Raw genomic sequence first — 117,948 nt, 5'->3', positions numbered from 1 at the left:
CAACACTACAACACTGCCTGTATGCATACTTTGGCTGTGTATTTGGGATTTTATCAATGACGTTTTTATCAATATTTTCTACTGATGTAATATAATGAAATTACATTAGGAGCAATTCATCAGAATTGCACGATGATCACATCTCATGGGTTGCGTGAAACTGAGGGTGGTAATAAAGTGGCGATGAAACTGCAGTCGACTACCTTTATGAATATTGTGGTTTCGTAATATATAACAAGAATTCAAATGCAAAAACTGATATATTCTTTTCAATCAAGTTGATATACATTTAAATATCAAAGAAAAGCTTAATTTTATACTCCAAAACCCATACATTTATAAAATTTCACAAACACACAGACAAAGACACACACACACACACACACACACACACACACATATATATATATATATATATATATATATATATATATATATATATATATATATATATTATATACGTCTGTGTGATATTCTATGTACATATGTAAAAGTATTAGGCTTTGGGGTAAATGAGGTTTTCTGTTGTCGAAAGACAGCTAATAAGAGAATGTTGGTAGGTGTGGTCAAAGAGAAAAGTGATGGATTGGATTGCCAACCGGAGAGGGGTGTTCAAACAAAAGAGCTTACCGCGCAATATTTCCAATACCTCTTTAGTCAATATTGAGTCAGGCAATGGCATATTAGGCTCGTACGACAATGTACCTTCTCATATTGCGTGTTGCGTTTTCACATGAAATCATTTATCGTTTATACCAAATGTGGGTCCGTATGAGTTGAAACCGATTGTCCAGATGGTGTAATATAGGTCTACAACTCATCGCTGTTTTTCCTGAGCTGACTGCAAAACCTTTTGTTTTTCTCTAATAAATTGAAAAGGAAGTCTATATTTTTTTTTGTAAGTAGATTTCACGATACGAGCATTTATCCCAATATTTCTCGAAGCCTGCCGTCATCCAGTATGATAAAGGAAATAACTTTATTGCTTCTTGCGTTTGTCTGCCTCAGAGGTGAGTCGTGAAATATTTCTTGTATTCCCCTAATACTAGCCCCGGATGGATTTGAGCTCAATTAGTAACTTACGTGATGAGGTATCAATCGTTTTATTGCAGTGTTTTAACATTGTAAATAATCCCGGTCAATAATGACAGTTGAATCGAATCACATGAATTATTACCGTGTAGATATTTTGAGAGATTACATGGCACCACGGAATTAAAACACAATCGGAAAAAAAAGTTCTCATTAATGATCGTGTATGTCATTGAAGGTATTATCTATTACAGATTTTTTTATAAAGCAAGCTCAAAGGAGAACTGTCTTCTCTTTTATAATTCTAGAGAAGACCCTTTTAACAGGAATTCATTATATTTGATACGATATAATTTGTAAAGTCAAGACGTAAAAAAGTACCAAATTTGTAATCATATTGCATGCTAACGTTAACTTATATGAGGTGATATTTCTATTGGTTTGTTCGTATTTGTTCATATGCAATGTTTAATCAATTTCCGGATACACCTTGCGCATCTCCCTTTACAAATCATACGTTTCCTGCTATAATTGTTCTCAGCAAATGCTGTTGCTATATCTCATCCTAGTTATCCATGTCCATATAATGACGTCTGTCTCTATTGTGTTTTTCCCTCGTCAGCTGTACTCCCAGAATGAATATCTAGTTAATGTAACATTTGGAGGCAGTAAATTTGAATATAATCATGTGTGTTTGTGTATATATTACACTGCAAAAAGTCCGGTGTTAAATATGAAACACCGAGCTGGTGTTAAATTTCCGGTGCTCATTCATGGTGTTAGATTAACACCTCCGGGTGTTATTTCAAAATTTAAAATTGTTTTTTGAATAGTTTCTTAGTTACTGCACTTCTTGTTAATTTTGAACTTCAACAAGACGATAAAGAATTTACCGATAAAGTACTTGATTTTGAAACACATTTACACGACAGTATAACACCAGTTGGTGTGGTCCCCTATTGAAGCTGGACGGGTGTTATACCATTGAAATTAACACCACCAATATCAAATCAACACCATGCGGTGTCATTATTGAATTGACTCTAGCGCAGTGTCAAAAATATCACCAGCCACAGTATCAAATTAACACCACGAAGTGCCAGGCGAACACTTTTTAACACCGTCACAATACATTTTCAACACCTATGGGTGTGGTCCTCTATTGAAGTTTGGTCGGTGTTAGATTTAACATCCATGGTGTTAAATCTAACACCGATGTTTTTACAGTGTATATATATATATATATATATATATAATATGTAGGGCCCATAGCTATCACCTCACAAGCCTTTGTGTGTGTGTGTTTTTTAATGGAACTACTGGTTACTCCGAAAAAAGAGAACGAAAAGAATTTATACCAAGATTCATTAGGGCATCATTGCGGACTATTACCTCTGTTACAGTACATGGAACCGATTGTAATGACTCTCACAGCATGTTGATATCAGGTGTGACTACACTGCGGGGACAATAACACGAAGAAAAAGAAACAGGTGTCTCCACGCCAATGATACATGTTTCAGCTCCGCTAAATTATTGACACAATCAATTGCCTGTATTTCGTTCCACTTTAAAGGCAGCTATGCACAAGACTGCGACTTCTCTACCGATTTGTGCGGCTACGTTAATGGCGGCGGATCTTTCCTACAGTGGGCACGAGTTGAGGATGTCGGTGCAGGTAAATATCGTGTAATGTCATTTAAATGATGTTTTGGTGCGCTTAAAAAGAGTGCGCACGTAATGCATCCCCGTTATTCAAGCTACAATAATATCTTATGAATATTCTGTACGTAGTCGTACATACCATGTGCATATCTGAATGGAGAACACTGGACTTTGTCTGAATTAACATGTCCCTTTATTGTGCTTGGTAAGAAATAATAACATCAACTGAGGCTTAGAATTAGGAAAGAAAAAAAGGTTGAGGTCTGAGGACATTGAGGTATATGAAGTAATAAAAAGGATTGACAGCCATTTCCATAACATGGAATGTGGAAAGACTTGAAAAAATATTTATTTATTCAAATCTTACATTGAAAATTGAAATTGTAATTGAAATCAACGCCATCGATTTAAGAAAGATGAAAAATGTTACTTATTCTCATTTCAACTCTTTTTTTTTTTTGGTTCTATAATGACTAATTACATTACTTCAGATTCTATTTACCCCGTGAATTATTTTCGACATTTTCAGTTAAATACGTTTATAAATACGAACTATACGAGCCGTAAACCATGAAAGTCAATTATCAATTACAGGTACAGCTGCAGTTTATTTCTACAATCCTTAGAGACTTCTTGGGGGAAAAAATGAAAGGATTTTAGGTATCATAAAGGTCACAGTAATTCCAAGTGGGAGTAAAGCCATCAACAATTTTGTAAAATTGGTCTTTTTTATCAGTTCTTGATAAGATTATTAATATAATCATTTTGAAGTGTCTTTTGAAGTGTCTTAAAGGGGCATTCCAGACGATTTTCATAATTTAACATCATGTAGTACACAAATCGACAGCTCTATGTATAGATTTGTGGAATTTATTGTGGTTCTTTCAAGAGCAGAGCAGCAATACTCTGAAAAATCTGAAAACATATTAAACTGAACAATCTTGATGACATAGGAGCCTCACATATTTGAGAAATGAGCAGTGTAATTCCATTACAATACCAATGGCTTAGCAAGTTCACTTGTGTAGAATGTATGAATGCCATCTTCTTTTTTTCTGCTTCCGTGAGCCCCAACTCATGCATACTTATGGTGAGGCTGCCATGTCATCATCCTTGTTCATTGCCGTTTGTTGTAAAATTTGAAAAACATTCTTATTCCTCAACCCAATCACTATAAATTCTGAGACTCCTTACTCAGTGTAACTAATCTTATAGTTGTTCAAATGTAAAAGTCTGAAAATCATCCGGAGATCTCATTTAACTTTGCTATCATTGTCGTTGACATTATTATCATTGATAGCATACACTGCAAAAAGTCCGGTGTTAAATAGTGAACACCGAGCTGGTGTTAAATTTTCGGTGCTCATTTATGATGTTAAATTAACACCTCCGGGTGTCATTTCCAAATTTTAAACTTTTTTGAAGAGTTTCTTAGTAACTGCACTTCTTGTTGATTTTTAATTTAAACAAGACGATCAAGAATTTTACATTAAAATACTAGATTTTTGAAAAAATGTGAAAATAAATTTACACCAAAGTAACACCAACTGGTGTGGTCTCTTATTGAAGCTGGACGGGTGTTATCATTGATAGCATATAGCAGTAATAAAATAGTACTAGTAACAGTAGCAGTAAAAGTAGCAGTGGCAGTAATAGTAGTAGTAGTAGCAGTCATGGCAGTGACAGTAGTTGTAGACTTGTAGGGGTAGTAATAATAGTAATAGAAGTAGTAGTAGTAATAATAACAGTAGTAGTAGTAGTAGTAGTAGAAATACTAGTAGTAATGATATTGTAGTACTAGCACTAAGTGCTAGTACTAGTACTAAGAAGAGGAGGAGAAGGTCTGGCATTAAAGATGTCCCGTCTTTCATCACTCATTGTGGACAATGCTCTGATGTGAAAAATCAGTATTCTAAATTTCTGTAGTTTAAACACAAACAGAGACACACACGCACACACACACACACACACACACAATATCTATACGAATAAAAACACCTATTAAAACTGAACACAAAACATCAGCATCTTATTGTATTTCTTGTTCATAGACCCCGAGTATTACCTCTCGGTGCAGATGGACCCGTTGGCGACGCCACTTGCCACGCTCACTAGCCCAGCCATAGCCAACGTACCGGGGAACACGTACCGTATCCAGTTTACCTACCAGATTATTGGCGACCACACCCTTCATGTTCGGACGTCGGGTGGTGGAGGCGGAGGATGGGAAGACAACGGTAACACTACGGCAGGTGGATGGGAGACTGCCACGTTTGTCTTGTCCTCTGAGTCCGATCCTTTCAACGTGAGTCGGTATTTTCAATTGTGTCTCTTTATTGTCACTAATATGTTGATCTTTCAAAAGATGCTGTTCTCAATGGATCTTAAAATAAATAAACATACATTATACCTTTAGAAAACAATAACCTCTAAATCATTAGCAGTGTAGAATAATCTGCATAATATGTGACAGTAGTCGTATAACTCTCCTTTGCTTTTTTTCTATTTTTTTTTCGATGTTTACAGTAAATAAAATTTTAAATGATATACACGGTATTTCACACGTAAGACATAACATAGTTATGAGTTAAGCCATCATAACAAAGTAGTAATTAAGTCAGCTAAAAAAAAAAAGCATAACCGAAAGGATAAGGCCGTGAAAATTTTGAAATATTCGGGTGAGATGCATTATCACTATACACTTCAATAACCAAGACTGTGATAATAAGCACTTCCAAAGTTTAGCCAAAAAACTGAGAGCTAGGTCTAATGTTAGAACATCAGTTTCATGACAACAATACGTTCTCAAGCAAGACCCTCATCTTGTATTTGTCGACAAATTTGATTGCTCCTGAACAAGCACGCTGCCACTCGGGCAAACACTCAGCAGAGGTATAAACCCCATTATATGAATCTTGATGGCTGTGTAATTCCAGTGGTATCCTTAGACATCGTGAAAATGGCTTGCTGGAGGTCAAGGGTCACAACTTAAGATTTCGAGCAAACAAAGACTAAAAAAAAGAAAACAAAATAATATATTGTATGTCGGAAACTTTTGCAAAGTAAAGACGAATGTACATTAATCAGCGAGTCACTGGTCACTGCTGATCATTCTTTTATAAACAACGCAAAGAGCAAATAATCTTACGAAGCCACTTGTGTAACAAGTGTTTGGATAGCTCTACAAACGTTCTGCAAGAGTTCGTACGAGGACTGTTGGATTATTCCCTGAATTGAATGTGAACAAAATTGAAATTGCACGCCTTAAACTGCGATTTACAATCATCAACCAGAAATGTTGTTTCTTGAAGTCAGAATCACTCTTTCATATCTAATAATTAAGAAGTAATTTGAGCACCTTGCAGTCACTATACTCTCGACTCCATCAAATAGAGTAGTGATGATGGTGATGATGGTGATGATGATAATAATACTGCTACTACTACTACTACTACTACTAATCATCATCATCATCATCATCATTATCAACATCATCATCATCATCATCATCATCTCTACAATATCCCTTCAATAACAAGAATAATATCCTGAATTAGCAGGAATAAAATCAAGGGCTGTTAGCCGTATTTAAAGAAGACAAGCCTTATTACATTTATTCATATCCTTCTGTAAACTCACGCACACTGATATGTACGTGTACAATAGTACATTGATTTAGTTTACTTAAAATTCCTTTGTCTCAGGCTAAGGCAAAGTGTGAAGCTTTGATGTGCAGTTGTTAAAACACAAACACACGAACACATACATACACACATGAAGCTTTATTGACCCAGGTGGTCAATGCGTAATATACTACGAAAGGAAGATGGGAATACATTTCTACGAACCCAAATAAATAGACCAAAAAGTCTATCAGGGATGGATCTATTCGACATGGTGAATTTCTGTCTCTTAAAGGGATCGTACAGTTCTGGTTGAGCCCTAATTTCCGGTTTCTAACATTTTTAGGTGAGATAATGAGAAATCTAATATGAAATATGAAAGAACATGCAATTTTATGAGGAATTCAACGTTTATTTGATAAAAATTGGTTTTGAAATAGCTGAGATATAAAAAAAAGAATGATTCTAGTAAAGTGTGGGACCCACACTTTGTAATGATCGCTTTGTTTTACTTTGTTTTTGGATGTTTCAGCTATTCCAAACCCGATTTTCATCAAATAAACTTTGAATTCCTCTTAAAATGGTAGGCTCTGTACTATATCATAAGTGTTTTCTTGGTATCTTGCGAAAATTGAAAAGCCTAATTCTCATCTCAACCAAAACTGTACTATCCCTTTAACGTGTAACTATCTGATAGTACATGATGTTTCACTTTACCCTATATGCTTATATTACTGGAATTTATTTGTATTGTTTTAAAATCGATCACCCAGATAATTTTCATCGCAGATGTTGGAACCATTGAAGATTTCTCTTCTGTGTCGATTGCTGACCTCGAGTTGATAACTGACGGTATGATCTCCTCTTTCTTCAGAGTATCTTTTCTTGTTAGTAATTTTGTGTTCGAACTAATCTGTATCTGATTTCAGTTTTCTGTGCTTCGGAATTAAGCTGCTGCTATTTGTGGCAACACTGCATGTTTGCCAATTTTTCTTTGTTTCCAGGTCCGTCTCGCTCTAAAGAATTTGACACCAACTAAACACAATGATAGATACGCACGCTTGCTGTTAACAATTCTAACATATCTTTTAATCAGGACAGAGTTTTAGTGAGTTCCGTTTCTTCATGAGCAACACAGCTCTTTGATAACTGAACACGATGATACATACGCACGCTTGCTTTTAACAATTTTAACATCTCATTTAACCTGGGCAGAGTCTTAGCGAGTTCCGTTTCTTCATGAGCTAAGTACACAGCTCTTCGACAATGTATCACTAAAACCACCACCACCACCACCACCAACAACAACAACAACAACTACAACAACAAAGTACCGCTAATGGTTGAGATGCAAAGGAAAGTGTAGTTTGCACCGCATTTCTTCCTGTGTTTCTGGCACATGTATGTACTTTTCCACTATAAATGTACTCCAGTAAAACCCACTGCTTGTATTGTCAAGAAACTAATTATTTTTTTTTTTTTTGTCAAGGACGTTTTTAATACGACATGAATGTACACTGACATGATAGTCTCCTCGGAGTTAGGCTTACAGACTATTCTGTTTTATGACTATATCTTTACAGTGAATAATTACTGCGACCCATCTCCTTGTTTCAACGATGGAGAGTGCTACGATACAGGTGATGGATACGTGTGCATCTGCATCAATGGTTACGATGGAACCAACTGCACCGAACCTCCGACAACAGGTAACAGAGACTGCGTTCAGAGATTGTCCTTGACATGATCACATATTGCTCGAAACAATGATTTTAGTTTCAGCTGGTATTAGCTATGTGTGAGCGATAAACATGGATATTTTCCCTCGTGTACCATGTTCCTATTATCATAAAGTATAGCTTCACCAAGTGGCATTCATATTTCGAGAAAAAGAACTGAGTTGAGACAAAGCGATTCAATGTATTTCGCAATAATATCGATCAATCTTCAATCATGTACATGTATATAGGCCTACAATTCTCGTTGATCGGAACGAGCGCAAGTATCTATAGCTCTTTGATGAAAAGATTGTTCATTCAAGGAGGAAGTAGTCGAGCTAGTCCAGTACCTCCTTGGTTCAATTACAATCATATATGTGAAATAATTTATTATGATATGATACAACGTAAATAGTGATACGATATGTTGTGGTGCGATACGATATCATATGTCATGATGTAAGACAGTATAATGTGATATCACTTTGCGCTCTTCTATGTGCACATTGCAGCCCCTCCGATCACAACTTCAGTGTTGACTACCGTGGTCCCTACCACAATTGAACTGACAACACCCACTGAAGCAATGACAACTTACTTAACCACTCCAGCACTGACGACGTCTCTAATAACGACGGTCGATCCAACCTCGGTTGCTGCAACAACCATTGATCTTATAACGACTGCAGACCCTATCTTGACAAGTACGTCGGCGACAACGGAATCTCCTACAACTGAAGCAGTCACGACATTAGAATTAACGACCCCATTGGAGGAGGGTACCACGTTAGTTACTGTAGAGACAGAGACTTCACAAACAGAGGAAGATGGCACAACTGAGGCAACTACTGACACGACAACCATTCCAGATGTTACCACTGACACTGCCATACCTGGTACGACCGGCACCGGCGATGCAGACACTACAGAGCCACTGACCATTACGGATATTTCAGAGGCAATGTCTTCCGCTGTTGCCACCGATTCTACAGATGCAACCGAGTCACAAGCAACAGAAGGTGTCAATCCGACGATTTCACCAGTAATCACGGAAGAGAGTCCTGTTACAGCTGGTGGAAACAGCATGGAACCCCTGACTACCGGACTGATCGTCGGCCTGTGCCTGGTTGGCTCGCTATGCATAACGCTGATTGTTTTCTGGGCAGCCTACACGTGCACTCGCAGGGAACGGTATGGAGTTGCTGTAGTCGAAGCCGGGAACGGAGGGACCCCGATGATGGATTTGAAAGGGAGGACGAGGAACGAAGAGGCCCATGAGAATCCATACGCCATAGCACCTACAACTACGAGAGACAGGGGAACACAGACCTCCCTTAGCGCAGTCAATGTCTGATCACGTACGTCTATTGTTTCTGCCAATGACGTTACGCTAAGCGTCTCTCCTATCGATGAGTTCCTTTATACTCACTAATGATTCATCTCTACATTGAACAATGGCTGAACATAAGGCTGAAACTACGAGGGAAATAACACACCGAAACAGAAAGTGATAACCGTTCTAGATGTGTCTGTGACCTCAGTGATGTTAAGGCTGTCCAAGATAACTGAACTTTTGCTTTTTAGATAAAAGGGAATAGGAGAGACTAGGTAATGTTCCAATCCCTTTTCATTGTGTGCCTATTTGTGTGTTACACACCACTGTTGCTGCTGAACAAAATCTTTAACAAATGGAGTATAAGGACGAAGTGACGACAAATTTTCAGCAAAAACCTCTCTTATTGCTTGGCATATAAACTCACTGCATGTTCTAATTATTATCTGCTCTTAACAACTGCTTAAGGGAATCATAGGTGTCTTAAACAGAACTTTGTGGAGATACCGTTCTTTTGTTTTTCCTTAGAAATTATGCCATGTTGACTCTCTGATTACTAAATCATAACGGGAAATTTACACGTTTAGATACGTGCTGACATAATATGCGATGACGTACGTATCTTGCTGAATATCTCTTAATCGTCAGTGTATGCGTAAGCTTGTACAGTTTTGATCGTCCTGGGATGCTTTCGATGATTTGACTTCATGATGGAAGATATTCATTTTATTTTGTAACCTTTAAGTTTAGCGTCGTCTATAAAACAGCTTGTACCTTTTTACGGAGATAAGACAACTAGCGAGCACAGTTTAGCAATTAGCAGTTACGAATAATGTATTTGAACTAGCTAGATATCACAGTATTAACACATTCTATGATACAGTTGTATTGCCTATACTTATTGCCAATGAGCAAGGGAAGTGTGCTTTGCCTATAATGAACTGTTATAAGCTGATTAGAGCAATCTTTCTTTCAATTACAAACCAGTCTTGTAAGCAGGCCTTCTCATCAGACATAATTGATAACAGCGTATTATACATAATTATTATATAATGTATTATCATATGAACCATAATGGAAACTTAGGCTTCGGCTTTTCCAATATTGATATCGATGCCCGGCTTTCGTTTTCCAAGAATAATGAAAACAGAGGTTAAAATCTGGGATTTCAAAACATAAACGTTTTAATCATCCTTTATACATGTAGCTGTTTCTGTGATTACAAGATGAAACAGATGTAGGCATTAAAACAAAATTTTCTCAATATTCCTGGAGCACTGTCGTATCGTAACCCCGTAAGTGACGAATAAGATAAAACACTTTAGAGAATTCACAATATACATATCATCCAAATCACATCAAATGCGATGTACTTTACTGGCATAATTGTAGTGACGTGCGATGACTTTGATATTAAGGAAGTTAAAAAGCAAAGGAGAAATTACAGATAATAGTATGGACAAAATATAACAGTGATATAGTTCGTCACGCTCGTCAGAAATCATGCTGACAAATGGCTCAAATAAACGATATTTTGAACTTTTTAATACTGCACGTAAAGCTTTGTATGTTTACTATATTTCACTGTACAAAAATGAAATAAAATCATAACAAAAAAACCGTAGTGTTCATTTTATGTGCAATTTCAGTCAGTCAAGGTATTAACAATTTTGCCCTTTTTTGGAAAATTTTTTGACTATCAATTTGGTTGTCATGCATAGATGAAGTTTGTAGCTATACGAGAAAGAGTGATCAAATAATGAACAAAACAAGTTAGAACACTAATCACTGCAGAACAGAACGTTCCCTTATCACACTGACATAATTAGAAACTGACTTTGTAATAAAGTGAGTTGAAACGCAGTTGTACCGAAGTGATAACTTAAAAAAGACAAACAGAGCAACAGGCTGTCTTGGTGATGCGGATGCGACCATGACAGGTGAGTGAGTGTACTTCACTAAGAGCACTACGAAGTTTTTCTTTGCAACAATACCCATTGATTTTTACATGTGTCGATTTTGCTTACATTTCATGGGAAATTAAGAAGTATGTTTATGGTATGCTAAAATTGAGATAATCTCATTTCCAATACATGTGTGTGTGTGGGTTTTTTTTCTTCATTCCTAGTGTTTATTTCAGAGCGAGGTGGTGAACACCACGGCACTCTGTCTATCAGATTCGTCTCCTGCTGACTGAGTTTCGACATCCTCGTCATATTTTGTCGAAAGATCGTCCGGCATCTTCTTCTCCACCTCCTGTACATCTGACCCAGCTCTATCGTCTTTGTTCTCTTTGACTTCCTCGTAGCCATCCTCTTTTGATTCCACTCCTTGTTTGGCCTCTGTCTTGTCTTCTTCCTCCCGAATCTCCGAGTAAGCTGGATCTTTCTTGTCTTCTTCCCCCCGAATCTCCGAGTAAGCTGGATCTTTCTTCCCCGTCTCGTCATCATCGAGTTCTGAGCCAGCTTTGCCGGAGCCTTCTCCGTTGACATCAGGCGGTGCTCCTTTGGACGCTCCTTCGTCGTGAGAGCTGGGTTCACCTCCATCATGTGGCTGTGAGTGATAGTTCTCATTGTCGCGTTTGCCCACCTCTTCCCCGTCGGGTTCGTAGGTCGTGTTCTCGTAAGCTGAGCTTCCCGAGCCGGGTCCGTCCTTGCTTTCGACGTCCACTTGGGTGTCCTTCGTCTTCCGGAAGCCGTCCTGCCGGATACAGGTGGCTGTGAACCACGTGGCCGTGACAATCAGTATGAACGAGCCGATGCAGGATCCTATGATGACGGGCACCATTTCCGGATCAACCCCATAGATCTCCGTATCAATGGGCTTAACTGGCGGCTCAACTGGTATTACTGCGGTAGTATGCAAAGATAACAAAACAAACAAAACAAAACATGCATTCTTGTTGAAAATGTACATTAACAACGTCCTAGAAGAAAACCTGCCATGTCCTGACTAGTTTCACATAATCCTATATCATATTTACCTCTTATTGTTCTTTTGATAATATTTCTGGGAAATTGCCAACTCATATATAAACTCTTGACAATCAAAACAGCGGCGAACGTGTCAAAAGAATTTAATTCAGTTGATTTTTACCATTATCATCATCCTTGCAAGTCAGCACGCGTATCACGTATGAAGCCTATAAGAGCTTTCTATGACAACAAATTTTAAGCAAGGAAACACAGACAAGTTGCCGACCTGTCGACAATAAGCAGGATATTGTTGAAGGTCAAAATAGAGGGAGAGACTTATAATTATAAATACTGATAGTAAAAATAAAATATTCATTTTATAGTACATTTCAAATCAAACTGATCAATGCCCTTTGTACAGCCACCTCGTCAAATGACAAGGTAAAAAATGATATAAGAACTTTGAAAAATACAAGAAAGAAAGAAAATTTGTGTGAAGAAAAGACAGTCAGAGGAGGGAAAAGAAAAGCAAAGGGGAAAAATTAAAAGGCAGTGGAAGAGAGGACATGATATTAAAACGTGAAAAACACATATAAAACATAGAGAGCAGAAGAAAACGACACGGGGTTTGATCGCTTACATTCTTCACAAGCATCCCCCTGATAGCCTTCGGGACAGACACAGTCGAATCCATTCACCAGCTCAATACACTCGAAGCCTTCCTCACACGCCTCAGGTGTGCAGTCAGGTATATCTGGAGATGGCGCACATGGAACCACTGACATGTGAGTTTCGTTGCCTCCTTTTTAAATCTAGCTTTAGATATGCGACGCGAACGCGAAGACGACGCAGCCTCCCAAGTTGGACAGTGAAAACAGCTGTCTCACGCAAGTGCAGAACACATTTTTTTCCTGATTAAAAGGATTGTATAGTATTGGTGGAGATGAGAATTGGGCTTTTAATTTTTTTGAGATACCAAGAAACCACTTATGAAATAGTACAGAGCAAACCATTTTAAGAGGAATTCAAAGTTTATTAGATGAAAATCGGTTTTGGAATCGCTGAGACATCCAAAAACAAAGTCAAACAAAATGATCTTAATAAAAGGCGGGTCCCGCTTTTTATTAGTAATGCTCTTTTTTTTGGACATCTCAACCATTTTAAGACCGATTTTCACCAAATTAACGTTGAATCCTCTTGGAATTACATGTTCTTTCATATTTCATGAGAGGTTTCTCATTATCTCACCAAAAATATTAGAAACCTAAAGTTAGGTCTCAACCGAAACTATACGCTCCCTTTAACGTTGGCTTAACGTTCGCGTCGCAGATCCTTCAGGAGACAACAGCTCTAGGTATTGGCCAAGGAAAGCTGGAACGGAGAGAGGAAGTCTACATAGGCTATACTGACCAAGGCCTCGCAAATCAACATTTTTCTTTTAAGTGTGGGCCTTCGACAAATGTTGTATTGTTATGTCTGACTTCACTTTGGTTCATCTTCACTTTCGGGGTTGATCACACGCGGGAAGGGGATGATTAACTTTGAACCCCAAGTCGCATAATCGAGACTGATTTTGAATGAACTCCCACGTACATAGATGTCGATGTGTTTTATCAAACTATAATTATACCTTCATATCGAATTAGATTGCTCTACTTTTCCTTATATCTTTATTACTTGTGTTCATGCCTTGTCTCGAATTCAGTTGAGGCACAAAAAGGAACATCAACCTGACAACTTTAAACGCGAACAAAATACAGAATAAAGCGCTTCGTCGTGTTTCTTAGAAATGTCTTGGTTCACAGAAAGCCGAAAAGGTGATAATTAATGTAAGAGCCATCCTTGCATAGAGGAATACAAAACTACAGAACCTGAAGACCTGCACATATCTGGTGAAGTAAAAATACAATGACATTTAGAATAAGAGAGAGGGATCAGTATCTAAGATTGACTACTCAATAATGCCCCATCCACTTAGAAATATAGAAAGAAATACACCTGTACAATTCCACAGTGTTCAACATAATGCTTGTTTTGCTCTCATATCCATTATGTAAGAAACATTGTGGAAAAAGAATGAGGGGAACATTATGTTTTTCTATCATTGGTTTCATCTATCCTGCTTCGAGAGGTAAAACGCCTTTATACCTTCGTCGCAATGTAGGCCCGTCCAGCCCGGCGCACACAAGCACTCGTACCCAAGACCCGGCGAGCTGGTACAACTCGCCCCATTCCTGCACGGATCGCTGAGGCAATAGTCGATAGCTGGCGTCCCAGATATACAGAACGAAAAGATGAAATTAATATGAACTGGTCCATGTGTAATCAGGTGGATATCAATGGAATGATTATATTCAAGCATACACACGCGTATTGACAGCCTATATCTGCATCAAAAATGATGACAGATAAAGTGAGAGAGACAAAGAGATATAGAGATATGTTAAAGTCGGTGGGACAGAAAAAGAAAAAAAAGCAGGAGGAAAGTGTAAGAAGAAAATAAGAAAGAGGTAGACAGAGGATTTAAAAAAAAAAAAGCTACGTGACACGAGTATTTATTCTTTTACACCAATACGTAATGTGAATCCTTCGTGTAGCCCTCCCATAACACATATTTTGGAATGTTGATGAAAATTGTAGATAACTATGATCGTCTGCGGAGACTTTGCCTTTCAATAACATTGCGAAAGAGTAGTGGGGATTTGATATCAAAATTTCAGAATATATAATCGGACATGTGATGATTGACAAGATGAATTGTATTTTTATGGATAAAATAAGATTATGCGTTATCGTCACTATAATAGTAAGCGTTGTGTTTACAGTAAGTTCCTACAGGCAATTGCTTAAAAACTCATCTACCATTGTATTCATTTATTCATCGGCCAAACAGTCATCTTGAATGCATGGATTATCGGCATTGTGATAGTAATGTCCAGATAATACGTTACACAGCGTTATTTATGCAATTGAATAAACCCATCTGTACCAATCTGATCATTCCACCATCAACGTGATACGTGATGGTCAAGATAAACGCCGAGTGTCGTAAGCACATGGTGTAATGCCGCCCTCTTTTGATGTAAGAAATCAAGATGCCTATAATTCAGATTTAGGTCGACGGTTTCGTCAATGATTACTTTACATATTAGGTACCTACTTACCAGAACAGTCTGAACTGAGAGAAACGTCATCTACGGCGATATCTCCGAGATTTCCCCCTCCTCGAGTACCTTCAATAACGATCTAAAGAATGGAAAATGAACACAGATGAAAGAAAAAACAAAAACTTAGGAATCAGATATAATATTTGAATTAAAAAAAAAGACTTTATCCTACACATTTGTATCAGTCAAGTCTGTAGCATAGACCTATGTCCATTCCTTAATCATCATCGATCCTATCATTTTGGCAAATTGTTCGATTTTTAGTGGATAATTTGGAAACTTTACCAATGGAACGTAGGGGGCGCTACTTACCGTGTAAAACCCAGAACTGAACGACACAGGTAGGATCGTTTCATTCCACGAGTCACTGCTCTGGCCATCGACCACGACATGGGTATCCGTCGATGTCTCACCGACGAAGGATACTCGAAGGGTGCCTACATTTTGTCCGAACGCGTGGTAGTAGAAGTGCAGGGAGCAGTCGTCACCTTCGTGTTTGAAGAACGGGTATGATATCAACTGGGCGCTGGCATTCCTGCCTGCTCTTGTTGTTTCGATGTACAAGTAGTGGCCTGACAGAGAAACAAACACCCAGACACACGAATTAATACATTCTTCGACGCTATGAATCGTTCTTAAAAAGCAAGTGTGTGCAGCCATGTTGAAATTGCGAATTCGGACCATGCGAAACCGTCTTCTGTAGCTGGAAAAAATGCAACACAGAGTTTGCTTGGCAGCAATTGTGTGCACAGCGGCAATGACGGATAGAGCTGCTGAATGAGATTTTACAAAGAATGGGCACGTTTTAACAGACATGCCGTATTTATGACTGACTCCAAATGTCAAGATTCAAACAAACAAACATGCAAACAAACAATCAAACAAGCAAACACACACACACAAACAAACAAATAACGGATAACCGAATAATCTGATAGTGTGTGTAATATGCACTAAGCATGAGGTTACTTACGTTCTGCTGCAACTATTTCCAATGTCAGAAGTCTCGCCAGCTGCATTCGATGTTTAATGTTCACGGACATTTCAACTAAACAACTTTGCTTACAGTGATTGCATGCATTTCTACCGGTTATCAAGGGGATGAATGCAGACATGCGATTATCAGTTTAATGAAGTTGCTTGGCAATGTTTTTTTTTTTTTTTTCTCAGTGCACTCATCCAGACATATCCAAGTTTGTCTTTCTGTGACAACATACCAGTTTCGTTGAGATAGGTGTGGTCATTGAGAGGCCCTGTGTCGAGCGTAGGAGTTTCACCGGAATGTCTCGACCAATCAAAATCGTCATTTACTTCCTCTTGATAAAACATGCAGAGATCCCCGAGTACGTGCGATTCGAAATCGCAAAACGTTTCAAACTCTGTGAGGAAGAAACAAACAACACCGCAATTCACATTTCTAAAGTATTTCCAACACAGAATGAATGTAATAAAAAACACAAAAAATAAAGACAAACGCACCTTTAAGACAGTGCAAGAATGCCGTTAAGGTGACAAGAAGATGGGGAAAACAGCAATGGCGTCCTATTAATGGTGATGCCATGAGCAAAATTCGTTGTTTTGGTAGGATTCGGGAAACTTCATCTTTCCCGAGGGCTGGCATGGATCCTCCTAGTCCTGAAGTTATGTAATGAACGACTGGAAATATCGTCAACCGTTGTACTCATCGTACTTGATAACATTATCGTTTCAATTAAAATAATTTTCAATTGAAATAATTTTATTTCCATAAAAAATTCTATGAAAGCTGCTCAGGCATTATTTCATTCTATTTTTCAAACTGGATGATTCAGTATGATAAAATTGGAGCGCGGAAGCAATACCATGTTAACTGAGTGAAGTATATGTGTGTATGTCTATTTGTCTAGATATACGAACAATAATTAATTGTAAAATTAGCTTAATTCATTCTTCTTAATTTGAGATCTTTGCAATTAGAGTTTCTAAAATAAAGAAAATAATAACAAAATGTTGTTTATTCTTAATCATAACTTCAAAAATATTCCTAATTATGTGAAAAGTGAGGTATTGCTCGAAAGGTTTTAGTTTACTCTATCTGATGATGGATTTACTTTAAAATGATTAAAGATGGCGCTTAACTCGTTTTGCCACGAAACTCTTGTTTTGTATAAATTTACCTGTATGTATTAATGTATGGATATGTTATTGGAATTGATGATCAATAGTTGTAGTATCATCACATTGCTTGCATGCAAATATATTCAGGATTTCGCCCAAGGTTGTCGTAAGTAAATGTCATACTTTACTTACCAGTTTGACGAACACTCACGTCATCAATGCCTATATCAGACCTGTCGCCATCACCAATAACGCCCTCGAAGATAATCTGTCACAAAGTAGGCATTGATTTGTGTGTCATTTGCAATAAACCCACGTTTTGATTCAGCTTTGAGGTACATATTTTCATATATATCGCCTGGTCATTAATTATCAAAATAATATGCCTCTCCTTCGTATGTAGGTATTAGATAAGTTCTTTGTTTTATGATGCGAGTCAAATCGTTGAAATAGGATTATAAAAATAATAATTCAATTTATGACTCTCATAGAAAACATTACGGTAACTTCATCATTTTGTGATTTTCCCGCAAAGCAACAAATGATTGCATTTGTAGCGGCGCGGCGTCTTGTCATGAAAGCTTTGTTAAACAAATATATCTGTCTCTACCTAAAATTTCGCATGTCGCCGACTGCGATGTTGTAAATTAGATTCAACCTACCCGAAACGGCGCCGGGGCTCTGAATAGGATTCGCCCCTCTTTCCACTCCCCCTGATCCGTCTGGGATCCCGATCGGGACCAGAAGGGCTGAGTGGTGGGCAGGTAGCCATTGTACTCTATGTAGACGTTGAGCGTGCCCATGTTTGATCGCCGGTCGACGAGCGGGAAGTTTTCCCACATGCTGTACCAGAAGGAAATGAGCGTCACGCTTTCGTCGGAGTCTGCGGGACTGTCGTCGGGACTGAACAGCCATGCTTTGTCTCCGGGACTTCTCCCTTCGGCCTCAGTGTACAGAAAATTTCCACCTGACATCAACGACAAAGTATACATCAAAATGAACACGAATGAAAGTTAATCTGCAAATAGCAATGAGAACAAGATGACTTCGACTTCTATTCTAAAAGGTTTGCCTGAAGTTCTTTTTTTTTTCAATAATTATGATGATGTAAAACTTTGATAATAAGGGTAAAACATAATGACCTCGAAGCGCACTAGAAAATGATGAGTTTGGTCAACCTGCTCTGCTCGTCATTCCGCCAACAGCCATTATCGAGAAATATTAATTGATTTGATTTGATTTGATTTGGTTTAATCAGAAAATGCAAACAGAATAAATACGTCATACACACACACACGCACACACACACAAACGCATATATATATATATATATATATATATGTATATACATACATATATATATATATATGTAGTTGGTCCGCGTATTGGCAGTACTAGAAATAGCAATAATAAAGTCACAACAGAGGAATGCAGGGAATGCATTTATTTAATGAATAATCCGAATTTTCGAGGATCCTTCCTCTTCATCAGGGATGACAGTGACATTAAATCAAGATTGGCTATTGATGCATTCCCTGCATTCCTCTGTTGTGACTTTATTATTACATATATATATATATATATACAGACACATGTTAATAAAATCCTAAACCTATGCATGTATTCTTCTTGCTTGACAATGATTACTATCAGGACATACAATATGCCCAAGAAGTACTGACGGTCATCAAGCAAGAAAGTAATAAGTTACCAAATAGCGTACTTTCAAGCATAACGGAGTCATACCAGAATGTTATTAGTAAGGAATTGGAGTTAAAGGGGACCTGATGAACTTTCGATCCTAGAAATGAAAACAGGCAGAGAAAGTAATTACATATAAGGACTGCACACAACAAGAACTCATGGGAGGGCTAGGGACACAGAACAAAGAAAACAAAAGGGAAGGGTGGAGGTCATGGGCAAGGAGACCAACAGGTAAATGGAGGGGGATTAGAGCAGGAGGATGGACAGACAAAAGGCAAAGAAGGGTTATTAATGATCCCGAGGACCATGGGGGCAACCTGTGAAGGATAAGGATGAATAGGGAGGCAACACTAAGGAATTGTACTACAAACTTGTAAGCGGAGATAACTAGTTCTTGATCCATTTAGCACAGACAATTTTTGACAGATTTGTTTACCAGCATGACTAGTGCATTAGACACATGTCCATTTTAGGTGTATGCAATTCAAGTCAATTTATTTTTACCTTCCCCTCCATAGAACATAAGCGAATATGAAAATAAATGATCGTAAGTACACACTAGTTTACTTTACGAAAGAAATTAGAGGTAATTGACGAATTAAAAGCATGAATGTCCTAATAGTTTCAAGCCAAACTTGTTACAATGTCCATGCTCAGAGGAAACAGACAGACAGACACATTTCTGTGTATACATTTTTATGTCTTGCAGCATTGAAAAAAAGGTTTTTCAAGTATTCGTTTGGTCGGATGTCAGGAAAAAAAAACCTTTACAGATGTTTCCTAGCAGTGCCTAGATAGTGACATGTATATGGAGATCAAATTGTTCTTCATTTATTCCTGATATCGCAAAACATGTTAGTGGTTCCTAAACACAGTGTGTAATATTCTATTGAAACCGGGTGGAGTGAAATGCACTAGACTCTCATGTCAACGGTCAAGTATGTCTCATATCTCAAGGGTCCTCTAATTGGCTTCGGATCAAGTACAAAACGGTCTAGCCCATGAGATAAACAAGTACTGGAGATATCGGACGATAAATCAAGCATGTACACTAAAGCAGAGAAAGAGAAAGAGAGGGAGAGAGAGAGGATGTGAGTGGGTGCATGTGTGTGTATATGTATTTGCACTCTCTATGAGAAAGTGTATGCGAAATATTGCATTGTTGCCATAGCAACGGTGGGAGGTAGTAATATTGTATTCATGCTGATATCTCGAAGCACGCAGGTACTCTGAATGAAAGCGCACGACTGTATAGCGGGCGACAAAATGTGGTCCTTCTACTATTAATGATGATACAATAATCATTCTGTAAACAAAGAGCAAGCCGGTAAGGATATTGTAGATAAGGAATTGCATCCCTTTGCAACAACGAAGTGGTGGTTTTATTTGCGTACGCCCTACTGGGATTGAGGGAATCAGAATGCAGTTAGACCAAAATTAAACCAAAACCCAAATTGGACAATCAATGCAAAAGGTATGAATTTTTAAAGATTTGGTGTTGGAACCGCTAGATGAGGAGACTACTGGAGGTTATGACGTCATGTGTGGACAACAATATAAAGAAAATATAAAGGGAATTCAACTAAAATTACACAATCCATCAACTTGATACTGACATATGTTAGTGGTAGCAATTATTTCCCCCTGCTTTCTGAAAGCGGTTAGTCAGGTGCTATTTCATTGTGCTAGAAAAGTGATTTTTTTGTGGAATTCCCTTTAGATTTTCTTTATATTGTTGTCCAAACATACGTTTGGTTTCAACACCAAAAATTCACAACTTATGCATCGATTGTTCGATTTTCCTCAAACTTTCACTGATGTGTTCTACTAATGTTGCTGCTTTCACTCAATCCACATTTCTCTTTGGGTTTTGGTTTCCTTTAAAACTGTTCCTGTCTGTCAAGCATGATTCTGTTCTGAATGATATAGGGAACCTGCGGTACCTTGATTACAGTGTATACGTTTGATACGCAGTGTAATTCTTCAGATAACGCCAAAGAACAGGTGGTGCAACATATTCCTAAACATTAACTCATCGTCTAAGGAGCCCGGCGGAATCCTGTGGATTTTGGATGCCGTTGTATAGGGATTAAGTATTGCAAAGGTAGAACTGCATATAGCTTTGTCCATGTATTAATTATTACACTGAAAGAAGGGCGAATTTTGTACATAAGTTTACCATTTGAAATGGCTCAAGTACAAAAGCAGGGACACCGACTTACTTCCTGTGGTATGGTCCCCCGAAGGTCCGGTGAAGCGAGATGGGGTAGCACGTCGCCTCAAGGACCAGTCAAAATCATCGTAGACATAATTTGACCAGCCACATTTCGGGTCTTCCGTCAGAGGATCGTCAAAATTGCAGTTCTGCTCTTGGCTGCAAGCAATGCCTGTAGTTGACGATAAGCAGTATGGGGATAATTAATATTGTTCATCCTTTTATTTCGAAGATGTCGATTTTCTGGATTGTATAAAAACTGATGGTCGCCACCCTACATGCTCTATGAACACTCGGCACACACACGCGCTCGTTGGCACCCACACGCATACACACACATGCACAAAATTAATAGTAAACTAATTATTCATGGTACTCATGATTTTAAAGGGGATCTCACGAAAGCCATCGAAATGCCCATGTCGTAAACAAGCACATCTTTCCCTCATTGCAGCAGTCCTGCCTGGGTGTAGTTGAGACATTTTAAATCTACTGAAGATTACTAATAGAATATACACACAAGTGAATATTCTGAGCTAATACATGGCGTGGGGACTATTGCTTTGTTCTTGATGGGTGCTGCCCAGTATCTAGCTCGGGATGAAGATACGCAAAAACGAGAGAAAAAAGTAAACCTTCATGTTATTCATTTAGCTAATCATCCCTCCCCCTATAGGACGCCCACTCAAAAGGAAATTCATGCACATTCACACCCATACAGGCATAGATATTAGATATGGTTAGCTTCTTAAGGTGTTTTTTCTGGATCTTCGGAATATTCCCTTCTCACAAGAGTGTTGATTTGATTCAACGAAATACGAATCCATGTCTTGTGCTCAAAATCATCAGCGAATAAGTTGGAAGCTAGTATCAACAGTCAACTTCAATAATTATCGCCTACTGAAGGGTAAGCTAACATCCAAAGGCCAGATCACTGATTGATTAATAGCAAAGGTAGATAAAATAGCGAGAAATAAAAGAAAACATGCAACACGTACAAGGAAACACTATTACAACAGGAGCAAGTGACACAATAACGATAGCCACAAATAAGTGTGACATAAGGCTATCAATAATAATCGTTATCATAATCATTATGTGGTACAGAGTTTAGAATTGCTGATCGAATTCATTTCGTTAATTTTCAACAGAAAATCGGATAAAATTTGGTGGCTCACTGAAAAGGGAACTCGCAAAGTTGGAAAGTGTGCTTGTTTTTGTTCGTTTTTTTTTTCAGTTTCAGGTGTTGAAATGAACAGTGATCAAAACAGGGCATATCTTTTCCACAGGTGACATATGACTATGTTTCAGGATCGCCCCAAGGTATTTGATTTCAAGTACAGTTTCAATATAGAGTCGCAAATTGCTGACAGGCCGCTTTATTTACCCATGGCGAAATTCAGACTGTCTCTCAAATTTCATTCGATATGATTTGCTTCATCTTTTTAGAATAATAATCACAGTAGATGGGAGAAAAAAAACAGCAACGGAAAATACAAACACTACATATTAAAAGAGTTCTTCTTAAACTTGCAAAAATAATACATTATCTAAATTTAGTTTGTTTGGGATCTTTCTTTGAACCTATATGTATTAAAACATATATTTTGATATTTATATGTTATGAGTTTTTTATTTGATTTATTTCGACACATTGCCTTACTTTTTGGATTGAAAGTTTTCGAATATTCCACAAAAGTGTTCACCAGGTCGATGAATTTTAATTCTAAAAGCGAAAAAGCTCTCTTCTGCGGGAGGGGGATGCCCCCTCACATACCCTCCCCTTGCACTCATTCACATTCATGACAACAACAACAATAACAACAAATCGATCAACCCCGCTAGGTTTATTGTGAGGGAGGGGTTTGGGTTATATTTCGACATGATTTATACAAACAATTATCAACTATTTCCAATTTGCACCCCCCCCAAAAAAAAGAAAGAATAAATAAATAAAAATCGTGGGACTGACATGTATAACCACTAGTTTGATATTTTCAAAACGATGGCTCAACAGATATTCATATGTTGACTCTGGCTGGTTACGCATTATAATTGGGTTTTTATTGCACAATGTATACGCTTTGATGATTTATTTCAATCTTTTACAGTCATAACAAATCACTATAATTTAATACATCTGCACACTGGTCATTTCAAAATGTATTGTCTACATTGTTCCTTTGTAACAAACAAAGAGTGAAGTATGTGTAAGAATGTTTTGTCGAAATATGAAAGGGAATATGAATCAAACTAAATTTAATTGAATCAAGGATGGCAACATTCGAGATTGGAGATCGCGGGCGTCACAGGTAAACCCTATATGCTGACTATACAGCATCCATGAATATGGACTGCGTGACTAGAATTGTTCGTTAATGTAACGGCATCGACCAAATCTTCTCAGTTATAACGTGAACAGATTGAGAGCATTTAACAGTTAATGAAGGCAGACGTCTTCCCTTACGTCACTTCGTAGTTTAAATACAATGTAACCTTTCAAAGATCCGAAGCTTCCAACCACAGTGCAATATCATCAATAACATTCACCCAAAATACAAAAATTCATGTTCTTATTAGAATGCAGCCTTGGCCTTTGTCAATGTGTACAATCTGTGAACACATAAAAATCGTGGAGGGTTTGCATTTCTTGTTGCTTTTTCACATATATAGTTAACTCAAACTAAGCATTGAGCTACTAGACAGTGACTCCATGCTCACAGCTTAATATTTGACTGTCCCGGCGGAACGACTCCAGGACATTCATTGCAAACCAATACAGCACATAGTATCCACTTTCCAAACCTGTACCTACCTGCAAGGACACTGAAAATGATCAGGATACGGCTTGCCATTGTGCTGATTTACGCCGCCGTCGGAAACGGCTCACATTCCCGATTGTTCCCGAACGGTCTGACTCCGGCTGAATGGGTGGAGTCTCTTCAGCAATCCTTGTCGGTGTGTAGGCCTATACTAGACAAATGCAACCAAAATAGTCCTGTCAAAGATGGTACAGCACAAACACAACTAAGGAGTCATTTTGTAAAGAGCGTTCAACCTGCGATATCTCGTAAGACGACGTTTGCCCTTGTTCTGATAAGACCCGTTAGAAGATGTATCGAAGAGGTCACTAGTAATTCTCAGTCAACCAGATTAGTAAACAGGCGACGGGGGAGGGGAGGAGAGAAATGTATAATCTCGCAGAAAAGGAAATTTAAATTTTTTATACTTTGAGGCCTTTAGCCGGAGACTGCAATGAAAGTTCTACGCTGATATACATCAAAATGATGCTACATTATACTTCAATAAGAAATAACGAAGAAACAAACAATCATGTCTAATTATTCATCATTTAACACTATATTCGTTCTAATGCACCACTATGTGATATCAACAGAGCTCTCCATCGCAGATATCCAGACAGCTCTATTTAGCCTTAGGAAAATGTTTAACCTCATGACAGGCCTAACTACAATAGGTGAATAACTAATCATATTTCGACAAGCTTACTCCTCAAAATTAATGGTATACATCGAAATAACAGTGTTTCCATAGTATACGAATCCTGACAAGACATTGCAGACAATTTCTTTTTCTTTTGTCATCATGTTAATGTGTTTTCTTGTTCTGATGTTATTTTATGAAGTGGGGGTGGGGGGGGGGGGAAGTGGTGAGTATGTTTCTCATGTAGCTTCTTGATCAGCAAATCGAATTCTCCGTCGGGATTATTCGTCTTGTCATATCAGCAGCTATAGACCAACGGTACAAAACAAAACAAATTGTCTTCAGTGGCTCACTCCTTGCCTATTTGCAGCTTTCGCAGGCACATAAACGCGTTAATTGATAACTGCTACTTGGCAATTTATCAACGCGGCCATGGTAGTTAGGCAGATAAGCTCTTGTAATCAACACCAATGCGACTCACTATCAAAACTCTATATGAAGCGAATTGAACCTTGGAGCGGCAAAAGACCGCGAGTTAATGATACGGAATAGGAAAAAAGCTAAAGCGAATTCTGCGCCTCCAAATTTAGTATGATATTAACTGTTTGTTTGTGTGTGTGTGTGTGTGTGTGTGTGTGTGTGTGTGTGTGTGTGTGTGTGGTGTGTGCTTGTGAAAGAGAGAGGGATAACACATGTACAGAGACATGGCAAATCATTGTCTGTAGTTATTAGTCAGCTATAATGGGTTTACGAGCCACCTTATCAAGGTCCTGTATTATACAGTACTGGTCATTGATTCATTCTGCTGGCGGGGACGCCACACACTTCAATAAATGAAGATGATTTTACATCTTACTGCTATTAGGCTATCGAGTGTGTGAGTATTGTGCATTTCTGTTACACATCCCAGGCCCGTAGCCAGGATTTTTCAAGGGGGGGGGGGGGGGGGTGCGGTCGCTAAAAAAACGGACCTTCGGTACCAATACCAATGATCACACACACACACACACACACACACACACACACAATTATATATATATATATATATATATATATATATATATATATATTCCTTGGACGACTGAACTACAAAAGTTGTACAAGAATTTGCGCGCGAAGAGCGTCGCAAATCATGAATTTTGACTGTTTTAATGACGTTTTAAAGTCTCGAGGAAATTTGTATTTTTGTCTGTTGCATGCAATCACGTTACGGTATTTCATCTAGGAAATAGTAAAAACTCATTTTGCCAGGAAGTTACAAAGTTTAATTGTGTTCGAGACTCTGCGCGCGTAGCGCGCCGCAAAATTGAGAATAGTGATTTTCCTGGTGTTGTTTTAACTTTTATTTTTTTCTATTGGCTATTGCCTGAAGCCAGGATTTTTAAAGGAAGGGGGGATTGCGTTAATTAACAAAACGGCCCTTTGATACTGTCCCGGGAAGGGTAGCGACAATTAAAAGGTGGACACCATGCTCATACATGGACTTTCAAAATGGCCCCTAAACGAGTCATGATCATATGATTTTTTCGGGCCTTAAAAACAAGTATTCCTTAAATGTTTCCTGCACCCTAAAGAAGTACTTCATCATGATTGAACAATATACCATTTTCCAAAATTTCGGCCTTTTTGATACCCTTTGATTATATACGCTCGTACATCACACTTTCCATCTAATCCGTGAGAAAAAACGACCCCTATTACGCGTTTTCTTTAGCGAGTATGGTCACGGTGTCCACCTTTCAGTTGGAGTTTTCCATACCATTGGATGCTGTTTGGAAGATGAAACATTCACTTTACTATACAGTATATCAGCCGTTGGTATGCGAGTTTGTCAAAAACGAAAATAAATAAGAAAATTTTTAAAACAAAATGAATTGTAAATGTGAACCATTTATATTTTGCCTCCTTGTGGTAGGATATTTCCAGCATTTCCGAACTTTCAAATAATCATTTTAGATTTAATAACATTAAAGGTAGTAGATCCGATTCGCAAACATCTCCAATATCAGTCAAATGTCATATTAACCATCATGCTAAGAAGGTTTTCTTTGTGAAATTTGAAGGTCAGTGAAATTCAAAAATTAAACATCCGTTAGCCATTGGAAGAAGTTGAGTGCAAATTCAGACCTCAGGCTTAGTGCTCAGATGTTTTCCTATTTGATTTGATCTGTCTTACTGTGCACACTAAAGGGCTTTTTACACTTGTGTTTCTTAACCCCGGACTTTCTCTGACCCAGGACTATCGTTAGTCCCGTACCAATTTTTTCAGCTTTTTACACTCGCCAATTAGTCCCGTACTATCTCTTGTCCGGGGCTAAGGAGAAAACTTACCTTTTTACACTCGTATTTCTTAGCCCCGGACTTTCCAAACCACATGAATATTCATAATTACTCCGTGTACTGTACACGTACACGCACGCACCGGCAGCACTTGATTACCTCGTTTCTGATTGGTCAGTGAGGGTCGGACTTCGTCTCCGTCGCTTAGCCCAGGATTATTTTTTCGTTCTGTTTACACTCACTTGCTTGGCACCGCAATTGCGGTGCTAGCACCGCAATTGCGGTGCTAACCCCTGCTATTTTGCAGGGCCAGATAGTACCGTACTATCGGTGGGGCTAGCCCACTTTGGCAAAAACGAGTGTAAACAGAAAGTGGGCTAAGGATAGTCCCGTACCAACGGTGGGGCTAAGGCCCCCCCCCCCTTAGCCCCACCGTTGGTCCGGGGCTAAGCAAAAATTTACAAGTGTAAAAAGCCCTTAAGATACATACTGGAATGGTTATTTCGTATTTATTAAATTATAGTAGCATATTTGTTTACTAGCTGTCTCTAGGCATTTTCGAATTTGGGCTGCAAAGAGATCCACTACCTTTAAGTTAGAAGAGAGATAAGTAAATAATGATAAAATAAACAAACAAAAAAGAATTAGTTTCTTTTGTAATACTATCTGACAAGCTTTTTACTTTACCATTCTACTTCATAGCTCAGCACTTTCCATTCTCTCTCATACCCTCTTACCCATTACATTTAAATGAAATACAACTAAAATGAGTTTGCGTGCCTGCATAATACTCTTTGGAAATTATAAGTGAAAATGTTCTTAGGTTTTGGCTCACTTTAAAATGAGAACCAATAGAACTGTCACAACATGAGAAAATGTATAAGTAATAATCAACACTACATTTCCGAATTTGGCCTGCAAAGAAATCCGCTACCTGTAAGTTAGAAAAGAGATTAGTAAATAATGATAAAATAAACAACAAAAAAGAATGAGTTTCTACCGCCGTATCCAGAACAGAGCCTGAAACGGTGCAGGCTCAAGAAATCGTTTGTACTAATACGTCTTGAAGTACTGTGTGATACTGTTGACTCAGACTTCTACAAAGCTGTAAGTGAGAATTTTAACCCAATCCGGCTCATTACCTGTGTTTTTTATGAAAAATATGAATAAAGAATGTAAATTAAATAACGACGCGTCACAATGCAGTCTAACGCTCTCACAATGTTATCATACATAGGGTTTTTCCCTGACTGTTTTTACTCCGGAGCTCTTGCAATATTCAGGCTTTTGTAATACTATCTGAATAACTTTTTACTTTACCATTTTACTTCATAGCTCAGCATTCTCTCTCATACCCTCTTACCCATTACATTTAAATGAAATACAACTAAATTGAGTTTGCGTGCCTGCATAATACTCTTTGGAAATTATAAGTGAGAATGTTCTTAGGTTTTGGCTCACTTCAAAATGAGAACCAATCGAACTGTCACAACATGAGAAAATGTATAACTAATAATCAACAATATATTGAGACAGGCAAGTAATCATCAAAAATAGAAAATGATGATTACATAGCAGGAGTTAGAGGGGAGCATTTGCCGGTCCTTTGAATGTGCACTTGTGCAGTGTGATCTTCGCTTAGTCTTTTTCTAGTCTTTAAGCATTGTTTGAAGTTCCAGTCTTCTGGGATGCTTTCTGGCGAACAATTTCACCACCCTCTCGTTATCAACGTCAAAGTTGTAATGGATGTGCATGAGTGCCAAAGCAGACAGCCTGTCTTGTGTCATGCTGGCCCTCAGATAGGTGTGCAGTCTGCGTAAGGCACTGGCGCTTCTCTCGCATTCGCAGCTGGTTGTGGGGATGGTGCAGCATATTTTTAGCAATGTAAAAACATTTGGAAACATGTCTGCATCACACTGTTTTATTGTTTCCGCTGCAGTAGACGGACGTTCATTGGGGGGTTTTGTTTGGTACTTGTGCTTCCATCGGAACAACTCCTGCGGAAACACTTCCGCTGATGGCATAATGTGTGTGTAGGCGACAGAAATCGGGTTAAATCTACAGTTGAAATGATATAGTCTATGACCTTATCATTCCTTTACAACATTATTTCAGTTGATTACCTGTGTAAAACACGTGTATATATAAGCGCCCGATTGCAGACAGCAGGTGGCAAGGTGACCGTTGCAACTACTTACATTATTACCACCTCCGAAGGAAATGCACTAGTCCGACTATACAGCCATCATCGAAAAATGAGATGGAATGTGGAATGTATTTGGTCGTTTTTGCTCCCAAACTTAACAGTTATGTTGTCAATAAGGCTGCTACGTATCTAGATAATGTCTCACATACAACTCTATCTGGATATTGCGTTGAAAATGATATTTGGCGAGAAACAAAAGCTTGAAATTACAGGAATTCACACTGCTGACAACGGCAGACAGTGAAGGTCAACGGCTCAAATTTTCGTTGGTAGTCTCGTCACGTGATAGTTCTGTATGGATTGTACACGTTCCCTATGACAGCAATTGTGAATGGGTAGTCTAGCTTTACTGCAAATTTGCGTCAGGACTGCTCAACCAATGGACAAGATTCTTATGTCACAAAAATGGGCAGAACCTCTACTTTCTGAAACCGTGCGCCCCAAGTTTGTGCGATCTTCCGTTCTCAAGATATCCCATCTGGAAGAATTGCAAGACGGCAAAATATGCTCAAATTCGTCAAATTTGGACTGTTCGCCATAGACAATTCTACGCATAAGGTACTTTTCTGATCTAATTTGCGTCACTGCTACAAATGTTAAAATAAAGATATATACACATAAATAATCCCTAAAGTGTCCACTTTTAGAATCCGGGCGCCCCAAGTTTGCTTCTTAAACAGTTGAAAAGTTATGGCAGATTTTGTGGAAAATGCGTCGATTTTTGACCCGTTTTACGTGTTGTAGCGTTCGCGCGGAAGCGCGGCTTCGCAGATGACCGAAAGTTTTCAATATGTAATAGCTCGCACAAATTGATACATAACATTTGTGTTTGTGTGCATGGGGACGATCCGATGGTTCATACAACAAAAGGGTTTCGTACAATTATTTTTAACATTGTTAAACGTACTCTTCCACATTTACGTAGCATATAATGTGTCTTTATATTTATTTGGATTGTTATCTTGAGAATTGCTAAAAACCGTTATTATGAAAAAGTGGACCTTTCAGAATTTTGGGGGGTGCGTACGCACCCGACGCACCCCCCCCCCCCCCCCCCCCCCCCCCTGGCTACGGGCCTGCATCCTCAGTGGCAAAGAGGCCTAATAATTATGATCATTTATGTTACCAATTGGGAACCAAGTTGAACAAAGTGGACGGTGCGTATTGTATGTACAAGAAACTGGAACGTTGGCCGCTTCTCTGTTTTGTTGTTGTTGTTTCTTACCTTAACCGTAGGCGATGTCATACTCAGTAATTGAGCTGAGAATAATCATCATAAGTAATGTAGTATGATTGGAGATTTCTCAAATTGTGGTTCTGGCATTTGAACGACGTATTGCTCTGAGTAGTCACACACACAGCATGGCCTGTTTCCTGTTTTGTTGTCGTGTTCTTTAATCTGACCTATATTCAAAGCATCTTCGACAACAGACACGAACGCAACGACTATTAGAAAAGATATTCAAGATATCGAATTTATAAATCAAACGTAATGCAAACCTTTCTCTGAAACGTGTAAACGTTCATGAAAAATATCTGAAAATTACAATAAGGAGCGCAGTATAGTTACCAATTCTTTGGCCACTTTGTCAGAGAACGGAAGAGCGGAACAGGTGATAACACTTGGAGAGATCACGTAGCTTGCCGTTTGAGTCCTCATGTGACGTCTATTATGCAGCCCGTTGGACTATGTGGGTTGTTTTCAGCAGGACTACTGCGCACAGTTCCCCTTTGACCCTCTCCCTTACTTTGCCATATATTTTATTAGATAGAGCATGAAATCAGTGTCGTTCACTCCTAAAAACACATCTGTTCCAGCTTTGCTGGTTGAGCGGTGACGACAGTGACAAACGAGGAAGACTAAAGCCCAAACTGAACCCGAAAGCTGCCCCCCCCCCCTTCAAAAGCAGCCATTACAGTATGGGAATACTAGAACAAAAGCACTCGGAGAACGCAGACCGCCTCCATGCATTCATCTTCACCCATGTTGCGATTTCACCCTGAATTATTGTCCTTAGGGCCATATTTCACAGAGATGAATCCTTCAGAAACAGAAACAAGACAAAACACACACACACACACACACACACACAATGAGTCAGACGGGGATCACTATCACTACAAAAAATTGATAAATTGTTTTTAATGCCATTTTCAACTTTTCCTGAAAATCCAATCTACATCTGTCCATAACTTTCCAATTACTTACCAAACAGAGAAGCCAAGGTCGGCAAAAGCGTACTGTAACCTTCTTGGGGGACAACAATTCCTAAAAGCTCCTTGGAGGTAAATGATTATAATAGGAAAACTTGAGAGCAATATTCACACTATACTTCGAACAGCTTATGTAACAGACATTCGCTTACGAGCCCACGGGCGAAAGATAACCGGAGGTAGCTGGATCCTGACTACCGAAAAATATCCTGACTTGACTAGCACAAGTAAGCAGAGAGAGTACACACAAACTTTTCCTCCAGCTCGTACTTCTCCCACATAAGCCCGGAGAGACAGAGAGACAGCGCCCAAGACATGCAGGAGGGCACAGGAGGACCTGTTTGTCCCGGAAAGGAGCTAAAGGAAGCACTGCAGTTTGTCGTGGCAAGTCAAGAAGCTTGGATGTACTAATTTTCTCCAAATGTTGAGGATCTTTAGACTCAGATGAATGAGGCAGAGATAAACCCTAGGCGAAATTGCTTGATTTTAAGCTGAAAAAGATGAGAACAGCAATGAGGGTACTTACGACGTCATTCTCGCCACAACCGCCTAGGGACGACGTTAACAGAAGCATGGCATGGCCCCGGTCCCGTCGTCGACATGAAGTGCATTAAGGGATGCAAGCTGGAAATGAAAAATTGGGGATCAACTTAAAAGTGGTATTGCATGTTAAACCAAAAGAAGAGATATTTCTCTGAAAAAAAGCGACTGTTGGAATGTGACAACACGAAAAGTGTATCAATAGTAATGTGAATCATAATATCGATATTAATACGTACGATTCTAAAGATACCCTGTGGGACAAAATTCCGTTAGAAAAAAGTAAATCAGGGTCAGGGTCAGAGTTAGAAAGCAAACACGCATATCCTAAAAAAATAGGAAAAAAGACGAATTTCGTAAACCAAAGAACGCAGAGTTCCACAAAGTATTCACTGAGTTGGATCACGCGGCCCGGGTTCGAACCCGAGTCTGGACTGAGCAATGTTGTGTGTAAACATACCGTCCCCTCTAGCAAGAGGCAAAACACCCTGTCCCTCGGATAGGACATAAAATGGAGGTCCCGTGTATGAGAGAGTTACAGCTCATGCACGTAAAAGATCCCGCTTCATTCATTCATCGCAAAGAGCAGGGTGTCTAACCCGATGAAGTGGTCCCACCCCACAACCAACTGGACCCCATGGAAGACCAGCTTAGTGTAGCTGAATATGGGCTATCCAGCCATCTTCACAGATGGAAAATGAACAACAACAACTATTATTGTGTTCTCATAGTCGACAATGTGAAAATGCTCGGATTTAACAGTGTCACACTGTCGTGTGGTTTTTCACAGAGAGCGCACATAGCAATGTTCCGCTTCCAACGGTGAATTAACGATTCACAATGTATTCACAATTTTAAAATGCTCGAATTTAACATTGTGAATAAGAGTTCACATTACTGTGTTCACAACGTGTTACACTGTATTTCACATTTGTGCATCACACTGTAGGACACTGCATTCTTTCCAGCAGGATTGGCATATGACCTTTTTTTTTTTTAATGCTTGTTAATTTATACAGAGTAGTTGCACACACACACACACACAAAAACCCAAAATGTAGAAAGAGAGAAAAATCAACTCGAGGAGAAAATCACGTGACTGATAATTCTTCAACATGCATGCTCAGATCTGCATATTATTAAAGGATACCTCCCGATGATTTTCAGACTTTTACATTTGAACTACTATAAATTAGTTTAACTTCAGAATTCATGGTGATTGGGATGATAAGAACATTTTAACCACGTTCCCATGCAGATCCATTATTCGTGAAATATAAGATTTTGAAAATAAAAGATTGGTTTTTCTTTCAGCTGGGTCAGTTTATGTTTAATTGTAACACAAATGCACTTCCCAGCATCTTTAATTCAATGTTTCCAAGAAATCATTTTTTTTTCATAATTATCCCACCAGGCGATCTAATGAGTTTCATTTACCCCTTCTGAGAACCGTATTGGCGCCAAACACACTTATTTACACTGGCCCTAGATTCTAGAATTCTTTAAGCTGTGATATAAAAAACTCTTTATCTTTGAATTCGTTTAAGCGTAAGTTGAAACTTTTTTTTTAAATTCATACTAAGATAATATATCATTTATTACTTAGCTGGTCTCTACAACCTAAGGGTTCATCGTCAATCATTTAATTCGTCAATCATTTCATTCATCATTGTGTATTTCTTTTACATTATCTTATTTGTACAAACTTTGCTCAGCTGCTCGAGCTCTGAAGCACCTCCATTCCCTCTTTCGATCCCGATGTTCATTTTTCTTTTTCTTTCTTTCCTGTCTTTCCATTATTCTTTTGTGCTTTATTACTTTCATTGGTATACCCAATGGTATATCCAAGTCATGTAATGTCGTGTGTTTCTCCTGTCTTGTTCTTTCCTGTTTTGTTCTATCCTCTCTTTGTAAACAAATATGTTCACATGAAGAATCCTTTGAGTGGTCCACGATTTACAAGCATGCTTTTCAGTGGACCTCTCAATTCTTTCTTTTTTTCTTCAGGCATACACTGTAACTTTGTATTTTGCCGTTATGCATGTATAATTTTGTATTTGTTAACTATTATCTACCATGCATGCCATGTAAAGTCGAATACGTGCCTATGTTATATTTTCTGATTCATTTCGTGTTATGTTTGCCGAAAAGAAAGAAAAAAATAAATGAAATGAAATGAAAAATGAAATGAAACCAATGGGAGAGAACAAGGATGATGACATGGCAGCCTCACCATAAGAATGCATGAGTTGGGACTAAAGAAAGAAGAACAAAAGAAGAAGGCATGCATAGATTCTACACAGGTGAAGTTGTTGCAAGCGGTATTGTAATGGCATTACACTGCTAAATTTCTGAAATATTATTTGAGGTTCCTGTGTCATCAACACTGTTCAGTGTTATTTGTTTAAGATTTTTGAGAAAATTAGTTTCTCTGCTCAGAGACCACAATAATTTCCACAAATCTCTGCATGGAGCTGTCGATATATGTACTAGGCTGCATGATGTGAAATTTTGAAAATCGTGTGGAATATCCATTTCAAAGGGAAATTCCATCTTGATATTATATTGATGTTTATGAAAATAGAAAAATAAGAAAAGTAGATCAGTGATTTCTTTTTTTTCGGGGGGGGGGGGGGGGGGGGAGGGGGATTTAGACAAACACACAAAAAGTTGTGAAATTGGACTGATCAAGTTTAGAGAATAAAACAAAAAAAATGAGCAACTCTGTGTGACATATGTTTGAAGCAACTCTCCGTTTTTTGCTTTGTACTAAGAATTGATATGATTGAAATAAAGGATGTGCTCTAACGTAGCTTTATGCATGCCCTAAGAGATAGAATAGCTAATGATATAGAACTACTAAGACCAGGGCACGCATAACGCACTTATATAAATTCATATCTTAATCACCTCAAGCCAGCTAGCATCACGTCAGCCTTGAAATTTGCAAGGGGTACTTTAGCTGCAACCCCGCTGTAATGTCCTTATAGAAAGGAAAACGTACATGTGTGTGTGTGTGAGTGTGTGTTTGTGTGTTAAGGGGGGGATGTCTATAACTAGAATCCGAACAAATTATGCTTCCAGGTTTATATTAGCAGTATCCAAATCTTAGTTCAAAGGGCTTTGGAAGTTCTGTTAAAAGAAAGCCATTGCAAATGGTAGGGAAAGGCCAATCTGCAGCAGGAGTGATTGTAGTCGAGCACAACATGTTAGTTATTTACCCGTCAATAGATGGCGCGATTCTGATGATCTTCTGGCTGGTGTGAGTGATTTTTGTCAGTCGACTACCATACATGCAAACAGGGGAGCGACTCGGCAAGTGATTTCCCGCCCGATTTGAACTGTTCACCTTAAGCACATTCTATGCTTTCTGTAGTAGGCCGTTGTGCTCGTGTGTACGCACTGCAGTGTACTTCCGTATAACGAAGTCTTCGGGAGCGGCAGTTTCCACTCGTTTTACCGAAATTTCATTTAAACCTAACAACTAATGCAGTATACGATAAAAAGAAGCAAACCATAATTCGTTCATCGTTAATCATTGAATACTCATCACACGCTGAAAGTCACTGCTATAGATGCAAAGTTTTTCTAATCTTTTTTCTTTTTGATTTTTCATTTCATGTTACGAGAATTATCATAAAATTGTCTATACTTTCATGCTTAGTTTGTAAACGTATTTATGAAAGTGGTGGTTACTGATTCGGTTACAGTTCGTCAATCCAAAGGTTCGTCAATCCAAAGGTTTGTTATTCCGAAGAATGCTGAAGATTTTTTTATTCCGAAAAGATTCGTTATAATCACGAAAATTCTTAATGAAGAAAATTTAATTAGATTAGTTATTCCGTGAGGATCGTTCATCCGAAAGAGAAACGATATGTACTATCGAACATTCAGAAAAAAACTACACTTACTGCGCTTTCGGATGAAGGAACCGTGCGGATTGACGAAGCTTCGGAATAACTTCACTAACGTTCGTTAAAACGAATATATCTACAGATTAACGAATATCTAGGTATGAAGATTTTATGTGTTTGGAATTAAGAACATGCAGATCAGATTATAACACGAGTTCCTATCGCAAATGGCTTATGACACAAAAATGAAATGCAGCGCGTTCGCTCTCGCAGAGACGCTCTGTAATTGTTTTTTTTTTCTGCCATGCATTATTTCGCATTATACAACTTCCAAGTAGATCCTTGTAATTTGATTGGAGGATTGTTGGTGACGTGATATTCAATAAGTACTCCATTCAACGCGCCGTGCAATTTTGGTTTTATTTTTGCGTGCAACTTGGTTCGATTTTTTCGTTCTATTCCACGGTTCGAGAAATTGTACGGTACTGCATGTATACTGTGTGTTGTATATTGAGGATCGCATGCAGCTAGCGCAGTGTACTTGAGCGGTACATGCATGCGCGTATGTAGGCCTACGTAGTGCTAGTGTACGTGTATGAGCGCTAGTATAGCTGTGACCTGATATCTACACTGATTGCACAAGCCAGAAAGAGAATCGCAGTGGATCCACATGTAAGTATGGCTATATTTTTCATACATATATAGACTTCTGAGTAGGCCTACTTAGACCTACCCAACAATCCTCCAACCAAAAAGATCTACTTGGACGTTGTATAAAACAAATAGTGTATGGTCTTTACTCGTGCAATGGAACGAGATTTCTCATTCGGTGAAAGATGAGGCGCACTATTCAACTCGGCTTCGCCTCGTTGAATAGAGCGCCTCTATCTTTCACCTCGTGCCAAATCTCGTACCATTGCACTCGTGACCATTCACTATTTGTATAATAATGGAGCATTTTTGCTTTCGCTTTCTTCATTAGTGGCGCTCGGAAATCACCTCGTTATAACTTGACTTTCATTGTAACTGTGGTTATTGTAAGCGACTTTTGCACCATGGATTTTAAACAATATTTCGCTACCTGAATATTCCCTGTTGTGACGAAAATTCGTCATCACCGGCCGCGTTCACTATAACCGTAGTGCACTGTACACAGTGGGGTCTCTTAGGTGTCCTAATACTTGCCCCTCCCCCTACACGCACTCCCATTTACATTAACCCATCCCCATCCAAACAGACGTACACACACACACACATATATATATATATACATACATTCCTATCTGTCTGAAACATTATTCATGTAAGTGTTAGTTCACTGAACGGACAAAATATATCAAACAGATTGAGTGTCAGCGCACTCGTGGCCGTCAGATGAAAACAGAAAAACACCAAACAAGCTGTAATAAAGTTATATGAATTTATATCAATATCGTTATAAATGTCTTTCGTTCCCGAGGTGTAATTTTATAGCACAATTACAACAAGGTATAAATCACGTCTCATGATCCAGATATCATCAGGGAAGATCACCACTGCAATAAAACTGGATTCGAAATGTATATAATGATTACACCCATCGAACGGCTGGTCTCCCAACTTACTCTTTCTACGCTTGTTGTCAGGTATTAACTTCGCAACACAGGAGTGAACAGTACGTAGTAGTCCGCGATTTCTAAGGATTATTTTCATATTTCATCATAACATTCAATAGAGATATTCTTACTGGAATTACAGACTAATCCGTTTGAGTTGATTGTGGTTTCTGTCTTTACAGCTTGAACCATTTTGCTGTTCTTCTTGTCGAGTAGGCATGATAAAACAAAACACTGAAGATACAACAACAACAAAAGAGAAAGATAAGACAAAGAAATAAATTTGATTTTAAAGATAACATGAAGATATAGTGATGTTATAAGAGCTGTCGGTAACTTACAGGAGTGTCTTTCAAAGAGACAGCTAATTTTCATATTGGCAAGGATAAATTCGTTCACCAGTATCCAATTAATAGTGATTCTTATGACTTCACTGCAGTGAGAAAAAGGGGGCCGGAGCTAGGAACTTTGCGTTCAAACTCAACGCGAGAAATCAAACGTCAAGTGTCTTTCAGTAACTCATTAAAGGAAACCAAAACCCAAGAGAAATGTGGATTGAGTGAAAGCAGCAAAATTAGTAGAACACATCAGTGAAAGTTTGAGAAAAATCAGACAATTGATGCAAAAGTTATGAATTTTTAAAGTTTTGGTGTTGGAACCGCTGGATAAGGAGACTACTAGAGGTTATGAGGTCATATGTGGAAAACAATATAGAGAAAATATTAAGGGAATTCCACAAAAAAAAATCACTGTTCTGGCATAATGAAACAGCACTTGACTAACTGCTTTCAGTAAGAAGGGGGAATAATTATACCCTTAACACATGTCAGTATCAAGTTGATGTAATGTGTAATTTTCACGAAAAATGATTTTTTTTGTGTGTGTGTGTGTAATTCCTTTTATATTTTCTTTATATTGTTGTCCACACAATGATGCCATAACCTCTAGTAGTCTCCTCATCCAGCGGTTCCAACACCAAAACTTTAAAAATTCATAACTTTTGCATCAATTGTCCGAATTTCCTCAAACTTTCCGTTATGTGTTCTACTAATGTTGCTGCTTTCACTCAATCCACATTTCCCTTAGGGCTTTGGTTTCCTCTAATAGAAGGATCAGTCACAACTTGTATAATTGCTAGCAATGCTTGCGTTTGATCTCAGTTGCGTTTAATCGCGAGTCGAGTTTCTAGCAACAGGGCTCTGATGAAGTTACAGAATATCGATGAGGTAATACCGCACTAAGAATACTATTTTAAGACGTGACCAAAACGAGGATATGCAAACACACACACACACACACACACACACACACACACACACACACGCACACACACACACATACACACACAGACAATCAATTTGATTTGAAGATGCTTCAGATCGGAATAATAATAAAAACACATTATTGGTGGTAAACATTTAAGGAGCATTAAAATAACTATTGGGTCACTTCTTAGTCTCGTGGAAATAGTTGCATTTTTTCTGACTTGCTCATGATTGTCACATGGTGTTATAAATTCAAGGAATGAGTCTGAATTAATTCATATGACAATTTGCAAATATATTGAGATTTTTATCTTATGTAAAATTTATGCACTTGAGTGACAAGGTTCATCATTCTACGACTATAAATTTCGACGAGCGTTCCACCGGCAAAAACCGTATACTAGATTTTGACGTGCTGGGTCGTGTTTGCCCTTTCCTTTTGTGTGTGTGTGTGTGTGTGTGTGTGTGTGTGTGTGTGTGTGTGTGTGTGTGTGTGTGTGTGTGTGTGCGTGTGTGTGTGTGTGTGTGTGTGTGTGTGTGTGTGTGTGTGTGTTGTAACCTGAGCAAAGTACTAGGATGTCAGATATTTATATCAGAAAAAAAGAGAGAACATGATGGTAAGTTATTATTATGAATAAAGAATGTGCATTCCCGCTTTTCAAAAAAACTGAATTTTATTCTTCCACTACATGATTTTGTCTTTTACATAAGATATTAAGCGAGCAGATTTTTACGATGGATGGGCACTTGAGTTGCGCCATCTTTTGTCGATAGTTATAACGCCCTGGCTTTTGTGACAGAGCAAATGCGTGATCACAATAAGGTTACATGTCAGTATCCCACCCCTCGCGCCCGCCCGAAGAGGGGGTTTGTGACCAAAAGGGGCGTGTACCCAGTGTTGTTGTTGGGCTTTGGGTCATTTTTTTTTCTCTCTTCTTTATTTCATCTCACGCGCGTGTGAGAGACCGTGTCTGTGTGCGCGCATGTTTGCACGTGTGTACATGCATGCTTGGATGTATCTATGGGTGTATCTCTTTTTAAATTGAGAATGTAAGGTAGAGAGAGACTGACAGAGACGGACAGGCAGACAGACAGTCAGACAGACAGACATGCAAAGACAGAGACAGGAACCTTATCTAAGTGCATAAATGCCCTCTCTGACACGAGAGTTAGTAGAGTGTTCTGGAAACTAGTTCATCGCTGCCACTGTCTTTGACATCACCAACTGATAGGGAGCGTGAAGTTCGGACTGCAGCCATGAAAGAGTCGATGACCATGGATTCAGACGTCCACTCGGTCAAGGGTGGATGGTCAACGAAGCATGTGGCCATTATTGCTCTGGCCATCACTATCATCGTGACCACTCTCTGTACCACACTGACATACTTTCTCCATCCCGGGTACGACGCTGGCGGCGATGCTGGACCAGGAGTCGTCACCTTCGGTCCCGAGCCCGAATCCAGGGTCGACTGCTATCCAGATCGCGACGCCTCGGCCAACGAGGAGGAGTGTACAAGGAGGGGATGCGTTTGGAGGCAAGCTTACAGGGACGGGGAACCATGGTGCTATTTTCCGCCCGAGTACGGCGCCTATCGAGTTCAGACTATGGAATCGCAGCCATGGGGAACGCGACTGAGGCTGGAGAGGAACCCAGACTTGCCCACTTTGTTTGGCGGTGATATTCCAGTTCTCATGTTGGACGTCGAACACCAAACCGACCACCGCATTCATTTTAAGGTATAGTAAACTTCCCTGTCATATCGTTGATGATCATTGTATCATTAAAAAAAAAACAAGTTTAGATTTGTTTTTGCTGTTCCTGTTTTTATCATATCGTCATCACATGATATGCGGCATTTGGCACTTGTTTTTAGTAGTCAATTCTTCTCTCAATTGCATTGTATATATGGAATGTACTTGTAAACTCTCTCTCTCTCTCTCTAAAAAAACCCCCACGACGACAACAAAGTAAATTTATAGTGTAGAAATTAATATAAGGAATATTCTGAGGCTTGCTCAATAACTGATTTGCATGCTACAATGGATTTCCCATCTTAATATACTGTATATTTTTCAATGAATGCTGCTCCTGTCTACCGATCAGTCCTTATCGCTGCTAATCTTACGTAACCTTCATCTTCCTATTTGCTCACAGTAGAACAAATCTGCCACTACTGCCAAAGATCATTTACTTCTTTACATAACTACATCACTTGAGTAACGCGATTTTCAGCTCGTGTAGATCGGAGTTCACTATACATACTGAAGGGGTCATGAGTACAAAATCAGACTACAGAATCACACACATTTCCATGTAAACAGGATCAAGTTTCATAAAAGACTTACCGGGTGTGTTGCAAAAGCAAATGCTGTTCGTCAGTTATCTACCGGTTTTTGCAGTTATGCCTTATGGCGTTAATCTGCCTTTGGACTAAGCAAGCCAATAAAAACTATGATGATAGGTTTTTTAATCTTAATGACTCCGTAATTACAAATGGATGATATCTTCATGCTTTCTGTAGTATCAGCGGTTACACTGGAAAAAAATTCGAGATATTAAGATCGCGATCTTTTGCCAGTCAAGTAAAGCATGGTAAGCGCGGCCAATGACATGCTAATTAATCCAAAACGCGTCCAAGTTGCTTTGTTTAAAAACAATTCAGATAAACAGAATTATGAAGGTTTCATCAAAATGGGACCTAAAACAAGTAAATTAGAAATATTAAAGTTCATGTGTCTCCATAAAACAGTTTTATCTGTAGCAAACCATTCTTAATCATGTAAAAAAAAAGAGGTAATCACGTCACAGCCTTAAAGGGATCGCATAGTTTCAGTTGAGACTGATCGTCGATTTCTATTCTTTTTTTTAAATCAGACTAAGAAACCTCTTATGAAATATGAAAGAAAATGTAATTTCAAGAGGGATTCAAAGTTTATTTGATTAAAATTGGTTTTGAAATGGCTAAGATATCTAAAACAAAGCAATCCTAATTAAAAGTGGGTTCCACCTGTTATCAGAGTTGCTTTGTTTCACTTTTTTTTTTGGGGGGGGGTGTCTCAGCATTTCATAACCACTAATAAACTTTGAATTCCTCTTAGAATTGTATACTCTGTATTATTTCACAAGTGGTTTCGTGGAATATCACCAGAAAGATGTAGTCACACATATTTAATGATTACCTCAATTATCATTATTCCTTCTTATGTAGATCTACGACTCGTTGAGTCCTCGGTTCGAGGTACCAGTTGACATGCCATCTCGCCCGCTAAATGCTGCCGAGGAACCAATGTATGACTTCCGCTTCACCAATAACCCATTCACCATGAAGATCATCCGAAGATCAACGGGACAGGTTTTGTAAGTCTCATGTGGGCGTGGCTGATTACGAGATCAAGGCGTGGGGTACAAAACTTGATTATGTGCCATACATAGATTTCTCATTCCTGAGGTCATATCTTGGTCCAATGCCTGTTTGTTTGTTTGTTTGTTTGTTTGTTTGTTTGTTTGTTTGTATGTTTGTTTGTTTGTTTGTTTGTTTTTGTGAATCTTTTCCCATTATTCCTCTCCTCCAGTCCATACCCTTATAATTACCGGACAATGACAAAACTTGGGGCTATAGGGATAAAACACAATAGACCATAAATACAAAATCTTGTCCAAGAAGCTACCGTATGCGTCGGACAGGATTCACTGTTGAAATTGAACTTTTGCAATTCCTGTTTAAGGCCTATCACACCACACCGCTCCTATATAATGTTTTGGATACTGGATATCTGTTATGATACCATGACATACGATTTCTGGTAATGATGGTCACGCTTTCACTTAATGCAATAACACTGTCATACTAAACAGACCGGTGGAATTAATTGACAGTGTGAAAAATGACCATGTGACTAAAATAATCAATCGCCTTTGTAACAATGATTGTTGAGGGGAATTTGTGAGGAAATACTGAAACTGTGGGCAACATCAATTCAATTTCAATTCAAAGTTTATTTCATTTTTTGACAAAACATATATTTTACACTTCTTTTACAGCAGAGAATAAGGTAAACAGAACATTATGCAATGAAAAGACTGTACAGTAATTGAGGACCTTATAGAAATTATACATTGTAGATAAAAAGAAACAGAAGTGGTCGAAATGAAGTGCATGTATAACCTTGCTTAAAGTGCGAAAAACTTAACACTGTACAAGGGCCACAGCCTTCATGCCAAGGTCGGGAAATGATCCCTCTTCAAAATATGGAATCATTAATGTGTACCTTCACTGGTGGCAAGGGTTTTAGATAGTGACGCAACCGTCCGATCGATCGGGAGGCATTCTTTTTAGGTCATTCTTTCTTGTAAACTTTCAAGATATTATTCTGGCAAACAAAATTTTACGATTGAAAGGAAAACCAGATCTATGTTTATGCATCTGACCCATCAGTTTATTATTGAAAATACGATGGCAGTTTTCACAGTTTGATGTGTACATCATAAAATGCGAGAGATCGCAAACCTACGCACACCTATAATCAACTCCAAGACAAAGATAGCTTTTTTATATTTAACTGAGGTGTATAAAACATCTGATAAGAACGCTAACATCGTGGTAAATCTACCATGATGGGTTTTATATTGCCCCGTATGCTCGTAAAAGTCGACATCCTCGAAATCCATTTCTTGAATCACTCATAGAAGATAGACTGAGTTCAACATTTTATGTTCGTGCACAGTCTGAAGTGAAATGGAAACATCACGAAGAGGATGGGAGGGTCATGGTCGAAATGTTCTAGTGGTGTCCTATAGATCTCAATAAAAGCTGAACCTACTAAACTTTGCGCATGTACATTGTGTCATAGCTATTGATATAGTGTCATCTTTAGTCTTGTTGTTACCAGAATTGTCAATCTTGTATACCTTTAACTACCATGATGTAGAGTATCCCTCTCCTTATCTCTTCCTCTCACTTTTCTTTCTTTTTCTCTCCTTCTCTCATCTTCCTATCTATGAACAAATTGAACGCGCACTATACATTTTTAAAAAAAATGATGTTTATGTACATAATATGTGTACGTTATCCATACTGGACGTCCCAGTCAAGCTTTTCATAGCTTATGACGATCCAGACAAAATGTGTAATATGTTTCATGTACAAACTATGTGCATATTTGTGAATAATGTATGTACATGCATTATGTGAATAAATCAAATCAAATCAAATAATATACTTTTCCATTTTTCTAGTGTCCAGTTTCCGATGAATAGCATCTATGTTTAAAGATTCCGATCAAATCAATGATAATTAATTTTGATTTGGTGATGATTACTGGTCAGATGATGAATTGTAGTGACAATAGTATAAATTCATACAGACAAAATCTATGTTCATAAATTCTTCGGGGCTGCAAGAGCTTCTGATAGGTCAACAATCATGCACAGTTAAACAAAAAAGTGTTTTGAGTCTTGATTTAAAGACTGCTTTATCTTGGGATTTCCTGACTTCTAATGGTTAGTCATTCCACAACTTGGGTACGGAGCAGGCATATCACAGCAACTCGTCAGAATGCATATATAAGACAGTGATTCTTTATACATCGTAATAAAGGAATTACATCATAAGTCCTATGCAGGAAAATGCATTCACTAAAGTGACATGACTTTGTGACTTTTTTTGTTGTTGTTGAAGACATTATTTACCATTTGCAGATAAAACAAAAATCCAGCTTGCTTTAGTGCTTCAAAACAACTCTTAAATGTGAGTCAGGGATAGAAACAATCGATGCAAATGTTAATCAGTATAATCAATATCAAGTATTGTTGCATATACAAAATGTGAACAGAAGTCATTAAATAAAGGTTCTAGAATGGACTGTCTACAGTTATGGTAAATTGAGAACAATAGTGATATCTTCTTATATTTTAGGCTTTATTGCAAAATTGTCATATGGGTCATGTGGGTAGGACGTTTTGTGACACAACTGTTCTACAGATGTGCATGAAATGTGATAACTCGAACATTTTGAAATCACTGTTCCGAATGGTAAATAGTACCTTTAAACATTTTACGTCAATTCTAGATTTGATACATCCATCGGTGCTCTCATCTTTGAGGACCAGTTCATCACCATCTCAACTCGACTCCCATCGACAAATGTCTACGGTCTTGGAGAAAACGAGCACCGGAGCTTCAGGCACAACCTGGATTGGCAGACGTGGAGTGCGTTTTCCCGCGATCAACCCCCCGGTGTAAGTTTTGAATCTACTTAAAGGAATATATCCCACTTTTACATTCTAATTGCCTAATGTCCTAATGTAGGACAAACTATTAGAAATCTCTACCATTCTGTTGATTTGGTTTTACTTCATTCATTAAACACAATTGTGTGAAATTAAAAGAAACAAAAAAAAATTATTTGGAGTCATGCATGCTCTTCTTAGAATTTTAAAGTCTCAGTTGATCTGTAAAATATCGAGCAAAATTAGATAAAGTGAAAGAGTCAAAAGGAATGTCATCATTTTTAAGCAAAAATATGTAACAATTACACACAAAATATGAACTTTCAATTAATTCTTGTTCGTATGTAGTCCACTTTCCAAGTTCGTAATATTATGTCAAGAAGTAAACATTACTCTTATATAGAAAACATTCTGATGATACGAATACAAACGGAAAACGAGAAATTTCAAGAAACGTAACCTTTACGTGACCTCTGTCGAAAAATATTTGTTAAAAAGTTGTTACATCCTCCATGTCCTCAAGCCTTGTCCGATCGTGTTTCTATTCTTGCTGATTTCTTTACATGATGTAAAACTTAAATCAAATGTGAATGAACTTCACTTTGGACTCATTATTTCCTTGAACATGTTGAAAATCAATTTTCTTACAGTCATTGAGATCTACGTAGTCATCGTTAGCAAAATGCGAAACTGCATTTGATTTCCTGATCAAGATGCTGCCAATGTCAATGGGCATTGTCAAATCAGATACCTGAATACGTATTTGGCTCCATTAGACACAATAGAGGGGGGTGTGTTGAAGAGATCCTTACTTATGTCATTTTCAATGGGATTTGATTCATATCTCATAAACGTGCTCGCATCACGTAATGATTCCGTTTGATCAAATTAAATTGTACGCAAGCGAGGAACATGTGTGAACTTAACAATAGAACGACTACCGCTGAAATGAGAAAAAAAAATATATGTATATATTGTGCTTTATTTGAGAAGCGCACGGGGTTTCCTGCCGAAATATTATTGTGAGAGCTCGCTATTTGTACAACCAGAATCCGGGTTTTATGGATTTTGTTTCTTGCTCCATTCCAGCAAGATGTATTGACTCACAAAATAGCAGCGGGCGTGCCTGTTTGCCCTTTCCATCCGATAGGTGCTTTGATTTTCTAGAGATTCCTTATGTCATATGAACCAGGCCAAACCTTTGACCTACATTAAAAATTTCATCAGTCACACACCCGAATATGACATTGATACACGCACACATACACAATACTGAGAGAGAATGACCCAGTCTCCGGAGATATGAAAACTAATAGTTTTTTTTTTTCTTTCGAGTCCAATAATGGGAGCAGGAGCTATCCTCGCACTGGGCAGACATTGTCAGATAAATAAGAAATGCATGTTGTATGGAAACCATTATCCGGATACAGCTATATTGGTGAGAACCATTTTTCCCCTCTTTTTTTCCCCCGTTACCGGCGAATAATGATATTGTCTCAGCTAGCTTTTCATGCATGCTTGCCATTTCATGGTGGCCGGGGGTGTTAAAACAGCCTCTACCTCTTACTTAAGGAAGCTAAACTTTTGCTCTGAGGAAGCGAATGTCTAGATTCAAATACGGTTACGCGTATTGCTGTATGCAATATACACACAATATTATTACCTTTCAATGACGAATTTGATTTGATAAACAGACACGTAGATTCTGAGATGCTTTAAGAGATTCAAATAATCAAAGCTACATGTTAATTCATTAGATTTTCCTCTTTAAAGAGACTGTATAGTACTGGTTGAGGTGAGGATTCAGTTTGTAACGTTTTGCGAGATATCTAGAAACCACTCTATGAAATGTTAAAGACCATATAATTCTATAAGGGGAATCAGAAGTTTATTTGATGAATATCGGTTTTGAAATGACTGAGATATCTAAAAACAAGGTAAAACAAAGAGACCCTAATAAACGTTGTGGCCTGTCAATTTTATTTGGATCACTTTTTTATATCTTAGTCATTTCAAGGCCAGTTTTCATCAAATAAACAGTGAATCCTTCTTGAAATTTCATGCTCTTTCATATTTCATGAAGTTTTTCATTATATCACCCCCCCAAAAATGTTATAAACCTGAATCCTCACCTCAACCAGTACTGTACAGTCCCTTTAAGTACGATAGATTGAATCAACTTTATACGACATATGGTTCTTTGTATGCGAATAAAGGATGTGAAATGTGTTTTGCTCAGCGAAATATATCTGTAATACATGGAACCGCTCAAAGAGTAGTGTTCCCGTTTACCCATGTCCTGATTGAACGGTACCGACTGTATAGTAGGTTTGAAACGTGGACTTGGTGCGTACTTTTGGCATACCTGGTGAAAAGGCATCTATACAGTAGTAGTTTGTTATCGTGTTGTTTCTTCTTGTGCCTTCCAGGGTGAGCGAGACAACCTTTACGGAGTCCATCCCTTCTACATGTGTGTCGAAAACGATGCTCACGCACATGGCGTTCTCCTCCTCAACTCTAACGCTCAGGGTAAGAATGATATTTCGTCATAATCACGATTACATTTATAAAGAATTTGATTGCAAATTGGGCTAGGCGTCATTTTCTCTCCAAAAAAGAAAGAGAAAAAGAAAAAAAAAAAAACCGAGCGAAAATGTTCATTCCCTGGGGGGCATTTCATGAAGCATTTTGTCCGACAAAGTTGTCTTACAAATTTACTCTCAGCCAATCAGATGCAAGGATATAAGTAGCTTTTAACAGTTTGTCAGAAAAATATCCGACCAAGCTGCTTCATGAAATGCCCCCCTGAAGGAGTGAACAACAGAATTGAGTGAGTTTAGAGTGAAAATGCCTATTTTCACTCTGGAGTGAATTTTGAGTGAAAATTTTTCTTTTCACTAATTTGGACTGACTTCAGTGATCACGTAAAGATTTTTGAGTGATCCCTCGAGGTCACTCCAAGATAAGTGAAAAAAAAAAACATTTTTACACTCCAAATTCACTACGACTTCACTCTAAATTCACTCTTTTCTGAAATTCACTCCTTCGCGCGTGAACTTTTTCACTTTTTCTGAAGAGTAAAGAGTTTTAAAGTTAGTCCATCATGAGATAGGGAAAAAATAAAATCTTTCCGATGATACCTCAATTGTACATAACAAGGGATATTTTACATCGTTATTAATTGCAAATGTCGAATATTTTCTAATAAGTTTCTTTGTTTTCAACCATTTAATCTCAAATACCTCAACTTAGCAAGAGAGGAATTAACTCATGTTACGATAAAACTCTTTAAATGGAAGAGATAAAGAGAGAGAGAGAGAGAGAGAGCGAGGGAGGGACAAGAAAAGAGGCAAATATTGAAGGAAGAGAGATTAAGAAGAGGCAGGAAAAAAAGTTCTGTGTGGAACAGTATAAATAGTGCCCCTCGCCATGTAGCAGCGCTGAATGCACTGTCAGTCATTCTTTGATAGTGAATTGATATTAATATTAATTAACATTAATATTAGCCAAATATTCTATGAGAAAGATGAACTTGAAAAAGTGTTTACTTTCTTTTAATTTAGTGTCCTTCACTGTTCCTGATAACCCCACAGGAACACAATAAAACAATGATATACCGGGTGTCCCAAAAAAAGCGGAACGGTGGATTTTCGGTAGGGTGATACCTTGCGTTCTAAAAGTGATATATTTTTTGACATCACTAGAAAGACCATCTTCCGCAGAAGACCATGATACCAAAATCGTTGAATTTGGTTAAGCACTTTTTATTCTACGCCAATTTCTGTAAATGCAGTCATTTTCAATTTTTTGCGACTTATGAGATAATAATTTGGGTGCGACACGCTTTCCATACTGTGAAATGTGTAAGCTCGTTGATCCATGTCAACAAAAGATAACGCTTTCATATTGGGAGCGCGCACACACACACACACACACACACACACTGTTTTTTTCCTGGTCCGTGCCCAATGTGAAAGCTGTATCTTTTGTTGACATGGATCACCGAGCTTACACAATATTCACCGTATGGATCGCGCGTCGCACTCAAATTATTATCTCATAAGTCGCAAAAATCCGACGAAATTTGACAATGACTGCATTTTCAGAAATTGGCGCCGAATAAAAAGTACTGAACCAAATTAAATGAGTTTGGTATCATAGTCTTCTGCGGAAGATGCTCTTTCTAATGATGTCAAAAGATATATAACTTTTAGACCGCAAGGTACTGAAAATTCACCGTTCCGCTTTTTTTGGGACACCCGGTATAACTATCAAAAGTTTCACACTTTACGTTATTACTATAATACTCTCTGTTTCATCATGACACGTCAATAATTGCAACGATAAATGTGTAACTATTTCAGCCATTTTTTTCCTGCTGTACTGTTTGATTATCACCTAACATAGATTACACTCTCCAGCCTACCCCAGCCCTCACGTATCACACAATCGGCGGAGTTTTGGACTTCTACATGTTCTTAGGACCTACACCCGAATCAGTCATCCAACAATACACTGACGTAAGTGTTATTTCCTCTTCAGAGAGAGAGAGAGAGAGAGAGAGAGAGAGAGAGAGAGAGAGAGTATATATCATTATTATTTGTTATTATTATTATTATTGTTATTATTATTATTATTATTATTATCATTATCATTACTATCCTTATATATCTTATGTGCAGATGAAGTCAATACTTTGAAAAAACAAACAAACAAACAAGGGATCTGACACCTAATTAAAACCGTATGTTAAACACAACATAAGTATCAATCAAATCTAAGAAAATGACGCTTCAAAACACAATCACAGAGGAGTAGTAGTAGCGGCAGCAGTAGTAGCAGCCTTGACAATAGGAGCACATGTAGTAGTAGTAGTATAGTGTATACAGCATGCGTTTCATCGATCCTAGCTCCACTTCTCTTGTGTTGGTTCCTATACCAGGCCATTGGGAGACCAATGATGCCCCCATACTGGTCGCTCGGATACCAACTCTGTCGCTATGGTTACGGGAACTTGTCCAATGTACAGGCGGTGGTGGAGTCCATGCGGCAGTACCAAATCCCACACGTAAGTGTCACTTACTATTCATGATTTTATCACTTAACTCAAATAATCAAGTCGTTAAACGACGATTATTGTACCTAAAGTCTAGTTCGCACATCATTGCTTTAGAAAGAGCAGGAAATCGGAATTCAAACAAAAATTTAGCAAAGAACTTCAAACTCATCCAAAGACGTTTCTTACGAACTGAACAGAAACAATTTTTAAAGTTCATTTCCATTGCTCTTTTCTTTTTGCATTGCTACTTGGGACTTATAATGGCAAATCTTTCGTTGACTTTTATTAATCTGCCAATTTGAATAAATCATATCCCAGTGGTCGGAATATTACAATCCGAACGATAACAATATAATAGCGATTTGAATATCCGGACGATTTCAACTTCTGGCCAAGGCATTGACAATCCAGCACTCAGACACACACACACACCCACAAACACACTCTACCATCTTCACTGAAGCTTTTCACCCGCAATCTTCGAGATGAAATGATTACATAAATGTTCTTTTTTGTTTCTTTGTTTGATTTTTTCCTGATGCAAAGGGTTTTCATAATATGATGGCTTAACAGTTGGTTTCTTTCTCCCTCTATTATGAAATACTAAATGGAATATAAAACCTCTCCCCAACTCCCCCCCCCTTCTATTCTCTGACAGGATGTCCAATATGGTGACATTGATTACATGCTGCGGCAGTTAGACTTTACAGTTCATCCTGACAACTACGATGGGCTAGGGGAATGGGTAAACAGTTTGAAGCCAGAGGGTACAAGATACATCATCATCCTGGTAAGTGAGTCCAACAGCAAAGTTATGCAACGAACATGAAGGAAGTGGACCCATCTTTGACCCTGGAGTAATTTTAGTGTAGAAATTGTCATCCTCATCCTTAATTGACTTGTATTATACGTTATATATATATATATATATATATATATATATATATATATATATAACGTATATATATATATATATATATATATATATATATATATATATTAACAAAGACAATTATGATTGCAGGGGTTTTTTTTATCTGCTTCTCATTTTCATATGTACTTTGTAAAATCACATTCTGCAATTATTACCAATATCCTGTACATATGCAATGTATATCATTTCTTTGTTTATTTGATGGAAGTGAAAGTAAATTTGAATCTTGAAACTTGAATCTTGAATTTTTGAGTACCTGAAGTTTATTGAGTATCTTACATAATAAAGATTAGATGCAGCTAGTTGAATTATTTAATACAACACCCCCACAAACACACTTAACATAAGATTTACAAGATGGAATGTGTTCCCAAGATAAGGATCCTTTGTATTCTGCTATTTACAGGCATTCAAAATTCTTTCAACTGAAATGAATTGAAATAAATGGTTTATGATCACAAACAACTTTTTTTTTTCAGTCTTCGATCATGAAATACATGCTTTGAATGATTTCACAAACGTATTAGAAAGATACAGTATTAAACCACAGAAATACGCAACTGAGTTTTAATGAGTTAATTGATATCAATCTCATCGAGCCTGCACGTTGCTGATAAGACATAATATTTGCCCCTTTTCCGTAGAAAATAGATATCGTATTCACTTGGAGACCTTTTCCTGTATGTTACATAGGACTTCACAAATGTCAGAGTAGGCACACCACCTACATGACATACATGGCAGTGCAGGAATAGTGACTAAAGATAGCCTGGCAACAGTTAGGTGCGATGAAATTCTCAGACCATTGTAATAAGATGGAAATTGTCAAATTGTCAGTGCTATTTTTTCTTTAGGTATAACAGCTTGATTTTGCAGTAAAGCTCTATTTATTGGATCCTTGTTATAGTTTGATAATTTATTTTTCTTTGTTCTCCAGTCATCACTCTAACACATTTGAATGAGGTAATTTTCATAGGGGTTCCGCATGTCATTGGTTCCTGTAAGCAACAACAAAAAACGAATTAGATATGCTTATTATTACACTCCACTCAGTACCAACTCCCTCTATTCCACCTTTAAACTTGCGGTACGTTTTCCGTATTTCATTGGTTTCTCCCTGGATTATACCTCTCCATTTCCTATCATTTCCTCTGGTTTGACCCTTAAGGCCACCTTTCCTAAATGCTTAGACTTCTGACTGTCACAATGGCTGCCTTTGACTCCAAGTTAACAATGGAAATGATAAGTGCCAATGCTTTGTTTATAAGGAAAACACGGCTTTACTGGCTAACGGGGAAGGATTATGACCATTAATGTGGGCGGATCGACGCTTATTTTTTTTTTCCGGTTTTGTGTTTAGGATCCTGCAATATCAGCAAACGAGACAAGCTACCCCCCTTACGACCGCGGGGTCGAGGAAGACGTGTTCATCCATGACGAAAACGGAAATATCCGTTATGGGAAGGTAATGTTTCTCAACCATGACATCAAAAGCATTATTTACCAATTGCAGATGTGAGTTACGGATGGAAACAACAAATATATATATATATATATTTTTTTTTTATCAGTATAATCAATGCCAAGTATTGTTAAATATACAAAATGGGAACAATAGTTATAATGAAACGGCTTCTGGAATAAACCGGCTGCAGTTGTGGTTTATTGAGGAAATAGTGATAACTCCTTACATTTGTGGCTTAATAGCGAAATTTTTATATATTGTGATACAACTGACTCACACATTATGCGTCAAGTGTGATAACTCGAACATTTATTTTAAATCACTGCTCCCAATGGTAAACATAACCTTGTGTAATAATAATACATCTTGTATAACATTGAATATAGGTTACAAAAGCAATGGCCCAGATGATGTTTTCCTCCGAGTGTGTGCGCTTTCCTGTTTGTGATAAAGCAACAACCAAGAAAATCACCTCATTCCATTTTTCTTTCTTAAAAATTGCAAAAACAAATTCTGAAAGGATATAAAATATTTTCAGCATTAAAATGATGTACATAAATTATAAAAACCTGACTCTCCTCTTCTACAATAAATCAACTTGAACTTGAACTTGAACAAATAAGTGATAAAAAAGCCAACTAATTAACTGACAATAAGGACGGTGCTTATCGACACTGTGTCTGCTATTGCCCGGTCAAGTTCTTGCCTGTACATTGTACTGGGATGTGGGGGCGCTGTGGCATAGTGGATAAGACTTCCGACTCCTAATCAGAGGACTCGAGTTCGATTCCCGTCCAGTGCTTACGTCCTTGGACAAGATGCTTTTAACCACCACATCTCTTTCGACCCAGGTTTATAAATAGGTACCTGGCAACGCAGCTGGGATGATAATAATGGCAGGGCCCTCTGGTAGAACAGTGGCAACACTGAAGAGGCTACCCTGAATAAAGAAGACCTTATTGTTTATAATGTTATCATTATAACTTTTTTGTTTGTTTGATGTTGCCTTTAAAAAAATTCTGTTTCTGGACCAGGTGTGGCCGGATTACCCAAATGTCACTGTAAACGCCTCATGGCCGTGGGATGACCAGACGAGAGTGAGTTATGTTTATATCCACTGGTAAATTGATGTTGGTACGAATCAAATCTTATTGTGGCACTTAAAGATACCGATTTCGCGCTATAATCTAACTCTATAAATTCAGACAATTTGGTTGTTCTTGCTTTTAGATAACTGCACTGTTTGTTTTTCACTATCATGATAAACGTAATAATGTGGAAACAGATGGTCATAATTAACGTATTTTGTTCAACAAATGAATTTTACAATCACTGCCATTTTGGTTATAATCTGTTGTTATAATCATCATTGTCCATGTTATCTTTGTTATTCTCATTATTACCATTGGCATACTCTGTTGGTTTAATATAGAGCCAATTATCCCCGATCCTCTCACTACTCAAAGAGTTGTTGAAACACATGGAGTTTCAGAATATTGTATTCTCATCGCACTTTGATATTTTCTGATTTGACTTTCAACAGTGAAGCCGACGATAATAAAAACGGTGTCACACAGACCTGGGCAGACACACATACAAACACACACACACACATACACACACACACACGCATTGTATATACATTTATATATACGTAATATGATATATTCTTCTTTGATATAATATAACATAATATAATTATCATATACGTATATCACATTATGAATATATCTGTCCACATACATACTGTATTTCTGTGTTCCTGTCATACCAGACATTCCGTGCTTATGCAGCTTTCCCAGACTTCCGAAGGCGATCTACAAAGAACTGGTGGTTGGAACAGATCCAGAAATTCCACGACGAGGAAATACAGTTTGATGGTATATGGATTGTAAGTATATCTAGTAAAGCAATCTCTCTATCTAGCCCAGTTGAACAGTGGTTTTATAATTTGACATTCTCAGATATGGAGTTACGTTGCGCTATGATGAATAGTAGGAAAACAAAACAAACAATTCATTTCTACCTCTTTCGTGATTGTATTTTGTTGAGTAGACTTTAGATGCCAACGTAGTTGGATGAATGAATGAACGAATGAATGAACGAATAAATACATGAATATATTGATAAACGAATGAATGAATGTACAAAGATTAACAAAACGTTAAAAAAGTTTGAGGTTATGAATCCTTAGCATTTTAAAAGTTAGTTTTATTAAGTGTTTCTGCAAGGAGATCTGGTTGTTTTTCTTTTCTAGGTTTTTATGTTGTCTTATTTGGCTTCTATTTTCACCTTTAATTTGATTGATTTTCTCTTTCTTAAAATCATTTCTCTTGAATCTAAATAGGATATGAATGAGCCGGCTAGTTTTGCACACGGATCAGTCACAGGTTGTACCGACAACACACTCGATAATCCACCCTTTCTTCCACGTAAGTGAAAAAAAAAAAACCTTCCATGAGGGTGGAATTTCTTTCAGTCCTAAAAAATCGACCACTAGAGAGCAACAACAATAACGGAAACACAAAGTTGTACCGTACGTCCCCCCCCCCCCAAAAAAAAAAAAAATAAATAAATAAATAAATAACGGGGCCCTCCGCAATGATATCTTTAAAAATATTGCATCAATCTAAATACAAATTCAGGGTATGAAACTCTAACTCATTGCTCACATCTTACAGAAAACTCCCCTTCGATTTGCTTCAGTGGTCAAAGAGAAATGAGGAATTTTGTAGAGGATGTCGGGAATCTCTTCCATCCAAATTCTGTCTATTATTCACACGCAAGAGCATTGGATTGCTAAAATTGGAAGAATTAGACTCATGACATGCTTTACAACAATCCACATTTCTCTGTGACCGCTTAACCAAATTGAATGGGGTTTTCTGCAAAATAGAGCTAAAATGTTATATTTTAAGACTCTGAAGTAACATTTAAAAAGATTACTCATATTGGGTGTTATCAATGCGAAAATCTGATTTTTTTTTTCTTTTTGGGGGGACATGCTGCATTAAGTCGCCCCAAAAATTACAATGAGATTGTCGAATTAATAACACCCAATATGATCAACCTGTCTAAGTCTAATGAGTAGAAAGTCGAACCAAATCTGTCAAGTTATGAACAACTTAAATTTTACAAAGAAATAAAGAATAGATGAATAGATACAGTGATCAATAGAGGGCGGTATTAATTTGCAACGAACTGCGTTTTCTCTACTCTCGTGCAGGCATAGCCGGCGGCCCGATTTATGAGAAGACGATTTGCATGAACTCTTTATCAAACCTGGACGAGAACAACATGGAAACCCAGTATAACATGCACAGTTTGTACGGCTGGAGTCAGACTGAGCCAACCTTTGAGTGAGTTCTAAACCCGTTCACACTTTCAAGGAAGGACATTGGTATACGTACACACACATTCATGATGTTATTATCATCATCAAGACGTGTTTAATTTTTAAAATCCATATTCAATCTCTTTTCCAAAGTGTAAAGAAAGGAAAATGCATTATCTATTCAGTTGTCGCTTAAGTACTAGTCAACATGGCAGCCTACGAACTGCAATAATACGTATTCGCCACTTTTGTGTTGATGTGCGAAACTGCTTTCTGATCTTTATGAAGGTTGCAGCCATGGTGTTGGGTGTCTTGAATGCTCCACAGTTCATTTTCAAAGCCTAATGCGTGCGTTGAGTACAGATAAGCACAGAAAACCCCACAGTGTTGTGTACAATGTCCAAATTCACTAGCTCAGAAATGGTTTCTTAATTTTAGAGTACATCGATCAACGATGAATTCTTAGATTTAATATGTTGCTGTTGTTTTAACCTTGTTTTGTTTTGCTTTGACTCCCACAGCGCTGCAAGGAATGTTACCGGCCAACGAAGTCTGGTCATCTCACGATCTACCTTTCCGAGCAGTGGAAAGTACACGGGCCATTGGTTGGGGGATAATACTTCCATCTGGTCTCATCTTTTCCGATCCATCATTGGTAAGCGGTCAGGAAGGCTAATATCATTTGGTTTATTTGATGGATAGGGAGACTAAATGATTTTTTTCCCCCTTAGGCATATTGTGTCCATTGAAACGGCTGAATATTGTTGAATTGCGTATGAACTGCAGACGGTAAGAAGCCCTCTCAAAAATATGTTGTCTTCTCAGGTGAATTCATCCATACAGCATTCTAACGTATATAGACGTGATAGAGCAGGTAATGAGGGAGAAAAGAAACTTTATTTGACAGTGTTTTGTGTTCAAAGCTTCTTCAGGTAGCAGAGAGGGCGACTGTAGCTCCAATCAGTAGACGTTTATTGCAACTACAACATCCATCCAACAACTATCAGCCTGTCTGAACTAGATCTGCTGGGGACAATACACTTTTGCAAACTTTTGAAGAGTAAATTGAATTGAATTGAACTGAATTGAGATGAATTGAATTGAATTGAATTGAGTTGAATTGAATTGAATTGAATTGAATTGAATTGAATTGAATTGAATTGAATTGAATTGAATTGAATTGAATTGAAATGAAATGAAACACCACAAGAAAATACCCCCTTAGAGTTTCTTTCAGGAAAAAAAAAGAACAAAACTCACGCACAATGTAAACATCTTCTGCATGCAGTTGCATGGGTTTTGCGTGGTAAGGTATAGATGCAAAATTTTGTGAACTGTAGGTACCTGATAGAAAGCTTTGTGGAAAACAAGTAAGGGTATAAAGTACATTATATAAAAGCGACTCTCAGTTGCAACTACAAACCTCCCTTTCACGTCAAGTGACAGTGGCTTTAAAGTTTTCTGTTTGTTTTTATTCTGTGCGTTACAGGAATGCTGGAGTTCAATCTTTTTGGAATTCCCTACGTAAGTTTGGATCTGCCACTTTATACAATACATCGTGACAAATCACTTTGTTTGTTTGTTTGTTTGTTTGTTTATTTTAACCTTATCTAGAGTAGAAAAAGAGAGAGAATAAGAGTTGTTTATGAAGGGACAGGCCCTCTTATGATATGTTGGAAAGACAGCTGATGTCAGGTGGAAGAGCCATAAATAGAATAGATAGATAGATAGATAGAGAGAGAGAGAGAGAGACGATGACAGAATATATATATATATATATATATATATATATATATATATATATATATGTGTGTGTGTGTGTGTGTGTGGGTGTGTGTTCTGTAGATTATGTTCATTTTCACTTCATTGCACGTTTAATCACCTCGCTCCAAATGTATGACCATTTGCCTAGATCGGAGCGGATGTATGTGGCTTCTTTGGTGATACCAGCGAAGAACTGTGTCGCAGATGGCATCAGGTCGGAGCCTTCTATCCATATCTGAGGAACCACAATGGACTGGGATACATGGTAAGTCTACTGTTTCCTACGTAACCTTATTTTCCTCAACATACCTACTGATCATCTCCTTATGGATAGCATTCGAAGATTTCTTTAGCCAGTATGTATGTTCAACATTTTTCACGGGGGTGTGTCTGTGTATGCCGCTAACGGTTGGATGCCGTTTAAACTTAAGAAATCTGTGATCGTCACTTGACTTTTTTGGTACCTCCTGTGCATCAGAATTTACCTCGGAGCGATCGAACAACTACCGTGAAAGATGAGTGTTTTGCTACATGTGTACAAATCTATTTCATGTGACCGCAGCATATTACATGGTAAGCATTAGTCACGGTACAGGTTATACGTTAAAAACTACACGTACACCATAAGGTTTAAGGTAGGTCCTAATCATTATCCAGGGTAACATTTCCTTTGTAATTTGTCGTTCTTCAAAGTATTTAGACAAGGTAAATCTAAACTCTTTTCTTCTTCGTTTTTCGCAACTTTTGTTTTACTTCCAAATCTATCCGAAACTGGCAGCCACAGGATCCGGGTCACTTTGGGGAAAAATTCGCCATTGAGGTTCGTGAGGTTCTTCACATCCGGTATCGGCTGTTGCCCTATCTGTACACACTCTTCTACCATGCACATACCACCGGCTCGACCGTCGTACGATCACTAATGCACGAGTGGGTAGCCCCTTTAGATGATGACAATATATACACATGTAACCACTTTCCTTTTAGAGACGTGCTAAATGTTTGGTTCTTTTTATTTCATTTTTTATTTTCTAAGGCCGAAGGGTTTCAAGTATTCTTCCAGAATAAATCGACATTTTCTGTTTAATCAGGACGTTTCTGCACAGTGGAGCTAAATCCAGGCTATTTTCCACCACAAAATTTGTTCATTTTTCTGTATGTCTAACCACCTAAGTAAAACAATACATCAGACGAACCGGCCTCTAGTGCATTCAGCTTGATTGGATTTTACAAAGAGAACGTTCCCTTCAAAAAATACATTTATTTAAATTCTCTCAGTACTAGTGGTAGTGTGAATAGAGGGTGAGATGAAGAGGAACTTACAGACTCATCTGTTTATTATCTCATCAGAAACTGCAAAATGTAAATAAATTTATACAATACAATGCATTAAATATAATATATAAATTATTGCCCTTGTATCAATTTCTTGGCAAACAAGCAATGATTACTCTCGATCCATGGCAACTATACAGACTTCAGCTTTTGTAGGATTATCCGGTCTAAAGACGAAAGTATTATGACGAGGAGAATCATGAAAAATGCAGGATAATCAAGGAACATTTTCACATCTCTTGACCAGTGTTAGGTTCAAAAGAGGTCCGTTTTGTCATAATCATGTAAATTATTCGTAATGGGAGGGAGGCTATTTTACTTTGCTTCGAATTCCGCACTCTATGCATCATGTGCTCTCTTTTGCTAAAAGCTGCTCGTTCAGTGGAATAGAATGAATATTCTTTGTACGGATTGAAAAGACAGTTAAATGAAATTAATTTCAGGTTCTTGTGCAGATTAGAAGAGTCATTTCAGATGTGCATTCTGCAAGGTTGCATTCAACTTAAATTATGAAGTTACATTGCGATGTTTCTGTCCGTATTCACAATGAAACGATTCAATATCAAACCGGGTATAAAACAACTAATGAAGCAAGACACATTTGATATCATATTACTGTTTGAGGAATGTAAGGTAAACACCACACAAGATGTATCTATCCTTCTCTTCTTCCAATACTTTTTGTAATACAAGCTCCTTGCTCATGCTCTTTTTGTCCTGCAGTATCCACATCGGTAACGTTTCACGTGATACCTTCATTGTATATATGATTGATTACTTTGTTGTCCACTTTGGAAATTCTTTGTACATATGATATCATATAAACATTCAATACACCACAGGTACACCACAAACATATCACAAATTGAGAATGCTTGTAAATACAAACAAAATATGTAGATTGCAGCCTGCATATGCTCCACTTCATAATGCAAATAATTATCATTGTATCCTATTTTCCTTAATTCAGATTCACATCCGATAGCTACACGTGGGACATTGACAGACAGTTCATGTGGGGAGGCGCCCTTCTCATCTCGCCCGTTCTAGATCCAGTAAGTTACCCTCACTTATGCCCTATGAGCCATTTTGGCAGACGTCACATTTTACTAACATTTCGGGTATTTTCATTCCTTGTATGTACTTAAGGTCTTCTATTCTATGGCACGGTTGGATGCTTTTTCTGTGATACCCTACGGTGCTTACAAAGAAAACATGATCAGCAGGACAATATTTGATTTTCATTTGGCAAATAGACCTTGAACATATACATTGGCGTGACATGAACAAGTATAAGGGAGAGAAGGAGGAAGATATAGAGAAGGTGGAGGGGGGGGGGGAGGAAAGAGACCATGGAAAGGAGAAAAAAACAACAAGCAGGTAACTGGAAGCCCTCCAGTACGTAATGGTCTAATGATAAGTATGACTTTGTCTTGTCGTAGCAAAGTCTGGAGAGACTTGCCAGTAGAATTGATTTGACAGCCCGGATATGGGATGTTGATTCAATGAGGGATCTTGCCCCCCCCCCCCCCCACCCCCACCCCCCCCCCACACACACACACACAGCAACCCGCTTTGCCCCCTGCTGGAAAGAACACAGTATCTCACAGTGTGAGAACCACAGTGTGAACACAGTGTGAAATTTGAGGGTTTGAACAGTGTGAACAAAATGAGAGTCGTCAATTCACATTGTAAAACAAAGCATTACCATATGAACACTCTGTGAAAACCACATCACAATGTGAAATCATCTTCACATTGCTAAATTCGAGGGTTTTCACATAGTCGACTATAATGAACACACTGTGCGGCGGGACAATGTGTTCTTTCCAGTAGGGGGCCCGTTCACCCCCTTCTGACGCCTATCCAACTATTCCCTTCGAATCAAACTACATCGAATATGGCATCAGAGAGATGCGGTACAGAGCATGTCAGTGGCTTTGTCCATTACAGCATGTCACTGTCAAAAACTGAAATGTGTCAACTTTTGCACTGACGATTGCCAAGGAAAGGCATCCATGCTGTATGCATACTGTTTGCTTTTCACTAAAATTTACAGTTATTACTATTCTAAGCTGAAATTTGCTGCATTATGACAAATAGGCAGAGTGAGTTGAGAAAGATTCGAGCACAGGAAGAAGAATTATTTTCACTATTTTATATCTTCTGACGCCTACCCGACTATCCCCCTTCGAATCGAACATGGCATCCAATTTTGATCAAAGCATCAGCGAGATGCAGTAGGTCCCCTACAGAGCATAGCAGTGGCATTGTTTCATACAGCATGTTACTGACAAAAAAACTGAAATTTGTCAACTTTTGCACTGACAATTATCAAGGAAAGGCAACCGCGCTGTATGCATACTGTTTACTTTTCACTAAAATTTACAATTATGGCTATATTAAGCTGAAATTTGCTGCATTATGACAAATAGGCAGAGTGGGTTGAAAGGTTTTAATGAAGAAAGGTTAAAGCACAGGAAGAAGAGTGATTTTCATGATTTGTATGATTATTTTTTTTTCCCGAGGAATTTTAGACGGAGCCTGAAACGTATAACGGCAGATGAAAAATCAATAAGCCCTCAATTTTCATGTATAGGCCATGCGTATTTATAGTGCAATATATATATACAACCTGTATATATATAGGTATTACTCTAAAGAAAAAAAAAAGCGATTCTGTTTGCTTTCGAAATATAAGTCTACGACTTGTTAGAACTTCATACTGTGGGGCTTTACAGTGATAACATTTCAAGGATGTTGGTGGTATAGTGAATGTTGCTAAAGATCGCTGGGAGGCCTAGATGTGTAACAATTATTCAAACATGTTTATAATCTATATTCATAAGTGAATGTTTTATTAATGCTTTTGTTTGATTGTTTTCGGCAACGAATAATAAGTAATCATTCGGCTTTTTCTCCAACAGTATACTTATGAAGTTAATGCCTACTTTCCCTTCGCCCGATGGTACGATTACTACAATGTGAGTTGAGCATTAATTTTATTCACAGTGAAGTTACTATTTATGCTGTAATTGAGCATAGTTTAATATACATTTTCATGAACGTTTTAGTTACATAGGATCAGCTTCACTAATGGGAAGAAATGATTAGTATCTAATATCATATATATATATATATATATATATATATATATATACATATAATCATATGTATATATATAAACCGTAAATCCGTTTGACCACTAGTTTTGTTTAAAGTGCAAAGTTCATTAGATGCTCTCTAATTGTGGAAAATACCGAAAGCAACCCCACAAATTTTAATCTGTTTTTATTGTCACTGTCTCTTGTCTCAACAAAATGTGCATATAGTGTAATAGTTTATCGCACCCCCAGTCTGTTAGTATTGTAAATTTGCTGCTGAACATTATTTGCCACACTCACTGTGGCAAATATGTTCATTTTGATAATATGCATCGTTTTCTTGTTACCATGACAACATAGTATGTGCATAATATCCTATTGAAGTTGTTAAGGCATCCACTATACATTTCAATATTTTTGATTCATTTAGTTCGATCTGTTTCTCGCTTCTCCATCACTTGTCAGTAGTAGTTATGTTTCCCCTTTACTTATTCTAGTTCAGAACCCACTGGTCCTGTGGATGAGGCTCTGGGTTAGTAAATAGGAGGTCATGGGTTCAAATTGTGCTAGAATCTTATATCCTTGTGCAATTATTTTGCTTTGCCCATCATAACGTACGTTAGGTATACGCGCGTAAGAATTGGCAAAACCAAGACAATTGTAACAACATAATCCTATTTTGCTGATTACACTTACGCTGAAAATAAGCTTTTTATACACCACTTTTCATTATCTTTCTGCTCTTTGGACCTTTGTACTAATTTCGTTCTCTGTTTTGTATAGGGCAAGGAGGTTTCGCCAGACATGCTCGCCGTTGGGGGCGGCGTGACTCTTGCAGCCCCCTCAGACCACATCAACCTTCACTTGCGGGGAGGCTACATCATTCCGACCCAGCAGCCAGACAACTCGACCATGTTCAGGTGAGCAAATTGTTTGCATAGACTCTGCAAATCGGGATTGATCTTGATGATCAAAGGTCATGTAGAGGAGAGGAGGCGAGAGAACAAACAAATAGTAATTCATCAACAGATGATATCAGGCAATGACCCATTGTATTCGTGTATCTTTTACTAGTAATTGCTTGTAAATTTGATAGAAGCACACGTGCTTATGCTGTTTCAGCAGCGTAACTAGTAGCTATTATCCATATTTGCGCCACACAATAATAGTGTTGGTGAATTGCTACTTTTCGCTCATTCACTCACTAATTCGTTTATCTTTTCCATCTGCAACAAAACATGTCAAAAATATGCAAAATATGCCTGCATTGTTTTTTGATACTAGATATAAGTGGATATAGACATCGACATTAATGCAAAATATGATATTGAAATTCATGGATTCACCTTTGATAAGGTAAAAACAGGACGCACAAAATCACTAGATCGGACAAACATGAAATGCATAATAAGCTTATTTCAAATTGCAAGCATTTTCAACGAGTTCATACAATGTAAAGTAACAATCATGATTTCCTAACTCACCCCCCCCCCCCTCCCCAGTCGACGGAATCCGTTTGGTCTCATCGTCGTTCTCGATGACGAGATGATGGCAACCGGAAGTCTGTTCTGGGATGATGGGGAATCCATAGGTAGGTTTCCAAGAAGACTACTTACAGTATACTAGTAGTGTGATACCCTTATGCTGTATTCATTGACGTATGCTCTAAATCATCTCAGGTGTAGGGAGAGGAGGGAGAGAATTGTCTAAATTCCTTTACTGTCCTTAGATTTACCTGAGGAACAAATTCAAAATAAAGATTGAAAATCTCAATCTGATAGATTTTAAAGTCAATCTAATCTTTAAGTCTAATAGTTCATTTGTCTACCCCGTTTAGAATCCAACCAAATACAGCACAACCTCTAGAGGTTGTGCCGTGTTCATGCCAGATGATGGGGACTTTAAACGGTCTCGGCACAAAGCACTAAGGGTGGGATTTCACGGAGCACGCGAACGATTTGCGAAGGACGCGAATGACAAAATCCAACATTCGGAAAAGTTTTTCTCCGAATGTTTTCCGACAATGAAGCCGAAAACTATTCTTGCGCAATTTGTGCGAAGTTCTCACGACGTATGTGCGATTGTCGTGTGTATCATTGCTAAAGTACAGCATGTTACGTACACGAAGAACACGCGACGGAAATGCGAACAACGAAACATTTTCAATAATCATGGGAGAAAATGTAGCAAGGAGAGGTGGAAGCAAGAAAAAAATCAACTCAAAAAGCTTTCTTGAGTTGATTTTTTTTTCTTTCCTGTATTTCTCCTTTCTTTTTCTCTCATTTCTCTATCGTGTGTTTGCCTACATTTTTTCCCCCTAGGACGTATCTCCACTAGTAAAGCATTTGTTCCTTCTTTTTTTTTTTTTTTGCAGTTCCTCCAACACATAATCTCTATAGTTCAAATGAAATTTACATACTTAAAGGGAAGGTAAACCCAAAGAACAATGTGGAGTGAGTGAAAGCAGCAACATTAGTAGAACACATCAGTGAAAGTTTGAGGAAAATCGGACAATCGATGCAAAAGTTATGAATTTTTAAAGTTTTGGTGTTGGAACCGCTGGATGAGGAGACTACTAGAGGATATGACGTATGAGTGGACAACAATACAAAGAAAATATAAAGGAAATTCAACAAAAATTCACTTTTCTAGAATTATGAAAGAGCAATGGACCAACCGCTTTCAGAAAGCAGGAAGAATAATTGCTACCCTTAACATATGTCAATATCAAGTTGATGGAATTTGTAATTTTCATGAAAAATGGATTTTTGCAGAATTTTCTTTATATTTTCTTGGTATTGTTGTCCACTCATACGTCATAACCTCTAGTAGTCTCCTCATCCAGCAGTTCCGACATAAAAACTTTAAAAATTCATAACTTTTGCATCGATTGTCCGATTTTCCTCAAACTTTCACTGATGTGTTCTACTAATGCTGCTGCTTTCACTCAATCCACATTGCTCTTGGGGTTTACCTTCCCTTTAAGATTGATTTTAAGTGTATTCTGCGATTTTTTTTTGTATATCAAATATTCTTTCTCTTTGCTAGTCTTTAATTTCTTTCGTTACTATAGTTGTTAATATTTAATTGTTTGATGTTTAGATGTATACTACGATTTTTATTTGTAGAAAACGTACAGGGCATACATCCCTCAAACGTGCGCTAAACGTTCGCGAGAATGTCTCAAAAGGTACGCGAACAGTTCGCGATTACGTCGTAAAATGATCGGAAAAACTTCGCAGATTTCGCGTAACATACGCGAGACATTCTCCGAAGTTTCGGAGTCTGTTTGGGGTTTCACGAACATTTTGCGAACATCGCGCGTGTCTTGCGAAGGTCTTGCGCATATGACGAAGCTTTAAAGACACTTTCGAGAACAATTCACGAGCAAATCCCGACTAAGTGTGCGGAAAAGGTTCGCAAAAAATTTCAAACTTTTTTGAAATTATCGCCGAAGTAAAAACGACATTCGCGAACAATTGACGACGCTTCCGAACCCTCACGTTTGTTTGGCGATCTTTTGCAGACTAAAATGCGAATGCTGGATTTTGCCATTCGCGTCATTCGCAAATCGTTCGCGTGCTCCGTGAAATCCCACCCTTAGCGCGAGTCTGGAGTGAGTCTGGCGTGAGTCTGGGGTGAATGTTGTATACCCCGTTTGGAGCCCACCTGTCTAGGAGGACCTCTGGAGGACAAAAGAAGTAGCAGGTTCAGCTGATGGGCCCTAGCCTTTGACAAAAGCGGCTTCTGTCTTCTTTAAGAGTGGCGATGAAATCCACGGAGGGCGCATTTTGTAAAAGTAGTACAGTTGGCAAAGGGTCTGAAAACCACACTATGTTCACGCCGTGATTGTGCCGAGACCGTTTAGAGTCCCCTCGTCTGGCGTGAACACAGCACAACCTCTAGCACGACATTCACACAAGACTCACGCCAGACTCACTCCAGACTCGTGCTAGATGCTTTGTGCCGAGACCGTTTAGAGTCCCCTCGTCTGGCGTGAACACAGCACAACCTCTAGAGGTTGTGCCAGACTCGTGAGAGAAGCACAGGCAGAGTTTACCAATAACATGTACCGTATGACCCCCCCCCCCCCCCCCCCCGCAAAAAAAAAAAAAAAATACAATCGGACACTCTGCAGTGATAACTTCAAAAGTAGTGAATCAATCCAAATACAATTTTAGGGTATAAAACCATAACATATTACCTACGTCTTACAGAAAACCCCATCCGATTTGCTTCAGTGGTCAAAGAGAAAGGAGGAGTTTTGTAGAGCATGCCAGGAATCCCTTCCCTCCAAGTGTTGTGTAAATTAATTGTGCTCACACATTATGCCGTTAAGAACATCCATGTGCAAAACTTGGAAAAATCAGACCCATGACATAATTTACAACGATTCATGTTTCTATGTGACCACTAAGCCAAATTGAATTCGGTTTTCTGCAGAATAAAGTTAAGGTGTTGTCCCTAAGGTATCATTTACACAGATTAATCATGTAGTTATACTGTATATCAGAACTATGAGGACAGACCGTGGGGGCACTGCGGCACAGTCATAGATAAGACTCCTAAATCTCAACCGAGTTCAGATCTAGTCCGGTGCTTACGTCCTTGGATAAGATGCTTTGTGCCTTCCATGGCCCTCTCGGCCCAGATGTATAAATCTATGGGAACCTGGCGACGCTGGGTTAATAATAATGGCAGGGCTCTGTTAATAGTGGAGAAATGACAACAATAAACCTGGGAGTGCTGTGGCATAGTGAATTAGACTCCTCAAATTTCTCAGATAATTATTAGGAAATTTGGTAATACAAGTTCTATTTTGTTAATGAAATTAATTTACATATCCATTATCCTTCTTTGAATCCTGTGCATTGTAATCTGCTTACTGATATTTTATGTGATATTACTGAAAATAATCTTGATTCATGTATGAAATTGTGTTGGAATAAAATAATAAACAAACAAACAAACAGACAAATAAACAAACAAACAAACTCCCAACTCCCAATGGGAGAATCAGAGTTCGATTCCCGCCTAGTGTGTACGTTTTTACCCACAATGTCCCTCTCGACCCAGGTGTATAAATATTACTCTGGCAACGCTAGAGTAATAATAATGGCAGATCCCTCTGGTAGAACAGTGGCAACACTGAAGAGGCTACCCTGGATAAAGAAGACTTTATCAATATTAACATAATTTTTTATCATTATCATCATTATCATCATTATTATCATTATTATCATTATTATTATTATTATTATTATTATTATTATTATCATTATTATCATTATCATTATCATTATTATCATTAACGTTATTCTGGGTAGACAAACGGAAGTCACACTGGCTTCTACTGCCAGAGACTACAGTATTTACCTGACCATTCCTTCGTTGGGTGTCAGTGGATGAATTATAGCAGAACATGCATCATCTTTTGTTATCTTATTATGTAATTCAATGCCCCCGTGTGTTTCTGTATGTAAATTATAATTGATTGATGTTCTCCGTCTTTTCAGTCAATTCATGATTGTAATGGGAATGACATAGTATAGGTTTAGAGAAGATATTAGAACTTGCTGTTGCAGAACTTGCAGTCTTTCTTGTCCATGTTATTATCGCAAAGTGCGATGTTATACCATATTGTATTGCATTGATAACAATGCCATTTTGACCTTTTCCCCAGATTCCATCGCCAATGGGGAATACTTCATGTTTGAATATACGTTTGTTAACGTGAGTATCTTTAAACTTCGTACTTAGTGTGTTTGTTCGTAGAGGTCTGATCTATTTCGGGGGATTTGGATACTACTGACAGTCGAAAGAAAGCAAAAATCTAAAGCAACTGCCAAAGATTCCGTTTGTTTGTATTAGGTTACACCCAAATCTCAAGGATGTACGACGCAGATTGTTTTCATGAATGTTTTGATGTGTCATTCTTTTTTTAAACTTTGATGATGTTTGAAAAATTTGTAGCTTTCTATTAAACTTTTCTCTTTGTGATTCGTACCGTAGATGTTATGATGGTATAATACCATAATATTGCCACACAGTCATATCATTGTAGTATTCATTGATGAAAACTTGAAAAGGGACACGAATAGGGAACTTATAAATGCAAGAACGAAGGCTCAGAAATTGAGGATACGAGGATATACGTAAATATAAGGAAAGTCCAACCAACCAAAAAAATACTTCTGTCTTTTTGTGGCTTCGTGTGTGTGTTCTATCTATTGAAAATCTGCATAAGTCAATGTCAGTGGGATTGAAAGGTATTGGGGTTGGATGATGCATGAAGTATACCACTCCGTAGGGTTAATATTGCTGCTTCCAGCTGCAACTCTTCAAGACTTCGATAAGTTTATGATTGCAGTATAGAATGTAACACTTGAAATTGTGGGAGCATAGTGCGGGGGCGCTGTTGCAAAGTGGATACAACTCTTGGCTGTCAATCAGAGGACCCGAGTTCGAATCCCATCAAGTAGTGTCGTCCCTGGACATGTTTTCATCCACTATGTCCCTCTCGACACAGGTGTATAAACTGGTACCTGGCAACGCTATAGGGTAATAACAATGGCAGGGCCCTCTGGTACAGCAGTGGCAACTCTGAAGAATCTATCCTGGATAAAGAAGACTGTATTCTTATATTACTGTGGTAGTCACTGTGGTTAAAGGGATCGTATAGTTTTGGTTGAGACCGCACTTCAGGTTTCTATCATTTTTGGTGAGATAGTGAGAATCCTGTTAGAAAGTAGATGAAAGAGCATGTAATTTCAGGAGGGATTCAACGTTTATTTGATGAAAATTGGTTTTGAAATGGCTGAGATATCCAAAATAGAGCAATCCGAATAAAAATGGGACCAAACTTTCATTAGAATCACTTTGTTTTACTTTATTTTTGGATGTCTCAGCCATTCCATAACATATTGTCATCTAATACACTTTGAATTCCTCTTAGAATGGTATGTTCCTAAAAAATCTCATATCTCATAAATATTTAAAAGCTCAATCCACATCTCCACCTATGATCAACTTTCCCTTTAAATCAGACAAATAAAGTCAATACGTGACCTTGTTTGTTTCTCTTACACAGAACATTCTGTCTGCATCGGTCACACATTCTTACGAGAATCTGATGGACAACCTGGAGATGGATGACGTCATAATCTACGGTTTACACGAGAGACCTGAAGAAGTCTTTCTTTCTGACTTTGGTGCTGTTACAAGTGTACCATTCGACTTTAATAATGATACTATGGTAAGTAATGTCCACAATCGCTTTACATATTCTAACGTTGTAAACAAACAAATAAGCGGATTTCAATTTTGAGCATGAAATGATGACCCACCATACACGTTTTTCAAGTTTTCAAGACATATTATTACAATGCACCTCAGAACTAAACGATTTGTATAAAGAGAACACTGCAAATGCACAATGACTTTGCCGTTATCGGTATCTACTGATTCATTCTTGAGAGGGGAAAAGAAGAAAAATCGTAACTGCCTAAAACAAAGCTCGTGATACTCGAAATGACCATTAAATCCAGGAGCAAGCAGAAGAAAATGTATATGCTTGATTATTATTTTGGAAGTCCATGCATATTTTAGAACTAAGAAGTTCATTGTTTTGTTATGAAGTTTCTATGCTTTCATTTTCGTTTGCAGGCTCTTAGTGTTACACCACTCAACCATCCGATGTCAGCCTCTTTCACCCTCACGTTGCGCTAAGTTTAGGCCGGTGCAGTGCCCCTCAGCCACACCTCGCTTTTGCATCAAGAAGTACTTCTCTATTGTCGTGTACGATGGATGATTCCTTATTTAAGATAGCGTTCATTCTTTTTTTTTAATTGTAGTCATTCAGAGGTGAACCGTGAACCTGGTTGCACTTGCATAATGCAAAATTATACGTACGACTGTATGCATTGTCTGAAATCACTTCATGATATTTGTTTGTTCATATCATAAGGTGACTTGAAACGATGCAGTTATACAATTGTCCCTGTCTAATATAGCGTAGTTCGTAACCAGGAAGACCGGAACAATCTTTAAATACACTCTGTAAGTGAGATTACAGCACTGTAAATAATACATTGTTTGTATGTGTGTATTGATACCTTTACAACTACCATGTTCAAAAAACGTATTTAGATACATAAATACTTATTACAATTACTTATGATTTACACTGTTTGTATTAATAGTACTTAATGTAAACTCTCTGTGTAATATCCAGGAAACTTGAAATTGTTTTAAAAAGAGGAAATAAGTGTAAACTTGGTATTACATGCCTTTGAAAAAAACAACTAAATCATTTAAAAAAGATGTCAGCAGACACATATTGAAGTAGGACTCCCAAATGCTATGCAATACGGGCTTTTGCTCTCTATGTTGGTAAATTAAAAGGTAAACCTTGCTTTCTTGTCCTATTCTAATCATATTAATATCATGTTTATCTGGTAAAGATATCTGAGTCTGTACTCACAAATTACCATGTACAAAGACCATAATCCCTAAGCAAATATAATCAAATATTTCATAGAAGTCTCAATCCAATTTTGAAACATATTTCTGTGATTCTGCATGTTACGTAATTATACTCGGGGATCTGCCTTTCCGAAAGTCAAGAATGTAATCTTGTTGAACTAGAATACTATGATTAAAGATATAGTGACGAAATGAAAGTGCAGTGATGAGATGAAATCAACCTGAAGAGGTAAAAGTAAAATGAATTGAAGTATATAATGTACTTAATAATAACGTGGCTTGAAATCATTGTACAAGAGATTAAACTCCCAACGTTTTCACGATTTCGAACATTTTACGTTTTATATTTCTACTCGTGTACATAGTACGACACACATATCAATAGATTCGCATCATAACATGTTGTTTTCACTATTGTAGAGGTGATATCCCATTTTCTACTTTTTTTTTTTTACAAATGCAATGCCAAATTCCCTTGGATTGGTGTGAATAGCTGTAGTAGAACGTAACACTTTATCAATAAGGTAAGTGTTATAGTTCATTAGAATATGCAAAGGATTTGCGTGTTATACTTTCGTTAGTGAGGATAAAAATTGATAAAACGTGTAATGAAAGTAACTCACTTGTCATGTTGTCGTGCTTCATTCCATTTGTGACCGTGCACCTCAAAACGAATATAAAGTCGCACGCACTGATTTTGCGTGAGGACTGAAAATAAGTGAAATGGGTCAACCTAGCCGAACTTGACTTTTTCATATGTTCTGAAAGGGGGGGGGGGTCTTCTTTTACATTATGCTAAAATTTGGTATCATAAAACGGGCAGGAAAGTGTGTGTTTTTTTGCAGTTTATCTCGAATATTTTTGGTAGAACAGTGTGATCAGGTGTGTCTTTAGAATCCCTTTTTCGTTTCTGAAAAACCTTGTCCACACTCTTCACTTTTAACTCTAATAACTTTTGAAAGGATAAAGCTACTGCTTTGAAAGTTGGCATTGATTATGGACAGATTGTGTTAATAAGGCATGCTTAATTTCATTTTAATCTGATAATCCCTTCATTGTTGTTACTCTGGTGGTTTACTTCCTGTTTTTTGGTCCCATTCATCGCACAGCCAGCACGGTTTGGTATTTACTAAGCGCTTGAATAGACACTGTACTTCAGAGCCTCTTTTCTCAGTTCACACTTTTCCTGAGTTTGTGTTTTCTTTCCCATATTTAGATAGATTAGGAAAGTCCATTTGATTTGAGTTATACATCATTTTAAAGCTTAAAGTCTGCTCTTTCAGAATATGGTCTTAACTAAAAATTCATGTCTGGCGACTTTTTGTTTGTTTTGAGGTGCAGGGTCACATTTACACTCATGATTTGTTGTAACAAAAAAAAAACCTACACACCAACACACTTATAGTAAGTACAAATGTTATACATACATCGCGCATAATGCATGATGTATGTATATATGTATTTGTTAATATTGTTAATGTTCATTGGCATTACCTTTAAAGCGCGTAGAAACTTGTACAGGGCCCTTCATGAATTCTTCATAATGTTATCATTATTTAGTTTCATTATTATTACCATCATCATTATCATTCTTACTAATATTAGGCCTGTTATTATTACATGTGCATGATTATTTACATGCACGTGAAAATCCTGTCATCTCCGAGACATTTGTCACATCACTCTAGAAAAGAAAAGAAAGTTACGTAGACTAAATATCGCAATTAAAAAATGGCGTCCAACTGAAAAACCTAAAGCCTATTTCGGTTTGAAATGTTGTCGTTTCGTGTGTCAACATCTTCATGATATTTGATTTGTTTCTAAAGTAGAGCCTTTCAATGAAGTATATTACAAAATATTTTATCATAAAATATTGACTTGTCATGTGTATATATGAGTCATCTAAAAAATAAGAATTGTGTGATGTCAAAAAAGAAACAATTTTGAGCACCTATTTCCACTCGACTGTAATCTTTGTTATAATTACACTACCTTTGCCAGTACGCTTGTGCACGCCGAGTTAATTTTTCGAGACAATGAGCTTTACATTTGAAAACCCTTTCCTAGCCATTCTCTTGCAAAACAGGTTAACAATGCGTGCAATATGTCAGGGTTGTTGGATGCTTATTTAAAGTTTAGGTTTGCAGTTTCGAACATTCAAGCTACTTTGAACAACTTCTGAGGACATAAAATAAACGGATATATTCAGTCTCATAGATTCTAGCAAATTATTCATTTGAATAAGGAAAGTTCATGATTTTTTTTTCGTTTCTATCCCATGTATATATACCTTGTTGAAATTTCCAGAATGAGCGAATTCATCAGCACGTGCTATTACCTATTAATTTTGGTGGGTGAATTCATGTGTCTTGATCTGCTATGAAATTTAGATAATGGCAAGTTGCATTTAACTACAAAGTCACTGTCTTATTTGCATCGTCAAATGCGATGTTTTTGTTTCATCTCGAACAAACGTATTTTTTTTTCCAATGGTGAAACGCTAAACAGAAAGGAAATATACAAGTATAATTCCATAATCTGTTCCAAACGTCCAAAGCTGTGAATCTAGATATGCATTCATATCAAGGTGCAAATACATTACGTTGGATATACATGTATTTTCATACCCCTGGTCCAGAGTCCATTCACCGTCAAGGGAAGGTCACGTGACCGACTCGATAGATTGCTTCGGCTTTTATCATATACAACAGACAGATATTTTGTTCATAGTCGAAAAGGATTTGTCGGAAGGAGATCGCATTATAGGAAACTGTCTTCACCATGGCGCAGATGGAAATGGACATGGGCTATTCGAAGAATGAAAGCAAAGCAATGATGAGTGCCGACAGTAAGACATGGCGCTGGACAACCCAGAAAGTAGTGGTCATCTGCATCGTTCTCACGGCCTGCGTGACAACCCTGTGCACGACGCTCACCTATTTCCTCCATCCCGGCTACGGTATTTCGGACGACCAGCCTGTCGTGGAGCCTCATCCCACTGCTCCTCCGGATCGCATCAACTGCATTCCCGATCGCAATCGCGACTCCGAGTCCCTGGATCTCTGCGAAGCTCGCGGCTGTGTGTATGGCCCGCAAAACCTCCTTGGGCCCCGCTGCTATTTCCCGGCGGGCTACGGCGCTTACCAGGTGACCAGCGAGCGCGAATTTAGCTGGGGGAAGAGGTTGACCCTCGAACGGATCGCCAACATTCCGTCGTTTTTCAACAACGACATCCGCTTTATCGCACTCGATATTGAATTCCAGACCAATAACAGACTCCACTTCAAGGTAAAATTTCAACGAAATTAGCCCCCAAAGAGGCAGTCATGGAAGTAAAGTAACGTAGAAACTATACTCTATGGAAATATGCATTGTTCAACTGCATAAAACATTTTCGTCTTATTTTGTTCTGTGCTGTAATGCTTGATACACTACTTTCTGGCTGAATTCCTTTTTTCTAATTGTTTCTTTATGACGCTCAGCGCTTAGAAACATTGCAATAAGCGCTCTGTAAATGATATTTATTATTATTTTATTGATATAATAAGGCAGGTTCCATGAATTAACTTGCTACTTCCTCTTGCCATGCATTTGTATAAAGCAGTCGTACTATAGGTGCATTAACGGATATTATACCTTCTGAGAGCATTACTGGAACATGCAGCTACTAAAGGAGTGTGCATGTGGTTCTAAATGTCAGACTGAAAACCTTTACAGAGTTAGAAAAAAAAATGAGTAGAAAAAAAAAACACACATCTCTTGCGTTTTGGAAATGCAGAGAGCACAAGAGTTTGGTAACGATAAAGTGCAAAATAGACTCTTTTTTTCCTTTTCTGTTTTACATAACGGCGTGGTGGAATACGAATTACGTCCAAAATGGACTGGGATGAAACTACTCATACAATAAATTCAATTGATTTTCTTCCCCTATAGTAAAGTAGGTAAAATATATTAGCGGCATCTAGAGAGGGTAAAACTCACGAAGATTACAGAAGAAAATGAAAAAGAGCAAAAAAGTGTTGAGTACAAAATCATGTTTGCGATATATTCATTATGCATGGATACTATGTATCTGCCATTGACAACGACGATCCAACATTTGAACATTTTTGACGGTCCTTTCTTGATAAATCCAATATGTCTCCTCATTTTGTAGTGTGTTCGACCTCAAATAAGTCAGAATTTGTCAAAATGATTCCATGCATTCAGTGAATGTAGAAAGATTACTGAAACACGGTAAAAAGCGAGTTCACTGAGAATCAGATGAGTCATTCAAGAGTTTGAATTTTGCTAATAATGTAGCTATTCATTCATTGATACAGTCAATTAATATGCAAAGATCATCAACACATTTTACAGCTGAAAGGATTGTTCTTCAGAAACCAATCTGCAAGTTACATGTACATACAAGAAAAAGACGAACAAACACATCGCATATGAAAGGGGAATAAAGATATATATTCACACACACACACACACACACACACACGAACACACCCAGACCTTCAATCAAATCTTGTATCTCTAGCTATACGCACACACCACACACCCACAAAAACTAGATATAAAACAAGAAATGCGAACAAATTTCAAATTGAGAATCATAAATGGGTTATAAACGCACCCTGATTTATTAAAAAAGAACGATTATTACCATCATTACCATCCAGTTTTACGACCCGGCTAATGACCGCTTCGAAGTACCGCTGACTGTGCCAGAAAGACCTACCCAGGGTGCTGATACACCTACTTATGACGTCACCTATACTACACATCCATTTACGCTCACAATAACTAGAATTGCGACAGGAGAGGTTTTGTAAGTATGAATAATCTACTGAAATTCCTGGCTCCTTTTCTTTAACTTTCATCTCAAAGAGAGAGAAAGAGAATCAACATATTCCGGCACAACTGCTAACCTTTCTTTCAATAATCAGTAGTCCTTCACGTAGTAAGCCTATATCCATTGTATAACTTCTTTTTTTTTTCAAATAAAATATCAACAACATTATGTAATTATTTTGTTATTTTTCTTTTTCCCCTTTATGGAGTGATAAGATATTGATAACTAAAGGCAAAGTCTGAATGATAACAATCATAATTCCCCACCCCCTTTTATGAAGAAGGCAAAAACCTTTTATAAACAACGGCAGTGGTTAGTTTATTCAGAGACCAGTTTACGGTAGATGGCCGTAGTTCATTGAATAGAATAAAGCAAATACAAAGTTAGTGCGTTGCTGACAAAGAAAATTCAGGGTGGTGTTCGATTATGCAAGACAGAAACAGGCGATACCACGTTTATGAGTCGGGAGAGGAAAAGACAAATTTGTGCTATACTGTTAAAGGAAAGTGAACGAATTCCAAATTCCATATTAAACTTTGTTTGTTGCCATATAAATAGTACACATCACTGATTGGCATGATGGGGGCTGGTATCGTTGAATAGGACATGCAAATTCATTCCTGCAAGAACTGTATTTACAAACATATGTTTGTTTGTTTTTAATTGTGAAGAGCAATTTCATATTGATATTGATTAGTTTTCAGCATTTAACTTAATAATCATGAAGAGATAACAGAATTGAATTATGAGCGTATTGTATACTTTAATACTCTTAAACAACAGTATTCTAAAGGGGGAAATGTGATAATGATTTATGCTCAATGTGTTCTATTTATCTAATACTAAGTGAATAAGTCCCTCCTGAATATACAATTATATGTGAAACTATTGACAGCATGGAGCATTCACTCAAGATAGATGTTGAAAACAATGCATTTCATTTTTACTAGAGGTTTCCTTCATTTTTTGACGATTTACTAATCGATTTGATCGATAAATTACAGAACAGACAAATGAATAGTTGCTTCCAAATCTGTCAAATAAAAAAACCCGGTAATGTATCATTACAAGACGGCGCATGTTTTATCTAAAGAGTTGTCTCTGGATCTTATTGATTAGAAAGAAATATTGTTCTTCTTTCATAAGTCATATGACATATACATTTTTGATGTCACAAAAACAAAATTGAATTTAATTTTGTACCTATGACCATGATGAATGTAAATCATGTAAACAATGTAAAACATCGATAAACAATGTAAAACATCAATAAACAATGTAAAACATCAATATACTTGACGAATACTCTGGGGAGGGGCAAAGAATCTTGATTGCCACCTGTGCCGCATTAGTTGCTTGTTTAGCTACTGCAGTAATCATATTTCGCTCAGCGTCATAGCTAAATATATCATTTATATCTCTTACCTCATGGTAATCATTATTCATGCTTCCAGATTACAGTAATCATATGTTGTTGATAACATAAACAGACCCCTTTGCAGTACCACATGGTGCTCTTGGCAAATAATAATGCTCCGTCACGTCCGTAACGATAAGCAGGTTGCGCAGGAATTTGAACTTAAGTTTGAAAATTAAAGAATACAACAACAACAAAGGATGTAGAAAAAACCGTAAGAACTATAATCAATATGGCTATAGCAGAGTTATAGGATAGAGAGAGGATAGACTTTCAGAAAAGAGTTCCAGTCCTACCCGATGCTGTGCATCCTTATGAACTTATTTTGCTTGTGATGCCCCTTTCAATCTGGTGTAAACTTTCGTACCATTTTGAAATTGATGATGAAAGTCAGTTCAGGATTCACTTTGCGCATGAGCAGAAAGAAAAGGTGATTTGCACTAAAAAGGCACATGGCTTTTGTATTTACTGAGATAATCATCTGTGATGTTATGATATTTAAGTAATCCTAGTGATGGTGCTTGACAGCACATCCACCTGACAACAAAAGTCGTATTTGGCAATATAAATTTAAACAAAAACCAACAGTCATAGTTAAATTATTTCAATTCAAAATAATGAATTCTTAATTGACGGATCACTTTAGTCACCTGGTCTTCACAAGTTCATCCTTTGTTTGAACATGACTAGCGATTTAAGAATTTAATTGATGGAATTTTGATTGATGACGTAATTTCTTTGGCGGGCAAGCGTATGCATTATGTCGCTTCGTACACATCTGAAATGTGTACGCAGCTGGGAGGGGGAAAAATCATTAGATTTGTGCCCACGTGCACATAAGCTAAATCCGAACTTGCTCTTAATTTTCGGCCCCTGTATAAGACTTATCATGGGAACACTAGAGGAGGTAACACGCGCAGTAACATTTGTCGTGGCTATATGATTATTATTTCAATTATAGAATTGTCACCATTGCCATCACTGTTATAATCATCATTAACATCATCATCGACGGAGTTTTGCTTTAAAGTTAAGTTAAGTTAAGTGCAGTATGGACACAAAATTTTTCTCAAGAAAAGATAAAAGGAGAAGTAAATCAGATAAAGTGTATATATAGATAATTTATATTCAATAATTATATACATTCAAATGTAATCGTCATATTTGACTTCAACAATATGTCGTTGATTCCTCTACATATGGATGTCCTCAAAATACGTATCAACGTAATGTTGAAAAATCCATTTTCATTCACAGAAGCCGAAGGTGTTTTGGCACTTTTAAAAAGACAAGAATTCAGAAAAAAATAAAGAAAAAGTGGAGAAATAAAATATATGATAACTATCCATCGGGCATCACATCATTCCAGATGGGATACGTCTATCGGAGCTTTTATTTTTGAGGACCAATTTCTGACCATCTCCACTCGCCTGCCTTCGTCAAATATCTATGGCTTTGGAGAGCACGAGCACCACAGTTTCAAGCACGACCTCAACTGGCAGACGTGGGGGATGTTCTCTCGAGACCAGCCTGTCTCCGTAAGTCAAGAATTTGGTACCTGATGTATGAAATAGTTTAATTCAAATTCAAATTCAAATTCACAGAATAAATTCAGAGATTGGCTCTTCATCGTATTTGTCTTGTGCTTGGTTAACTTTCTTGTGTATTTTTCTTTATCAACTGAAAGCAAAAGTTAATACATGTATTCACGAAACATTTTTTTTTTTATAACGCAAATTATGTCATCTGTAAGCACTTGGATAACAGTTAGACAGAGATGAAATAATCCATATGATGAAACATGAATTATCATGTGCCATTGTTCATTAGTCTAGAAGGAGGTGATGATGTTAATTTTCTCTTGATTAGAACTGCCCCCTAAATAGGGATATCAGAAGCCACAGTTGTGACGTGGTGGCCTGTTTTGTATATCGAGCCTTTTTTATCACTGTTATGAGAATAGGATCAAACTGTAAGAGTTAATCGACAACATCTCCATTTCGAAAAAAAGAAGACCTAATCACCATGTAAAATTGAATAATGTCTTGCATGTATTCGTAATCTGAGTCCTTTGTGATCAAGAAAATTAATCTAAGACAGAAAAAACGAGAAAATTGGGAAGAAATATAACACAATTGGTGCTCTTAGTGACAATATCAATAAAACTGCACTATTAAAAAAAATAAGAAAGTAGGTAAAAGAAGTCGAAAGAGGAAGGGGACAAAATGTAACTGTGACCAGATATCAAAACATTACACCTGTGCATCGAGAGATTGAGCTAGATCTTTGAATACATTCTGAGGCGTCTTGCTATTAAGGAACAGAAATGGGTGGATTCTTGTCTGACGGTCAATATTTAGATACTTACACTTCAACACACTTTGTTTACTCGGTCAGTACAAAGGTAATCTGTACGGAGTTCATCCTTTTTATCTGAACACCGAGTATGACGGGAACGCCCATGGTGTTCTACTTCTCAATTCGAATGCCCAAGGTAAGACAACATGAATTCATTGTCTATTTCTATTTCTATCTCTCTTTTTTTATCCCTCTCTGTATGTGCTGTTATCAATCAATAACATTCAAACATATTTTGTCATGTGCACATTGTACCAGAGAAACAAGACCAAATGTGACAATGCATCACAAATCAATTAAAAACTTGCACCCTTATATTTCTCGTGAGGACTCAAGAAAGGTAAAACGGGTCAATTTTGAGTTTTTCATATTTTCTGAAAGAGCTATTCTTCTTTTACATTATTCTTGAGTTTCGGATCATAAATTGAACGGGAAAGTGGGTATCAGCAGTTTTTCTCTACAACTGCTCTTTTTACAGAGTAGTGTAATCAGGTTTTTCTTAGAGATCCCTTTTCATTTCTTGAAAACCCTTTTCACAGTCTTCACTTTATTTTGATTCTAATAACTTTTGAAAGGATGATGCTATTGCTTTGAAAGTTGCCATTTACACAAAACAGTAGACAGTCTTTGTGTTAATAGATCATGCTCAATTTGATTTTAATCTGATAATCCATTCATTGTGGTTGCTACAGTGGTTTACATCATGGGTTTTTTTTTCGTGCCGTTCATTGCACAGGTAGCACAGCTTAGTATAGATTAAAGTGCGCTTGAATAGGCCCTATACTTCCAATCTCTTCTCTCAGTTAAAACTTTTCCAGTGTGTGTGATTTCTTTCCAATATTCATATAGGTTATGAGAATACATTTAAAATGAATTATACATCATTTTAAAGCTAAGAATCTGTTCTTTCAGAATCTGTCCCTAGCTAAAAATAATTGTCTGTCGAGTTTTTGTTGGTTTCGTGGTGCAGGGTCGCAAATAAATTAACATGCATAAAGTAAAAGTGTGTAATTATCACGCTGTTTTGACAAGCTTAGTAAGAAAAGAGAAGAAAATATTTAAAGAGCATGATAACACTTGCAGCGATATGATTGTTATCGTAAAACAATGATTCAGGCTTCTACAATTCAATACACATTGGTAATGTGAGCCAATTGCAATGCTATGAAACACATTTTCTCTCCCTGTCATTTCCGCAGACTTCACTGTTCAACCAACCCCCGCCCTCACTTACAGGACGATTGGGGGCGTTCTTGATTTTTATATGTTCCTCGGTCCCTCCCCCGAAGAAGTTGTTCAGCAATACACAGAGGTGAGAATCACACACACCACTGTAGGAACATTTAATAGTGCATCCACAAATGAAACGAGAAAAATGTATACTAGTAACCAGAAAATTAGATGTACATTTGACTATTACATGTAAATGCAGTGACGAAACGGATTGACGTTGTACTTTTACATAAATTAGTCCGGTTTCAATGTCCATAGTGCGTGTAATGTAGCAAACCTGTAATTCCTCTGATCGTGATATCGTTGTTTTTTCATTTTGTTTTTCTATGATCACTGACTTGATATAGCTTCACCATAGAAAGTATCATAGGGTATTTACAAACATGTATTTCTACAAAATTTTAATTTGATGTAAGAGGGTAATACTTTGTAATGTTTTCTAACATTATTTAAGTTTGACACTGAACTGTTTGTAGTTATAATGCCTATCATGCAAATTCATGACATTGGCTGACACATTACTTTTCCCCCTATAGGTCATAGGTCGACCGATGATGCCTCCTTACTGGTCGCTAGGATACCAGCTCAGTAGGTACGGATACAACAACCTGACCAACTTGCAGAACGTCGTTCAATCAATGCGAACCTATGACATCCCCCACGTAAGTTATTGAATAACTGTTTTGTATGAACACTTAACAGATCCTATATTCATCTAAAGAAAAAAGAGGCACAATCTATTCGTACGAAAAAAAAGTTCTTTAATTTCGACGGCAAGAGTTTCCGTGTTCTTCCTTGTATAAAGGAGACGTCGAAATTGTTTATGAAGACTAAAAAGGTATAGTCATTTTTATAAATAATATTATAAAAAGAACCAGCAACCAACATTGATTACAAACAAACAAAATAACAAAACCAATTTCTGATCTTGAACACGCCATGTTATCAAATATGAACGTAGACAACCTGAGATAAAGTTGTGCATTCAAAAAAAAAAAAATGAAACATTCCAATTCTGTCAAGGACTGATGATGACGTTATTTTTACATTTTATTATCAGGATGTACAATACAGTGACATCGATTACATGGAAAGACAGATGGACTTCACAATCGATCCTGTCAACTACGTAGGATTGGGTGACTTTGTAGAATCCGTGAAGGAAGATGGGACCCGGTACATTATAATGTTGGTAAGAAGGCGAAAGCTACGACGAGCAAATCAATTTGCTCGTGTAGTTTGTGAGTGTATCCCGTCGAAGTGTTCATGCGCTGTGTGTTCGTATGGTGTTGCTCAATGTTTAAAAGTTGATTTGTATGTGCGTATGTGCGTCTGTTAGTGTAATAGGCTACATACGTTCATAAGGTTAATATCCATGGATGATGGAATACTCTGAATCAGGGTACGATAATAATTATTGACAGCGAGTGACTGTTATATGGGGTCATCCTGCCCCACGTTCACACAGCTCACGAGCTTAAAACTAGGTAATTTAGGTCCAGGAGGTCCACACTATAGGCAGATAAGACCCAGCCTGATCTTGACACTAGAGAAGAAAGGTTCAAACTCAATATAACATGATTAAACCTCTTTATTGTCGAGCTCATCGACATTTTTTTTTCTAGTGTCAAGGTCATGGGCCCTATCAGTCTGGCGTCAAATTGTGGGACTTATGTGCCTATATGCTGTCTAACTCGTGGATTGTATCTATAGCTGGTTGGCCCATTCTACTTGATGTCGAGCTCGTTGACCTTGTTCAGTTAGTGTGCAGCTCGTGGGCTGTATTACTCGTGAGCTGCATGAATCGTGGACTGTATGAATCGTGGGCTGTATGACCTGTGGGCTGTATTACTCGTAAACTGTATGACTCGTGGGTGTCTAACTCGTGACGTGACCCTTGATTGATCAACCCGACTCCGCCTCTTGATTACATTTATAGCCACATTGTCCAGCCACTGTACTGACTGGACGAAGACTGGACGAAGAACTGGACGAAGACTGGACAAGGACGGAAAGAAAGAAAAAAAATGAGAACTTAGATTTTAGACATATTTTGGACACATGACCGGGTATTTTTCTTGATATCATTGTCATCATGACAACACTCTTTATGTGCATTTTTCGTTTTACAGGACCCGGCAATTTCTGCCAATGAAACTGCAGGCACGTATGAGCCCTTCGATCTTGGGGTAAAGATGGATGTCTTCATAAAAGACGAAACGGGAATCTGATGTACGGAAAGGTAATGCATCACTTATAACGATAGATATTTCGATAACAAAACACATATCGACCTGTCTGTGTTACAAAATACACAGACTTTTTTATCATAAGTATTAACTTTGCTATCAACAGACGCAAATACATTTCCGCGTATGCACACACACACACACACACACGCACCACACACACACACACACACACACAAACACATGCACGCACAATACAGGGGTTGAGTTCTGAATCTACAGGTGAATTCGTCCGTAGGTACGCTTGACTGCTTGTTGCAACACACATGACTACTTGTAGCAAATTTCACCGAACATGGCAACATTTGATTCAGTAAATGGATCAATTCGATTCTTCATACATGTTTATCAAATAATATGTGTAGCTGGGGCGGCAAAGGGGGGGGGGGGGGGTGGGGGGAGGGTTTGCGTGGGAGGGTCAAGGATCAATGGTACCCCTCCCTCGCTTTGAAGCGCAGCTACTATCCATACCCCCCCCCCCCCCCTGTTAAGCAGCCCGCTCAATGAATTATTCCCTTTTATAGAATGATTTGTTTGCACTTCCTTTTTTTCTCTGCTAAATTGTTATAGGTATGGCCAGACTATCCCAACATTACTGTGAACGATTCAGTTGACTGGGACACCGGAGTCAGAGTAAGTAATTGTGGTAAGATATGACTGGACATACATCGTGTACAGTCAGTCTTTCTTGAATGAATAGGTGACGAAGATTTCTACATATCGATCTCTGTCAACTGTGCAATTATCCTCTGAAAGTCTGCACGATCAGTATGACTATCTGTAAGTCTGCAGTATTGATTTCCAAGAGACAATGTTGGCTGACTTTTTTTTTTATTTGACCTTTTGAAGCGCAAGGCATAGGTGATTTATCCTTAATGTATTAAAAAGGAAATGAATTATCATACCTACCACTCTTTCATGTCATGATTTATATAAAATGCATTTGGAATTAGAAGTAGTGTTAATAACAATTAAAATAATGATGATGAAACAAAATACAATATTGTATTGATAATATTAATGTTCAATATACTGCTGCCCCTAATACCTAACAATGTCACATGTTGATCTTGCAGCTGTTTCGAGCCTATGCTGTGTTTCCCGACTTCCAAAAGAACTCGACAGTCCAATGGTGGCTGATCAAGTGACCAAGTTTAAAGAAGAGATCAACTTTGACGGTCTATGGATTGTAAGTATGCCTCTATATTTCCCGATGTTTGTATAAAAAATGATGAGGTTGAATTAAGCCACGAAAGTGTCCAGGATATTAATCGTCGCTCCATGTCAAGACCGAAACCGTCGGTTTGTTAATGTTTACCCGGCAAGCACTAAACCCAAAGCATGGTATGTAATATCAACAAGCACAAGGTTATTCATCTCAAATTTGAAAGATTTAGGCATCTACCACAAAAATTAATGAATAAATAAAATCACACACAATCGGTACGACGCACGGGCGACTTGTACTAGTGATGAACTACCACAAAAATTAATGAATAAATAAAATCACAGACAATCGGTACGACGCACGGGCGACTTGTACTAGTGATGAACAATGCGAGAAGCGCCTTCTGAGGCATAGTGGATAAGACTCCCGACTCCAAATCGGAGGATCCAAGTTCGATTCCCGTCCAGCGCTTACGTCCTTGGACACCATGTTTTACCCACCAATGTACCTCCCGACCCAGGTATATTGATGGGTACTAGGTAACGCTAGGGTACACTAATGACAGAGCTCTCTGGTAACAGAAGTGGCAACATACTGAAGAGGCTTTAACCCGGATGAATAAGACCTTATGTCTATCATTATTATCAAACTCAAACTACGGGGCGGTAAGTCACAACACGAAGAAGCAGCTGCCATATGCTGTGATCAAACAATCACCTATATTTTGCAACACTATTCTTTTGCAAAACTGAATAATGTCTTGCATTCAAAACCCAATGTTGTTTGTCTTATATTTCTTCGTTGTTTCGTACCAGCGTGGTGTCAGTGAAAAACTGTTTCTTGCTCAACAGAATTGATAAATTTTTCTGCGAATAGTAATTCTTGTCAATTTGTTGCTTTCCTTTGCTTGATTATTATATTCACCGTGAAAAAAAAGCGACAACAACTAATTAATAACCTAGATGAATAATCATCACCATATTTAGCTATATCTCTAATTCAAATTCTGTATCAAATTGTTCGCAGCTGATTCTACTTACATGTGTGGACATTCTTTTTAGGACATGAATGAACCAGCGAGCTTTGTGCACGGCTCCGTAGATGGATGCCCCGACAACGCCTACGACTATCCGCCGTACCATCCCAGTAAGTCGCTCCTTTCACATCCTCAGTCACGTCTACTTTCGAATGCACATTTACGACATCTTAATGTAACTTGTGATGAATAGACTTTACATAACCTTTCTTTTTTTTTTTAGTTATCATTGTTATTTCTTGAAACCTTTGTTAAATTTGTGATGATTAAACAACACATTGTAAGGTAGGTCGATATATCTGCTCATCGGCATGATCACTGGAATAGAATAGCATCTACACACTCAACTTTTTTCAACCTTGGGAGCAAGCAAGCTAGGGGGCATTATTTTCATAAAGCGTTTTGGTCAGATATTTTATTTTCTGACAAACTACTTTAAGCTTCTGAAATTCTAGCATCTGATTGGCTGAATGCAATTTGTCCGACAAATTTGTCGGACAAACCGCTTCACGAAATGCCCCCAAGACTTTGTTGTACTCGTTTCTTTAACGCCACTACACGTGTCCTACGTTTAGACGTCTTCTTGAAGGGGGTGGTTCTTTAATCATACTTTCTGTGTCATCTCCACAGACATTTGGGGTAACGAGATCTTCGACAAGACCGTGTGCCTGAACGCAGTGCAACAATACGATGGGAGTAAGCTGGAGAGACATTATAACATGCACAGTTTGTATGGCTGGAGTCAATCTAAGCCTACTCAGGAGTAAGTATAGCTGTGCTCTAATCATACCACTAATATTACAACGATCGTTGGCAATAAGCCAGTTCGTAGGTAGCTTATGTGTACATTGAAACAAAATAGACATTTCTTTTTTTCTCAGTTGGTTAGGCACTGGATTCGTTTTCAAAGTGACATAATGCATAAGCTTGTCGAACGTAACAATCCATGGAATGGATCTATCATGTTAAAAAATGAGCTTGTTTAGACTATCGTGACCAGTGTTTGTCAATAAACATTATTTTGCATGAATGCAATCACAAACCTTTTCAAACGTTGCCAAATGCCAGGATTGCTGTCAGTCGGATGTGCTGGCAAGAATCATTACTAAAGATCACATGTATAATCATTATGTCACAGATGCTTATCTCAGTAAATTTTAAAAACCAACATGTCTCATGTCACAATTGTTTGTTTTTTTTTTCACATTCGCAGGTTGGAAATTCGAACTTGCTTATAGAATATTGTCGTAGATTTTTTTTTCTTATGTTTTCACTCTTCAACAAAATGCGAATCGAGTTGTAGACTGGCAAACTTATGCGGACACAGACAAAAACAATAATAGTCATCCTTTCATAGTGGTGAAATTCTGATGATTTAGATAATAATAGTAATTAGTAATGATAGTGGTAGTAGTAGTAGTAGTAGTAGTAGTAGATAATAATGATAATGAAAATAATGATAGTAATAACAATAATGATAATGATAACCTGTGGGCACAACCATCAGTCATCAATAATGGTTGTAGTGATGACAGTCATTTACAGTCTGTGGTGTAGGCTAATAGTTATTTGATACTTTCCAACATGATAAAGTGAATTGAATTGATTCGAATTGAACATCCACCGTGCATCTCGTAACAGGCTTATGAGGAATCTCACGCTTGAACGAAGTTTGGTCGTCACCAGATCTACTTTCCCAGGAAGCGGGAAATACGCTGGACACTGGCTTGGGGACAACACGTCGGCTTGGCCTCACATACACTACTCAATTATCGGTGAATTATACACTTCCTTCTCTAGCTATGAATGTCATGTGGTTTTCAAACATGATTCTTATTTCACTGGTTGTGATGATTGCCACTAAACTTACTGCCCATATCACTGACAACGGAATTCTGGTGATGTAATGTTAGAAGATAATACTCTAGGCATGTAGGCCTACGTCTTTATAATATGTGTGTGTGATATTTGTTGTATAAATGAACGACACTTTAATTATACCTATGACAGCTAACCGCCCAACCGCCCCCCTCCATCCTTCTTGGAAACTTTTACTCCGTCTCATGGTGTTAGTGCACGACATGTGATGCTGAATCTAGAAATAAGAATTTGACAAAAATAAATGCTCTGTATATATAGGTACCTATGCTGTCGCTGTAATGCTTTTATCTCTTTCTTTTAGGTACAATTGAGTTCAACCTCTTTGGAATTCCATATGTGAGTAACAGCTTTATCTTCCCGTTTAGTTTCCTGATTTCTTAATTACAACACACTTATGCAAACTGATTGAACTGTTAAGCTACATTAAAATGAATATTTATACAATGTAGCATTTTTTGGTAATGACACATTCATGTCTGACGATAATAGGTGTAATTGAAACAATGACAATCAAATAGGCGTCATAACAGGTAATAAAAATGAAAGTTGCTTTGAGATTTGTGACTATCCAGCGCACTATTTTTCTTAAAGTAAAAATTATATTAACTCCTTTTTTTATTTCATTTCACTACTCTATTCAAGTAAACGTTAATGATAATAGTAATATTCAAATGGGTATACTGTTGCTCATTTTCAATCTGCAAAAGTGGCCCAAAGACTCTTAGCTCCCGATATACTGAATCGGACCCTCGCTGTTATATTACTATCACAGCTGTATTACTATATTATACAATAACGTGATCACTTAACTTCCTCAAGCAATATGATAGGCCTACATGTTAATTTTCAATGTATTTTATTGATATGACACTAAAACATCCTATTGGAATAAAATGGAATCATGAAATCGGAGAGAAAATTAATAGTAGAATCAGTGACTGAATACAAAAGAAAAATATTCAATTCAATTCATTCTTTTTTATTTCATTTTTTTGTCAAGAACATACATCACACTACACATCACTCTTTTTTTCGTAAAAAAAGAAAAGGTGCGTGAAATTTTGTAGGATGAAAAGAATGTACAATGATTGTCATGATTGTAGCACCTTACTATAATCATACATTATTATAAAAATCAAGTGATTAGAAGTAAGTTAACAATATGCAAATATACTAATCATTGTATTTATGTATGTAACTTTCCGTGAGAAAAGGTCGGAGTGGATATCTGTGGCTTCTTCAATGACAGTCCGGAAGAACTGTGTCGAAGATGGCACCAAGTGGGGGCCTTCCAACCGTATGCCAGAAATCATAATGCCATAGGAAATCAGGTATGCTAACTCAGCTGACTACGGCTGCGTTTATCAAATTTCCCCTGTTTAAACGGCTTTCGAAAGCCCTTTCGATAGCCCTTTCGAAAACCCTTTCCATAGCCCTTTCGAAGACCCTTTCCAAAGCCCTGTACTATTAATGTGCCGCTTGTTTTCTAAGAAGGGACGGCGAAAAGCAATTACCATCATAAAGACATTTTCTTCCTTTGAGAGTGACGATTCAGGATGCAATGCCACATGAATCAATTGTCTTCCTATCTGTGAGGCAGCTCCAGTTTAGCACATACTTCAAAATATTTCTGAGTGGCGGCATGAGACTTTGGCTGCGTTTATCAACTTTCCCCTGTTTAAACGGCTTTCAAAAGCCTTTTCGATAGCCCTTTCCAAAGCCCTTTCCAAAGCCCTTTCCAAAGCCCTTTAGAAACGGCTTCCAAAATAGTAGTAGTTGCATTTATCAACTCTCTTCGCGAACACGATAACTGGCCTGTCACTGCACAGCTGCATTGCGCAATTCGACCGAGTGGAAGAGGTTATATAAGGCGTGCATTGTTCGTAACTGCAGTACAATACTACAAATAGCACAAAGCCTTTTCAAAACAGCTTTGCGTTTATCAATTTCAAAAGGTTTTTACAAACAGGTTTCTGAAAACCTGTTTAGAAAACCTCTTTGGAAAGCCACAAATTTGCGGCTTTCGAAAAGGCTTTCCGAAAGGGCTTTCAAAACAGCTCTGCGTTTATCAACTCGTAAAAATTCCTTGAAAGCTGTTTGGAAAACCTGTTTCTGCCGAGAAAAGGAGTTGATAAACGCACCCTACGACGACCCTCCCTCTCCTATTTCACTCTCTCACACACGTCTTATATGGTAATATCCACGTGAACACTTTAATTTAAAGGCATTGTTTACCATTGGGAGCAAGGATTTAAAAAAGAATGTTCGAGTTATCACATTTTATGCATGTTTGTAGGTCAGTTGTAAGCAATACTGAACATTAACTATGCTGCTTACCTTTTTACTTTGGTTATTTCTATCCCTGACCCAAATTTTTGAACTGTTTTAAAGCACTAAAACTGAGTTTGGTTTTGAAGCACTAAAGCTGAGTTTTTGTTTTATCTGCAAATAGTAAATAATACCTTTAATGTGCAAAGTCCATATTCAAGAACCCTTTGTCTGCACCCCTCTCACTATATACACACACACATACACATACACACTACATTATACAGTGTAATATGATCATGCGGTATAAACATAGGTGTGTGTGTGTGTGTTTGTGTGTGTGTAAAGTAGAGCTAACATTATGCTCTGTGTGATTTTCTCTTTTATAGCTTTATAAAAGTATGTCATTATTAGTAATCTCATAATTATGATCCCACTCAGTACTCTCATATTAATCATATGAAAGTTCAAAGAGTAGAATTATTGAATTGTAACTACTTAAAGACTGGGTTGGCCTATGGACTATACTTCACGACTTTAGGGGAACACATAATCCATTTTGTGCTTTAAGGGTCACAGAAAGAGCAGCATCTCAAACCTTGAAAAGAGGCATATTGACGCTTTGTTTGTGATGGTCGTACCAATATCATTCAAAACCTTTAATGTCCTCATAATTTCAGAGTTTGCTATATACAGTTCTTTGTTGTGAGTGTCATTGTCTCCGTTATCACCTATTCAAAATGATCAGAATAATTATGTATATGTGTGCACAGACCGCTGGTATTGATGAAACTGTCTGTGAAAGAAAAAGAAAATTCAACTCTAAACACAAAATACTCTCAGACCGACTCCTACCGAACTACAATGGCACTGCATTAAAGCAAATTTCCGTTTATAGTGACGAAATCTTTCAAACAATCTTGTTCGCTGTGTTGTCTCATCATACCTCTGCAGCCGCAACACCCGGCTTTCTACGGAAAGGACTTCGCTGAGGATATCGGCAGTGTACTTCGTATCAGATACCGCCTTCTACCTTACCTCTACACTTTGTTCTACCACGCACATACGAGTGGCTCAACAGTGATTCGTTCTCTCATGCATGAGTGCGTAAAAGGCATTTTGATACGTTCTCTTATATCATCATTATCAGCATGATTGAAGTCAGCTGGAAGTCGTCATCATAGATATCACGACTGTCGTTACTTTCACGAATATGATCATTAGTTTGCTTTAATTTGTAATTATTACAGCCGTTATTGCTGTTATCCTCATCCATATCATCATTCCTAAAATCAATATTTGAACTGTTATGATTATGCTTAGCACCAGTAAAATGTGTTTTTCAGCACTTTTGTTCTCTTTTAATTATCATCTTTTTTTTGTAATCACTATCTAAGTTATACTGAGGAAGTTGATTATTATCGTATTATCATCACCGTTATCAGAATATTCGAACTGATCTATGGCTGATGTTCTTAATGCCCTAATAAACTCAAGCGCGTTCTCAAATCATGTCCTCGATATCATCCCGCACGCACACTCACACACACACACACACACACACACACACACACACACACACACACACACGGACGAATGCTACTTACCAACACACCTATCGACACCTCAACCTGCATGTAAATCTATGTGTTTGATGGTTTCTGAATAAGTTGGTAAACTAATGTTAGCCGACACAAGAAAAGGGATAGTGTTCACAAGTTTTCTCAACGAGTAGGCATATGTACTTCGTCTCCTGCTAGAAACGACCGAGGTAAAAAATGTATACATTAGGCCAATAACCAAATTAGAAAGCCTAAAAAGAGATAAAAAACGAAGAAAGGATTTATGTCCTAGTTTCGAGACTTTGTAACAACATGAACATAGTCAATTGATAATTGTAGAGAAGTGATTTCAACATCTTCGACGTATATTAACTCCGTGTGCAGGGTTTTGATACAATGTATTCAGACACATCCTGCCGAATTCGCTGCATCGGCGTCACGACGTAACCTTTTCTACACATGTGACCTTGTGATGTATCACGTGAGACATATTTCACCTGAATGCATTTTATTAAACACTTTTTTATGTGGTAAATGATAATGATAATGAATAGCGTTTATATAGCGCTTAATGCTGATGTTTCTAAGCGCATCGATCTGGAAAAAAGAAGTATGACATTGAAATAAAATACAGCATTATATACATGAACATATTACAACAACAGCAACAACAACAACAGAATTAAAGTTGAGTAAACAGATACGTTTTCAATAATGACTTGAACTTCAACATTTTAAGCAATACGAAAATAGAGAAGGATTTTATATCAAAGAGACGGGGAAATAACAGAAAAAGCCCTATCACTTGAACTTATCAACATTTTAAGCAATACGAAAATAGAGAAGGAGTTTATATCAAAGAGACGGGGAAATAACAGAAAAAGCCCTATCAACACAGCGGGTACGGGTGCGGGGACCATGTGATAGTTGGAGAGTGAAGTGGAGGAGCGGAAAGAAATTAAGTCTTTAAGATAACATGGAGCAAGATTATTACATATCTTGTAACAATAAGGAGGATTTTGAAGGTGATACGTTGATGTATGGGGAGCCAATCCGGTAAACATAATTATTATGTATAGGAAACTATAGAATAATGTTCGATGTTAAAAGAAAAAAATGAACTGTACTTGACACTAGACAGCTAAACTTTCCGCGACAGTTGCATACTCATAAAAAGAAGAAAAAATCGCATGATTGGGAAGATTGAAGAAAATGCGAACAGGTAGTACCAGTCAAGAATGGTTGTGCATTAAAGAAACAACACAATATTATCAAGCTCAAACTGATAATACAATGAAGTCAACGTCATTTTTTTTTATTACGAAACTACGTCTATATTCGATTTAGGAAACATATATCATGTTATTTGCTACCATGTTTGTTGCCATGACAGTGTCATTCGTGCATATATTTGATATTGTATCCGACGAACTGTTCTTATCAGATGAATGAAAGTCAAATTGACAACTTTAACCGCTTTGAATCACGTTTTCTTGTTCTTCTTTGATAGAAATAAATAAACTATTGAGTTGAATTGAATTGAATTGAATTGAATTGAATTGAATTGAATTGAATTGAATTGAACTGAACAGTGTAAAGCTCATTGCTAAGACCTTTGTCGTTTTACTCTAACAATACCCCTACATCCCTCTCCCTAGAATCAAAACTGTTGTTTTTAAGATCATTATCTTTATCAGAATCATTGTCATTGTCATTATCATTATCATTATCATTATTGTAATGATGAAGATCGATGGTTATTATCATTACAATCACAATAGCCTTTAGAATCATCATTATAATCATTACTATCACTATCGTTTTCATGATTTCTTTTTCAGGTTTTCGTCTGACAGTGTTGCATGGGGAATCGACAGACAGTTTATGTGGGGATCAGCCTTACTTATCTCTCCCGTACTAGAACAGGTATCGTAGCAAGTACAGTATTGATAATGAACACCAATTTCACCCATTTCGCAAAAAACGCAGCGTCCTTAGTATACATTCTGCTATCGTTTAATATACACTTCATTCGAAATAATGATTGCATATGAAACAAAGAGTCCAAATATGGATATAAGGCATGTAAGGGGCAGGCATGTTTTGAATCACGAGAACTCTCTGTGTATTACCAAGAGCCCGGAGCCTTGATATCTATACCAAAGTGTTCCCATTGTTGAGTATTTAACACCAAAAAAAAAAAAAAAATAATCAAAAGAAATTAAAAAATGATAGATAGATAGATAGATAGATAGATAGATAGATAGATAGATAAATAAATAATTAAATACATGCAAATGAATAGATTAATAAATCTTGAAGAAGTTTCTGTTTGTTTCAATTTTAGTGTTGCAGATGTTCGGATTAAATATTAGCAATATCTCCCTAACAATTTCGATGTAATACCATTTCAAAGCACGGACGTATTTTGTTTTCATTCCATCTCGTGTTTTGAACAATGAAGCATACACGTGAAATATAATCATGTTTTGAACAATGAAGCACGTGTAATGTTTGTACATTGACATCGCAGAAACGCGTACCAGATTAGTTGTTTAGTTCACCACAAATTTTCTCTCTTCATAATGATTTTCGCTTTATTCTATATTGACTTTGGTTTTCACAATGCATTGTGTCATCGTGGCCTCCTGTAAACACTGTAACGAGTTGCTACACCTTGGTGGCTTGTAAATATGCAACTAAACAAGTTGGATGGACTTAATACAATACAAACAGGTTTACGAATCAAGCTTAAGTGCTTAGGCACATACTGTAAAAGGGTTAAAACTGATCGTATAGATAAGATAGAATAAATGTATAAACATTATCATTCTATTCGTAGATAAATTACATATTTCTTTTTTTTTTCAGGACGCCCTTTCTGTCAGAGCGTACTTCCCGCGGGCTCGTTGGTTTGATTATTACACCGTAAGTTGATCTAACAATGATTGGTACGGTATAGTTTCCCCTTTCGTGTCTGTTTTCCTTCGCTATTCTAAGAAAGTTATGAATATTACAATGGACCCAGCTACTGTTTATACATAGGTAAATATAATTTGGTTTTCATTTCCCAATAGTTTGGAGTAGCTATACTTATCTGAATATGTTTTTTTTTTCGTCTTACATAATCGTGATCTTATTTGTTTGTTTGTTTGTTTTTTGCTTAGTATTCTGCATTTTCTGTATGAGAATGTCAAACACATCAAGAATTGAATGTGCAAAGTGTTGAAAAAGAGTTGAAAGAGTTTAATAGAACTGAATTATAAGGCATTCACACAGAAACATTGCTTGTAGAGCGCGGATTCCCAGAAATTTATGTAAAATGACTCTTTCATAAAATTCACAGTATTAGAGAAAGGCAAAATTATGAAGTGGAAAATGCAGATGTCAGAAAATAATAACAACATTTATGTCCATCACATATAACTTCAAAATAGCGGCGTTACCATCCGAGTGACACTTATAGTGTATCTTACTTTTTTTAACCTTATCCTAACAAAAGCCACTGAGCTACACAGCATGTGACTGTTGAGGATGGATGGAGTAGCTATTTTGACGATACACTCTTGCTTGCAAAATCTTTGGCTATTCTCCTTTATTCTATGCATCCGTAACACGCAATGGACAACAACAATAAGGATAATAAGAAAGAAATATTTTCTTGTTTGAATAAATTCTTGTTACAGGGAACTGAGGTCCCAGAAACCAGTGTTGAATTGGGCAGTGGTGTCGATTTAGACGCTCCCCTCGATCACATCAATTTGCATGTCAGAGGTGGCAATATCATTCCAACGCAAAAACCAGCGAACTGTACCATGAACAGGTATAAGACTATAAGGAAGGGGTGTAAGCAAACATGCGAAGTGAATAAACTAATATGTGTGTTTTTTTATCGAAATCGTGTGAGAACACTTATTCCAACACTTTCCTATACAAACACATGATTACGCTCTATGTTTGGAAACATCTCACATTTTCTATGTCAGTGCATTTGAAATAGATATAATAATATCTAATTATAATGGCTGTACAGTTTGTTGAACGCCCCCCCCCCCCCACACACACACACATAAAACAAAATGCATGTATTACTTTTTTTTTTGCGCATTTGTGTTTTACTTGCTGTAACTACGTACAATCAAACCTGCCTCAGCGACAACCTGTGTATAACGTCTTTATGTCCATCCAGAAGGTGATTTTGCGTACGTGTTATCTTTCTTTTACTTACATTAATAATAGGAAGGATTGTATACATTATTGATTTATAATCATTAATTATTAATACTTTGATGAACATGATAGAATATTGTAATAGCAACATTTGCATTAAAACATCTTAGGAGAAAGAAAATAGATGTTTTGAACAAATTTATAACTTTATTCAATGATTTTATAGATATTGTTTAAGACATGTTTGTTGTGTTTAGTTCGACTGAAAATGATATCATATCGACATTGCGTAAGTTGTGAGCTTCTCCTTATGTAGAAATGGATGTCAATTCAAATCCCGCGATATTAGTTTAATCAATCAAATGAAATGATCCATTCATTCATTTATTTCCAATTAAACAACATAACATTTACAAAATTCAAAACACAATAGTATTGCCTTGCTACAATTCATACATTTTGAATGGAGGGATCATACAAAACTCACAGGAGGCTTGTTAGAAAAGATCCCCTGTAAACAATATTTTTTTTTACATTTCAACTGAGCAATAATCACACCAATTCAAATGATAAAACTAATGTCGAAGGTACAATTCAAAGAGACTAAGAGAGGCTTAGATGGAAAGAATGCATACTTATACTAAAAGTTTGAGGTACATTTCATCATTTTCTTATAAAGCATTTTGAATTGACTTAAAGTCTTATTACTCTTGATTGATTGGAGAAGGGTATTCCAAAGAGTAGGGCAATTATAAAATATAAATATTGAGCCTTGTGTTTTCATTATGATGGAACAATCAGAATGAATTGATTGTGAAATATGTCAGGAAGAATATTGTTACAAAATTTAAACATAAAGCTTGAACTTTCAAAAGGAATAAATTCTTGAACAGGAAAATTTGGTTTAATTTCCTTTATAATTTTTAACGTCAACATAATCATAATAATATTACTGAATTAAGAAAAGAAAAATGTTATCTTAACTATATTTTTCTCCCACATAGCTAAAATCCCTTTGAAAGAGTTTGTACATTAATATATGGATATTCATCATTCCCAAAGCATGTCAATGAGGTATTTAACATTACCTTATATCATCTTAATTATTGATGTTGTTTTTGTTTTCCATCCAGATAAAGAAAAAGTTTACTTAAATGTGTAACTGGTTGTAGTTTTACGTTGTTCAAATGCACAAATCAAAAGGATCTTCTATATAAATTTTCATCAGGCCTGGGTACACTGCCTGATGATTTCCTCATTACTTCTTTTTCTTCTTCTTCATCTTCTGCTTCCTCCTGAAAGTCGGAAAAATCCATTCGGACTGATAATTTCTCTTGACGAGTTCATGGAGGCATCAGGAGAGCTCTTTTGGGATGATGGAGTGTCCATTGGTAGGCAACGTATTGATTCGTTAATCATAATCATAATTATAATTATGATCATGATCTTGATCTTGATCTTGATCTTGATCATGATCGTGATCGTAATCGTAATCGTAACCAGAATCAGAGTCAGAATCAGATCTAATTATCCAGGGTAGCCTCTTCAGTGTTGCATACTGCTCTAACAGAAGGCGCTGTCATTATTATCATTCTAGCATTGCCAGGCACACATACACGTGGGTCGAGGAGGACATGGTGGGTAAAACCATATCGTCCACTGACGTAAGCACTTGGCGGTAATCAAACTCCGATTGGTAGTCAGGAGTCGTATCCACTATGAGACAGCGCCTTATGCATGGTAGAAGCAGAATGTGGGGCAGACGCTGCCCATGATGAGGAACTTCTCTACATTTCTAAGTTCAATCTCTGTTTCAGAATATGGGTATAGCCAGACAATGGCAATGACGTCATGAGCTTACGTATCTATCCTCTTATATATGTGTATATATATATATATATATATATATATATATATATATATATATTATTGTTTTTTAAGAGGGTCCTGCTATTCTTCACTTCCCAACATGGCTGGTAACCCAACCCATTTCACACTCCTGGGGTCCGTTTCAGGAAAGTCTAAATGAGAGACTTTTCGCTCATAAGACACACTTATTGAGAGGCTTCGTGAAATGGATTTGAATTATATCTGAAAGTGTTTCATGGCCTCATATGAGCTACTTTGGCCATTCTGAGATTTATGTAAATACTTTTATCTATTGTGATGACTTCATGAACGGAATCCTGGAGCATAAGGGATCTAATGTTTCATGACGCTAAACGCGCTGGTTGGATAGAACCCAGAATCTCAGTTCTAAGAGCCCCGGGATTATCCACTGTGTCACAAGGCAACCACTATCACCGACATTGCTGCTGCACGTGATTGTGTGATTTACACGTCTAGAGCTGCGATGATTTGACAGGCAGTAGAATGATGAACAGGGAGCAGATATTAAGTTAATAAAGTGTTAGCAAATGATCATCATCGCAATGAGTCGTTGAAGTATAACTTGTCTAGTACCAACAACATAAAATATTTCTTAACTACCATGATAACATTATCGCCGAGATAAGTCACAAATATATTTTTAAGCGAGGTTAGCGAATTTGCATTCTTTCCTTGCTTCTTTCTGTCCTTCTCAGGTTCCATCGAAAACGGAGATTACTTCATGTTTTCCTACACATTCTCAGAGGTATGTATCACTTGACAGATATAATAATGATAACAGTGGCGAAAGTATTCATCACAATGATAACTTGAATGCTGTTCTTTTTTTTTCTTACAACAGTCGTCATTGTACGTGCAATTGTAGGATATCACTATACCATAGTCTAATTGTATGTCATAATTATTATGATAAAGATAAGACTTCGATAATTATTTTCATTTCACTTTTTAAATCCTGTTTAGTCATTGGTCTTCAGAGGTTCATGAGACAATGTGACAATGTCTACCGACATAATTGATTTCATACGATTAATGTTGAGAACAAAATATCAATAGAGAAAAGATGTTATGTATACCAAAAATGTTGCAGCTCATATATATATGTATATGTATATGTATATGTATATATATATATATATATATGTATATACATTATATATATATATATATATATATATGTATATACATTATATATATATATATATATATATATATATATTTATTTATTTATTTATTCATTTATTTATTTATCTATTCATGTATCTATTTATTTATTATGGAATATGTAAGTAATCGTAATATATATATTTCCGTTATTATTTCAATTTTATTCAATATCAGGCTCTTTTTCACGATGAAATTAGATAGAGCAAGAATAAGCAGAAAGTGTTCTTCTCGCTTGTACTGCTGAATCACATCCACACACACACACACACACATATATATATATATATATATATATATATATATATAATGTGTGTATGTTTGTGTGCGTTTCTGTTTTCATTATAGGCACTTCAACCGTTACCGTTAATGATTTTGTGCTTCTTTTGCAGGGCTTACTTTCAGCCACCATGACGCAGAGACCAACGAGTACTGCGAACCTGATGGACGATCTTGTCATGGATACCATTAATATATTCGGACTGCTTCAGCCCCCAACTCAAGTCACTCTGAATGGCAGCCCTATTGGCTCGGACTCATTCGAGTTTCAAGAAGACTCACTGGTAGGTTAACGTAAGGGTCATTCTCATCGGGATAGAAATGAAAAGCTTATAAAAAAAATATGGCGAAGTTCTCGTAGCTCATGAAGCGATTTTTTTGGTTTTTCTTTGCAAAACAAAACAAATTAGAAATAAATAGGGAAATAATACAACCCACATAATACACCACACATAACTCTTTACTTAAACTAAACATTTTGAGATAGACACGTCTTTCATGTCTTAAATGATTACATCGAGAATAGGAATCTATGTAATCGTTTCTTCTTCTTCTTTTTTCTTTTTTTTCCTTTCTTTGCAAGAACATCAAATGTTATCATATCAATGATGCACCATTTTATTATCTTAAACGTTAACATTTTTCGCCCCCGTCACAAATTCAAACCCAATAAACTGAACTTGCATTACTGCAATGTATGAAAAAAAAAATTTTGGACGCTTTTTATAGCCTTTATTCAGACAAATCAAATGAAATTGTTAGATTGTAATGACACAAAATATAACTATAATACAATGTTTAACGGAAAACAAAAGGTTGTGTGCAAAGTAGCATAGATGAAACATACATAAATTGTACACATTTGACATGATTCATGAATGTACAATAAACACCTCATACAGAAATGGAATATACATAATTCTAAGACACTCAGCCTTCCTACTCGAGGAAAGGAGTCACCAGTCTGAATAAAGATTTTATCTAAAACAAATACAAAAAACTTGGGAGGTGATGGACTTTCAAAATCTTTAAGATGTATCCTATTCACCAGTTATGAACATCATAATGACTGATATCTCGCAGGGTCTTATGTAACTGGAGATTCATAACCAAATAGTATTTGATTAAGTTTTAATGATATGAGGATTAGAGAAAATAAACAAGTGGAGCGGGCAAAGCTGAAAACACAGGAGATTCGAATCATTCTAGATAGATTCACTGAGGTAAATACAAAAAATGTATATCTTAACAAGATGCAATAGTTAAACCCGGTATTTCATGAAGTATAGTTTTCAAATTTCGCGTTGTGTAATGTCAATTTATCCTTTAATGTTCCTTTTTCGTATTCAAACTGTTTTGAGGTGGTAATTGCCCTACATATTTCTTCACAGGTTGGAGCTCTTCCAATTTTACGATTAGTATAAATCATATGCTTAATAAAAATTAATACACGATTCAACAAGGCAATAAGTTTGATATTTTCCCTGAATCCAAGCAAAACATCCAGCCAATTTATATCAATAAACTGAGGAAAAACATCACCCTCGGGAAGATGTGATATAGCGCCATCTCGTGGCCAGGTAAAGACAATCCCTTTCATGATGACTCGGCCATTTCGATCGTTGATCGGTGCTGTTTACTTATCCACTTATGTCTAACTCACATTATCTGTTATAGCATAATAAACTGTTGTGACTTTTAACATACATTTCTTTTTCCTCCCTAACTCAGGCTCTTGTAGTGACGTCACTATGGCAGCCGATGAACGAGGTGTTTACTCTGTCTTTGATCATGGAATGAACACTTCCGTTTTGGTGACACAATAGTGGTAGTGGTCTAAAACATTATAAGAAAGCAATAAACAGAAACCAACGTAAAGCCAGCAATGTACTGTTTCCAAAATCACTGCGAGTGTTCGACCACAACGCCATTTTCCAAGTTCTACACGTCACTCTCGTTTATTACTCTTATCAATGGATTTATGGTATTACAAGCTACGTGCACTACTTTTATTAAGTGTCGTTTAAACTACTCATGAAAACGTTGTTTACCGTGGAATTCATTACTCATGTTAATGTTCTATCCGTAAGGGATCAAACACTTACTTCAGCTTCAGGTAGAAATTGAATAGATTGAAACTTGAAGGATGTTTTTATGATATTGTTATTCTAAATCTTCCATTACTTAAAAAAGATTCAGATATTTAGTTTATGATGTCACCGTAAATGATATGGTTTTGTTGTAGTTTTGTGATAAAGTATGATCGTGTTCAACACTTAACGTCCGCCATAAAACTAGAAGAATTTGTCTTTTGGGTGGAACATAGTCGACCATCTAAGCTGTCGAGTAGAAGCAAATGATTTATTTCGGAACAAATAGACCCTATCTATTTTTGTTTGTTTTTTGATAGCCTCAGATGTTGGGTACAGTCCCTTCTGACGTAATCTGACTTGTAAAATATGTCGCTGTAATTCGCCGGATTGCCACAAACTGAGAAGATTCAAATGACTATTGGGTTGAATTTCATTCTCTGAAAGGTGATTTTGGTTCTGTGTGAGGGGCTTTGGAGGACAGAGACTCTCATAGCATTGATTTACTTATCTGGGTGCCCTCTAACTATCTGTGACTGTATAACATAGTAACAATCTCTTCGATATGACATACTCAATTGCATGGGAAGCAGTGACTCTCCTGTCACCTGAGGCCACAGATATGGCACCCTCATGGGCGAAAGCGTTTACAATTTTCATATTCATACCATATAGAATTTTGATCATAGTTATCTGCACGGGATATAAGATAAAGAATAATGATTTGTTAAAGCAAATGATGGTAACCATCGTGATTAATAACAATGGCAATTATCCATGATGATTTTGCGCTTCCCATAAACGTAACACTGTTAGATATACTGTTACATGTGTATAAAGATACATTATATTGTACTAGTTATTGATACAAGTTAACTATCACTCAACTACTCAACTCTTTTTTATTTTCAAATGTGACAAGAGATAGAAGAAATTTGAACGTGAAATTGTGAAAAAGAAAAGAAGTACTCATGAGACTAGTAAATTTTGACCCTTTTTCTCAATTGTCTCTCTGGAATTTATCTGCACGCTGCATTATTTTTTGTTGTTGTTGATTGTTGAAATTCAGAGGAAAGAGATACACGATGTTGTGATTACATCATTGTAGTACATTCGCTAGTATAACAATTGTGAATATTTGACATTATAAAGGTTTGTAAATGTGATGTCTTGACTAAATAAAATCGCCTCGAAAATGGAAAAAAACCTGTTATTTCATCTTGTGAGATTATACAGAGCGTCATAGGACACATACGATGTATTTTAGGAAAGAGTATAAAATACATGGTCATATCAATCCAAGTTTAAAGCGAATGCAATATCAACCGTACACTTCAACACACCAGGGGGGGGGGGGGGGGGCATTTCATGAAGCATTTAGGTCGGACATTTTTCTGACAAACTGTTACAAGCTACTGAAATCCTTGCATCAGATTGGCTGATAGCAAATTTGTCCGACAAGTTTGTCGGACAAAATGCTTCATGAAATGCCCCCCCAGGACATTAGTTGTCAGTGCATGAAGGGTTTGGTCTTTACTCCTTTACATTAATTCCTGCAGAGACAAGAACTGGAGAATGATCCAAAAACAAAGTAAAAACGAAGCGATCCATCTTTTATTACGATCGCTTTGTTTTTGATATCTCAGCCATTTCAAAGCCAATTTTCATCAAATAAACTTGGAATTCCTGTTAAAAGTATATGCTCCTCCATATTTCATAAGATATTTCTCTTCATCCTAAAAAGTTATCATAAACGATTGGAAACAAAAACCGTACCATCCCATTAAATTATAGGCCTACCTATTTTCATTCATTAAGCTCCCTTGTGTGTGTGGGGGGGGGGGGGTTTAGGGGGTTATGGTCTGGCGAGTGTCAGCACAAAGCGAAAAAATGTCATTTGCTTATTTGTTTCTAGTAAATCATTATAAAACATGAAATATTAAAAAAAAAACATTTCGAGCAAAGTGATGGCATTCATTTTTTAAAAAGGAATGCATCATCATTATCCTATCTAGCCACTACATTTATCATGGCACTGTTTCCTATCTTTCTTTTTATTTCGTCCTTAAGTTTCCTTCACCATCATTGCCATGGCGAAATGATATAGATCCCATTAGGAACTATACACTTTTCGAATATGAAATCAAACACTATTGTGTTGGGATTGGTGTACTCATAATTAGTGTATAGGGTCATATGAAGAATCCTTAAGGAGAATTCTGGGAAGATACCATTACGAGCAATTTGATTCTTCAGCTACACTCCAGCTCCAACGATAGACGTCCTCGCGTACAAGTTGTATTATCTTGTTCCCAATCCTACTTTGTGAGGTGACGATTTGATGTAATGATTTGCAGTATACTATCTGTTTTCTTATAACTTTGTAAGAAAAAGCAATGAATGATAGATTTCTACAAAGCGTGAGTGTTGAATAGATAGCAGCAAAACAAGCCATAGGGGGTGATACGTGTAGATTTACGTGTGCGTGTGCTTGTGTTGTGAAGTGAGTCATTCCGTAGAGTTTTGCATGGAACTCAAATCTATTTTCTTTTTCATTAACTGATATTTGTATCTAGTATGAGGTAGAGGAGTGTACCGCTAACCAAATGACCCGGATATTGGCAAGTTTGAGTAATCGTGCCAATATCGCCGGACTTTAAACTCACCCTCAAACTAGTTTGTGTTTCCGCCTCAGCATTAAGGGATAGGTAAATATTAGCTGACAAACATTTTAACTGTATTCACATAAACAGACAAATCAAATTTGAGAGACTGGGCGTATTCTCAAAGAGCAAAGACCAATTACTCCACATTGTGTAACTATCGCAATGTGAGATAAAAAAAAAAGATTTATTGAAATTCTTTCCTGATATTTTCATTTCCTGAACATGCTGAAGGTTAACTATCCTTTATTTACACAATTTTTATCGGTACTCTGGTAGGATAGGATAATTTTAAGAGGAAACCAGGTCGAAGGATACCCCGTGTACAACTTTTCGAACTCACATGATAACAGCCTGTATAATCTTGAACAAAGGGCATTATATATATATATATATATATATATATATATATATATATATATACATCTATGTTATGTATAAACATACCTGTGCGAATCTGTTAAATTCGAATAAACGTGGCGGTAATCGTATAATCATACGACACATCTAATAGAGATATGGAATCAGTCACGAGTAATAAGGATTCCTTTTATAACTTGCTGAAATTCTTTGTTCTCTAACATTCCAAAGTTTTATGTCAGCATTAAAGATAATGAATATGGTATCAATGAAAGGAAATATACATTACATAGTAAAACTATTATTCTGATGACGTAAAGAAACAATACAATATTCAATGTAAACAGGATAGATCAATGATAAGGATATTGAAATATGTCGTAAGAATGTCGTAAGAACATCATCTAAACTGATATAAAATGACATAGTGCATTCAAATAAGAATAAAAAACCTATATTCTTATTTTTGGTTTGTCTGTTTTAATTTTTGTTTGTTTGTTTGTCTTGTAGATGAGATCATTGTTATCATTGTATTCTGCTTTTTCTTTCGGTAGCATTCTGACGTTGGAATCTACAAAGTTGTAGTTACTCTCTGTAAATGTCAAACTCTGGGGGAAAAAAGGTAATAATAAATAGCTACGCTATCTTATGTAGTACAGGAAAACTGTAGCATTAATACTGTGAATTACTGGCAAAATTAATACACTTCCCCAATCGATTTTTCTTCTTCCCTAATTTGCTGGAAACATTGTTGCAAACAGACACTCTTGGTATACTTGTCACATACACATTGCTAAATTTAACGCTGATATCGTATTAGTTTCCTCAAGTTGTAAAACTGCAAAGAAATTTCCAAGATCATAGCATTAATGCCTTAACTTCAAAAGGATAAAAATAGCTAAATGACTGACATTTCAAACTTTTGCAATGCGTGATTTCCTGTTGTGTTTTGTTGTTATTATTTTTAGGAGGGAAATTGACTTGTATTAAATTCATTTGAGAGTGGGAATTATTTATCTCTTTTCTGTATAGGCTACCCGTCAAACATGGCGTTGTGTGTTATCATAGCATATTTTGCTGGTCTAGCGCCCTCTTTGCATCAACTGTGACCCTGCACCACAAAACAAACAAAAAGTCGCCAGACATGGATTTTTAGATAAGAGCATATTATGAAAGAACAGACTTCAAGCCTTAAAATGATGTATAACTCAAATCAAATGGACTCTCTTAACTTATCTTAATATTGGAAAGAAAGCACACATTCCTCAAAAGTGTGAACGGAGAAAAGAGGCTCTGAAGCACAGGATCTATTCAAGCGTTTAATATTCACCAAGCCGTCCTACCTGTGCAATGAATGGGACAAAAAACAGGTTTGAAACCACCGGTTTAACAACAATGAAGGGATTATCAAATTAAGCTGAAATTAGGCATGTTCTATTAACACATTCTGTCCATAATACACGCCAAATTTCAAAGCAGTAGTATTATTCTATCTAAAGTTATTAGAGTTGAAAGTGAAGAGTGTGCCCAGGGTTTTTTAAGAAATGAAATGGAGACTCTAAAGACACACCTAATCACACTATTCTTTAAAAAAGTGTTCAAGATTAACTGCTAAAGAACACACTTTCCTGTTCATTTTATTATCCCAAACTTTAGTATAATGTAGAAGAAGACTTGCTCTTTCAGAAAATATATAAAAGTCAAGATGGACCAAATTGACCCTTTTCACCTGTTTTTAGTCCTCACACAAATTCAGTGCGTGCGACTTTTTGTTCGTTTTGTGGTGCACGGTCACTTGTAATCTAGCATCGTCATAGTCAGCAAACGGTATCAACCAGGCACATGATGACATACGCTATAGAAGAGGAGGAAGAAGAAAGTGATTGCCATTTTGTTTAAACCTTCTTATCTTATCGTTTTAGGTGCATATTTTGGTATAGTGCATTTGTTATTTCAGGAAGAGAAGTATCCCAGGTTAACATTTCACCTTTTGCCTTTAGATCTGTGTCTTATATTATAGAGGAAAGCAGCACATACATTAAATTTCCATCAAATTTTCCATTAGAGTACTTCCACTTTGTTTACACTGCGACGTTTAAGCAGTTCATTTCATTATATAGCTCATCTAGAATTTCAATAATTTCGTTTAAGGCATATTTTAGGACTTTTTTTACTTTGTTCATTAAACCGAAGAAATGGAGCACAAGAATAAAGAAATAGGCGTTTAGATTCATTCCTCTCCTTCATGAGAATTTCGTAGACACGAAGTAGGCTACTTGTCAATATCAATGTTATAGATATACTAGGGGGTTCTGTGGTGTGGTTAATTCCCGTGGAATTCCTTCTCTTCTTCTTAGTTTAACTATGTAAACTCTTGTCAATCCTAGGAATTAGACTGTTCAACTGCTGTCTGAATTCCTGTGATTTTTTTATTATTATTATTATCATTTTTTTTTTGCATCGACATCAAACGTCACATAAGTATAATGCCTCCCTAAGTCGTTCATTGTCTGCCATCACAAATTGAATCCCAGCTCTCCAAAATGACAAATGATTAAGAAGGTCCTCGATATAACTCGTGGAATTTCAAGACTGCGTCACTTCAAAACTAAAGGATAGCTCATCTGAGTGATATAAAACCCTTCTTGAAGTGAATTGCTGCCAAGAGTGAAGTATGGAGAGCCTAATCAATGAGAAACAGAAACGGGTTATTTGAATCATTAGAGGTATGCTACTCCGTGCATGTAATACTTCTAGGATTTCGTGCACTGTCGTTAATTAGAAGAAAAACTACTCCCACCCTCCCGAACTTCACAAGCTAAGTCCAAATTGTTACAGTCTTTTAAGGCCCATAGGGAACGGGTTTTAGGTTAATGAATGATCTTTAAGTTGATATGATTAATAGTGGCCTTCAAGGGTTGGGGAGACTTGATAATATTCAAGGCAAATGCATACATTTATGTATTGACTTTACAAGTTCAATTTCAAAATCTTTTATCATCCTATACACTTGGAAAAGATAATTATTCACAAACTTATACAAAAGGAATGGATAGTGAAGAAGACCATTAAGAGATCAAGGATACCCATTACCCTTGATTAATATCTCACGCGGAGTACTCAATAACCTTTAGTCTCTCTGTAAACGTGCACCTTGAAAATGAAGCCATGTGACGATATTGTATCACGTATATCATTGATATATCAGCTCATCATGCAGTTTACATTTTCAGCTCTTGTTTGGACGACCAAAAGTCAGGTGACATACAATTTACATTAGATCTAGCTTGAAGAATGTTGACGTGTTGCACTTCTATCATGAAGTTATTGTCATTCGGGGATCGTAACCCTCTTGTCACCTGAATCAATGATAAGTTGATAAATTTGATTCCCAGAGGGACAGATATCATTCAATAAAACAATGTGATCTGAGCGATATGATGAAGGGGTTACCCCCACGATTACTCAAACAATGATTACAAAGAAATGTGAACACAAAAGATGGTTTCAATAAGCAACCATGTTGGTGTTTATCTTTAGATAATAATAAATGATAATCTGATAATATTTTATTTGACCGGCATCACAAAACCAACAAAAAGTCGCCCTACATTAATTATTAGTTCAGGGCAGATTCTGAAAGAACAGACTTTAAGCTTTAAAATGATGTATAACTCAATTGAAAATCAATGGACTCTCCTACCCTTTGGAAAGGAAGCACAGACTGTGGAAAGTATGAACTGAGAAAAAAAAAAGGCTCTGACGTACAGGGTTTATATATCTCTTTATGTATCTCTTTATTGTGCCCTTTGCACAATTACCCCCCACTCAGTGAGTGGCAAGATTTTCTTTATGTATCTCTTTACCTGGGGCCATCTTCCTCGTCAAGCTTAGCTTATGATGATGGTCCTCTGCATTTCATTTTTATCATTTCCTAGTGCTTCCGTTCATATATGATATTCGTTCTTGAAAAAAAGAAAATGTATGTAAGATCCAAACGTTACGAATATTAGCTGTGTAAATGATTATGTAAGTATTTTGTTGATTTGTTGATTTGTATTGATTTTGAAATGCAGAAATAAAAACTGAACTGAACTGAACTGAACTGAATAATGATTCAAGCGCTTACTCTTTACCGAGACGTGCTAGCTGTGCGATGAATGGGACAAAACAGAATGTAAACCACCGTAGCAACAACAATAAAGGGGTAATCAGATTAAGCTGAAACTACAAACAAGGGGTTGTAGAAAAACTGTTGAAAACACATTTTCCCATTCATTCTGCGATCCCACACTTAAGCATAAGGTAGAAGTAGATTACAGAAAAAATGAAAAACTCAAGATTGACAATAGTTGACCCATTTCATCATTTTTCAGACCTCACATAATGTCAAGGGGTGCGACTTTTTGTTTGTTTTGTGATGCATGGTCACCTACTTTCGAATCCCATTTGGTATCACCTTCTTTTTGAAATGAAACAAATACAAACAATGATATCTTCTAGATGCACACACATACACACCAAAGGGCACATACACACACACATACACACATACACACACACACACACACACACACACACACACACACACACACACACACACACGCACACCACTTATATTATACATATTGGTATATTTATACTTACATAATTATACAATCATTGTTTATGAACAGACGCAACCTTGAGCGTATGTCTACGTTTAGTAATGTCAATATCACACTGTGGTCGCTGATGAAAAAATACAAAGAATTCATGGAAATGTTATCCTTTAAAAACACTGATGGCATGGATCGAGAAGATATTCATGTAAATCTAGAATCACGTAACAGACAGAGTGATACGAAACAGGCTGCGGTCTTCTTCAAAGACTTTATAGGGTTATAGGGTTAGGCTTGTGATAGGGTTTTAGATTTAGTTTGATGTGAGGATTGGATAGGATTAGGATTAGGATTAGGGTTATGTTTGTGGGTAGGTTTTATGTTTGGCTTCTCGTACAGATATTTCATGGAAGCAATATTTGTCGCAGGAGCAAATATCATAGAACCAACAGACAGACTAATAAAAAAGTGATAAGTGAAATTAAGGCAGGTAGTTTCCTTGGCCAATTCATTAAAGTGCGATTGCATCTTTTCACCGCCGCTGACGCCTGCTAAACTTGCCGAATATCAATTTTCTGATGATTATGTATATCAACATTTGGGGACTCTCTACTTTTGAAGGACATCTCATACGTCTCATAAAACATCTGCAAATGTCTCAACATTTGTGTACATAGGAAAGACAGAGTTAATGATATCATCTTCAATTGCATTAATATGCACTGTTTTTTATTATCAGAATTAATGCTATAACTTTACGGGCTAAGGTACTGGCCTATCATTATTGCTAGAAACAGGCTACGAGTTAGAAGAAAACAGAAAGCCCTAGAGAATGACCATTATTATGAAGAGTACTATAAGATTCAAAGACCAGACTGGCAAAAAAAAAAAAAAAAAAATCGAGAAGTTTTTCCAGTGTGACCGCATGATATTGCTCTAGCCTAGGAAAGAATAAATTAATGAACTATCGACATAATCTATTTACATATAAATTCATTACTTTTTGTGCTGAAGGCATTTGGGATTTATGAATTGATGACATCGGTACCTCATAATGATTTTTGTGGAAAGATGTAAGATGTACCATTCTACTCTTCTGATTTCACTCTACTATCAATTTGGACACGGTAACTAGAATAACTATATTGCAATTCATTGGTTCGGGGTGTGGTGGGAACTTCTCAAGAGCGCCATCTACAGCAACTATGAAGACATCTTTTTTTTTTTTTTAAAGCTTGGTTTACTTCCCCTATTATTTCTTATTTCTTGCTCCACTCCCTCGTTTCTCTCTCCCTCTCTCATTCCTCGTTTTCTCTTTCCATACCTTAACCTTCATCTCTCTCTCATGAACATGCTTAATTTAGTTAGTGAACATTGTGTGAGTGCGTGTGTGTGTGCGTGCATGTCAGTCTGTGTATGATGGTTTATGTGCGTGTATAAATGTTCGATTAAAGAAAGTAGTGACGTCGAAACACGTATAGCTCGTATCATTTCCTTATATGAGAAAAACAAAAATTATTGGTCAGCAAACAGTTTAACAGGAGGACATTTTTAATATCCTGAATTCTATGTTGACTTTAAGGCTACGATCGGCAAGTAAAGTCGCAGAAGCTTTGACGTGCTGATAACCTTAGTTAATGAATAACCAATGGGAGTGATTTGGACCAAGGTGTAGTGATTTACCCGCACGCAAATTACCGGTCTTTCGCAACTCGAATCTTAATGTCTACTACTAATGTTTGCTTGAAATGGAATGATATTACAAAGTCTGGAAGTATCTACTCTATCATCATGAACCATGAACTTTCAATCAAATATGAGGAAGTTTGACAAAGATGGCCGCCGCCTTCGACTCGTCTCCTCCTGAGAAACATTGTCGACTTCGCTAAACACGATTTGTACAGTGTTTCGTATCGGAATTCTTAGACACCGTGAATTTGCCTGACTGTGTTTCTGGAGATAGAATTCCTCTCATCCAGATACAACTTGTGGAAATTCTAGGAGAACATTTATGTTACCATGGGGGACTAAATCATCGTACGCAACTGGAAGAAGAACTGTGAATGCACAGGAGATACCAATGATGAAGATTTTGACCAACATCGGCAGAATCCATCCATTCCTGGTCCTGTTTGCCTGCTCTGGTAAAGAATCTAGATAAATATTATATGTTGTTAAAAGTAAACAAAAAATTCAATTGTCTTCTTTTTTGTTTGCATAATTTTGTTTGTGCGATATCTACTTATTCTCCTTGTTCAAACCAGGGAGGTGAGTGGAAATATCATTATAGTATAATTACGGATTATGAATCGTTTATCATATGAAAAATCAATCAATCCCTTACTACAGAGCAAGCTCTTGTTCCCCTTCTTCAAACCATGTTGATTTGGTAAACTAACGTATTATTATATGAATGAATATTTACAGTAACTGAGAATTTTACATTGCTATAAATGTGTTGATAGGTCGGTCTTTCGCAGCGAGATTACAATGTAATCGTAGAAGTTAATAGCTGCACAAGACTATGGCACTTCTGACGAGTGGCATTCTAAATGTGCAAGGCATCGAGAAATCAGAAAGTATCTGTCAATTTTTGTGGACACGCATTCCAGAAGGTCTGTTCACTGAGAATTACTAGTTTGTGCAACTCAAGTTATTACTGTAGACAACAAAGTTTTGCGTACTGACTATAAATACATAGGTACTGCACTGTAGGCCCTATACTGTCTGCGTGTTAGAAGTAACGTGTCAACTATAACACCTACACTTTACTGTCAGATCAGTAAAGACTTTGCTGGGGAACCCGTATGAAACTAATCCTGAAAACGTCCATGTAGCATTTGTGGTCAGACTACCTTGACAACAATGGTGCAGTGTAGATTAATGTTCAATTCAGATGTTACGTCTGCTTGCCAACAGAGACAAATTTATTATTTGTTATGAAATCACAACGGATGTACACACGGTAATAACTCACACAGTGTCTGAGCAGTATGCTGGTGGATGCAAAACAAAGACATGAAATGCATTACAGCTCTCAATTATTATGTTGTTACTGTTGAGTATTGAGATAGATTAACATTATATTCAGACATCTATAAAGATCTTAAATACGATGCTCATCAACCACTATTATCAGATTTAATGCTTATAATTTTGTCTATAGGTAGAGTAAAATTGACTATGTAAATGCGTAACGACTTCTATTCATTCATCATTAGCTTATGATCACTTGCGACCCAAAATGAATATTTGTATAATGAATATAGTATATATATATATATATATATATATATATATACTATCTTATATATTAAAATAATGTTTAATTTTTTTCAGATCTTATTGGAAAGAAAGCACACACTCAGAAAAAGTGTGAACTGAGAAAAGAGGTCCTGAAGCACAGGGTCTATACATGCGCTTTATCTTTACCAAGCCGTGCTAGATGTGCGATGAAAGGGAGAAAACAGATGATGTAAACCACATGAGCAACAACAATGAAAGGACTATCAGATTAAACTGAAATTGGGCATGTGTTATAAACAAACACTGTCCATCCTTTTTACAGTTATTAGAGTTGGAAGTGAAAAGTGTGTACAGGGTTTTTTTTTGTGAAATTAAAAAGGGACTCTAAAGTCACACCTAATCACACTATTCTTTAAAAAAGAAGTGTTCGGGATAAACTGTTAGAAAACACATTTTCCTGTTCGTTTTGTGATTCCAAATTTTAGCATAATGTAGAAGAAGACTTGCTCTTTCAGAAAATATTGGAAAGTCAAGATTGGCTGGGCTGACCTATTTCACCTATTTTCTGGCCTCACACAAAATCCGTGCTTGCGACTTTTTGTTAGTTTTGTGATGCACGGTCACAATCAATCTAGCCCTATAGAAAGAGAGAGGAAAGGGGTGAGAGAGAGAATATTTTTATTATGAAAAAAAATGAAACAAACACATGATAATTTTTTTTCTTATTCCCCTCTGATTCCTGTCATAGCCTTCATCATTCAAGAGGTGCTGCCTGAAAGTGAGTATAGTCACAGAATTATTTATCAATATCATTTGTATATCAGACAAAGATGTAAAACAGGTGAGAGTTTGCATATTTCAATATTCCTCTTGTGACCGAAATTAACAATGGTAACGGCACGGCCGCTACATGTGAAATGAAATACACTCCGTGTGTCTCCATTGCGGTTTGAACTTCTTTGCCGTTACTTTATCACCTGGGGCTTGTCATTTTTTTTCTTAAGAACTTCGACATGATATTTTTTTTTGAACTTGTTCACTTTCCATCTTTAACTATTTTTGCCAAAGAAACTTGCATTTACGGTATTTGGCATACTCTGTGATATTTCTGTGATATCAATGTGACTAACAAAAGACATGGCGAGGGACATGCAAGTTATGCTGAGTCGAGGGGAAGGTGCATTCCAATGTCTTTTGTAAAGCATTTTAGTACTTTAGTAATGATTGACAGATGAGGTCATCTGAGGAATATTGGTTTGGATGGATTTTTTGTGGGCATTCCCAAGTAATCTGAAGAAAAATAGAAGAAAAATCGTTTAAAATATACGGAATGTTTCTAGATATTCGTTTCACCGAGGGTTGTTGAGGGTATCATAAATCAACACAAATCAACATGCATTTGGATTTTAGGGGGGGGGGGGGCATATATATATATATATATATATATACATATATACAACAGAGATGGATTCGTTTCATTCCTTCAAAATGAACTGACATCTGTAACCGAGGCTTAATATGATAAATCAAACGTTAAGCGTATTGTCTATGAAATTTCCTCCGATCTGTTACATGAATTGCAACGGGGTTAAAATGTTTCAGTTTAGAGTTACAAGGAAATAAGTACATTTGATGCTCACATTTGTTTTGAATTATCATAATCTCATTGACTGTGAATTTGATCATGTTTCACAGATCTTGCAGCTTGCGATGCGCCGGATATCTATGGTGAAGGAAAACCGACTTTGTATCCTGACGAGGATAGTTATGCTGTAGGAGAGGGAGCTAACGTAACATGCTCAGGAACCCTGTACGGTGCACCAAACCTTGGAGTATGTACTGTCCAAGGATATTTTACCTATGACCCTGAAAAACCAACCTGCGAAGGTAATCAATGATAATACGATAGTAATTCATAATATTAGAACAGAAGAATCTCATGAAAATAATGCAGATATTCATTTCGAGAAAATGTCCTGTGGTGGTAAGAACATTCAAACTGTCAAACGGATCAAACGGAAAGCATTAAAAAAGAATCATTCATCAACGGATAAATATATCAAAACCGTATATATGTGAGCGATTAAAAGTCAAACAAGATATGAAAAGAAAACTGTGCTGATATTTTCGAATTTATTCTTACTTTGGTCGCGGAAAACCTAATATGTTTGAACAGAAAAAATATTTTGAAAACCACGATAAATCTTATTAACTCTATGATCATAAGTAGAACGATCCACAAAATATCGCATCTGTTTGCTGCACTACGAGTCCGACCTTGATAATTTATAAATGTAAAATAAAGTTGTTTTACTATTATCCTTTAAATTTTGTAAATGATTCACTTGAGATCATTGATTAATCATTTCAAAACCGAGGTAGACTTTTTATGACTTAATAAACAGGCACCGTCATCTTATGTCTGTATGTGGTAGGAAGCTGTGTAGAGGGAGAAGGTTCAAGAGATGGGGTTCCGACTAGATATAATTATTCAAACAAAAGCGAGATTTCTACGGATTAAAAAGAATCCAGGTGCGTCGATGCCCAGATAATTTGGGTTCGATTTCTCAACTTTCACTGGGCAATCTGAACATTCAATCTTTGAACCAATATTATTGATATAATCGGGGAGGTTTTGCTTGTGTACATGATAAATGAAAGAAGACTGCACCTAATTTTAAAAGAGATGGGTGGTAATTGATCAGTGGGAATCAGTGGGAATGCTGGGGGATGATTGTTCCAGTCCTTGTGGGATTCATTTAAGAGTGCAATATATATATATATTGGTGTTATATATATATATATATATATATATATATATATATATATATATATTGGTGTGTTATTTAATTGATTTGATTCAGAATGGTCTTATATTCAAGCAATGTGCAGTATAATGTTTCCAGAATAGTGTGCCTGTACAGTGACGGGGTATCAAACCGCACATTACTTGAATATGAGACCGTTCTGAAGCAAATAATTTTCACACGACAATAGATATGGATGTACTCTTAAATTAATCCCACGAGGATAGGAACAATCATCCCCAGCATTCCCACTGATTCCCACTAATCAGTTACTAGCCTTCCCCTTTAAAGCATATATAACAATATTCAATCCAGAAATGCATCTAAAATGAAAATCCGAGCAGCATTTTTTCAAAGTCTTTGAAGTAAAACCCTTCTAGAACAGCAACCTAATACTTGTCCGTTTACTTACAACAAACAAAACTGATTTAGCATAACCGTCATTTAGTTCTTTATAAATGAATATGTCGGATAAGTGTCTAGACATGTCACAAACGAGTGATTGTGATTGTTATGCCATCAATCTTTGCCTTGATTCCTTCGCGCATTCCTCTGTGTTTACCTATACCTCTAATCTTTTATAAAAATGAATGGTAAAACGAAATAACACAGGTATTATCTTCTTAAGAGAGAAGATGGGTGGTCATCAGGCGCGCCGCAGGGGGGAATATTGGAGGGGGCTCACGATAGACCATACATAATCATGTTACACAATATACACATACACACACACACACACACACACACACACACACACACACACACACAGTGGCGTACCGTAGGTCGAGACATTAGGGGGCACCTTGTGGAAAAGTAATTTTGAGGGTGTGTCTGCTTGTGCGTGTGTGTGTGAGCTGTCAGTCTGCAAACTTAATGGTACTACAATACATTACGGAATGTGATACATTGAACAACGCAGTCATTGAGCAACATTGTAAGTTTTCCTTACATGGATTATGGAATGACGGTGTGAAACGACAAATTACTGTCAGCAACATCAGGAGAATTCATTACAGGCAGCAACATTAGGAGAATGGCATAATGATTCAATGCGAGCGAGCGAAGTGAGCGAGCTTGAAAATTTTGACATTCTACAGTCCAAAAACTGCCGTTTGTAGCTATATTTTTCGCTTTGGAAATTAAGGGGGGGGGGCAGGCGCAACTGCTGGCAATTACTGGCAGTAACATTCTCTTTTACAATGGCATAACGATTAACTGCGAGCGAGCTTGAAAATTTAGACATTTTACAGTATAAAAACTGCCGTTTGTAGCTATACTATTTTTCGCTTTTGAAATTAAAGGACAAGTTCACCTTCATAAACATAAGGATTGAGAAAATGTAGCAATATTAGTGGAACACATCATTGAAAGTTTTAGGAAAATCGGTCAATCCGTTCAAAAGTTATGAATTTTTGAAGTTTTTGTGCAGTAACCGCTGGATGAGAAGACTACTGCAGTGCACGATGTCACATGCGTACAACAATATAAGGAAAATAAAAAGAGAATTTCACAAAATTTCATCTTTTGAAAAAAGTACACATTCCCTTGACTCGTTACCGACATATGTCAAGGGTAATATTATTCCCCTTACCTTTAGAAAGAGGCAAGTCAAATGCCTTTTATTATGCGAAAAAAAATGAAAAATGTTGAATTTTCTTTACATTTTCTTTATACTGTTGTACTCATATGACATCACAATCTGTAGTAGTCTCCTCGTCCAGCAGTTCCAACACAAAAATTTTTAAAATTCATAACTTTTGCATCGATTGTCCAATTTTCCTCAAACTTTCACTGATGTATTCTACTAATATTGCTGCATTTTCTCAATCCTTATGTTTATGAAGGTGAACTTGTCCTTTAAGGGGGCGGGGACGCACCGGGCGCAACTGCTGGCAATTACTGGCAGCAACATCATTTCATGAAGCATTTTTGTCCGACATGAAGCATTTTTGTCCGACAACTTGTAGGACAAATTTGCTCTCAACCAATCAGATGCAAGGATTTCAGTAGCTTTTAACATTTTGTCAGACGAAATATCTGACAAAACGCTTCATGAAATGCCCCCCCCCCCCCCTAAGAAGGGCATAGCGATTGAATGCGAGCGAGCGGAGCGAGCGAGCTTGAAAATTTTTACATTTACAGTCCAAAAACTGCCATTTGTAGCTTATATTTTTTCGCTTTTGAAATCAAGAAGGGGGAGGGGCGGTGCGGGCGGGGGTTAAAACTATTTTCCGGGAGTGCTACCTACGTCAGGTGTCACGTAACAACTAGCGGTGGAAGAGGGACGTATGGAAGATTTTTTTTTTCTCAAGGGGGGGGGGGGGGCACACGTATAAAAATCACAAAACAAAGAAGAATTGTTAAAAAGTTGCTTCAAAAGGAGGGTTTGCATGGGCCAGTTGTGCCCGCCTCTTAATCCGCCAGTGCTTAAAGCTAACATTTTGATATTTACATGATTTTCCATAGCCAAAGGCCTCTAAAAACTGCAACGGTTACCGTTGAATGCGGCTGAGATAATCTACTCACACGCAACAAAAAATGAATGTCTAAACATTTACGAGAGTTAGAAGTACTAGTCTTAGCTAATGAATTTCCCTATTTGTATTTTGTTTTATTTTATTTATTTTTGTCTATTTATCTATTTATTCATTTATTCATTTATTTTTTTATTTTATTTTATTTTATTTTATTTATTTATTTTTTTTCTCTTCTTTTTTTTTTTTTTTTGGGGGGGGCTTTTTTTTGGGGGGGGGGGAAATGCGTTTTGCCCCCCCCCCCACTTCCGGCGCCTATGGTGGTCATCAAGCAAGAAATTGGGATTTTATTGTCTACCTGTGAACACAGATCAGGTTTGGCAAACATAAAAACATTATAAAACATTCTTGAGGCGGAATCACATTGGGAATAGAAAGGAGCACAACTGTTGTGACTCCATGTCTTGAACGTCCTTGGTATACGCTAATGCAAGAGCATGGTACAAGCATAGGGCTGTCATGTCGTCAAATATCATAGATTATGTTTATTGTGACGGTTCCTGCAACCTTGAACATAATCATGAAGGTGAAGCTGCAGCAATTTACTGTTGTTGTTTTTTTCTTATGCTACGGTCACAAAGGTTCGCAAGAACGATGCGTTCGTACGAGTCTCCTTGTTCGCACGAATTCGGGTGTTTGTGGATTCTTTTTTTGAATTTCATCTCGTTTGAATTCACTTCCACGGAACACATATGATTACAGCATGTGATGCCATATAATAACACAACTATGAAATGAAAAACAAACTATGATACATTTAAAAAAAAAAAATTTCAAGACAAATACCCGAATTCATAGATGGGGCATTGTTTCTTACAGACTTCTTGCGAAGTTAGTACAAACACCACTTTAAGACATAACTGACCATTTCCAGATGAAGAAATAAAAAACTTTGATGCTTCAAAATAGTTTTAAGATGTAAGTATTTAAAGCCATAAAAAAACAATCAACGTTAGAATTTAATCGGTATAATCAATGTTAAGTACACTGGGGCAGGTGTCGTAGCAAAGTTAAACCGTCCTCAAGGAGTTAACAGCATTACCCTATTTACGCCCTTCTTAATCCCCAGAATCAAACTGCTCTGTTGCTGTATCACCGGACAGAGGGACCGTGGTTCCTGACGACTCCAACTCCCTTTACTCGGTAATAACTTACTCCTGCGATGTGGGCCTATACCTCGACGGGAGCAGCATGGCTGTGTGCACAGGCAGTGGATCGTGGCAGCCCGAGGATGTTCCCGTGTGTTCAGGTACATCGTACATGAAAGGTGTAAGAGCTCTAATACTTTCTATCCATCCATACAGAGGAATATAGAAATTATGTATCCATATTGTAAATAAATCATTAAAAACAGAAAATAAATACAGAGACAGACAAGAAAGACAGAGATTTTCGGTAAGTTTATCTGTGATTCAATACCCAGACAATTTCTGTTAAAAAGTGCTCGATCGACACTTTAATAATTGGTATTGCAGAATAACTAAATAAATAAATAAATAGACAATGGGTATTGCATTACACTTTACTCCAAAATCCCTGGACAGATGGTGGGCATTG

At 37.1% G+C, this 117,948-nt stretch overlaps 3 protein-coding genes across 3 annotated transcripts; 2 read left to right on the top strand and 1 right to left on the bottom strand.

Moving 5' to 3' along the window:
• The first annotated feature begins 961 nt into the window (after positions 1 to 961).
• LOC139732316 (uncharacterized) lies at positions 962 to 10,391 on the top strand. Its single transcript, XM_071643186.1, has 6 exons — positions 962 to 1,010; positions 2,609 to 2,710; positions 4,749 to 5,002; positions 7,094 to 7,172; positions 7,904 to 8,029; positions 8,551 to 10,391. Exons 1-6 carry the CDS (start codon positions 962 to 964, stop codon positions 9,390 to 9,392), a joined length of 1,452 nt encoding a protein of 483 aa, XP_071499287.1. The 3' UTR covers positions 9,393 to 10,391.
• A 950-nt stretch (positions 10,392 to 11,341) lies between these two features.
• LOC139732315 (uncharacterized) lies at positions 11,342 to 24,324 on the bottom strand. The gene is made up of 10 exons (XM_071643185.1): positions 24,285 to 24,324; positions 21,477 to 21,641; positions 18,213 to 18,517; positions 17,743 to 17,818; positions 16,671 to 16,832; positions 15,766 to 16,025; positions 15,451 to 15,532; positions 14,435 to 14,551; positions 12,927 to 13,064; positions 11,342 to 12,220 (listed from the first exon to the last, which is right to left on the bottom strand). The coding sequence occupies exons 1-10, from the start codon at positions 24,322 to 24,324 to the stop codon at positions 11,508 to 11,510; spliced, it is 2,058 nt and encodes a 685-aa protein (XP_071499286.1). The 3' UTR covers positions 11,342 to 11,507.
• A 15,800-nt stretch (positions 24,325 to 40,124) lies between these two features.
• Positions 40,125 to 99,890, top strand: LOC139732314 (maltase-glucoamylase-like). Its single transcript, XM_071643184.1, is given in 47 exon segments — positions 40,125 to 40,604; positions 42,077 to 42,225; positions 44,937 to 45,105; positions 47,526 to 47,625; positions 49,504 to 49,616; positions 50,039 to 50,164; positions 50,814 to 50,945; positions 52,450 to 52,554; positions 53,589 to 53,651; positions 54,329 to 54,445; positions 54,902 to 54,986; positions 55,781 to 55,913; positions 56,410 to 56,543; positions 57,378 to 57,412; positions 57,801 to 57,917; positions 58,431 to 58,579; positions 59,955 to 60,039; positions 61,912 to 61,968; positions 62,872 to 63,008; positions 63,591 to 63,679; positions 67,772 to 67,821; positions 69,179 to 69,343; positions 73,339 to 73,860; positions 75,243 to 75,391; positions 78,202 to 78,370; positions 79,230 to 79,326; positions 80,390 to 80,502; positions 80,960 to 81,085; positions 81,484 to 81,615; positions 82,556 to 82,634; positions 82,637 to 82,665; positions 83,243 to 83,305; positions 83,749 to 83,839; positions 83,842 to 83,861; positions 84,902 to 84,986; positions 85,507 to 85,639; positions 86,518 to 86,651; positions 87,059 to 87,093; positions 87,972 to 88,088; positions 89,980 to 90,128; positions 92,429 to 92,513; positions 93,459 to 93,515; positions 94,274 to 94,410; positions 96,060 to 96,148; positions 97,343 to 97,392; positions 98,204 to 98,374; positions 99,822 to 99,890. Coding segments are annotated over 47 exon segments (5,691 nt in total).
• Positions 99,891 to 117,948: the final 18,058 nt, after the last annotated feature.

Source organism: Diadema antillarum, unplaced genomic scaffold (genome assembly GCF_040938485.1).
Source record: "Diadema antillarum isolate AM-2024a unplaced genomic scaffold, OU_Dant_1.0 seq00000413_RagTag, whole genome shotgun sequence".
In the NCBI taxonomy this organism is placed as follows: Eukaryota; Metazoa; Echinodermata; class Echinoidea; order Diadematoida; family Diadematidae; genus Diadema; species Diadema antillarum.
This window is presented reverse-complemented; position numbering and strand designations above follow the sequence as displayed.

Coding starts and splice junctions, on each gene's coding strand:
- LOC139732316 (XM_071643186.1), top strand. CDS start 962: ATGATAAAGGAAATAACTTTATTGCTTCTTGCGTTTGTCTGCCTCAGA. Junction 1,011..2,608: donor TGCGTTTGTCTGCCTCAGAG/GTGAGTCGTGAA, acceptor TCCACTTTAAAG/GCAGCTATGCACAAGACTGC. Junction 8,030..8,550: donor CACCGAACCTCCGACAACAG/GTAACAGAGACT, acceptor TGCACATTGCAG/CCCCTCCGATCACAACTTCA.
- LOC139732315 (XM_071643185.1), bottom strand. CDS start 24,324: ATGGCAAGCCGTATCCTGATCATTTTCAGTGTCCTTGCAG. Junction 16,026..16,670: donor CACCTATCTCAACGAAACTG/GTATGTTGTCAC, acceptor TTTCTCTGTCAG/GCCACTACTTGTACATCGAA. Junction 15,533..15,765: donor TCAGTTCTGGGTTTTACACG/GTAAGTAGCGCC, acceptor TCCATTCTTTAG/ATCGTTATTGAAGGTACTCG.